Here is a 137,284-nt window from a genome sequence, read left to right on the forward strand (position 1 = left end):
TAATCCACCTGAGACCTGGGGGGAGATAGGGAAAATCCTCAAATTAGTACTCCGTATAACACTTTTTAATACTCCGTAAACCTAAGAGTGCAAATTACAATACCGTCTTATACAGTATATAAAATAAAATAATAACATAGTACAATGTACACGTATAGGGATGTTGAAATCCCTACACGCGTCAGCAACCAATAAGGTGCCTCAACAAATCTAGCATTATACAGTAATACACCCTTCCTCTTTTGCCTCAGGTTTCCCAAACAAGAGAGAGAAAATTAATTTCTATTATTACTAATTAAATTAAATAAACTTTCCACAAATGGGAATGTGTTACGACTCAAAAATAGACCCCAATTTACTACAATACACTTCTCATCTTCTCCCCCTTTCTATTCTCAGTAAGCCTCTTTTTATTTTCTCTCTCCTCCGTAAATCTCTCTCTTAATCCTCCATTTTTCCTTAATTTAAGTTCTTCTTCTTCTTCTACTTCTTCAATTCATTGCATTTTTATAATTATTTTTTGCGAACACGAGCTTGATCGAGCTAACGCTTCTGTAATTTCGAATTCATTTCGATTTCGATTTTGATTTAGATTTAGGTCAAATGTTCTTCAGCTCAATCCTCCATTTTTTTTTTCTTAATTTAAGTTCTTCTTCTTCAATTCATTCCACTTCATAATTTTTTCTTCCTCGTTCTCGATCTTTTCCGAGATCAGCGAACTCGATCAGCTTGATGGAGCTAAGCTGAATCTTCTGATTTGATTTTGAATTTTTGATTTAGGTCAAATGTTCTTGAGCTTCGTGAGCTGATTAATTGATTAATTAATCGTCGCTTTTAGGTTAGTGATTGTACATTGTCTGAATCGAAGTAGACGAAACTGAAATTGAAGGATGGGGAGAGGAAAGATCGTGATTCGAAGGATCGATAATTCGACGAGCAGGCAAGTGACGTTTTCGAAGCGACGGAATGGATTGTTGAAGAAGGCGAAGGAATTGGCTATCCTCTGTGACGCCGAAGTCGGAGTTATGGTGTTCTCTAGCACTGGAAAACTCTATGATTTCTCTAACTCAAGGTTAATTTTCTCTACTACCTCGGTTTTTTTCAATTATCTTCGCATTTGATTTTTCCGGCGCTTTCTATTTCTAATTTTAGAAAAATTTAGGACGAATTAATGGATATTACATTAAATTAGAAATTAGTAAATAATTTAGTTCAAATGTTTGCTGATTTCCTTTTTTGGTCACCTAATTAATTACATTATCCTCACATTAGAATGTTTTCCTTGTGAAATTATCCATCGTTTTGTTGTTGTTGTTGCCTGATTTATGATTCACCATAAAATAACAACTCTCTTTTCCTAAAAAAAAAAGAAAAAAAAGAAAAGAAATAGCGACTTTCTCACTACATATTGATCAACTAGGGTTTGAGAAATTACTTATTTACTACTCCGCCTCCGTTACTTTTTGTTTGCTCAATTTAACTTTCTACGATCTCTTCTCTCGTTCTTTATATTTTGTGATGCACAAGCTGGTTGTTGGAACATTGATGTGTTGTTGTTAATGTTTTATAGATGCCGAATTAGATTCGGGAAAAATTAAATAATACGCGAATAGATAGTTCTTACGCATAAGTATTAAATCATACAATTACGAATTCTGGATGTCACGAGTTAAGAATAAATTGAGAGTGTTTATATCCTTGATTTATTTAGCAGCTAGCTAGCAGAAACTTGATCATGATCGTTAAATTAATTTACCACCAATATCAAATCAAAGTAAACAAATCGAATACATTTAACTTAATCCTAAGATCAGAAATGCAAAACCTTTTTCATCGACCACTAAATTTCATTGCCAAACCTCTTCTAAATTTCATCACTTAAGGCCTTTCAAATCTTTGTATGTAATCGAGTAAAAGAGAATTAAAAAAAGAAACACTGCATATACTTCAGATTAAAAGGTAACGAAAGCATGTTTACATGCTGCGATGACAAACCTCCTAGCTTTGAGATTATCTTATCTTCACCTTATTCTTATTACTTGTTTAATTGTATCATAAAAATAAGTCAAACCAAACCAAAAAAACAAAAAAAAACTCATACCGGATCACATCAGACCAGACTAGACCAGACCAGGGGAAGAGAACAAAACTAAGCATGAACACACTTCAAAAGATCATACAAAACAAAATAACACTCACATAAAACATTCAGACCAGATCACATCAGATAAAACTAGAGGAAGAGAACAAAACTAAGCATGACCACACTTCAAAGGAGAGTAACCAAATAAGCCCTATCGACTGACTTATGGGGTTCCATCCAAAACCAATTGATGATAAGTTGAGACGGTTGAGTAACCTTAGTGTTATCACAAACTTATTGGTTCTCAGATCCCTATTCTTTTTTCGATTACGTACATGCTAAATATGAAGTACATAGATAAGTAAATTTTAATCTAAGCCTAAGATCAGAAATGCGAAACCTATTTATTGACCACAAACTTTCGGATGCCAAAGGCAAATCTATTCTGCAGCCTCTTCTAATGTCATTCCTAGTTTATCACATTAGTGTGCCATGGCAAATCGTCGTATGTAATCGAGCAAAAGAAAGAAAAACGATATTTGCCTGTACTTTACTTGAGATTAGTCCCCAATTTCTAGTATGCATAACTATGAAATTATAAAACATATTATCCTAAATTAAACAGGTTATAATTTTAACTGATTCTATGCGTTTGCAAATAGAATACAAATTACAAAATGGGAAGGGGATTCGAACGTGCACGTGACTTATGTGTTGTATACTTGCATACTTGCATGTACTACATGCTTATAATGGTCACGCACGCTCTAAAAATAAATAGTGAAAATTAAAGGTGAGCATTTTTGACGGGTAACAGAAACTAGATAGATAAAATGCTACTCTAGAGAAAACATTTTACTTCTTGTTACGGAATAGTTTTTATAATTTCTTGTTATCTTTTGCATGAATAGACAAAAGGATTCTTTTGTTATTAAAGAACTTCTAGTAATTAGGACTTTTAGGAGTGTTATCCCGTTAACAGAGATGCAAGTTAATTCGATCCTTAGTATAACTATATAATTTATGTTTCTAAGCGTTAAAATTGTGAAGTTACATCAACGTAAAGTTCCCTTATGGCTCATTTGCATGAAAAAACAATCTTTCACTAGTAATTTAAGTTAATTAAAACATCATTTGTTTTTATTAGTTAAGAGGTCTAATTAAGTAATAAGACTTGTATTTTGTCCATCTTATTTCCATTTATTATTTCGATAAAAATAAATTCACATAAGATAAGATAAGTACTTATCAATAATGGACCTACAACAATCCTTCACTAGTAATTTAAGCTAATTAAACATCATTTGTTTTTTACCAACTTTTAGAAAAGATGGTCTAGTCGTTAGACCACTTTTATGCACTGGAACCAATTATTTATGCACTTTAACCAATTCGTTAAGTACTAAGACCAATTAGTTAAGTCTGAAATTCAATTAGTTAAGCAACGAAACCAATTAGTTATGCACCGAACCAATTAGTTAAACAATGAAACTGATTAGTTAACCAATGAGATCAATTAGTTAAGATTTTATGAATTTTAGTTAATAATAAGTTTGTTCAAAAATAATAACTAGTCGACTCATAAATTTAATTATTTGTCTTTATACTTTAACTATTTTGTTATTCAATTAGTTATGATTTTATTACTTTTTATTATGTTTTACACTAATTTAGTTAGTATCAAAAAAGTGGTTTAACCGTTAGACGGTCTTACACAAAAGCTTTTGTTTGTGTTTATTAATTAAGAGTCTAATTAAGTAACGAGACTTGTATTTTGTTACTTTATTTCTACTTATTGTTTCGATAAAAATAAATTCACATAACCAAAGGATATCAAAACACAAAGTACAACTTACAAGTAAAGTAAATTTATATTAGTGAAAATCAGGTGATTAATGAGCCCACCTAGGTTATCGGCAGACAACAGGCCAGGTGCTTTCGTAGATGATAATGGTGGTGATGCATAGGATGACGAAATTTGTAGGAAAACAAATGGTACAATAATAATTGCTACTGATCTGATTTAGAGATTCTTTAATTAATCTTTCTTAATTAGGAAGGGAAGTTCGTGCTGATCCACTGTATTATGTCAGATTGTCAGTAAATCCAATAAAATCAGAATTAATTAATCACAGGTTATATTTCCACAGTACCACAGCAGTCGCCAGATGAGATTTGATACTTACCTTTGGCAAGGAACACAGTTTGACAGATCGAGTCCACTAAATGCTACACTGAGTGATGAATTAATGAAATTAAACGATGTTAATAAATTTAATTTGTACTGCTTCAATTAGTTTAGTATTAATATGTATGTGAAAAAAAAATAGTACTAGTAATTGACTTTGTTTATTTTCGATATTAATATTTTAGATTTTTTTTTTCAAACTAATACCGAGTAAGTGAATTATATACTCCGTACTAAATTAATTAATTTAAGGGTAAAGATATATATAACTCAACACTTAGAGCCTAAATAAGCACTGTAGTATTTTTGTAAAAGTCAAATGTATTTCAAAATCACACTTAAATTGGTGTAATTAATGCTTGATGGAGTATAAGCCAATGTTTCCCTTTTTAGCTTATTATAAGCCAATGTTAATTTTGATTGTTCCATTAATAAAATAAAATTTTAAAATTGATTTTAGTGACGTAATTAATTTTGAAAATTGATTTCTATCATATACAAAGAGTGTTTTGGTGCCTCAATTCTTATATGAGACCAGCACACATCAACTTGATGGTGTGACATGTTCACACTTATAAATAAACTCAACGCGTTTAAAGGCATAAAACAAAGTATATAACATCGACATAGAAAATAAAGTAACATCAACATAGAAAATAAAGTAACATCAGTATATACAAAGAAATTCTAACATAAAATTGAAGAAAACGCAATAAAACAAAAAATGTAACCGCGAATACAAGGTATAAGTAACATTAGCATATAAATTCAAGTAACACCAATTTATACAAGGAACCTCTAACATGAAATTGAAGAAAATACAATAACTAAAAGTAACATCAGCATAAAAGGTCAAGTAACACCAGTCTATACAAAGAACCTCGAACATAAAATTCAAAAAAATGTAGTAAACACAAGAAAATAACAGCGAATACAACGTACAAGTAACATCATCATAGAAAGTCAAGTAACACAGGTCTATACAACGAACCTCTTACATGAAACTGCAATACAACAAAAAAAGTAACCGCGAGTACAAGGTATAAGTAACATCAACATAGTAATTCAAATAACACTAGTTTATACAAGAAACCTCTAACATGAAATTTAAGAAAATGTAATAACTAAAAATAACATCAGCACAAAAGATCAAGTAATACTAGTCTATACAAAGAACCTCGAACATGAAATTCAAGAAAATGTAGTAAATACAAGAAAATAACAGCGAATATAACATAACAAGTAACATCATCATAGAAAGTCGATCAAGTAACACTAGTCTATACAAGGAACCTCTTACATGAAACTGCAATAAAATAAGAAAAATAACGACGAATACAATGTATAAGTAACACCAACATAGAGTATCAAGTAACACTCGTCTATACAAGCAATCTCTAACATGAAATTCAATAAACTGCAGTAAAACCAAAAAAAGTAAACGGCGAATACAATGTATAAATAACACTAGCATAGAAGTCAAGTAACACTCGTCTATAACTTTCTCCATATTAGTTACGCGCGTCACACCATCAAGTTGATGGTGTGACTGGTCACACATGAGACGCACTGATCTACACTTACAATTGCATAAGACACCCATTTATTCTTAATTATATGATTTCAAATATGTGTGTAATTGAATCAGTACATGAATACTCAACGCTTCCATCATGCAGAGTATCTAATTTTCTATAAATTAACAATAAAACGAAGTAAATTTATTTTGTTAATTCAAACATGAATCTTAGAATTTTATTTTGTTTAAATATTATATCATTAAAAAAATGTCTATCTTTGGGGTTGGCAATAGATGTTGAATATTCTTGAAGTTCGTGAAATTAACCTAATGAGTTGAAGGAATTTAGAAGCCAACATATTCTCCCCTTCAATAGTTCATAATTGTTCCCCTTTATTTACTTTCATTGAACAACCATAGGAAAATGAAGGAGAACATTGAAACCATTAAAATATAGAAACAACTTAGAGCATTAATTTCCCTCAAAAAAATATAGAGCATTAATAATAGTGGTGCTATATCTTATTTTTGCACTCTTAGTCTCTCTCCCAATCCATCACATTACCGCATTTGTTACAGTTAGCTATAAAAATTCCCAAGAAATGCACCACCTCTTTTTCACTACCAGCCTCTTATTTAACCTTTTCACATTTTATATTTTACTTTTATAACAAAATGCCGAAAATTAAGCATAATACCCCCACAATATGCCACTTCAACCCTCTTATTTTCTAAAGCTTGCTCTTATTTAGAGATGTCTCCATCAACCTCTAAATCAGAGGGAGCTAAGAATTAGCTTATTTTTACTAAGAGGTATTCCCGCTGTATTTTAAAAGGAGATCACTTTGACCGGCACACAACTTTATTGAATTTATTAAAATAAGATGAAAGTGGGATAGTTGATGAATTATGTTCTATCCAAAATAAAAGTTTAAAATCTAATCTAGCACGGATGCAAATGGAAACAAGATAGGAGTAATCTTTTTGTTTTGACATTAGATAAACTTGCATTAAAAGTAAAAACAATATTACAACCTAACACTTAAAACAAAGCTTGAGATCTTCATCTTTTGGGGGCCTTGGCCTTGGTCTCCTGAGGTGTTCAAAATGTGCCTTCGAAAAGAAAAAAACAAAACCTGCAAGAACAAAGTTTACCTCTTGTTCCCAAACCCATTTGCACATAGATAATGTGGAAGCAAGATAGTCTATTTTTGAAGCCCCAAACCTCTTAACCAATGATACTGGGTTAAGGATGACCGGTGTAAAAGAACGAATTGTCATAGCCTGAAGGTAGTTGGAACTCTTAGCTCCTAACCTCTAATAGAGTCAAAGATCCTTGTGACTCCGCACCTTGAACACAAATGCTCTTTGTCTCTTCTCGGAGAGAGACACAATTTGAAGAGCTATGGACCCCCAACGCATTCCATTGGGGAGCTTCCTTCAGATAATAAATTTTTCAAATCAATGATACCTATGAAAATGACCTACCTATGAAAATTCAACATTACTTGAAAAACTTTAGGTTTCGAAGCAACTATAATGTTGTTTTTTACATTTGCTAAAGCGAATTTTACATTATCCAACAAACAACTACAAGGGCACCAAAAACCCTCACGCTTTAGATATTATAACCAAACATAATAATATAACAAAACAACCATAGAAAAAAGATGGCATTAAGCTACATGAAACGATTTATCTCATGTAGTCATCCACGAGAAAATCTCTGCTTTCTTCTGCTTCATTGCTTTTCTCTAGTTCCACATTCTATTGCGATTTTCTAAAAAATGCATGTTGTCGGATAAGGGGAAATTATGTAGTCATCCACGAGAAAATCTCGCTTTCTTCTCCTTCATTGCTTCTCTCTAGTTCCGCATTCTATTGCTATTTTCTTAAATTTGCATATTGTCGAAGCAAGGTCTCTCATTTCGTACCTTTGACCAACAAGTGAGGTTTATGATTCCGAACTTCCATAATGGCCGTGGTTAAAATTTTCCAAAATTTTAGATGCTTCCGAAGCCGAGTCACACAACCTCCATATTTGGTAAAAACGGTGTAGATCTATACCGCATGGGTCCCTGAGGCATATTGGGTAGATATTCCTCCCTACCTTAAAAAAGGAGTGCCCGATACTGTTTTTGGAGTATCCAAAACTTCCTTAAATACTGGATACGCTGATACAACCCATTTTATAAAGAAAATGTCATATCCAGGTTCAGAAATCTAGGCTATTAAAAATTTTCATGCTTGGAAATTACAAAATTTGGGCTATTAGGCCCCAAAACAAATAACAATTAAATTTCCACCCCTTCAAAACTTAGAACTAGGGTTTCAACTGCTGCAGGTAAATCAAAGCCATAAGTGTGTTCAAAGGATGATTCCAAACCCTATACTTACTATACATAAAAATGCTTTGAATTCCCAGCAGCAATTGAAACCCTAATTCTAAGTTTCGAATTTCGTCGGACGAAAAGGTCAAAGAATCAGCAACCAAAAAATATCAAATTGAACCCTAATTTATAACTTAAAAGCATGTTGTAAAAAATAAAATAATAATAATAATCCAAACATGATAAAATGAATGGATACCTGACTCCGGTGGAGGGAAGGAAGCCGGAAGGAAACGAGTCGAATGAAGCCGTCACTGACGAAATTTGGGGGTGAAAATTTAATTGTTATTTGTTTTTGGGCCTAATAGCCTAAATTTCTAAACTCAACGCATGAAAATTTCCAATAACCCAAATTTCGTATGGGTCGTATCCACATAGAACGACGTGTATTGCGTATCCAAATTTTATAAGTTTTGGATACTCCAAAAACAGTATCGGACACTTTTATTTAAGGTAAACAGGGACGAATATCTAAAGACGAATTTTTGGAAAACATTTAATTAATTAAATTTTTTGTTCATGCTCCATTTTCTTTATCCCAATTTCAGAGTAAAATTGTGCATAAAATTTAAGCACATAAAATTATAAACCCAAACGGATTACTATCAACGGGCGTATAAAATTTCCATAATCCACAACTATGGAATTCCGCCAAATCAACAATTGACTTACTTTCTATATTTCCGTAATCTTCATCAACTTATAATAATGTTCATTTCACAATTATAATGTAAAAGTTTACAGGTTAGATTTTATTAATGCAACTACACAATCTAAGATTCTAGTTAAACTATCGTTTCACTATGATTTTATTATGCACAATTCAAAACCCATATCACGTTTTCGAGATAAATTGTCAATTTTGAATATTTGAGTAGAAAATTAGAGGAAGAATAACAAAGAAAATAAAAATAAAGAACTAAAAACGTTACCCAGTGAAGAGGAAGCGGTACAGCAGAGGAGCAACGCACAATTTGGGAGAGACAGAGAGTGTCTGATTATTGAGAAAAGAGATACTGAGACAGTGACTGGTAAAATCCACGAAGTTAGCAAATTTAGGGTAAGAAAGTGATGGTAACTTTGGGCTTGGCTAATGAGGCACTCTTTTCTCCTTTTAAATTTCTATTTTTATTTTTTATTTTTTATGATAATAAATTTTGACTTTTCTAAAATGTCAGATTATTAGACTATTTTATAATTTTAATTTTTAAAAGAACTTATTTCGGGTTATGCAACCTGATTTTGACCCATATAAATAATCGGGTTACAAGGTTGGTTTAGGGTTGAGATTTCCAACCTTAACCTAACCCATTTAAGTTCAGGTGGGTTCATGTTGACCCATATAATTAACCGGGTTGAAAATTTCAACCCCAACCCGCTATTTTCGGGTCGTGCTATAAAGTCGGGTCAGATTTTGCCAGCCGTAATCATAGCACAAACAATCCCCCCAGTAGGATTTACAGTGGAAAAGGATTTCAAAGACTCACCCTTCAGTAGGCAAACATATGAAACATCCAGATGTTATGATAAAGATGTGCTGTTATTCTGTCCGTAGCTCGTAAAATTTGTTTCAACACACTCATTGAAACTCTGTAATCAGTCTGCTACTTCAGGAAGCTGTGTTGAATGTCATTGTGAAGGAAAGCTTCTTAGCTGGTTCATTCTTATGGAACTTAGTTGCGTCATTTTATCAGAACTATAGCTGCTATTGCATCAGTTATGACAGGTACCTACACCGAAGACAAGTATAGATAGTAAGTCAATATAATCACTAATCAGTGTATCAGATCACTATAAGACAGCTTTTAACACCAGCTTGTAATGTAATTGCAATTAGTTGTTCCGATGTTTTCTAATGTCGCCATTTTAAAGAGTTTCAAAGTCCGCAACATATCTAACAACTGAAAATAAAGGAACCTGGAATCACATTACTTCTGTGTTTGCAGTTTGAAATCAGTAATTGAACGATACAAGAAGACAAAAGAGGAGCATCAACAGCTTGCAAATCCGAACTCTGAGGCCAAGGTATGATTCAGAACCTAAACTCAATAAATCTACAATTTCTCATTGATGTTATTATCTATGGTGAACAATCATGATTTAAATAAATGGCTGAGGTGGTAGACAACTTTGTGATGGCTAAAGAGAAGCAGGAAATCCTAGGTTTTGGAATCATAGTAGATCTCTTCTCACTTGTTTTACACATTTTCACATGTAGTAATATACTTAAAACTGCTGAGGTGTAGAATCCATTAAGCACACTAGTAATATCAGAAATATTAGGCACAGAAAAAGGCCTCTAAAAAATAACAATAACCAGTGTTATCAGAATACTAACATCACATAAAGCTTTAGTTTTCTGTGCTAAATCTACACTCTAGCTTCTACAATGTACTGAAAAGAATCTACAAAGCATATAAGTGTTATGAAATATCTACAACAGAATCATGATAGGCCTTTCTACATATTAACGTGGTCACGATACTAAAAATTGCTAATTACAAGCTAGGCCTATGTCTATCTTGACAGGAAAGCTCAAAATTTCTAAAGAGCAATGTTTAAAACAATATTTTTACCACTCTACTACTGTGTCCTCCCAAATCCTCAAAATCACAAATTTCCCTCCTGCTCTTCATACACCTTGATCTTATGAAAAGGGTCTATTCCTCGCCTCCTACCAAGCTCTTATGACAAATAAATCAGATACAACAGCCTAATACATGGTACCTGGATAATCAACCTTTTGGCTCTAATTTAGGAATAACATATCCAAATTACAAACACCAGTATCCTTGAACTCAGCTATCATCCCATAAGATGAAAACTTCAAATTGAGTCACTGTTCATCACAAACTTCCAACTAAAAAAGAACCATATAGGTTAGAAGCAACTATATACATACCTTGTACCAAAAGAGACAAAGGCATTAGTCATCTATCAGGTGCACATTGAAGAAGCAAAACAAGCAAAGGAATGGAGTGGACATTCTGAAGATTGAAGACCCCAAATTCTAGAATTCATTTCTGCGCCAATATCGAGCACTGTTTGGAAAACAAGTCAGAGTGCTTTAGAGCTTCCGTATACTTCACAGGCAACTGATGCCAGAGACAAACTCAATTAAAGGAGAGAAACATTTGTTTTTTATACAAGGAAGAATGGTTTCAACTTTTTGGACAATTCTCTTTATATAAGGAGCATGAATCCCTCTGAACTACTACAACATCCTAGTAAGGACCAAGTGCCTTCCCAAGTTGTCCAGACTGGTTTGAGAAAGAGAAATCTGGCACAGGATACATTGGAGCCAGACAGTCTGGTTGGCTCGCGTGTTTTTCTACATTACGAGTTGACAGCTCATCCCTAAAGGAGACTTTTTGCGGTTCATGAAGAGGATTGGGTTAGTTTTTATAAAATATTAGAGATTGGTTTCAAATTCATTTTTCCAGGTATATTAGAGATTGGTTTCAAATTCATTTTGCCGGGTATGGAAGGGTGAAGGCGAAAAGGTTGTTGTGGAAAAAATGCTTTCATGGGTATCTGGTGGACCACTTGGCTAAAACGAAATGGTAGAATCTTCAATGGAGTTGCATTTTCCCATGATAGTTATGAAACCTAAAAGCCCACTGCCTTTGCCCCAGAGGCTAACAAAGTTTCCCCTAAAAGACACCTTGTCCTTTTCCTGTTTTCTTCTCCGACAGTTACAAAAAATCTTTTCAAAAAATCTTTTCAAAAAATCCTCATACAACCACCAAATGCAAACATTAAGAACTCAAATGATATGCATATGGTCTTGTCTGGTGCCCTAAAATCTACGCTTTTCTGGAAAGGGAAGTTGGAACTGGATATTTCCAGAAATGATGCGTGGTCTGGATTGGGAAACACAGAAGATTACAAAAAGCTATCAAACACCTGAAGTCCCAAATTGCAAAAAGTCAATCAATGTAATGAACCATGCACAACTTACTCCAGTTGAATGGAAAAACTGGACTCATGAGGCGGCTGCATAGTATGATAGTATGACTAATCCAACATATCATCTAAATGTCTACTGCATCCATATAGCATATATACCTCTATATCATCGACCAAATTCTTATAAAGAGCACAGTTCCTATCATGGCAATGGGCAACAGAAGAAACAAAAATGTTTTTAGTTCTCACAATGGCTCTCAAAGTAGGGTCCTCAGATCAAATATGAACACAAAATCCAAGGTGTCCAATTATCAAGTTATATCACATGTATGTCATTAGATTTCATATACTTCAACAAGGCCTAACACCATCTCATCATAATTGCAGATGATAGAAAGGTGATCAAGGCTTGTCATAAGTACCGAGAGCAAACTCCTGGACTGGATAATGCATGCATCAAAAGAAGTTCCATTAAAAAATAGTTCGTTTCTCTTGATAGGTACAAACCTCCTGGAGTGGATAATGCATACATCAAAGAAGTTCCATTAAAAGATAGTTCGTTTCTCTTGATAGGTACAAACAGAAGGTTGTTGAAGTTCAGGCATGAGGCCTGAGAAAATTGTACGTACATATACACAAAACTTAGAACTTCATTGATTTCGCCTAATATCAGGTGAGAGCATCCAGGTGTATATAAAGTGAAGTATCTTGGTCGAGGAGACTAGGAAGTCCTAAACTACAGTACAGGTATGCTATGAGCTTAAATGAAAGTTAAACAACATCGCTCTGGAAATTTATCTCCATAGGAGTTGAATCAAGAGTCTCCAGATTGAAAATGCTATTCCGGGTTGATTAACTAAACAAAAAATGGAAAGAATGATGTCGAAAATTTGTAAAAAGGAGCCACCATCCCTCAGATTGAATACAACAAGCTCCTTCAAAAACCTCAGACAAGGAAACTACTGGACAACCAAACAAGATGAAATATTCGATTCTACACATATACACCAAAATCTTATCCAGTATGCCCATTCCACAATAATCTCGCAAACCTTCAGAAAAGTTGTGTTTCATTATGCGTTGTGAACGAATGAACCTAGATAGAGAATACCTGTTCCTTTCAGATATACTGAAAGAACAACACAAAAATACAGTCATAACTCAAGCAACTATCTTAGTAACTACTTTATAACAGGAATTCACATAACCAAACTCCCTGCCTCTGCACTTGCAAGTTCCTCAGAGCTAAAACCCCAGAGAGAAACCCGGGCCTGAATTGATTCTATCGTCATCCTTTCTAGTATTGTGCAGTGTTTCCTCTCTAAGGACAATTTAAGATACCGCTAGGAGGTTGGGAGACTTCTGAGGTCGAATTTGTCCATAGAAGCCAAAATGCGACAACTAAGCTACCATGAAGGAAATATCAAAAGATTGTGGTCGCAGCTTGCTTGAATAAGCAAAGATGTGGAAATGGAGTGAAGAATATAAGAAAAGTTATTATTGTGGCGACTGGTGGAGTAGGAGTTGACTTTGGGATGATGACTTGGTTGTCTCCATAAAAAAGGAGAAAGGATCAGGGGTTTTATGGTCTTTGACATCAGGTAAACCAAGGGAAAATAAAAATCTTTACATCCCAAACCAAACAAAACGGGGCCAGTAGAAGGATTGATTCCCTTTCTTATCTCCATCATGATGAATCAAACAATTACAAATTGGAGGCCTCATGACTCCTTTTATCTGAATGTCAAACATGCTTTCTTAAGGACCATGACCCTCTCTCCTTTCGCTGTCTTTAATAGCATCCCAAACTCCTTACCACTTTAGACCTTTATGACAAGTTATTATTGTGGCGACTATTTATGCCAAATTTCGTATGGATGACATTTGGTTGGGACATAGATGACTAGATTAAATAGAGTAAGTACATGGCAGGAAATAAAGGGCAGAAAATAAAGAGAGACGAGATAGGAGATGATGACGCAGAAAACCCGAAAGGGATAAAAACCGCGGGTGGCAATGAGTCCGCCAATCCACTACGTTGTTGGCATAAAAATCCTAGTTGAGTACAAGTACAAGGTATATATGCGAGTATGTGAATAAGGCTAATAACAGAATACAAGTGAAAGGAGGTATAATAAGGTCAAACCACCTCCACCAAAAGCCTACGTAGCTAAGGAGTCCTCATTTTCCCCAACAAGTAACCAAGTCCTTATCCTCTTCCCTACCCCTATTCCCCACACTCATAGCCCCATTTCTCAAGCCTCAGAGAAGATTGATTTCTACACATTCGATGATAACTGCTCATGGCCCTATTCTCCCTCTCCATCATGGCACCTCTTTATGAGGTGATATCTAGATTTTAACCTACAAATCTACAAGTAATTAACATACATTATATGTTCCTGCTTTATTACTGCTGGTACTGTGTAAACACTAAGGGGTAGAACCGTAGAATGGTTAACGAGGAAAAGTGACAATAAAAAGAGCAAAAGAAGAAGGCTAACAATGACGAGTATCGAATGTAGAGCGTGACTCAGGAATTGTTTATTGAGGATTAAACCATAAATGAACAAAGAGAGAAAAAGGAATCATAAGTTTGCATTCTGAACCTAAAGCAACTGGAGGAAATTCTCTTTCCTATTTTTGTTAGGTTAAGGTGAAAAACCATATAGCCAGATGTTGAATTTAGAAGACAACTAAGATGGGTAGGCTTTAGAAAATTAAAGTCAATTATAGATAATTCTTCTTATAAGAAGTAAAGCTTTTACTCTAAAGAAGAACATATTTGCAAGTAAGTATTACAGTGAGATATGTAACATGTTCATATTAAACAGAGACGTGTTGTTGACACCTAAGCTATTATCATTTTCTAATAAGTATGCAACTAGTTCTAAGATGATTATATGCTTTCAGCAAGCAAAAAGGATAAAGACTCTAGTAACTAAAATGGGATAGATGGAAAATTATTCAAAGTTCAAGGAATCGTTAAAAACTAACGTAAATCAAACAATAAAATAAACTAGTGGACTATATATCATCTTAAAAAACAATAAAACCTCACAAAATAAATCTGAAGACTATTGGAAGGAGGGATAATGTATTTATAGAAGACATATCAAGCACACTAAATACATATGGAAACACTTGAAAATTATTAGCATAATTCTTTTTTTACCACCATACTAGTATATCTCTCAAAATAGCAAATAAACAAAACTACCTTGTATCGCTCTAGGTTAAGGTCATCAATCAAATTATTATATAATTTGTCAATTAAGGCACGTAGGTTATCATGTGGTACAATTAACTCTTCCTCCATTGACATATACGTATATTATTCTAACACATACCTTTGACTTGTAGTTTTGGCAAAGAGAAGCGGCTATGCTACGTCAACAATTAGAGAGTTTGCAAGAAAACCATCGGTAATATCTTTAACCTCAATATGAATCTCCATATATGTTTAACTCTCTTGCAAATTTTCACATATATAGGTATAGAAGATAAGATATTTCTTTGAGCATGACCACCGCTTAAACAAAACTTCACAATAACAACATTGGACAAATTAGATATTTCCCTAATGTGTTAGGTTACTCTATAACTTCTTTAAAACTCAAATTACATGTCAAACTTTGTAAGCTATCTAAGTTGAACTTTTTTGGGGGTGTAAAGGCTTTCTTAGTTGAAATTTCTTAATAAATGAGTTGAAAATGCCTGTCACAAAAAAAAAATCGTTGAACTTTTTTGGGGGTGTAAGCTATCTAAGTTGAACTTTTTTGGGGGTGTAAAGGCTTTCTTAGTTGAAATTTCTTAATAAATGAGTTGAAAATGCCTGTCACAAAAAAAAATCGTTGAAGTTACATAGAGAGATTTCTAGACACCTACAATTATATGGTTTTATGTATAAATAAGGAAAAGTTGATCAGCAATCCAAACCATGGGCATTCAGGAAAAGTTATCTTCTTTAAAAGATAACTTTTCTTTTATCAACTCAGGTTGGTCCTAACATTTAGGGGTATCATCTCACAAACGGTCTTCAAGCATAGTCCTAACTTTTAGGGGTATCATCTGACAACGGTCTTCATGCATAATTCACTTGCTTAATCGATTAATATAACCATCAACCACCCTTATTTCTTTCTTTCTCCGGTCACTTCCCCGCCTCCTTTCACATAGCTATATTAACCCGTTGAGCAAGTTAACGGTGAGGACTATTTTGAGATGATATCCTAAAAAGTTGGGACTGCCCGAGTTAATTAATCAAAAGTTGAGACCTTTTAAAGAAAACCTCCATAGTTGGGACTATTGACGTCAATTTTTCATATAAATGAAGGTAACTTGGAAACCAATAAGTATTTACAAATATCCTTTACATTACCCTTACAATTGTGCGACGACTATGCTGTGTCTTCCTTCAGCAGTAACAAAAATTTAAGCCTTGTCTGCCTCGAACAGTAAATGTTGGATGCACTACATCTGTTGGAGTATTGGACTAGAGGCAAGTCTTAGAGTTGGCGGAACTTAAAACGGGCTATGCTAACTCTACGTTTTTTTTGTACTTAACCTATAGTCCCTTAGTTTAAGGAAGAAATTAGAGATTTAACGGTCAATTCAATAAAAAAACTTAAACACCAATAAGGGGGTGAATTGGAATAATTATGATATTAAGTTAGTTTTGTTTAGGGATAGTCTATTTTATTTTTTAATTAAGACTTCACTCTAATAGTGTTGTTCTCTTCCACTAGATATGCTTTGTCTAAGGAATTGATTATGTCCAAATAGATTCAAGTACAAGTTCAAGGTCTTGAAAACACTGCACAAGTAAAAATCTTCTATAATGGATTCAATCATCAATTATTTGGTGTTATTAATTAGTACAGTGGCTTGTCAGGGACCAAATAACAACAGGTGTCCTTTGGAGGAGGGTGTTTTTATAGCTTGTGTTCAGGCCCTTGTTCAATGTTCATTGAATATATCGCACAGATATCCAGCATAACTAGATCGCTTAAATTCAAATATACTATTTCTTCATGATCTTCCTTCAAAGACGAAAATTATACACTCTAATCAACATTAAAAAGCTTCAAATTCATACCGTTCACATCTGTAACCAGCAACAACAACCGGAAGGAGGAGTCTCTTTATAACTTCAGATATGTGTGTTCCCCGAGTTCCCTGACACAAGAACGATTAAGTTCAGTTGGAAGCAGGAAGAAGATTGACAAATTGCTATGTTAGTCAAAACAGTTAACACACAAGACGCAACACAGCCATTTTAGCAACTCAACACCATGAAAATGTGAGGATAAAAACACAAGGATAAACTAGCTCAATATTGGAATACTTGCTGCCAACTCCATATTTGCACAAGAAACAAAATTTGCAGCACAGTCATGCAATAGAACTAGGCAAAGCTCTTCCTTCATTTTGTGCCAGCACACTTAATGATATGGCTAAGTAACGCCATTTCTCTTCTGAAATTCTAAAGAACTGCTCCAGAAATGAAGTTGATCCAAGTCACCCAAATAAGAAGTTCAAACACAAAAGGCTGGCATCAAACTGTTTTCATCATTCACACAGCCTTATTGGAATAACTGAGCACTATAATCTAAATTCAGCACCAACTGATGGGAAGAATATTAGTTTTCCTTCCCATTGTAAAAAAAACTGTGAATGCAGGAATTTGCACATATCAGGTGTAGTCATGTACTTGTTGTTCACTTAATATAGTAGGCAGCAAAATCCACACCTGGAAGCGCTTTCCACTACACATTTAACATAGAAATGTGGCATAAAATCATACTTTCTCAGAAAGCACATCACTTTCTCTAAGATTCAGTCGGACAATCAGAAGCTAAGAAAGTGAATCAGGAACCAGATAGACAATCAGAAATTGAGAAAGTGAATCAGCAATCAGTTGAATATGTTTCAATGTAAATTATTCTCAATATTCATTGTTACTATGTGCAATCAACACAAACCACTACAGTATGCAACTATTGGTTATTTTAACACTCAAAAAGCTTATTTTGGATGTAACTAGCTTAGTCGGTTAATATCAGTGAGGGACCTAGGACTGAATCCCTTCTACCCACTGCTCTTTGTAGCTCTCTCTACACCAAAAACATGTACAGTCACAACAAAAAAGAGAAGTAACAGTTCCTAGTGTAAGCACCCTAAACCCTATTGCATCATAAATAGAACACTCCCATAATAATTTCCCTCTAACAAGGGCCATTACAAGTAAGACCTATATACATGTTTGACAATATAGAGAGGTATATTTTATTTAAATTGATCCAGTTACCATCACGCAGAGCACAATACCCTGACTCTGGAATAATAGATATTCAGTATCACAAGGGGAAAAAATAATTGGGCAACCGAAGAACGTCGAAGTTAGGTTTATCTTAATTTCTACAATATCTGGAAAATAGCAGTATATCTTGTTTTTGAAGTAATTCTAAACCTGTAGCCATACCATGGCACGACTAGAACATAGCTCTATATTGTGGTGTGATTATGGAGCGAATTTCCCGTGTCTTTTCTAGAGCTACGGTAGCTACCTTACCTTGTGCGCTTTATGGGCTAAGCTGGCTGGGAATGTAAAAGCTATTCGATTGGGAAGGATAAACAAAAACAGGCATTAACATTGTCTGTAATTTAGATTCCCGATTGGAGGGCAGCCTATCATCTTCGTCTGTACTCAATTTTTCAGCTGATAACATATATTATTTTGTTAGAAAATAATATAGAGTAGCTATATATAACTGTGTTCAGCAATAAGACATAAGAGCAAAGGGCTATGCCTAGTACAACCTGAGAAACAAAGGCATATATACATCATGTAGTTTGAAACTTTGAGTTGAATATGCAGGAAAATGATGGGTGAAGAACTGTCTGGTTTGAGTGTTAAAGACTTGCAGAATTTGGAGAACCAGCTGGAGATGAGTCTTCGAGGAGTTCGGACAAAAAAGGTTAGAAACAAAGCTCTATTGGACAAACTTTTAGTCCTTATTAGACCTTGTTGACACAAGCATATATTTTGTAGGATGAAATTCTACATGGTGAAATACAAGAGTTAAACCGAACGGTAGACTGATAAACTTCCTAGCCTTCTTCTCATCTTTCTAATATCACTAACTTTTGTGTCAAGATTCTGATCAATACATTTCATAATAGGGTAATCTTGTTCAACAAGAAAATCTAGAATTACACAAGAAGGTAAATCTTATTCGTCAAGAAAACCTGGAGCTTCAAAAGAAGGTAATTGATCACTTGATTTAGCAAATATGTCTAGAACTGATGTAAGCATTTTTGCACGATTGAGTCAAAATTAAAAGTATCTTAGCAGCAAACACATGTTTGTCATCTCAGCTCTACGGATCAAGGGAAGTTAATGCGACAAACAGAACTTCTTTCCTCACAAATGGAATTGGTCTGAACATGGAAGAAGATACAAATGGACCTATCTGCCTACAGCTTTGCCAACCACAGCAACAAGAAAGCGAAACAACAGGAAGAGCGACGAATTTTAGGTAAGAATCTTGTAGTTACGCATTTTTAAAGTACACTGTCAGATTTCGTAAAATTATTAATGCATGATGTTTTTTTTTTGCTTCTATTTTTTATGACAGCAGACTAAAACTTGCTTAGCGAAGACGATCTATCTGTCGGGTAGACACACTGCCTCAACATAGGTTACCCAAGTCCACACAAATCTTTTTCAATAGTTGAGTGCAAAATCAAAGATTACTCATGAAATGAGTTCCAGATAATCAATGGAACAAACATCAGCATTGTTCACAATTATTCAGAAATCATCCAGCTACGCCAAACCCAGATGGAGTGTAATAAAGATGTGCATCACATGTTTAAGTGCCAAGTGTTTTTAACACCTATCCATTAACTTTCACATTTTCTTTGACAATGTATCCTTGCTCAGTATCTTTGGCAAAAGTTGAGGTACTCCCTCTTCCGCATTTTGTAATATTGTGTGAAAACACTAGGTAAGTTATGTCATCCATGCCGTCCTATGACTCAAGGACTGTAGTCCTGTACTTGTAGTTTTAACAAATATAATATAGAAAGCCGTGGACACTGGAAAAAGAGAAATAGCAAGCAAGGGGATAAATGTAGGTCCTGAGAGTTAATCGAAAAAAGGGAAAAAGCAAGCAAGGGGCTAAATGTAGGTCGTGAAGGGTAATTGAACTTCCAACAATTTGAAAGTGTCTATCCTTTGCAACAATCAGGTTCTGGGGCTAAATGTTGGAGCTAATATAATTTTTCAGAAATGTTCGGAGGCAATTGAAATATATATGGGTACATCATGAGTCAGGCAATTAACATACTATAATAATATTTAGGCAATCCTTGTCCTCACCGAAAATGCAAAGGAAACGTTTAATTTATCCCTAAATTGGAGCCAAAAACAAGAAAGAAATATGGAAGTTATCTGTCGTGGTTGTATAATACGAACATCAGGTTTATGACATCAGATTACAAAATACTAGCCCATAGGTTGGGTTGCAAAACAGAATGAGCATTCCAATGTTTTGATCACTAAGCAACAAACATTAGACAGAGTTCTAAAAGTATGAAATGACTAATTAGAAATTGATTTCAAAATATGGTTTAGTTTCTGACAGACCAATTACCAATATCCACACTAAAAATTATACAAGTCGTAGTCCAAAACCTCTTTCCTCAGAGAAAAAAAAGAGTTCACCAACATCATAGGCTTATTAGATTCATTTATCAAAAGAATTGTATGAAAAAAATTAAGGAACATACAGTTTACCAACATCAGAGGCTTATTTCTAATTGCTTACACATGTTATATTTTTATCTAAAACTGGGATATGCGGACACAACTTATTATGAATTTTCTTGAGACATAAAGAAAAAAATTCAGAGGTACTATCCAAAATATGACCTATTTTCACATAACTATCCTAACTATGGACTATTCTAGAGTATTCCCAATGGGGATTGCCAAATAAGCTTCATTTGGCACACACGAAAGTTAATTTATAGATATTTCTGTTTATGATTAGCCTTGTAAATATTATCACCCTAGATTGCAATAAGATTACGTCAATAAGGTCAACAATCTTGCATGGGAAGAAAGGTAAGCTTTTCTAGAAAAATTCTCATTTATGTAACGTGTCACACACACTCAACCGGAGTATTCTTACGTTAACAACACATTTGAGTTTTCTCTTTTACATTGTAGACTCAAGTCAGTCAACATAGAACAAACTAAGCTAGAATCTTGGGTCAGATTTCACAGAAAGGGGGGAAAGGGGAAAAGCTAGGACACAAACATGCACAAACTCATGCCAGTGTTAGATTTTCTTTCCCCTTCTGATCACATTCTATCGAATTAATACACACAAATCATAGGATAACTCTAAACATAATACATGGTACATGGCATTATGCGATTCGTGGTGCGGGAGAGAAAATGTGAAACACACTACCCACGGCGAATCAGGTACCCCCCGAAACGAAATGGAAAACAAAAGAAAGAGGAAACTCAGTTTTTGATGCTCTCTCTCCCCTTCCCCCTCTATCCTTTAAACTGCAATCAAGGAAACAAAGTAAACTTGTTTTCCTCTGGCAAGCAGAAAACTTTGGGATTGGATCATAAGTTCGTTGAGCCAAGTCCAAGGTTCATCGAACCGGGTCGCGTCCCACGAACTGGTTCACGGAACGGGGTCTATACCACGTTCCTTGTAATATTAATAGTTTTGATGCGACTCTAAACATTAAAAATTAAAATTGAGGTCTCATATTCAGAAAGTTATCATGTCCAACAACTTCATTTATGAGATAAATGAATACCTTAGTTGCCTTAGGTATAATGGACTACAAGTATAAGTTACCATGACAAACCAACACGTCATAAGTTCCTCAACAATATGGTAACTCGATACCACCTTAAATTCATTTACACATGATCTTAAGCATAACAAGAAATTAGAAGCATACATAAAATCAGTTCACATGCTTTAAAAAAGTGGGTACACTACTCTGGTAATTAAAAATTACTGGCAATAACCTAAGGACTTTAAGAAAGAGACATTAAGTTCAATGGCATCACTTAGAAACGCATATATTGTGTGTATTTCAATGTGATTTCTTTCACAAAAGCACCAAGGCTTCACCACTGAAAAGTGAAAACTACTCAATGCCATCACATAGTGATACTGAATATTCACGTACAATCGAGGTAGAATATCAATTACCCATTCAAAACATGAAGGGAAAACAAAAACACAAACAACTCTGGAATCAATCCCAGACACATTACTGGATTACAACTTCATAGAAAAAAGCAAAAGTAGCAAGTTGCATATTTTAAAAGCAAATAAACTATCAAGTACAATTGAAAACTGTCCAAAAAAAGTAATACTGCTGCAGCATTTACCTCAGTGCCAACTTGCAAGTTGCAAAAGGAATTTTTTCATTGAAAACTAGCGACATGTCAGTCAGGATTTCGCATTTATTTTCTGTTTCAACAACATAAAATAATTCAATTAGAAGAGAAAATTAAGTACGTAGTAATTGTTTAGTGCAACTATGACAGAAAGCAAATTCATACTATGAAAATATAAAGATGCTTGTACCTCAAAGGTGCTTTCGACGTTATGTTCATATTCTTGATTATGTTTCCCGCAAAAGTTTGACCTAATTGAAATCAAATCAAAAATTAAAAACATTTGGGCAAAAGAAAAGCTTCATTTATGTAACAAACAATCAAAACATATCGACATAGCCACAAAGGGAAAATGATGGTGTCCGGATTCGATCCTAGGCATCCACAGGTGAATATGTCAAACATTAGGGCAAAAGAAAAGCTTCATTTATGTAACAAACAATCAAAACATATCGACATAGCCACAAAGAGATGAAGATGAAGCTGCGTAAATACGAGCGATGATAGTGAAGAAGTGCGTGAAGACCAAATAATAGAAGAGAAAAACTATACAAGAAGAATTGAGAAGCTTGATGACAGAGAAAATTGGCGGATCTGCCTCACCATTGGAAATCGTGCAAAATGCAGAGAGTAAAATGGGGAGAGAAGAAATGCGCACAAAAAATGTGGCGGAAGAAATGAGAGTTTATATATATAGTGTGAGAGATGGGAGGCGACTCGGACGAGAAATATCTACGAGTGCAAATCTATTGTTGTTGGCCCTGTTGGATGTTGTGAGTTTGTGACATACGGTGGCATCAATTTTTTTTATTAACCATTTTTTTTGAAGGTGTAAAGAGAGCTATAAAAGTATAAAGGCAAGTTAAAGTGTACAAGTTTTGATTTCGGGTTTTAGATATTACTTGTACAACTTAATTGGAAAGTTAGGCTCGTAACTAACCATATTTTTTCAATCACCTCTAGTAATTGAGAGTAAAAACACCAAATTTATTGTCTGGTGAGTTTAGTGACACATCAATATATATTCCGGTAGATCGGATGCCATTAAAACGGGTCGGGCCAACGCCAAACTCACTCCGCATCATGTAGGACCGGGTCAAAAAGTTAAAAACATGGCCCATGCCCACATGTTGTTGGGTCGGGTCGGACCATCATGCCTAAACCTAATTTTACTAAATTTAGTGTGCTTTCTCGTGTCGGGTCGAGTCGTGCCTTGTCATGCTTTTCCCAAAAAAATACGACTTAGGCCAGCCCACGACTTTGTGCACATGTAAGATCGTGCTTTTTCGTGGCCGGACATTCCTCAGTCCGGGTTGGGCCTCGGGCCGGCCTGACCCACAACCATCTTTATTGAGTGCACCTTAAATCATTATAGTAGTAGGTGTTGTCTCTTACACAAAAAATAGAAAATAAAACATTTAGTATCATATACTACGTACAATATATGAGACTTTTCAAAATATTTATGGGTAGTCTCGATAGAACTATAGAAGAATACTGTAAGAGGTAACAAATAATCTACTGTATGTAGTCTTTATTCTTCATGTGGTCGGGGCTTAGAACAAAGAAAACAAACGGGCAAGAATGGGTTAGTCTGTAGACTCTTCAGGTCTAATCGGGGTTGGTTCTTCAGGTGGGAGTTGCTACAGAATGGTTTTCTCAGCTTCACAAGCGGAGGCGTTAACATGTCTACAGAAATGGAATGCGGTATTCTGCACTCAATTAGACTCCATTTCAATCTACAGATTGCAAACTTGGTCAAGACTAGCAACATTTGATCACGCCCAGACGATTACAACCATTCTAAACAAGGGTAAGTGCTCCCCCAATGCCTTGTTACTAAAGTAGATCATAAACAGGTGCACAAAGCACACGAGATGGAGCATGAAGCGATCACACCTTGAGCAGATTCATGCTTCTTAACAACATGAACCACCCTAGGATTCAAAGATAGGCTCATCTTCAGGTAAGAAACTACTCCCTCCGTCCCTTTTTGTTTGCCCCATAGCAAAAAATCATTTTATTAAGAATTGGGCGTAAAATTTGCACATGGTTTGACAAAGTGGTCTCATGTGGAGAGAAATAGAGAGAAAACAAGTGGAAAATTTACCATTTGAGACATGGAGCAATCTCAAAGGGACACCCCATAAAGGAAAATGAGGCAAACAATAAGAGACATAGGAAGTATAAGGATTCCCCACTCTTAGGAGAGCTGCAGTTCTCTGAGAGTTTTCTTTTGTATGTTATCCTGATATCGTAAAAAAAGAAAAGACTCCCTTCACGTAGGCCATTGTCAATGATACTAAACCATATAACTACTTAAGAGAGGTGAAGGTATAAGTAGAAATCTTGCTCGCTCGAGTAACCCTAATGGACAGGAGTTCTGGTTGGCCTCTTTGTTCCGGTGAACCACTTCTTAGTTTAGGATTAGACTAAATAGTTAGGGATAAAAATCGGCTGGTTGAACCCTTGATGATATTAAACTTTGACCCAAAAGTCCACACACTACCTGCTTGATGAAGTGGTACAACTATCAATATAGGTGCGCCGTGCGCATAAGTAGACCTAGACCAGAAACCGGCAATAGAACTGGTCTAGCCATACTCATATCCGATTTTTCGGTCCATGAAAAAGGACAATTACAGGTTCCAGCCCTATTTTCATTGTGTAATTGGTAATTGGTAAAGGCCACCAATGGTTCAAATTAAAATCAAGGGAATTTAGATTCTTTTTCAGAGAATCAAATACCTTTCCCTGAAAACAAATGACGCGGAGACTCAATAAAAAAAAAATACTCGTAGCAACTTGTCCACTTAATGTCAGTTTTAAGTTGGATAAAGAATTTAAATACAAACACTTGTGTTAGATAACCCAGCATAAGTGGGGTCATAATCCACCTTAAAATAAGTAGTAATAATTGGGCCTAACAATCTGCCCGTTTGCCCAATTGCAACATGCAGTTGGATTTTACTTGAAAAAGTGACTTACACAAAGGGAAAGTTCCCACAATTAGCATCAGAATTGAGGCCCTTGCTACAACTTCCATATCTGATAACATTGGTCAAAGACCAAAAGAGCAAGTTTTCCCAACTACCAATACCATATATCCAATTACCAGTTATATGGTACTTCCCTTTGTTTCCATTATGTTCCTTTTGTAAGATTCGTTTCCTATTTTTTTAAAAAGCTTTTAAAAGTGAATAGAAATTGAGAGGATTACATTTTCCAAAAGAAAACAGGTAATCTTTTACTCGTAAAACAATCTAAAAAGAAAAATACAACAATATTTTAGAGGTGTATATAGCAAGTTAATAAAGAGTCGAGCAATTTCTAGGGACAAATGGAAAATTAGCAATTGGACTAACACGAATGAGGTTTAATCGTTGCCCCTTCATAACATACTCCGTATTTTTTTTAGGAGCAAACTGAACAGGTAAACAACAATAATGTCTTGAGTCTAGAAATGCAATAGAGGGTGTATCTATTTCTCTTATAAGTCAAGATCTATTCTCTTCGTTTCATATTGATGTTCATGTTTCATTTGTACATACGATGATTGTAAAATGTAATATCAGTCAGTTTGCTAGAGAATAAAAATGGTAACGGTTTAGCAAGTAATTTTGTAAGAAAATACACATGATAATAAGACAATTCATATACCAACACAACTAAAACAACTAATCTATAATAACACATTAATGTATGAATAACAACTTTCAATAACACATGTTAATTCAAAAAGTTAATTTCTCAATTCTTAATAAATGCATCATGTTGACTAAACACGTCTGCACCAAAAATGCTTATTTAGAGCACTTGCGGATCTAATACACAGAGTATAAAAAGCTTAAGCTTTATAGTGATCCAACCACTCCGCATGTAATTTATGGATCCGCCACTAATCTACAGAGATTTATTTGGAAACAAGACACCAAAAGGGCCTTAGTCGTTTGGATATATTAAAAAAAAGGGACATCCGTACGTCATTTGCTGTTCTGAATTCCGAAATAATTAGAATACTAAAAATAGCAACCTAGGAAAGTGCCACACGTCGGTGATCTATTAGCTAGGCCACCCTTTTACTTCCAGTAGCCAATGACATGAATTAGAAAATGATTCTTATAGGTGATTGATCACAAACCCCCAAAAATATATGTTTTCTGTCCCTCTTTTAATTTCCATTTACGTATTAAAACTAAACACTTTCCTTTTATAGCCTATTTACCACGATTTCAAATCAAAATCAAGCTCAAAGAGAAATCAATTTCCAGATTATTGCAAACCTCAAAACCTTCTTTCTTCTTTTGGCTGCCTTTTTACAAGTAAGCATAACAACTTGTACTAGTATTTCTTCTTTTGCCCCCTTTTCTTTGGTCCTCAAACTTATTCAGGTGTTCCGAAAATTCCAATCATTTTCCTTCCCTTTTGTGGTAAATTACATGCTAAATTCTTCTCTCATTGTTTACTTTTCTTGCAATGTTTTCTTTCCCCAATTTGATTGGAACCTTCAACCAATTGTATTTCCTGTGATTTCTCGACATTAGGTAGATTTTCGAGCAATTGGTCAACAAAATGGGAAGAGGGAAGATCGTGATTCGAAGGATCGATAATACGACAAGCAGGCAAGTGACATTTTCGAAGCGGAGGAACGGGTTGCTAAAGAAAGCCAAGGAATTAGGCATACTTTGTGATGCAGAAGTTGGGGTCATGATTTTCTCCAGCACAGGGAAGCTCTATGAATTTGCAAGCAACAGGTTAGTGGGAGCCCCACACCTATATTTGAGTTTTTCGACACTATTGTCTAGGATGAGTTCCATTTTCTAGATTCTATTGAATTCCTCTTCTGAACTAGCAATTAATTTAATGATTTCAATCTCATTAAGCTTAATTAAGGATATGTAGTCTTGACTGTAGATCAACTAAGTAATATTCTATAGCTCAAGTAATATAATCCCTCATTTTTTATACGATATACATAGATCGGTAAGTTCAGATAAAAATAGAATTCGAGTAACCCTTCGAAATTAATCAAATAATTCAATTAATGTCACTCAACTCGATAATATTTCTAAATACAATATCTCACTAGAGCTAGTCATGGGTCGCACCAGCAAGTGGCCTGCCCGAGCCCGACACAAAGTTGGTCCGGGACGGGACGACGAGGTGTTGTGCCGTTGTGGCCATGTTGCTTGTTAGAAGTTTGGCACGAGGCCGACATGATCCCAACGGCCTGGCCTACACGTCGGCAAGCTTATCTTTTAAGCAACTAACAAAAAGATCTTAAAGTTATTGTTGTAAGGAAGCTTACTAGCACGACATGGCAAAAAATCTTAGTAAGAACAAACTTATGGTTATGAATTAAGTTCTTTGCACTAAAATAGTACTACTAGGCTACTAGCCTAAAAAAGCCAATATCATACACCTCTTCCATCCAACTTTTTATTTTTAATGGTTGATGAAGTACATAATATAATCTTCTTTACTACACCAAGTAACACTTTGTGTTCATCCAAACAATAGGCACACACATTTTACTCAAACCCCCTTTTGTTGCTCGATCTCACTAGTATTATGTACTGAACAACTATTAATACCAGTTTGAAGGTGGAAATATTTATACTTCGATTCGTATCATTGTAGAAAAAGTACAACAATCTTACAGTAGTGTTAGAAGTTAGGAGTAACATTTAACAGACAATTTATTGGTAGATACGAAAAGATAAATTATATAGGTGCCACTAAATAGGAATTAGTAATTTAGTACCATAGATAATGGACATCACTGGAATATATTTGATGTTATCTTACCTAGGTTAAGTACATTGCCACATGCTCTCTCGACAATTGCAGCTTAAAATATGATGCTGCCTCAGAAGAGATAAACGCTGTGCGGTTCACGAACATACGCTCTTATTTAATTAAATCCAATTGAGACTTTAAAGGTTACAAGCTTGGTGGATATGGTAGGCAGGTAGGCAAGTTCGTTTTTCACAATTTGTACTTGGCAGTGGGAAGTTCCCTTACCCCCTCTATTCTTGTGTTGACCTATGTAGTTAGACTAAATGGCCTCAGTTTTTTATCCTTACCGATTAAAAATATTATTACATACGTAATGCATACTACTCCGGATTAAGAATTAGAATTAGTAATCTTCCTTCGATTAAAAGGGCTCTGGTTCCTTAGTTTCTAAAGAGAAAATACTAGGTCCCATACATGATAGTTGAGAACTAATCGTTATTAAAACAAGAATAACCAAGAGACTTGTTATTAAGGCTTTGTTCTCCTAACTTCATTTTCACTCTTTTCGTTTAATGAGATAAAATAATACAAATCTTGTGTTAAGACACAAAAGGTTCACCTAGGTGTGGATGTATAGGTTAATATCTCAAATCCCCTTAACACCCACTCCTCCAACCTAAGGGATGACATTTTTAGATTGACAGGGTTAGTGCTAGCGCCCCCTTCCTTCAATCAAATCTTCCTCCCTCTCTGGTTCTTGTCCACTACGACACCTATACCAAATACCAAACCCCATTATTCTTTAGCATGAAATCCCTTTATGTACTAACATATCATTAGTTCCCTGAAGTTTCTAAAACACGTTTATAGGATACTATCCATTGTTGAATAGTCTTACTACATAACTAGCATATTTCACTAACACAAGTCCTTAACCAAAGGTTTATAGGGACACGAAACTAATATCTCGGATAAGACTTTATTCTCTTCACTTGGTCTGGTGTGATTTTTCTAGTTTTTGGTCTAGTCTAGTCTATTCGGATTCTTCCTGGTTTCGTCTGGTGTGGTGCTTTTTGCTTTTTTTGGGTCTGTTTCTAGTCTGGTCTGATAAGCTGAAGAGAACAATGCTTAAGTGTCCCAACTCCCCTCTAAAAAGTAGTGGAATAAGAGACCACTACCTACTCGCCCCCTTACTCTAGCATACCTTTCTCTCGCCTAGATGTTGTCTGCCGGTTATAGCCCACCTCCCTCCACACCATCAATCATTGATATGAACAAATTCGAACAAAAATGAGACAAACATTCAAAAATTCAATCTCCTCCTTCACTCTTGGGTAAAGAACATCACATCAACCGTTTTTTTTTTTACAAATTCGAGTTAAGTTGCCATCATTCTTGTTGTTCCTTTGTGGTTATTATTGGTTTCTATGTTGGGTGTTGGGGCTTTGAATCGGTACACGAATTTGGAACCCGTCTGAGGAGATAAGGATTACAATTGGGAGTTTGGGCTTTGTATGTTGAGTGGTGGTGTTGTTGTGATTTGGATGGTTTTCGATTAGCTGGCGGCGGCAGTGGCGGATAAGAAGAGGAAGGCGAAGGAGACGACGGCAATTACGGCAGTGAAGTGTGGTGGATACGAGTGAAATGAGGAGTATTTTGTTTTGGAAGGTGAGTTTTGTGGTGGTGGTGGTGGAGTCTGTGTCGAAGGAAAAGAGTGCGATTTTGGAGTTTCGGTGACGGTGGGTTGGTGATGAAATTAAGAGCTTTCCCAATAAAAGGCCATCATGAACTTCCTTCTAGAACCCTACACGGGATCCTTTTCTTCTTTGTCTTCTCGTTCTGGAAGTTCGACCACCATTGTCTTAATAAGCGTCACAGCAGCGGTAATATGATGAGCACTATAGCAGTCCGCAATCCCACCATTTTCTCCTTTGTTCTTTCTTTCTGGGATGTGATGTTAACTGTAATGTGTTTGTGTTGTTATCATAATAACTTCAACTTGATACTACTCTTTATATTCTTTCTTTCAAGAATATGCTCATTTTTCCCTTTATAATTTTTATTTGAAGTTTGGGTGGTGGGTGGGCAGCCATGGAGGAAAGGCCAGGGAAGAAGGAAGGGGGAGAGAGAAGAGAGATAAAGAGAAAAAATGGGTTAATGAGTGGGTTAGTTAGTGTTAAGTGAGTTGATTAGGGGTTGACGGCGTTACTTGGTAGATTAAGTATTGAAATAGGGGTATTTTATGTATTATGAAAAGTTGTGGTGTATTTGGTGAATTTCTTCATACTCCGGGATATTTCAAGAAAAAACTGTAAAACAAAAAAGATGACACGTGGCGCCATGGTATGCAAAACTTCTTGTTCCAACATATTAGTACAGATAGACAGATAAGACATGAGAAACGAACTTCCCATCTTATAAATATGGGTGAGACTTATGTGGATGGCAATGAAATCGATGTGTAGCAAGAAAGCCTAGTTGAGACTCGAGGGTATGTATGGTTCACGAAGAATCTTTAAATATTCAGATAAACAAACATTTGTTGGGAACTAAATCTCCTTAAATCTTTTGGGAGATGTATATGGAAGACCCGTTAAAGAATTTAAAACATAATATTATGGATCTAATCGTGACATTCATTTAGGTAAAACATCTAAAAAGCATACGAGTATATTTTTGGTTTAGGGATTATATGAACATACCTAGTTTAGCTAGCGTAGTAGAATGGATTAGTGTAGGCCGAGAGCTCCAGCAGTATTGAAGCAATCATCGCCAAGAAATGTGAGATACAAATCTATTCAGTTTTAACAAAAGGGAAAATAAACAATTGTGAGGAGACTAAAAGATAGATGTGGTAGACAGGTGAAAGCTCAAAGCACATGAATAAACAGATACTTCGTATATTTGAGTCTACCTTTGTAAACTCTTAATTATCCTATTGAGCCCAACTGATGGACTATGGTGGTTCCCCTTATTCAAGGATTAGCTCTAATACTGGCACTGAATTTCTTTTTGGCTAGCAGTGCTCCTGTTTCCCAAACATACCTACAATACCAAACAATACACAATTGCAGAATTGCTTTAGTCACCAGAACCTTATTCAGACTCTTCTAACATCCAAGTTGAGAAAATGATGATAGGAACAATATTGGATTCATGATTCAAAATTCCAAAGGGCAGAGACATTAAATGGTATACACGCATATGGGGGTTTACCTTTACCAATATTAAGCAACAAAAAAAAAAGTTGTTCATTGGGCAAGATTTTTTAACAGTGTAATTCAAATTCATATACAAACACCGCTGATGGCAATTGGTTTTTTCTTCGCCAGCATGATATCTGTGATTGACCGCTATAACAAGGCTAAAGAAGAAGAAAATCAAGTGCCAAATCCAAACTGTGAGATAAAGGTACGTTTGCTCTGTTCTTGTTTTAAATGTAGGTACTGCATTCACATACATGCTACTTGTTATCACAAATACAATTCCAGCTTGATGGATCTTTCTAGGACAAGCATACATGACATTAACAGGAATAGCATTCCCTCCTATTCATATGCTCCCACCCACAAATATATGAGAGGCAAATACTTCCTAGGGAGTATTAATCAGTGAAACCTAGAAGGAGATAGTAACACATGCTAAAGCATCAGAAACTTGCAAGTCACTAGACCAAACTTTCCGCATTATAGAAAAATGCACATCCTAAAGTTCAACTCAAAATCCCTCATCCGAAGGAAAAAACCTTAACCTTTCAAATTAATTAGGTAAAGGGGATATGCATCCAGCCGCAAGGTTACGGAAACCAAAAAGGCCTGAACATAGAATCCTCGGAGAATTACCTATCCGCACCCCTGAATCCTCAAACTCAAACAGATGGAAGCCTAAAACCTCGTTATCCAAATAAGTTCTACCCCACCCCCAATCATGAACAGAGCTACGTAAATAAACATCCCAAGAGTTGTTTGCATAAAAATTGAAAAAAATAAAGAACCATTATGGGTTGCAGTCTTGCAGAAGGCAGGAATGCACAAGTGAAACGTTAGCAAAAAGGTTTCTCCCTTTTCAATACATCGTAGAACCTCGTATGCTAATTTATATGGACAAGCATGAGTAGAATTATTGAACAATGAGCATCCCGCAATGTCTGACACTAACCATAATTATTTCTTGATAATACAATGCTAAAAGGAATCAACTTAAACAGGGAACCACTATAACCATATCCTAACTCAAAAGATCATCTCTTCTCAAATTCTGAGCCTTGTTTTTTGGTTTTTTGCAATTATTCTCAGCCTTGTTTACAATCACTAACGGAATCACTAACGGAGAGAAAGTAGAGATGAATGTTATTTAAATAGGAACTTAGCAATGCATTCTTGCTTCTAAGGAAAGGGTAGAGACTCTCTTCAAACCACCCACCTCTTTAATTCTATAAGCTACTGTCATCCAATACGAATTCTAAAGGGGAAACACTTAGGGGGCGTTTGGTACGGGTAGTAGGAAAGGAAATGAGCAGAGCTTATTCCCTTGTTGTTTGTAATTGCATTTTAATGATTCCCTTTACCCTCTTCAGTCCCCCAAAGTCCTCCACTTCGATAACCCACAACCCCCCCCCCATGGTATTTCCATTTCCTTTCCCCCCACCTAACTGACCACCACATTACCAACCTTCCCGCCACCACCACCCTCAAGAAAACCACTGTCGTGGCCCTACCCCTACCCTTAACAAGTCAAACCACCCACGAACCGCACACCAACTACCCGAAAACCAACATCCAAATAAGAAACTCACCGCCGCCCACCCGAAAGTCCGAAACCACAGCCCCACCCCCGAAAGACACCACTCTCCCAATAACCATCTCCGCCCATCTGAAAAACAACCCCCACCCATACGAAAAACCATCCGCACTCATCCAAAAACCCATAACGAAAAAAAATTCGAAATAGAAAAAATCAAGAGTGAAAATTATAAATTATCTTCTCTTAATGTAGATTATAGCTTTAGATGGTCAAATTCAACCATGAGTACTCCAGATCTTGAGGTTTCATGTTCGAATTTGACCTTTAAAACCTCAAATTTAACCAATCATGGTGGTGGTGAAAAAATAAGTGAAGGAGAAAAAAGAGAATGGGACAGCAGCACGAACGGGGGAGGGTTTTGGGCGAGGCATACCGCTGAAATATAGAGTGGGGCAAGGGAGGAGCATTGGGATGGGTATGGTGAAAATTTAGTGGCGCAATGGTGAGAGTTTAAGTGACAAAATCTTTTCCATACAGCCTATGTTACTCCGACTCTTCATTTTACCTCAAGTACCCGTGTCGGATCCTCGACCTCCGTACCGGATCCGACACTCCGACATGGGTACGGACACTCCGACACTTCATTTTCGACTTAAATCCTAGAAATTTTTCGCAATTTAGCCGAGTCGGACACTTAGACACGTACCCGTGTCCGACACTTGTACCCGAGTCCAAGTAACATAGCATACAACACCTTATATTAAAGAGAACTAATTTTCTTTTCCTCTCTACCCCTCTCTTGATTTCATTCCTTTTACCCTGTGCGAACTAAACACCCCCTTAAATAAGTAGGTAATCTCGTTGTCTCCCTTTAATTGCCCACACTTCTATTATGATACATCCCAAAATAATAGTCCACTTTCTAATTTTAACAACTTGACTTTTGGACTTGCACTACTACCAATAAGAAGTGGGGGAGGATACTGATAAAGGATAAATAAACTGCTTAGCTTCTATGAAACGGCTTTATCCATGACGCATTGCACCGCAAAGTAAGTGTCGTTGGGGAATATTTGAATTAAATTCAAAAGGCAATTATCCTTGATAACATCCTAGCACTCCTGAAACAAATTATTAACAAAACCATAGGCCTAGAGGCCTACGAGACCCACATCAAAGATAACCTTTCTGACTTCATCCTCCCTAAACTCTTTACTCCACATACTACACCACTACACCGTTTGAAATCAGTGCCTCTAGCCATCTACTTATATAGTTTAATTATTAGCTTCTAACATTCAAGGTAATAACTTTCACAAAATACAATTAAGATAGTCAAGGAGAAATAAGGTGTTCATCTTTAGCGTTGTTTAGAGAACAATTGATCATCGTCACTGTCGCATGACCTCAAACGGTGACATTTAAGAAGATAGAGCCTAAATACATCGGTGCAAAGTATCCATGTCAGTGAGAAAACCATTGTTGTGGTACTTTGGTGGTATGGACCCCAAGATATCAGTCACCGTCTAATACATACAATAAATATCCCTTAATTCAGGATACAAGCCATCTGTTAGGAAAAAAAATCTACTCGGTCTAACATTGGTATTTTAGAACCAAGAGACAGATCTTACCATTTAAATTTTAGTCACCCCATCCGCTTCATCTCAGTAATCCCTAGATCAAAATCGTGGTAAAGGCAACACAAACTTCAAATGGACAAGCTAGCATGGCCTCCTTTCTGCATTTACAGAGATTAGTCTTACAGACTGCTTTCAATAGCATACTAGAAATGTAGTCATAAATTCAAAATATGACAGTGGATCTCACATGTTTGTTACCTCTCTCCATAAAAAATGATTTTAGGGACATACCTATTGATCTAAGACGACAGCTCTAGGAAATAGCACACGTCTGATCCATCGAATCAATCCCACTGAAATTTCAGCCTGTAAAACAGAAAGAGCTTCGATAAGATACTTAGATTGAAAAGAGAAAGAGGCACACAAGTTCGAAAAAAATATCGACAGAGCATGCAGCCTAAATAAGTGACATACCAAGAATCACCACCAAAAAATGTTTTGACAACTCTGATGAATAGTTCTTACATAGGCAATAGTAGTAACAATTGTAAGAGTTGTAGTGATATCCTATATAAGCCCATTATAACATCAACTTCTCCTAGCAATATCTAATGCATAACTGTATTTTCCTATTTGGTAGTTTTGGCAAAAGGAAGTGACAATGTTAAAGCAGCAACTGCAGATCTTGCAAGAAAGCCACCGGTATGACTTCTCTCCTGACATGACTATCTACTTAGCACTAAAACACACAACACCTACATAGGATAATAAGACGACTAGCCAAACAAGGGAACAAAAGGTCACATCTATCACAAAACCATGCTTACATAGTTCAGTCCAACATATTTTAACATTCAAGTGCTTATTTCAGAAAACATTATATCAAAAAGAACAGATTAGCATCAGATCACCTTATTTATCGAAAACTTATTTAACAATATACTACTTCACTATTAGTATTCATTATTAGAATTTAATTTCATTTATATTTTCATATATATAATTTTTCTTGTTGTCAATACTTGTAAGAAAAAAATCTGAATAAAATCTTATGACATGCTCCCACCCATATCTAAAAGATAAATGTAAGGTAAGGATACTGTATTATCCTCATGCATTGCTTTAAGCTATATACTCTTCACAAGCATGACTTTTTTCATTTATTGTTGTAGCCAAATTATGGGGGAAGAGCTCTCTGGTCTGACAATCAAAGATCTACAGAATCTTGAGAACCAACTCGAAATGAGTTTACGAGGAGTCCGTAATAAAAAGGTATTCAAGCAAGCTGGATGACTTCTAAACTGATCCTCCAGCATAAAGAGGGATCTGACTCATAAGTCTTTCTTTTGCAGGACCAACTGTTGATTAGCGATATACAAGAACTAAATCATAAGGTCAAACTTAATACTGTTCAAGTTACAACGAATGCACATTATCTTTGACAAATACCTAATATTCAGTGACATTGGTACAGAGGGAGCTGATTCACCAAGAAAATCTGGAGCTATACAAAAAGGCAAATCTTATTCGTCAAGAAAATATAGAACTGCACAAAAGGGTAATTGTTTGCTAAGAAAAATGCACACATTCTTAAATGGGAAAAATGTTACTGTATAAGAAGATAAAAATTGCCATGAGTTTATTTTTCAGGTTTACGGGAATGGAGATACAAGTGCAGCCAACGGTGCCATGCTCATTGAAGGTGAAGAAATGGAAGATGATTCAAATGGACCTATCCATCTACAGCTTAGTCTGCCACAGCAGCAAAATCATGCATCATCAGGAGCTGTCAAGTTGGGGTACATGACTTACTAGAAACAACTTTAAACCGCAGTGCCTATTCCACTCACAGAACTTTGACCCCAAATTCTTTCATTTTTTTGCTGCAGCAGACTACAACTGTACTAGACGAGGTGGCTTAGTTGGAAATACACCTATCTTGGTCAAATTCCCAAGGTCCCAACCTTCTGCTCCTATTATTAGATAGTGGCATAGATCCAAAACTTCGTAAAAATAATAAGTCATCATCATGTAATGAAGAGAAGAACAAAGAAGTTAATGTGTTCCATATTTGAAGTACTTATTCTTACCTTCAGATCTCTTCGTGCAAGAAACTCAGCACAATTAATATCCAGATTATATGGGATTGGAGTGTGTTCCCGCACTTTCTTAACTTCTTAAGACATGTTTCATTATCTCAGTATTAGTGAGGTAGCATAGAGACCCAGAAGAAGAAGAGATTATACTTCACATAGAAGAAAACAGATTCCCATTCATCATACAGCCAGCCATTATAATATTTATGCATGTGTATGTATAGGCACATCCATAGGAATGGAATAGCTAACAGCACAACAACTGAAAGTAGAAAGAAAAATACCGAAGTCAACCTTTAGTATGCAGTAATTTATGAAAAGGACATAGGCAAAAGGATTGTCACAAGCCCAAGAATGAATTCATGTGGCTATAATTTCAAGGTAGATGAATATGTTAAGTAGCCTTAATGCCAACAGTAACAAAAACACATGAATAGGATTGACACGAATGAGTGAAAATGAGATTTCACTATTACTGCAACGAAAACAGGTACCATGGACAAAACTTCCACAGGAGCCGAAGTAGAATTGGTATCAATTAAGTCTTTTACTTTTACGTGAATACAACAGGAGACAACTACAATGCTAAAAAATATTGTATGTTTTTAAAACAATCAATGGTTCACGGAGAGTCGGAGAGTCGGAGACTAGGGAGTATTGGGTGATTAACTTAGAAAGCAAGATCTCCCATTTTCATTTTAACAGCGTTGGAATATATGTTTCAAGAGACTTATAAAAATCACTAACATGAATGTTGAACTTACAGGTACATGGTCAACAGGCGCAAAATGTGCACACTGACTATGGAAGAAGACAGGGACCATCTGATTGTGAATTGACAAAGAAACTGCAAGAAAAAAGATGTTATTAGCATAAGAGGTAAGACAGTGTGGTGATAGTGAGATTTGTATCTAGAATGTGGATAAGTTGTCAGGAAAGAGAACTACAATTTAGAATAGTCTACATTTCCAAGACTGTCTATGTCACACTATGTTTGTACAAACTTTTCTCAGACTTAAACCAAGTAAAATAATCACACTTGATAATTTACTTTTTCTCCTCTTTTTTTCTTGTAACATTTCTACTTTTAATCGGTTTCCTATCATTACAATTCCCACAACACATGAGTTCAACAACCACAACAATATAATTTGCGTGCAGATGTAGTTTTGTATACAAACTAAATTCTCGAATAGTCCAGAATAATTATTTGCGGCTAATAAGAAATAGAACAGTAGAAAACAAGCACTTCTCTTCATAAGGCTACACTTTAGGACAGAAAACAATTGAACTTGTCTGCACTTAGAGTGAATAACAAAGTACATTTTTAGTAGCACCAATCCATTATCACAAATAACAAGAGGGTCCAACTTTTAGAGTTCAGCACCAGACACCTCCTTGTTTATTAAAACATACGAGTACTTGGAATAAATACATAAATTTTTATCAAGCCTTCAGTAACATCATTATAAAGGAAAATGCTTGATTAAAGAGCAAGATATTGCTCGTTATGAATAAACTAGTAGTCTACGTAAAAGTACATCAAACAAAGACCAAACTCCTCTTGAAGATCTAAAACATAAAGATGAGATATCAAAGAATCTACCATTTTAGACTCATTCAGTTATTCTCGAAAGTTAATTGCTTGCTTTTATTTATGAAAGTGTCCTCTGGCACATTTGAATTTTCCTACTCCCTCTAGGACACATAAACCAGGCAACAAAAGACCAGTATAAAAAAAAAAACTCACTCCGTCCACAAAAAAATCATCAAGTATTCCTTTTTAGGATGTCCACATAACTTTTTTGTCCTTAAAGCAACTTCAATGGCAAGCTAATTGTCAACTTATCTTGTCATATGACATATGGTCATGCCACCTTCTAGCTAGTTGTATTCCTATGACAAGTTAATTTACCAAACTAGCTTGATATTTAAATGGGTCCACTTTTAAAATTAATCATTTAATTTTAATTTAATTATAACTTAATTCTCAATTGGGCAGTTTTTCTCCCAGCAAATTAGCTTACCAAAGTTAATTAATTGGCCAAGCTAGTTTATTAAAATCACTCCGATAGTTAAGCCAATAGCTTGAGATTTTTGTCAATTGTAAGCAAGTCCCTAACTACAACCATTGGAGTTGCTCTTAGCATCTTAGGACTAGTACGTGGTCTAAACATGATGGCCTCTCTACATTTTACTTATTGAAACAAAGACACAATGTTGTAGACAATGCATTGAAGATCAAGTAACAATCTAAAAAAATATCTAACATCACAAGGGCCAAGAGTCCAAGACTACAACCAGTTCTTTACATTCTGCAATTGGGAGGAATCGCTTTAGAGCAATTAGGACATTAGGGTAATGTTTGTGTTGACATAACATAAAAAAGGACAATAGGCCTCAGACACTCCAACAACATATGTAAAGACATCCTGCAGACTAGACGTATGTTATATTATTTTGGGATATGTATACAAAAACCAACCTTTTGGGATAATACTTGCCTATTATCTACCACTTTCTACAAACAACTACCCTTCCACGGGGGGGAGTAAAACTTCCTTATAAGACATTGTGTTAAATTAATATTCTCTCCATCCCTTTTTGTTTGCTCCATTTCCCGTTTAGGTCCATCCCTAAAAGATTGTTCCAATACTAAAAATGATCATGAGACCACAAGTTTAATCTCATATAAAATACATTTGTCCCACCACTTTTGTCTTTCTCAATTCCACACAACTCAACTCTTAACAAAGCACTTTTGGTGTATGGGAAACAATAAGTGACGGAGGGAGAAGTATACTTTGACAATTAACATGAGCTCCAAGAATAGGTATGGCCCACAAAAGGTAGTTCCTTCCCATTCTACCCATCACTTCTAATCTTCTATGCTAATGGAATTAGTTTTGTACTAAGTATGTTATTGTTATTCCCTCAAAAAAAAAGTATGTTATTGTTATTCTGACATTTGAAACTCTAAGAAAAAAATCAATTGGTAGTTTAAATTGAACTAAGTTTTGTAACGTGTGTGTGTACATATATATATATATGGAGGGATCCGGTGAAAAAAACTCTCTACATGAGTACACTACTTATATAAGAATGAATCTAGGCCATTGGATTAGGAGGGATCTAACCGTGTGATTAGCCGAGTTCTTTAACGGCAAAGTTGTAAATAAACAGATTTTTCTTATACAACTTAGGACATGATGTATGTTTGTTTATAATATATATTTATATATATATATATATATATATATATATATATATATATTAGTACATGTTGTATGTTTTTTCGGAACATGATAAAAACATAAACTTCAAAACACATTGTATGACCCTATGATTACCTTTCAAATATGTAACGTGATTTTATAGAGGAAACTTGCCCCTTACTGTTATACCTTTTTTTAAGAAAAGAATGTACAAGAGGACACGCGACTACGCGAGTCATAACAAAGAAAACATAAAAAGGATTTACATATTAGCCTCTTTTCCTCTATATCCCCTTATCAATTACTCTTTGAAAGCCCTAGCCATCATGTCCCATAAAGACGCTAACGATGTTACATTGTCCTACAATATTAGCCTCGTTTTCTCCATATCCCCTTGCTGACATAATAGCATTTCACCAAGCACCATCTCCTTTCCCTTAAAAAACCTCCCTCCCACAAACTTACTGCATAATACACTTGACTATTCAACAACCCCAAGTCCCCTATACTTTTTATACACCGGAAAGAGGTGTCCCAAACTGACAAGCTATGGTGAAGGAAATATGTGAACAAGACACGTTAAAAGGGACCTATTCCTTCCAAATAAAGTTTTTTAACGGGAAACCTATATAACCGTGGTTAAGAGATTCAATCAAACAGAAAAGATGACAAAAAATATAAACCTTGTAAAAATTAAAGTTCGGATAGATTTTACTTGTGCTATATGATGTACATTAAACACTTACATGCTTCAAGTCCAATGTTACCCTTTTGTCCAATGATCACACTTCCCATGACCCTAGTATTTAAAAATAAAACAAATAATTTAAGAGGTCTTCAATTATCTTAGGAGTAATCACATACTTCCTCCATACCAAATTACTTAGACACACATCCCTCTTTGAGACTGTTCATTTTAGTTGACACGTTTATATTTAGGTCAGTTATGTAGATTAAAATGTCAAAGGTTACCCTCACTATTTTTTAACCCTTATTTCTCTCACCTCCTCTTGGTCACCATTTTTCTCGCGTCAATAAGTCAATTCCTCCCCCTCCTCTCTTCTTTTTACCCTCACCTATTGGCTTCCCTTCCATTATACATAATCTCGCGAGAACAAATGGAAAAACAGGCACATTTTCGACAAAAGCAATAGTACCCACTCGGGGAGTGGGGAATGGGCGACTTTGAGCGATAAGCCACTCAATATTAAAGGTCGTCTCAAAGTCGGCGTCCATCTTCAATCTTTCTCTCCTTCTCGATCTTTTTTTATTTTTAAGATAAGTTGAATCCCTAATTCTTTAATTCTCCAATTTCATGTTATGAATTAACATAGATAAGAAACCAAAAAATGGTAGATTCATGAAGATTTGATTAATAAACTGAAACTACAAGTAACAGATATTCAAGCATTCGAGAGGCTTGATTTCTCTCCCAATGAGCTCTTAAAAGCTCAACCAATTCACTCAACAATATTCAACATGCCTTCTCTCTCTCTAATGTGCTCTACATATAGTACTTCTTCCCTAACTACTCCCTAGCTTATTCCCCAAGCTATTCATAACGAACTCATAAGATAATACCAAAAGTGCCCCTCTCCTCGAATATTGATTCATAGCATTTCACTTGACAATTCCAAAAATAATAGGTGCTTTCAATGTGTCAATAAGAGGTGACGATGGTGGGAATCTACCATTGACTATCTGTAAGCAAGGCTATAAGAGTGTTTGGGTCGAAGTTTATGGTGTTGCAAAGAAAAGGGCGAAATAGGGTAGGAAAAGTCGATCTTTGTTTTCATGGTTGTGTTTAGGTAGGCAGCGAAACAGAAAGAGGAGGATGGATATAGGTTGTGATGGGAGGAAGGGAGATGGGCGTGATGGTTGTGAAGGTGGTAGAAGTATTTAAGAGCTGCAGAAGGCGGGGTGGGGGCGGCTGGTTGTTCTATTAGTCAAGGAGATGCGTAAGGGGATGGGTAGGTGGGGCAGTGAGTAGGGTGGGTAATTTAATTGATAATTGAGGGGTATTGTTGTTTTCTGTCTTTCTCTCTCACTTCTCCTTATGCAAAATGAAACGTGTCAACTAATTTGGAACGGAGAAAGTAATAGTCACGAGTTACAAATTAAAATTTTAATGATTAACTCAAAAAAAAAAAAAAATCAAAGTATTGTCCATTGAACCATATACTGTTTGCCTCTATTACGTTTTTAGCTTAAAATATACAAGTTTGAAAAGCATTTAGTTGCCATTCTTTGACCGACAATACCAAATTCAACCCTCACTCTAAGGTCACTGAAAATCCTTTGGGAAAAATAATAAATAACGACTTTTTAAGTGAAGACAAAGATTGTCTATAAATTGTCTTTAAGTCACTATAGCCTACAAGCATTATAGCTGTGGACAATTTTTGAGCATATCCATATGGCTTTAGTGCTTGAAGGAATGTAATTCTTAATTAATGGCAAGATTGGCAACCACTGTGACTGTTGATAAACGTTTGAATAGGATGTTCACATGATGTCAATTTCATATACCATTTACATATTTCAACCATTCATGACACTCAATGAAATAAAAATATAAAAAATATTGATTTACAACTAAATATCTCCCTAACACTTTAAAGTGAAAATTTTGAACTACGTTTGGATCTAAGATGTACCAATACACATCAATAGATTATTTTTTCATTAGTATATCTTTAGCACCTATCTTTCTTGCATTTCATTTCTTTTTACAAGTACTTTTCAAAATCAAATGCCTTACTTCAAATGTAGAAGGCTTCTTCAGTTGCAAAATGAGACTTGGTTTGTCCTTTAAATGTTATAGATTGATTGCAAATTCATAATGAGGGAATCCTAAGGAGAAGATGTTGTGGCAAAATGTTGTGATGGTGATCTTGAATTTTTTCTAGAGCATTTGTCTCAAATAAATTTTTTAGCATCTTTGTGAGCAAAGGCAAAGGCTTTTAAGGATTATACAGTTGAGGAGATTCAAAGAAATTGGGTAATCTCCAATTTGTGTTTGGGTCTTTTTAGGATACCTTGTCCTTTTGTTGTATACCTCTTTTCTATGTTACTCCGACTCTTCATTTTACCTCAAGTACCTATGTCGGATCCTCGACACTCCGACATGGGTACGGACACTCCGACACTTCATTTTCGACTTAAATCCTAGAAATTTTTCGCAATTTAGCCGAGTCGGACACTTAGACACGTACCCGTGTCCGACACTTGTACCCGAGTCCAAGTAACATAGCCTCTTTTGTTGTTGATTAATTTAAAATATATAGAATTTGAAAGAATTAACTTGTAATATATGCTTAAAGCAAGAAGGCATTCTACGATCATTTCTTCATAGAAAAAAGAATTTTGCTTCTAAATATTCAAATCATGATCCGTTTTCTCTTAATTGTTTAGTTGTTACAAGTTAGTTGAATATTCAGGTTTGAGTCAACACTATCTCATTTAGGGCATAGCCACAAAAGACGTGTTTGGCTTAGAATAGCCAGACACACATGAAGGTGTGTTTGGGTTTAGAATAGCCAGACACAAAAGGTGTGTTTGGTTTAGAACAGCCACACACACATGAAGACGTTAAAGAGTGAGGTGTATGCATTCAAAGGTGATTAGGAGTAAGTGACAAACCTTTGGGTGCACCCTATAAATTCTTCTTTCTTACAGTTCTTTATGAAAAATTTCACGGATACCAGCTTTTTAAAAAGCCAAGGTATACAATGTACAATTTTGAAATGGAGCAATTGGCTTAACTTTTTTAATAGTTATATCCCAAATTTACTTCATAAGTTATCACTATTTCTTGTTCTGATGCATTATGCATTGCATGGAACACTTTAAACAACAAACAAGGTATATTTAAGACATACAAATATGATTTGTTATTTAGTCTTTTGGTACTTTGTTTTAGAAATTTTACCTGTGAACCATGATTCTTAACATAATATTATTCAAACTCTCCACCTAAAGGTTTTATACTTCCCAAGATAAGGTCATAAGGAGATACTATGAAGGAAAACCTAAATTAGCCCGAATGATTTAAATTCTTTGCTAATATTACATTGCTCTGAAAAAACCAATTTTCATTTTCAAGGTAGATAAATTAGATATGCTTTTACACTTTAATTAAATTTAATTTTAGTGAATGTATCAAGAGACATAAGTAATGAAAATATATATCAAAATGAATTTAGAAGAATTATAAGTGAACAAAGTGGGGTGAATTTAAGATTTACTGAATTAAGTCATTAAGCATGACTAAAGTACATGAAAGGAAATTGGTTAATCTACTCAAAAGATCATACTCCCTCTGTCCCTTAATACTCGACCTGTTTTGACCAGACACGCTTGTCGATGCACAACTTTGACCACCAATTTCTTTAACACATAATATAAAAACTTGTAAAAATATTAATATTTTGAAAATATATATTAAGATGAACCCAACAATATATTATATACTAACATTTATTTTCATATACTAGAAATAAAATAGGGTCAAAGTGTATTATGTGAATAGTATAAAAAGTCAAAACAGGTCGAGTATTAAGGGACGGAGGGAGTATAAATTAAGGATAGAAAGTGGAAAGTACACTTTATTTTATGTGCTCCTTATAAAAGAATATTCCATTCAATTACATTGACATAAGAATATTACATACAATCTTGATGGGAGTGGAAAACAAGATTGATGCTATGATAGCGAGCTTTCTATGGGCAAAACAAGGAACGTCTGGCATGCATTAGGTTCGAAAGGAGGTTCTTCATTTGCCTCGTGGTCTGGGTGGTCTAGTTATAAGGAAAGTGTCCTCTTTTAATGAAGCTTATTTAATGAAGCAAGCTTGTGTTGTCCCATATCTATCGTGCAAGAGGAGAATCGTTTTTGACATCTGGTGGGAAAATTACAGTTCGAGGTAAGATTTATTGGGGCTATAGAGAAATTCATAAAGCAGAGAATTTGTTTTTGTTGGTATGTTCTTGGAAGATAGGATCAAGAAGATGGTAATGGATGGAAGAGATAAACGGGTTGAAGGCCGGCATCCGTTTTTCTCTTCAGCGGTTTGCCTCAGTAACGCGTATCATTGGAAGGCTTCGGTCAATAGCGGGAATATTACGAAGTTTTGGGAAATTTTTGAGGTTGAAGATGCTCGTAGTATCATGTCCATAGAATTACAAGGATGACCAGTTGGTTTGGTCTCACCACAGAATTAGGTAGTTTCACAATCAAAACTGGTTATGCTCTTCTTCAGCACATGGGTCTGGATGAGGAGATGAGACGAGACTTCCAAAGATAATTTCTTTAAGATTCTTTGGTCTCCTAAAATTATCCTAAAGTGGAAGCTTTGGGGGTGGAAATTAGTATGGGGAAGGCTTGTTGTGAAGGCCTAACTTAGAGATAGAGAGGTATCCTCATATACCCAGTTTGTGACACTTGTGGTTTTCAGGAGGAAGATATACAACATGTTTTCCGCTTATGTCCTCTAGCACAACTTTTTCTTTTAAAGAATGGATACTCTACTATATCCAACTTTTTATAAGCTTGGATGTGAAATCAAGTCATAGATTGAATGTCTTTATAACCAATCTAAGGGAACTTTGGATAACTAGAAATAATAAGGTATTTAGAAATCAGTTGGGAACATTTCAATCGGTCTTAATCATCATTGAGGAGGCTATGGATCAGCGGATCACCACAACTCCTTTATTAAAAGTCTTGAAATGGATTTTAGATCTTCATCTACTTCTAAGGATCCGCTTATTTCTCCGGGGTTTTTTCCATGCGAACATTGGAAGAGAGGATGTTGTGGATACAACAATTAGTGATGCTTCATGGATGAAGACCACTAGGATAGCTGGAATGGATTGTAGTAGGCTCAAGGATGTTTAGTTGGGATGGAATGGAATGGAATGGAATGGACTCTGGCTAAATCCATTGACGCAATCACAATTTTTAGAGACTATGTTGTGCTAATAAACAACTTAAAAGACTATTATACTCAAGAAATTCAGCAACAATGGATCCATTTCTCCTTGACAGAATATGCGGAAAACGAAAATGTTTTAAACCTACATTAGAGCACAGGTTCAACACGCACACAGTCTGGCTAAGGAAGCACCTTCTTTTGGAAGCTATATCCAAGAGTTCCCAATGGGAAATGATTAGTTTTTTAATTTTCCTTTTTTTTGTGTTTGCCTTTATTTTGCTTATGTGTAGCCGATGTAAAAAAAAGTGACATGTAACTATTATGCAAACGGTTACCTAATTCATGGTTTGCTTTGTTACAAGGTACGGGTTTAGGTTCGCAATTCGTGGGTTGGATGATTTTGGGTTCATGGGAGGGGTTTGGAACTTTTCTTTTTCGGGTTTTTTTAAAAAGTTGTTCAAAATATCAAATATTATAAAGATCTTGTATTAATACTTATACTCGAAAAAAAAATGGTTAATATAATAAAGGAAAGAAAAACAACCCAAGTGCATTAACCTTTCACATCCGTCATAAAAACATAAAAAATATAAAGTCAAAGCCCACCCGTCCGCCACCAGACTAAGGCACCAATGCACATGAAGAAAATAGAAGAAATCTTTAGGCTTAGAGAATACGAAAGAACAATAATTGACGATCACAATCAACATGTATCTCCTGATCAAACAAAAGCCCCATACACATTTTTATCTTCTCACGCCTTCCCTGACCTTCAATCGGTAAAATAGGGTTTCGGATTCGGCACGACAATACCAGCGCAATTTAGTCTCTAACCACAGTGAATCTGGTCGTCGGAGAACCGCGATTCGGTATGGGAAAACCGATTCGAGATTCATGGGGGGTACCCGTGAATCTAATCCGGTAAGGCTAGTTATGCATTTCGTTTTGATGGTAATAGCTGAACTTCTATTCCAAGAGGTATTAAGTTTTAGCATTAACATAGTCCAATCCTTTAGTTTTAGCATTAACATACTCCATTCCATTAGTTTTAGCATTAACATACTCCATTCCATTTTGTAAGTTAAGAGTAAATGCGTAGTGCCAAGAGACATGATTTTGTCTCAAGTAGAATTACGGATAGTGGGACCATGGAATTAAAACTCGATCGTCCCGTCACGTAACGGCATTTTGCAAGATTTTGGTTTCACATTCTACGAACCCCGTTGCATAGCAATGTGACAAAAAACATGTACTTCTCCCCGCGTCGACCGTAACATAACAGGACTTGCCGCGTTGGGACATTTTTTCCCGTTACACCATTCTTTTGCACAAATTGGCCAAAAACATTTTGGTACTTAATTATGTAGTTTATGGAACATGATATTTTTAGTGATTATTTGTTCACAAAATATACTCCCTCCGTACTTTTTAGTGGTTACATATACCATTTCCCATTAAATCACACTCTTTCAAACATTAGGCCTTCATACTAGCAACGCTTTAGTAGGCAGGAAAAAGCTCTCACTGGACGTGATAACTCAGCCCAAACCCAACCGAAAACATGTAACTTGATTAGTTTCAATTGGTCGATATCAGGTCGGGTAGGGAATTTTTATGGATCATAAAGAGAACCGCACATTACATAGGCATATTTACTTGGCATTAAATTGGCCGAAACCCAAATTCATCAACCTAAATATAAATAACTCTAACCTTAACCCTCAGTACCAACTCTCAAAATTACTTGCAACCTTCATCTCTTTCTTCATAAGAGCGGCTCTTACTCATCAAATTCTTTCTCTAACATTCATGACTAGAAATTAAGAAACCAGGTCTAGAAATTTAGATTACCTTTTTTGCACCAAGAGAAGCCATAGATCTAATAAATTTCAAAGTGTGGGGATAGTTGTTTTAGAGAGTGAGAGTAGTTTCTTAATTTCTAGTCATGAATGTATACATCGGTGGATTTGTTTGTTAATTTAAGATAAACTTATATATTTACATTTATCATTTTATGTGCATATATTACTTTATAAACTTCGTGGATTTCTAACTTTCTTTAAGAGTGCTTTCGTGGAATTTTTCTTTATTTTTAATTTCGTGGATTTTTGTGCTCATTATAGACCAATTCGCCTATAATATTATTGATCATAGAGCAACTTGGTGGACATATATCTTTGTTTGAGAGTAATTTCGTGGGTAATTACATGATTATATAGTAATTTCTTTATTTATATGTTGATATTTAAGTTACTTTCTAGATTGACTATTTTTCGTGGATTTTTATGTTGATTATAACTTCTAAAATCTAATAATTTTTCTGTCTTATATTCCAAAAATATTAATAACATTATCATTTATTCTTTTGTGTGTTTAGATTATCCATTCAAGGAAATTTCTAGCAACATATGCTTATCACAATCATCGGCTGAAGATAAGAACTTGGAGATCCCCGCCACATTTAGATTTGTGGATCTTATTTGATTATTCGATTTGGTTGTAATAAAATTTTAATATCTAAATCTACACTTAGATCAATGAATAAAAAGGCTCAAGGTGCACCAAGGCAATTTGGAGTTCCCAACGCTTTAGACGCGCCTCGCTGCGCCTCACTGAAGTGAGGTGCACTAATAAAAAGTTAAAAAAAAAATGTGAAAAAATGGCGTGTGCCTCGGGAGGCGCACCAGGTGCGCCTTTTGCGCCTTAGGCGCGTGGTGCGCCTCATCAAAAAAAAATTGCCTCGCCCAAACAATAAAAGGCGATGGCTCCAAATGCCTTGCGCCTTAGAGCCTAGGTGCACCTTTTTATACACTGACTTTGATTTTGTTTTATGTTCATGACGGCTATCAAATTCATATTTTTCTCAAGTTGCCCCTTGTATATTTTCTCAGATTTAATGCCATATATAATAGTTTGGGTTGACCCGAAATAGACTGATTAAATGGGTTAACTTTTTATGTAAATTCAAGGAGTAAAAGAAATCGGGTTAGACATAAGGTTCAGGTTGACACGAACAAAGACAAATCAGGCACGCATGACCCTAATCCGTCTAGTCTAGTTAAACACATCAGGTTCAGGTTCAGGTTCAGGTCCTTCAAACTGTTTAATAATAACCCGCAGTCTCTTACAATTTCTAGGTGGGCTCGAACAGGAAATTACCTAGTATATTTTTAATTTTAGGCCCCCTTAAATTTGAGTGTAATTGTAGTATTCCATACTATATTGTTACTGGTCCACCTCGTAAAATTGTTCAAGATCCGCCACTGTTGACCCGAACACAAACAATTCCCAACTTGACTTGATAATCACCCATACTCTTTAGTGTATGCTCTCTAGTCTTTAAGGTTCTTCAAGGCGTGTACTACAGTTCAACTACATAAGACTTTGCAACTTCAACTTTTTTTCCGCATATCCTTGAAGAAAAAATTCATCACTTCACCAAGTCTCCCGATGTCTAGGTTATATGAATGTACCAATTCTACCTCTCCCAGGGATTTGTAGGATTTTAAAGAGGCTAAGAGAAAAATAATAGGCATTCCAATTCAATCACTTATTTAACACAGTTCTTAAACAACTTAATGGGATATAGGAGTTTTTGAAACCAAAAAAACATCCACTTATATCTTCGTCTTACATTAATGTGTATCTTATACAAAAGAAAAGACCTAGTACTTATATTATACACCCATGGTGCATTATGTGCATATGCATTGTAATTGTTTCTAAACATGTGATGAATAATAGCAAGAATAGCAACTAAAACCTAGATAGACAAGTAATATTGAAAATAGTACAGCATTTCTTAGTAAAACCTCTTGGACTAAAGGAAACTTTGGTAAGCATGTATCACTTAGAGTGACTACGTGTGTGCCTATTGTTCATGCTCATATTTCTTGCTTATACAATGCTTGGCTGATACTTCAAACATATTACTTACATTGTGTTGATTGACTTCTTTATGAAGTACTCCCTCCATTTCACCTTGTTTGACCTAATTGACAACATACATCTTCCAAAACTTGCTGAAATGACTAATTTAGCATTACTACATTTAACATTCAACTAAGTGTATTCGTAACTAATAAGAATCTAGAATAGTCAATTTCAAACATCCTATAGTAAACAGTAAGAAAGCCCAGTAAGGAGAGGAGTAGAATTATGGGCTCTTTTCCTTCCTTTTAGTCTCGTTATCATATCGATCCAAAAAACCCAAACCAAACCTATTTTCTTAGTCAAAGTCATACACTGTCCAGTAACAAAAAATGGATAGGCTCTATGGAAATGGCCCTTGTTCTAAACTCTCAAACAATAAAACCATATCTCACCACATACTCTTAATTAAATCGGAAAAGTAACTCCTAAAAGAACTGAATGGAAAACTGTTTGAACAAGTATAACACCTGTAACAAACGAGTTCCAATGTCCTTTCTGCTAAGCATCATCTACCACAGTGAATGAAATGTGCCAATTTGAAGGCTGAACCGGAAAATTAAGACACCTAGACAAATAATTTATGGTTTGGAGGGGAATGGAATGGTAGATGGCCAAGGTTTCCAATGAAAGCCACAAAGACGGCAAATAAAAAGTCCTTGTATATTGTAGATGGCCAAGTTTTCCATACCACAGACACAGTTGCAGCCAGTGAATAACATATATGCTAAAATGACTAAGAACTTAAAATATTTGTTACATCGGTATTTTATGCAGTTATCATCAAACTAACTAACTAGGTAGCCACCAGAAACATACAATCAGCAATTCATCTTCTTCACATAGTAGTACATGGAATCTAAACCTATATTGATATTTTAGAGATTAATATGCCACAACATTTATTTCTACGATAAAGCTATATACAAGTTGAACTATAGTAATCCATATTATATATGGAACCAAGGTGAAGGACAATCTAATCAAGTAAATAATAATAGCCAAGGAATACTTACTTGTGAGTTGTAACCAGCAAATAAAGAGTAACGTATGTTCCAAATTGCTTTCCTCAATACTCTCCTCATTCACCTTCATCAAAAATGTCAATAAAGAGACGGTCAACATTTAACAATGACGTGATAGGCTTATAGTTACAAATAAGAAACAAAGTAATTTCAAAGTGCTGCATTACTACCAATGAAGGATTCGATTTTACGAGTTCGGCGATGAATTAAGATGATAGAATCCTTCAATGCAAGTCCTGTTTCAACAATAATACATTATACATCTATTATTAATTATTGTACCATATTCATCTCTCAACAACAAAAATTAAGCGGCAAACAACACCTATATGCAAAATCTAGCAAAATTTGCAAAAATAAATGTGTCAAAATGCGACGGAGTGATAATTACAGATAAACACAATAAGGAACCTCTAAAATCAAATCGAGAAGAACAAATGCAAATTAAATGAAGGCAAAAGCGTATGAACAAATGCAAATATCTCAGCACTAAAAACATCGATCGAAGAAACGACAGAATTAGGTAAAAATCGCACCGTATAACTCTGATCAGCAAAATCGTTGCCCTAGAAAAGCGATTGAAGGCGCGAGTAAAATTGAAACCAGAAAAATCATCAAAACTCTTCGAAAATGAATCGAATTTTGTGTGAAAGTCGAGCGATGATTGATCAAATGCGTAGTAGAATCAAACTATGAAATGCGATCATTGAACTGAAATCGCAGGAATAAAAATTGAAGGGAAGATTGAGAGAGAAACGATGTGTCTCCTTGAGTGAGGCATAGTCTGCATAGAGGGAGAAACTTCCTTTGGGTTCGGGAAATCGAAAGAAGGAGCGAGAAAAAATATCTGGCACAGTGATACACTTATACCGGGAGTTGCGGACCCGTTTAGATTTCCATCGATTGTTTACGTTAGTTAAGTAGTCTAGTCATTTGATTACCGCCTAATTACGTGATTTGGTTCAAGATCGGGTCGTACCCAAAGGAGTTGGACCGGGTCGTATTCGGGTGAGGAGTCTTTTGGGTCGGTTTAGGTCAGATCATCTAGGTTGGATAACTTTAAAATATATATTTATATTAATATAAATAAATATATCAATTGTTCATTTTCTACCATGTTTATATTCGGGATGGATCAATTTCAGGTCATTTAGTTTTCAAGTGGGCGTTGTGTAATTTAGGTCAAGTCAAATCATGAAAGGGTTGATTCCCTTGCCGAAGGAAGTGCTGAGAGAATAGAGGTGCAGAACTAGTGATTCCTGTAACACCCCGACCCTTGACGGAGTCGGGTTAATCACCAATGCGAATCAAGGGTCAACAATTGTCCTCAAGAACCAACACAAGCTCTTCCGGCTGCATTTTGTCCTCACTCATGCGCACCCTGAAAATCTTCCCAGGAGGTCACCCATAAACACGCTTAACTGTGGAGTTTCTTGGGGAATGAGCTCCCTAAAAGAAAGATGCATCTTGTTGCTGTGAGTAGTATGTTAAATTTCATTAAGCAATCACGAGGGGGATTACAATTCCCTTGCCGAAGGCCGTGCTAGGAGAACAAAGGTGCAGAACTGGTGAGAAATTTCATACACATCCTTCCCATTGAAATTTATTCGTTCGTTAGCCGAAACTTCTCTACCAAAAGGTGACAATAGTGGTCTCGGACATCCATACAATGCATTCTTTTCGATCTTGAACCCACTGAACTGTACACCAAACACTATTCCGTAAATCATTATTAAAGTCAGTCCGAAAAAAGAATAAAGCTTCTGTTTTAGTATATGGTGTTTCAAAACGATCGAATCTCGTCTACGTCATTTATCGTCTTTTTCTTTGGTTCTCCTGGAAAAAAAGTTGCATAAAGATTAAGATAGCTGGAAACACGTGGCACACGACAAGCATGCCAACTTGCGAAGCACATTTCTTGAAACAACAACATCGGCTCGCCAAGGCCCATGGAAAATGAATCCCCCCTTAAAACATGATGTAATTTGGCATTTAGCTTTTTGACTTAATAAATCATTATCACTTTATATTATTATATTATCACCTTATATTATTATACCAAATCAAATAAGCTCACCAGGATTAACCACGTAACCACCTCTAGGTCCTCTAACACCCTATGTTTAATAATTTATTTATATCATTATAAATCTTCTTTAATTAAAGAGAAAAACAACTGAAAATCATTCCTATAACTATAGAATCTACTTCGTATAATCGACCAATATTCAATAGTAGCATAATGTGTGATAATTATAAGTTGCAATATTTGCCGACGTCTAAAGAGGCACGTGCTATTGTTTAGTGATTTAAGTACAATAACTAGTTGGTGTCCTTGACGATATCCTGGACAGTAGAAAAATGGATTAATTAGATTCTTATATAACTCGGTTTGAGTCTAATTTAATTTGTTACATTACAATATATCTTGCTTTGAATATGCGTTAATAAATTTTAACCTGTAAGGATTAATAACTCGTAAAAGTAATGACTAATTAGTGATCGATGTGATCGAGACTATTAATAAATGATTCAGATCATTTTTCTCATTATATTGATTTAACTAGCTTTTGAGCCCGTTCAATGAACGGGCACTTACGTATTGGTTATTAAACCGTCTTTTAAAGTGCTAATTTTATTGAGGGTTTGCGATTTTAGTGCGAATATATGATTTATATAGAGGTAAGATTTGAAAGTCGATAAATTGTACTCCGTATACATTAGATGGTGATTTATGAGTGTTAAAGCGGAAAATGGAGTGGAAGAGGTTGAATTGTAGAATGTATAAACTAAATGGTGAATTGATGTTGAATGAGCAAGATAGAGTGAAAAAGTTGTTAAAGTACTTCGTATAACAACTACAAAAGGAAAAATTGGAAAAAAAATATTTATGTATGAAAGATGGAGGTGACACTTGTCATATAATAATCAATAAGATGGATATGACACTTGTCATATAATAATCAATGGTTATCCTTTTTAAATACTAGGTATAGACTAGATATAGATATGATTGTGCACGTACAAGAAACAATAAAATGAATTTGCATAGCGGTTAAAATATGTGACTAACGAATGAGAGGTTACAGGTTTAAAACCTATAACTAATATTTTTTCATGCATGATATGTAATTCAGTTTAATCTATATTAATAGAGTTTTTAATTATTCATTAATGAGACGGTGCTTCTGGAAAAATGTAAGAGCATGATGCTTCTTTTTGGGGTGTCGTTGCTCAAGTGTCACACATACTCCATAATAAATTAATAATTATGGAATGCTGTAGAAAAAATACAGTGGGTACTAGAAACTTAAGATTGACTAATTACTTAATTAGATATTGATTAACTCAAGGTTCAGCAGTTAATTTGGCCAATTAGCTATGCTGCCGACGTGTGGTCGAATATTTTAGCTTGTCAAGTGACTCAAGTGGATTTGTATTCTGTCTTTCTCATTGAGAATCGTTTACGAGGTTGTTTTCCACAAAACTATATTGTACCGTGTATTATAACTTTAAGAATATTTTACAAAGTTACATTTTTTTATATATATTTCCTATTGATTTAAAAATCAAGTCAAAGTTAGTACGTAAATAGTAACAAACTTTAATTGATGCATCTATTTAAAAAAAGAAGGGTATATTATAATGTTCCAACGTAATTTTTTTTAAAAAAACAATTGTCACGATCCGGGTGACTATGCACCGAATTCGTTAGGATTCCAAAATCGAAACCTGGACAACCACTTATGTTTTTTTCTTAAATGGAATCAAACTCATTGCAATAGAATAAAGATCCAAAATGGAGTATCCACTTACTTTACTAGTTTACTCACCTCTACTGTTCCGTTAGTTTCAACGAAAAATAATTCCTATGAAAAATAACTTTGAAGGAAAAGCACGTACATGAATTATTGTTTTCTTACAAGAAAGGTTAGTGAGAAAAATGAAATGAAAGTGGGAAGGAGAGGATATATGGAGTAGAGAAATATAGATGTAACATATAAGGGGGGTAAAGAACTAAAGATGAAAAATGTGGCCTTCTTTTTACCAAAAGGGAAATGTCCACCCATGGAAAAAAGATCCACCACGGGCAGACAAACCAAACAAAAGGAAATTTGAAAAATTGTTTTTCGGAAAAGTGTTTTTTGTCAAAATAAACGGAGCTTAAATGTAATGTCTATGCGAATCCTCTACACCATCTTGGCAAGGGTTTATTAGATGTATGATTGTATGACTATATTGTGTAACAACATTTTTTAAACTCTTACTACGTATGTATATATTTAATTTTTTATACTCATCTCCTATTTCTCACCCGCAACTTGTCATTATTTCTCAATATTAAATTTTCAAACATGTTATGTCATACCACCACGTGTCACCCCCTTTTAACCTAACATGACACCACATAAGCAATGATATGGAAGGTGTATTCATATAATTTATGTCATGGATAAATATAATTTGCAATTTAATCTAATCTATGTCGTAACTTGCAATATTGTCTGATGATCAATATTCTTCCTCGGTAATCATTAAGTAAAATTACATTATAATGGTCACTTTTATGTCCATTATTGTACATTCGATATAAAAAATACTCTGTATTACTTAAACAATTAATACTGACTGCGAATCACTCAGAAGTTACTCCAATGCATTATCCCACTTCTATGATATATGACCATTTTGTCAAATCTACATATATGCTATACAAGATTGATTAGTAAAACTCCCTACAAATTCTAAACATGAGATACACAAATTATCAAGGCAGCGCCAGAGGACACTAACTAATTGTCGAGTTAAATCTACAAATCGAGTTATACCAGAGAATGATTATAAGAACCGAACACATAACCTAAGTTTATTCAACACCCTTTCTTCCGAATTAGTCTCAGTCGAAAATTTCCCAAATACCAACCCCTTGTATAACGTCCGACCTTTTCCGACCAATGACGATCGGTAATCACTTTATCAACTATTTTAAGAACAATACCGACCATTTTAGGCGGTCAATAATAACACATTTTCTTGTAGTGCGAGTCAGTTATGGACGTCACCAGTCTCTCACTCTCCCTACACCTCTACTTGTCAAGTTTAATACTTCCTCCGTTCCGGATATATCGCACCATGGTTGACTTTTATTCTTCTAACCATTACTTTGACTCTTAATATCTCTAATCGTGTGCAACTAAAAATTATAAAAAATTTATATTTAAAAAATATATATCATTACGAATCTAACATGATCCACATGACTAAAATTTCCTTGCGTACGAATCACAAAAAATGGCCAAAGTTGTAGTGTAAATAGTGAAAAAAACAAATGGTGCGATATTTCTGGAACGGAGGAAGTACTTCTTCAAAGTAAAGATCAGAAGGACATAAGCCCAAACCCGTTACCATGAAATTCTCAAATAGTCAATTCAAAAAGGCCCTTTGGGCTGCATGATAGATCGATAGCCACAATTCCACCAAATTCCACAAACCAGCAACTTGTTCTTGTACTCTAAACTAAAACCTCACTAAAATCTCACCCCATTTCTCTCTCCTTCGTCACCCTTCAAACGCTCTTTTCCTTCCACAATCCGCACTGCAACAGCCTAACCGGATAAGAACCCAGGCGACTCTGTACCGGAAAAGTAAGCGTCCCTCTTTCCCCAAGTAATTATCCTTCAAATTGTTCAATTAATTTTGTAGGGAATTTCAATTTCATTAGCAGCAATAGAATACGAATACACTTTTCATTTCTGTGTAAAATTATGTGTTAAATCAATATATAACATATAATTAAGGGGTAATTATGGATGTAATGATACCTGCTAAGCAAACCCATGAAGGGTTTTGCTCATTTCATTGTATTCAAAGCAATAATGGTGCAAGAACTAGAATTGGTACTAGGGTTTCAGCTAATTTTAGCTCCGAAAAGGGGTTTTTAGCGTCTAAGATAAGCTATATTGAATTATCAGTTGATTTCCCTGATTTGAAGAAGGATAGGGTGTGTAGGAAACAGGAGAAAAAGAAAAACTTGGTTTATGCTGTTTCTAAGGATGAACCTTTAGCTATTAATGGTAGAGTTTTCCACAATGAGAGAAACTCTGGTAGGCGATTCGAGGATGATAGTTCATCTTGGGCTTCTGCTGGTCCGACTTATGATGAATTTGAGAGCAATAATTATCTTCGCCGATTGGTTAGGAATGGGGAGCTTGATGAAGCTTTTAAGTATCTTGAAAGTATGGTTTATAGAGGTGATATCCCTGATATTATCCCCTGTACCAGTTTGATTCGCGGGTTTTGTAGGATGGGTAAAACAAGGAAGTCTACTAGGGTTTTGGAAATTCTTGAGGAATCAGGAGCTGTACCTGATGTAATAACTTACAATGTTCTGATTAGTGGGTATTGCAAAGCCGGGGAAATGGATAACGCACTTAAACTTCTCGATAGAATGAGTGTTGCTCCGGATGTTGTGACCTATAACACGATTTTGCGTAGTTTGTGTGATAGTGGGAAGTTAAAACAGGCAATGAGGGTTCTTGGTAGGCAAATGGAAAGAGAATGTTACCCCGATGTGATCACGTATACAATTTTGATTGAAGCAACTTGTAAAGAAAGTGGGGTTGTTCAAGCAATGAAGCTTCTTGATGAAATGAGAAGCAAAGGTTGTACCCCCGATGTGGTTACTTATAATGTTCTTATAAATGGGATTTGCAAAGAAGGGAGATTAGATGAGGCGATTGATTTCTTGAATAGTATGCGGTCACTTGGTTGCCAACCAAATGTAATAACACATAATATTATTTTAAGAAGCATGTGTAGCACCGGAAGGTGGATGGATGCCGAGAAATTATTGTCTGATATGCTCGGGAAAGGCTGTTCTCCTAGCGTTGTTACCTTCAATATACTGATCAACTTCTTATGTAGAAAGGGTTTATTGGGTAGGGCAATTGACATGTTGGAGAAGATGCCAAAACATGGATGTACCCCTAATTCGTTAAGCTACAACCCTTTACTCCATGCATTTTGCAAAGAAAAGAAGATGGATAGGGCACTTGAATACCTTGGTATTATGGTTTCTCGTGGGTGTTACCCCGATATAGTTACCTACAACACACTCCTTACAGCTTTATGCAAAGCTGGGAATGTTGATGTTGCTTTGGAGTTACTGAATCAATTAAGTAGTAAGGGTTTGACACCTGTTCTGATTACCTACAACACAGTAATCGACGGGCTCTCTAAATCTGGGAAAACAGAACATGCTTTAAAGCTTATGAGCGAGATGCAGAAGAAGGGTTTACAACCAGATATTATTACATATTCTTCAGTTGTTTCAGGGCTTAGTAGAGAGGGAAAAGTTGAAAAATCAATTAAATTTTTCCATGAGATAGAAGGATTAGGAGTTCAACCGAATGCAATTATCTATAACTCTATTATGTTGGGACTTTGTAAGGCTCGAGATACTGCTCGTGCTATTGACTTCTTGGGTTATATGGTATCTAAAGGTTGCAAACCTACTGAAGCTACATACACCATTTTAGTTGAAGGTATTGCATATGAAGGTTTATCTAAGGAGGCTTTGGAGTTGCTGAATGAGTTGTGTGCTAGAGGATTTGTGAAGAAAAGTTCAGCGGAACAAGTAGCTGTGAAGATGTAAGCTCAAGATATATAGGCTAGTAAGCTATGTTCTTGCTTTCTGCTCAAAAATCAGTTTTTAGTTCGTTGTTACTTGTTACAGCTCTGTTTCTTTCATTGCTTAGCTTAGTAATGTCAGAATTCAATTTTGTTTGTGGTCAAGAATCTTTCTGTGATAGTTTAGTATCAGTATGTTTATTGAACTGATCTCTTTATCTCCCTGTTATAAACTCGTAATCAGTTCTTTAAGAAAATAGTTTAAGAGTTTCCCGTAACTGATCTAAGTATTCACTGAAGTTTCATGCAGTATGCGAAAGCAGTCCGTTGTACAGACTACAGAGTAACCATGTTATCTCTTAGAACTTCAAAAGGAGAAAAGAAGAAGGGATATTTATGTTCTGTTATACTCTGTATTTTGTAGTCTGCTTGCTCATCTTCAAAGATTCTGTATCAAGGGACATTGTAGTTTGATTAGGTTAGCTTATAATATGTATGCAGTAATATGATATCCAAGAAGTTGAAGTATGCATACGGCAACATGAAGTTGTGAACTGGAATTTAATCTCACAATATTTTATTCCGATTTTTACGGGTAACAGGAGTAAGACTCTGTTCTTTTTGGTTGAATTACAGTTTAGTTCAATTCAATTCAGGTCCTAGCTCCGTATTATTTGTGTAACTTATAAATTGTAGTCTCAATTTGTGAGGTGAATGTCAAAGAAGGCAATATTGCTTCTTCTATTGGCACGACTAATAGCGGGCTAGCATATGGTATAAAAAAGAAAGATATATAGTATAAAAAAGAAAGATAACTCGTCTCTTTGGGGAAATGATTTTAACACCAAAAAAGTCGATTTGGCACATCTATGAACATTAAACAATAAGGTATTGCAAAATCGATTTCGACATGGATTCTTTTTTGGTAAATAAAGCTTTATTTACCTTACAAATACAAGGAAAAGCAAGGTTGACAACCCTTCCTAGAAGGCTAGGAGTAGACCTGTCAAAAATCGACCCGACCCGAAAACCAACCCGAACCCGATTCGAAAATACTGGGTCCTGAACAAGATTTTTGGAGCCGTAACCCGATTTTATCCGAACCCGAGCAACCCGAAAAAAATGGGTCGAAATTCGATCGAACCCGTTTTGGACCCTCCGATTGAAAATCATTGTATTTATAGTAATAAAATGACATTATGAGAAAATTTAAGCATAATAAACACATTGTTTTTACTATTGTTGTGTGTAATATGATTTTAATTTGAATTATATGCCATTTTATGGTTGAATTTGAATAAATATAAACTTGTATAGGAAAATTTGTTAATTTGTACCCATATTTTGTATATTTATCACCTAAATTAATGAAAATATTAATGCGGATTTTAAAATCTCTCAACCCGTTGGATCAACCCGAACCCAAAAGTTCCGGGTTTTGAACAAGCATTTGTAGAACCGAACCCGAAAATGACCGACCCGATTCAACCCGAACCCGAAAATAATTTTTTTACAACCCGACCGACCCGTTTGACTGGTCTAGCTAGAAGGCATTCCAACCGAGCAAAACCTAAAAACTATTACACACTCAGCAATATCGACATAGATTCTTACTGTATGATCTTATATTTTTCTATTAAAAAAATGATCTTATAATTCAAGTTACATCATTTTTGTAGATACTTGTTGTTATGAGGACATGTTACTTTATGAATATAACGGACATACTTCTGTCAACAAGAGCGCCTGTAGCTCAGCGGATAGAGCGTCTGTTTCCTAAGCAGAAAGTCGTAGGTTCGATCCCTACCTGGCGCGAATATTTTTTTTTTTTAACTATAAACGTTTTGCATTTTTAGCTTTTTTAATCACATTATTATGAATTCCAATTTATCTTTTACTATATCTCAGGGTATTTTACTATATCTCAGGGTATTTATTTATCGAGTCACGAAGTGATTAGATGCACAATGAATCAATAAACACTGTGCGCATAGGTGTACAATCCTAACTTGTCCAAATTTCGGCTTACTTTAATGTGTATTTCTGATACTTCCGCAACAAAATATCAGCAAAAAAAATATCCTTTGTTTATTACATTCCCTTTCAAGTTCCAGCAGGCAAAAACAAATATCAGAATTAGTCAATTACTGTTATTAATTGTGAAGAACTTATTATAATCGGCAACTAATAATTTTCCCTACCACACAACAAAAATCCTGAAAGACTGATGCTGATCTTTTAGTCCCTACAATCTGCTCTCAAGATAATTAACTATATACTTCCCTCTTTGTTTTCTTTTCTTTTTCCTCTATATTAATTCAGCAAAATTAGAAAAAATAAAATAAATACAATTTCACTATTTTTCTCTCAAAAAAAAACTTACTAATTCGTCTCGAAAATCGAAAAATGGAGAGAGATTATTCATCAACATCTCCTAGAAGTGAAAAGAGTGAAGAAGGAGGAGGAGGAAGAGTAGGATGTGGGGGGTGCTTGAAGGTGAAGCTTCCAAAAGTTCCAATAAACTATTTATGGATTAAAAGCAAGAATTACATAAAGAAGACTAGTAAAAATGCTGCAACAAATGTTTGTGTTGTTCCTCAATTAAAGAAGGCCAAATTTCATGGGGATTTCAGGTATGATCCATTAAGTTATGCCCAGAATTTTGATGAAGGTGTTGTTGAATATGATCAAGATGATTATGATCATGGTTTTTCTTCTAGATATGCTGCTCTTCCTAATTCTAAACCTACAGGGTCATTAATTGTTTGATTAATTGATTTTTGTAATTAATCATCTGTGTTTGTAAGTTTTGAGCATACGTACTATGTTTTGTACAGTACCATTGAAGATGTAATTGTTCCCCTATACATATGTAAGTAGGTAGGATGTTTGGCAAATGGCTTTTTAGTAGCTTTTTCGTTGACATCTAGCTGTTGTTTTTTATGTTAGTCAAACGTACAGTGACAAAAAGTGTTTGATAAGTGGCTTTTTGATTGGTTTAAAACGAGTGCGTCGAGGCGGATATCGGGCATGCAACAACAAACACATATCAACTAAAAGACAAACAGCTAAAAGACAAAAAAGGAAGTACCATTCATGTAAAAAAAGTACCATTCTAATACCATTCTGTAAAAAAAAGTACCATTTGTGTTTAGAAAAGTACCATTTAATTTTTTTTTTGTCCTTTTTCCTATTTTGTCTTATGTTCTGATATGTATTTGGACACACATATCAGATATGTGTTTTTACTTCCTCGTTTAAAACCGGCACAAAATGAAAAGTTAGTTTTACTTTCATGTCATATGTATGAGTATATTATAAAAGGGAATATATGTTCTCCATTTCCTTGATTGGGCATCAAACATTGGAGCAAATGAGCGACCATCTCATATCCTAAAAATGCGAGGTTTTTGAGAAACAAAAACAATTTGATATTTCGGGGAGCTCTCGCATAACGATATACTCCGTACTATTTCCGTTTTTTTTATTCTCCTACTTTGATTTTTCTTTTGTCACACGAAAAGATTCCAAATAAAAAGAACAACAATAAGATGACTACTTACACAATTCCCATTTTAGACCACAATATTGCTCAAGGAGATTCCTCTCGATGGTTGCCAAATTGCCGATGAAGTGATAATCAATACGAAGTATAACAAATGAGATCAATCATTGTCCTAGCAATGTAGCTCCGTATGTATTTATGGATAAACTAGTGTGTAGCCCGGGCGTTGCCCCGGGTTTTGACTTTTATTCGGGTTTTTTTTTTTAATTATGTTCACGTAGAGATGGTGCCATCATCAAATTACGGTGGTGACATAAGATTAGTGGTCGATCAACAACCTCCCAGATCTAAAACCCCACATCCAAAAATCTAAAAAGCCGGATCCTTTTCTTCAAAGTAATAACTGTACATTTATAAATTAAATAATCATTTCCTTTTTTGCATTCGCTTTTATTCAATGTATTGTTTATTGTAAAAAGAATATATTTGCTTATATAGAAAGATATTACATAAGTTGTAGTTGGTTAAGATGGTAAGAAGTGTAACTTTTAACAAAGAGGTCTTGTGTTCGATCCTTATTAGATGCTTTTGTTGTAATGACATGTCATGATGCTAATTAGTGATGACGTGGCGTAATAAGGATAGGTCTACGTGACACGTATACGTTCTTCAAAACGCCATTTAATATGTTAGTATAAATTATCCCAAAAAGATACTATGCCACTAATCTTTTTCCTCACAAAGAAATATAACAAATGAGATTGTGGAAATCTTTATATGGTTCATTAAATATACAATTTATGAAAAAAATGAACAATTTTGTTCCTACTAATCATGAAAAATAACTAATCCTGAAGAAATCATACTACAAAAACCTAATTAAATAATCATTTCTCCAAACTAAAAGATCAAAATACAGGGCACCCATCAGCAATGATACCTCTAGCAGTAGGGCAAGTAGCAAGGTCACAATATTCAGACCCAGACCCCCACCAAGAAACACCTCCAACACTTCCAAGTGCAAAATAAATCAATACAGTCATAAACGCCACCCCAGCATCCAACGCCGCAGAAAGGATATAATTATACTTCTGCCACCACTTCTTCCTGTAACGCAACACCACGTAGTTGAACACAAACCCGACAAATATCCAAGACGTGAAATTAATAGATGAAGCCGGGGGCATAATAGCTGTCGAACCAAGGATCACGGGTAAATTAATGAGCATGATCCATTTCTGTTTGGGGAATGATTTGTGTAAGGCCCATACAATAACTGGGCCTATGATACCACCTAGGAAGAACCAGTTTATAGATGAGTAGCTACCCATGGACCCGAACATCCTTCTTGGGCCGAGTAAACCCCAGATGACTGATGCGTCGAAGAAAACGTTGTCGTTTGGACATGACCATGTGTTGCCTGGTATGTCTTGGCATATGTTTGGGACTGTGTTGAGGAAATACCATGCTGCCATTAAGTTGATTGTTCCTGCTATTATGGTTCCTATGAACTGTAGTGGACAAAAAGAGGCATGTTTTAGGACAGGTTTAAAGCAAGAAAATCCTATTTTAACTTTGCAAGAAATTCATGTACTATAATTATTTTCATAATAAAAAGAACTTTTTTATTTTCCTTACAAAATTTAAAGTACTAGACCTGATCATAACGAGTCCGGCCCGTTAATCCAGCCCGATTAATTGTGTGTGTGTGGGGGGGGGGGGGGGTGGGGGTTGGGCCTCAAATTTGAAATTTTAGTTACTTCCTCTTACATCATATTGACTTTTACACGTTATTCATTTACTAACTTTGACCATATTTATTATTAATACATGAAGACAAATTTTGTGATTTTTTTTTTATGTTATTATTGGGTTAATCTCAATATATATTTTCAAATATTTAATTTTATAATTTTTTTGGCCCGAAATAGCACCGTTATGGGCAGAACTTGAAACGTAGTCTGTCCCAACCTAATGGGCATATTTTTTTTGCTATGGCCCGGCTCGAACCCAACCCGGCCCAACCCGTCTTTTAATCCGGTCTAATTCAAACTAAACAACATATGATAAGATTGCATTATATAATCATATATCAATGTGTACCTGAACCAAGAACATTGATCTTGGAGGGACCTTCATGTAATGGCCGAGCTTGAAATCATTAAGGAAAGATACTGCCTGTGTCATACTCATATAACCATAGGTTTTGAATACGACATTAGCTATAGGTCTTCCTGGTAGAATCAAACCCATTAGATACTCTGTGATGATATTTAGCCCTGGTGTCTGCACGTCGAAACACAAACAAAAAGATTAACCAAACTAGTTAATTTTTTTTTTTTTTTTTTTTTTAATAGGCAAGAAGAAGTTCCTACTGAACCAGCATATAGCGTAGACTAATCAGTCCAGCTACGCATATCATTGCTTGAACCACTCCCAAGTCCCAAGCATAAGCAAACTAGTTAAATGACATTGATTTACATATCTATACTAGTTATTCTTGGGTATAATTTGTCGCCCTACCAATTTTGTGGGTGAGATGTGCAACAAATAACGGGCTAGACTTGATCAACTATAGCCCGGTCCGAAAATTTGTGGGTTTTAGCAGCCTCAAATAAGTACTTTTAAACCAAAGTCTGACCCCGGTTCGAAAAGCTTATTTAGGCCCGTAAAGCCAACACTAAATTTATGGGTTTGGACATGAGTGTTTGTGTTAAAGCCCGACCAAACCCGAGTTTTGATCACCTCTTAAATAAACACGGCTCAACAACACAAGAAGTCTACCTCAATACACCAGATGATCATATTGGAACATATACTACTTCTGTTCCAAAATTATCTTTATACTTTTTATTTTAGTCATTTTATAATATCTATTACATTGTATTTTAAACTATTTTCGAACCCAAGTTTACTATTTTACCCTTCTTACCCTACAACATTTACAATTTTCCAGTCAATTTCTCATACTTTATTCATTTTTTCCCACACTGTTCCTCTTTTTCTTGATATTTGTGGAAATAATAACTGTAAAAAATAATTTTAAAACAGAGGTTTTAGGTGAGAGCAGGGGCGGATCTTTGTTTGAGCTGGGGTGGGCCTGGCCCTCCCTGCCAGAAAATTTTGTAGTGTATTTTTAGTTACGCCCCTCTAAAATTTGTGTATAATTGTATAATTCTATAGTATAGCTTAATTTTTTTTCTAACGACCCCCTCGTAAAACCGTTTAAGATCCGCCACTGGGTGAGAGTGCGAGTGGTTACCTGATTTGTGGTCGCGGTTATAACGCTAACAGGAAGGGTGAAGAGAAAGGCAAGGACTGAAGCCAATAGAAGCGCCCACCATGGCATTTGAACTTGCTCTTTCATGAAAATACAAAGAGCAAAAGAAAGAGCAAGTGAGGCTATCAGTAGAACGTAAAACCACCAGTTAGGAATGTCCTTGTATTTCCTCATTAACTTGGTGTGTATATCTTCTTTGCGACTTGTTGTTGCTCTGAATTGCCTATATATGTCCCTGCATCACATAAAAACCACAACTGAGTTTTCGGCTTTGTTTCAAAATAATTTTTACACTTATTATTTGTACAAATATTAAGATAAATGAGAAACAATATGTAAAAATATGGATAGGGTAAGAAAAAAATAAATAAAATAAGAGAAAGGGAGTGAAAAGATAGTATATTTTGTGGGTTAAATTACCGACAACATGAGGGGTAAAGGGTAAGGGGTAAGATGATACATTTTCGTATCTAAAAATAATGTAAAGCATATTGCAAGGAACATTATGAAATAGACTAAATCATAAAGGATCAAGATTATTTTGAAACAGATGTAAAAATTTACCTCTTTAGTCAAAATCAGTTTTAATCAAAATTATTCAATTTTGACAGGTCAACATGTAACATTTTTCTCTTGTAAAGTTGCATACTTGCACTTTTCCTTTTTAGTTGACACAATTATTTAACCAAACAATCATTTAGACACGTTTATCAATACACAATATCAAATATTAATATCTTCCATTACGAATAAGCAAAAATTATATTTTTATGAAGTATAAAAAAATTGATAAATATTCAATGAGACGAATCTAATAAGACCTACATAATTATGTTTTTTTTCTTAACTATAAATTATAAAAGAAAGTCATAGAAGCTCGTATAAATAGTGCCAAAATCAAACAAATAAAGTATTATATATGTGCATTTACCTTCCATTGAACAAGGCAACATGAGTTAAAGTAGCCACCACAGCCGCAAACCCAAGACCATAAGTCAACGCGAAGAACATACTCAAGTTGACTCGTCCATACTTAGCATAAGAAGGCAAATCAAGCTCAAAATTCTTATTCACAATCCCTCTAACATCATACTTCTGCCCATCATTTGTAAACAAATGAGACGAGAAAAAAGGAAACCTCTTTGCATTAAACACGTTTAACCCCCAATAGCTTACTGGTACAATCAAGTACATGATCATCACATAACCCACTGCTATGTTAACGATAGCGAAGAAAGGGGTTACAAGAGGGCTGCCATTGAAGGCGGCTACGACGTTCCAGTCGAATGCGAATGCACCAATTCCGAGGCCTCTGTTACCTGCACAGATTCTTATTTACATGAGGTGTACAATAAATATCGTACACTAAAGTAACACAATTTGGATTATACATCCGGTTCATTGTGCACCATGTTGAACATTCATTAAAAATATAATGAACATGGAGAATGATTTCAATGTACATGTACTAGTTAAATACTTCCTCCGTCCTTTAAGAGGAAGTCCAAATACATGCCTGGCATGTATTTGCAAAAACATGCCAACCCCAAATAAAAAGGTAAATGTAAATGTTAAATATTTTTGGGGGGAAATGTATAACGGAATTGTAAATTTGTAAAACGGGGTGGTGATTTGGCATTGCTTAGTTGGTATTGGTATTACAAAAATGGTTTTGGTATTACAAAAATGGTACTAAACTTTTTTTAAATGAAATTCATTTTCCGTAAATGGTACTCGTTTTGTACTAAATTTTATAAAGTGGTATTAATATCACAAAAATGGTGCTAAATATTTTAAAATGGTATTCATTGATGGCACGTTGGCAAACACACCTCAGTAACGGGATCCAAGTTGGCAAACGGGTAGACTATTCAACAATTTCAAAATGGCTGGAAAATTACAAACAAGCCCATGACATGTATTTCATAATACATGCCTGGCTGCGATTTTGACGCCCTCGTCCTTTAATACTCGACCTGTTTTGACTTTTTGCACTATTCACATCAGTCACTTTGACCCTATTTTATTTCTAGTATATGAAAAGAAATGTTAGTATATAATATATTGTTGGCTTCATCTTAATATATACTTTCAAAATATTAAAATTTTATAAGTTTTTATAACATGTAGTTAAAGAAATTGATGGTCAAACTTATGCATCGGCAAACGTGTCCGGTCAAAACAGGTCAAGTATTAAGGGACAGGGAGTATTAAACTATATGTTCTATGGATTTGAACTATATGTGCATTGAGTATATGTTCTTTGGGTATGAAAAGTATGTTCTTTGTATTTGAACTTTATGTTCATTTAAAAACAGGGTGCACAATGAGCATCTGGGTGCATAAACCACATTTTGAGTAACGTAAAATGCTTAAAAGTTATCTACTCCCTCCGTTTCTTTTTGTTTGTTACATATTCCTTTTAGGTTGTTTCACAATGTTTGTTACGTGGGAGAATCTTTCCTTTTATAAACTTTTTTTGAAGGATTCCTTTTATAAACTTATTATACTATCATTTTTTGTGCCATATTTTAATTGTTCCAATTTTTTCAACTCATTAAATATCTTTGCAATTCCCCAAATATGTTAACTTTAGCAATCTTTGTGCCTTTTCATTATTGGTTCATTTTGATAAATAAAACAATCTTATTGGTTGTTGTAATGATTAGTGGATTGAGGTTTTAATTGAGTTTATTTTTTAATAAAAAAATAAAAAGAATCTTTATTATACGTTAATAAACGTGCAAAAGTCCAAACGTAACAAACAAAAATAAACGGAGGGAGTATTTTTTAATGATAAATTTTTCATTTTAATAAAAAATATTTCTTTAAAATCACTAATAATGTACTCTATATAAAATTAATCACTAAACCCTTTAAAATATTTACTCCATACCTATTAATTTAGAAAACTGTGTACAAGTTATCCTTGTGTATAATAAATTTTTTGTACATCTTATACATACAAGACACTTTGCTGTTACCTGAGCCAACTTGGTGTGCAACGACTGATTTTGGGAAGGCTAGGCAGAGGATTGCGATGTTTGATATTGTTGGGAAGAGGTAACCTGGGACTATTTGCCAACTGAAGGCGCATATTAGTGCTATTGCGAAGAATTTGCTTCTTGTAAGGGTTCTGTCTGTTTTGCTGTCTTGTTTATCGTGTAATGCCCTGCAAAAAATTCAAACAATAGTTATATATAGGCAGATCCAGCAAAACATTATGTTAGTTGTTAGTAACTTGTAACTTGTAAGTAGTCTATGTTACTTGACTTTTCATATTAACTCAAGTATTTCTGTTCGATGCTTGACACTCGGACATGGTTATGGATATTGGACACTTTATTTTAGATCAAAATCATGAAAGTTTTTCACAAAATAGTCGAGTTGGACAATGTTCACCCCAATTTTTATTTGAGATAAAATAAGTTCAGATAAGTTCAAATAATATAATTTCAGTCAAAATAAGTCCAAGAGAACGGAGCTTAAAATTGTAAGCCGTGTAACTAAAAAGGTCTCAAAATAGAAACGTTGCAACTAAAAGAGAACAAAAAGAAGTAATACGTACGTAGTACGTTATTGGTGAGGCATAACAATATTATAATACCGTAAGGGTACTAAAGATCCAAAATCGGTTGGTTATTTCATGAAAAAAAAAAATGTTTGATGACTTTGATCCATAACATTAATAGTCGAAGATTTGACATGGTTATTTGTATCCCAGTCAGAGTAACATAGTCATATGTACTAATGTACATACTCCGTACTACGTTACTGGTGAGGCATAACAATATTATAATATGACACATTGACACGGGTGCTAATTAAAGATCCAAAATCGGTTATTGCATGAAAAAATTACATAGTTTCTAAATGCAGAAAATATTTTCTTTTTGCAGAAATAAAAAGGTCAAAACTGCCCTTTAAATCTTGATTAAAAAAATTATAAAAAATAAATAAAATATCCTTAATTTTCATTTATACCGTAGATTCCACTTGAAAGAATGAAAATATGAAATCATTCACTACAACATGCACTAACCCTTTAATCCTTTCATGCCAACCATTAATATACCTCTCTTTTTCTACCCGAAAGGCTAAAACACCATATCCATGAAAACCAATATCTTCGACCTTCATCCTCTCTGCCATGTTTTAACACAACGAGACTTTCGAATTGGAAACCTAAATGGCCAGAATTACAGTATAATTTTTTTTTGCAAAAATTTGAGTTGTTAAAATCAATTGCCCGATCAACTAGTGTCATTAAAATGAAGATTGTGTTCTACTATTCTAACTTTATGGGTACTGCGAATTGGCGAAGTTGACATTTTTTTTACTCCGTTATTTTCTTTTGGGCATTTTAGTCATTTTTAATTTTGTGTTAAGAAATTAATTTATGCATTTAGAAACACCCAAAAATTACATACTTTGTATTGTATACTAGTCAACGACACGTGCGTTGCACGTGAATATTTTTACAAAAAAATTTGGTGTATGCAAAAACATTTAAATTATTTTATACTCGTGGAAAAGAGTCACACTTTCATTTTTAGTAACTTTTCTATCCTACTTTTAGTTATTTAATGTAGATACTATTCAAACCGTTCATTTTCTATTCATGTCAGCATTAAGGTCTTGCGCGCACAAGGTGTATAATAAATTTATTGTACATCAAGATAACTTTTAACCAGTTTTTTATAACTTTTAACATAGTTTTAATTAACTTTTATATTATTATAAAAAGGTTGATAGATAAACCTTTTAAAGGGTTAAATGATTAATTTTATACATTATTAGTGATTTTGAAGAAATAAAACAAAAATTTTATCATTAAAAAATACATAACTTTTACCTACATAAGGGTAACTTTTAAGCATTTTGAGTTAACTTTTACTTCGGGGTACAATATTTATTGTACACCACTTTAAAATAAGAATTTGTGATTTAATTTTCTCTAGGGACAACCACTACGATAAACTGTCTCTCTACTCTGATTAAAATATTTTTCCCACTATTTTTTTCTTATTTGTTTATTACTTCCCGCACTTGTTTTATTATTTTTATTAGATTCAACTCTCCATCCTTAATAAGTGTGCAGGTCAATATGTGACTCCTAATAAAATATGGAGGGAGTAACATAATAGTTATTGTTATAAAAAATTACTCAGTATTAGAGCTGTCAAAAATCGACCCGACCCGAAAACCGACCCGAACCCGACCCGAAAATACTGGGTCCTGAACAAGATTTTGTGACCCGTAACCCGATTTTATCCGAACCCGAGCAACCCGAAAAGGAATGGGTCAAAACCCGACCGAACCCGTTTTGGACCCGACCGATTGAAAATCATTGTATTTATAGTAATAAATGAGATTATGAGAAAAATTTAAGCATAATAGACACGTTGTTTTTACTATTGTTGTGTGTAATATGATTTTAATTTGAATTATACGCCATTTTATGGTTGAATTTGACTAAATATAAACTTTCTTAGGAAAATTTGTTAATTTGTCCCAATATTTTGTATTTTTATAACCTAAATTAATGAAAATATAATGCGCGTTTTAAAATCTCTCAACCCGTTGGGTCAACCCGAAAGTTCTGGGTCTTGAACAAGCATTTGCAAACCCGAACCCGAAAGTGACCGACCCGATTTAACCCGAACCCGAAAGTAATTTTTTACAACCCGACCCGACCGACCCGTTTGACAGGTCTACTCAGTATTGCTATTCTTGTTGTATACACACAAAAATGTGGTCCGGCAAGAAATTCATTTTTAAAAACTCGTTGTATGCATTGAACTTTCTTAATTATCTTTGTTAGAAAATCTTGGTTATCGGGTCGGGTTTGGGTCGGGTCATCTCGGGTTTCGGGTCATGATCAGGTCGGGTCGTGTCGGGTTAATATTTCATTCGGGTTGAGTTCGGGTTCGGTTGGGTCGATTTCAGGTCGGGTCATATTGAGTTTTTTCCTATCCCGGGTTCAGGTCGGGTTCGAGTCGGGTCACATTTCGGTCAGGTTTGATTTCGGGTTAGGGTCTTATCGGGTCGGGTTTAAGTCGGTTTGTAGCAGATAATTTCGGGTTCGGGTCTTATCGAGTCGGGTTTAAGTCGGTTTGCAACACAGTTATTTTCGGGTTCGAATCTTAGTTTGGATCGGATAATAATCAGATCAAATAGAATTCAGATCGGGTCACTCTCAGGGACGGGTCAAACTCGGGTCTGATAATTAACCTATACATTTTAAGGATTTTATATTCTAAAAAATTTTGTTTAACTTATTTTAGAGTTAAATTTTTCAATATTTAGCAATAAATAATTAAAATAGATATATCAATGAAGTTAATATTTGGTCGTGTCATTGATAACTCGGGTAAATCGAGTAGCGGGTTCTCACAGGTCGGGTCTATAGCAGGTTTCATCGAGTTACAATCGGTTTCGGGTTGACATCGGGTCGGGTATCAAATCGGGTTCGGGTCATTGTTCGGTCGGGTCAGTTCGGTTATCGGTCATTTTCGGGTCGGGTGTCGGGTTCGGGTGTTACAACATCGGGTTAAAATCGATTATCGGTTTTTTAGGGTCGGGTACAGGTCGGGTTTCGGGTTACCTGTTTTACCGTAATTTCGGGTCATGATCGGTTACGAGTTCGGTCGGTTCAGGTCGGGTTTTCGGGCCGGATCAGTTTTTGACAGCTCTAATTTAATGAGATCAAAATATTGCTTACCGGAAAAGTGAAACTTGAACAAGACTAGCTGGCCACCACATTTCAGCTGGATCAACCACGTACTTTCTTAGTATTCCAGCCCAACCATATCCAAGTACCTGCATTGATACATTGTTATTTTCTTTCTCAAATATTTTATCCGTTGCAAAATAGTTCAATCTTTTTTACTTTTATGTTTGTCAATGTATAAGTTGACCATCAATATTAATGTATTAACGAATGGCAACAAACAAGGTATCCATAATCCATCAAGTTATTTTTATTTTCTCAGAGTGAAAATTTACTCATAAATTCAATAAGACAATCTAATCCCGAACATAAAACTACACTACCGGTTGTACCTTTGTACGGAATACAAGGTAACGGAATAACAAGACTATTTTCCACCAATGTGGCAATGTGTACACAAGGTATACACAAATTGTAAAATGCAAATATGTAATCAGGGTAAGAAAATAGCAAGATACAAGTCATACAACCGATTATACATAAAAAATTGCCTAACATGCATCGCATAACTTTTACAAATAATAATTTGAGCAAATACTATAAATTTAACTACGGAGTATACCTTTTTGTCACAAAATACTAGGGAGTATTAAAATTTCCGCTATCTTCCCCTCCCCAATTTTTTTTTTACCACAATGTACATCTCAATTAAATAATTTGAGCAAAGAATATAAATTTAACTTTTGTCACAAAATACTACTAAAAATTCCTCAATCTTCCCCTCCAAAAAAAACATTTACCACTAAAAGAAACCTAATGAATACAAATACATGAAAAATTGAAAATTTGTCAAAGTTGATTTTTTTTTTTTTTTCTTCAAAATAATCTAAGCAACAACATAACAAATTAAACAACGTATGATAAATTGGTAATTAAAGAAAAGAAGTAAAAATCAATTAACCTGAGTAGTGATAATAAGAATCCAACTCGCCCAAAACGTAATCTTCCTCATATAAAACACCTTAATAATATCAACAATACCAACAGCATAAGCAGTTCCACCACCAAAAGCCGAACCAGCATTAGCAAACATGGAAATCAAAACATGTTCCTTCATATTAAAAGGTCCAGGATTCAGAGAAAACTCCCACCGTCCACCGGCCAAAAACACCCGTGTCGGTAGCAACCGCTCCATAAGGCGGCCGAGAGGGAGTGTCGCCACCTGAACTGTGATCATGGTTATGATTAACGGCTGATCTTGGTAACTAAAGTAAGTATTAAGGAAAGATAATAGAACACATGATAGTATTCCTAAAAACCACATTCTGAAAGTCCATACTGGTAAAGTTGGGTCGTCTGTGTTTGATACTGTTAATCGAACTTGCTCGATTGGTGATGTTTCTTCTTGTTTTGAATCTATGGTTTCTGTTTCGATTTCTGCCATTGTTGTTGTTTTGATTTTTTTACGTTGGGTTTAGGGTTTGAGAAAGGTGTTGGATTTTTTTTTTTTTTGAGTATTTGTTGATTCCTTTGTTGATTCTATGTAGGATTCTTTTTAGTGAATCTAGTCTATTTGTTGGTTGTAGACAGAATCTTGAATTTTTATTTTGACTGTGATTTATTCAGGAGTACGTTTTCTAATAGGAAACAAAATTACGAAATTGATATTATTCCAAATATTTGGTGATAGACTTCATAGACGGATAGGATATTGAATTATTGATGTATTGGAGTAGTATTTATGAGTCATGCATTCGTGCGTGACACTTTATTCACGAGTTTTCTAATAGGAAACGGACTATGTTTTGTAGAGTCGTAGTAAAATCGAGAAAAAATAATGTTATTTCTTATACTCCCTCCGTCCCGGAATACTTGACCTGTTTTTCTTATCGGGCTGCCCCTTAATACTTGACCTGTTTTTAAAAATGGAAATATTCTAACAATATTATATTATTTCTCACTCCACCCCTATTAACCCACCTACCCCCTACTCCATACAAAAAATAATTAAAAATTCAACCCCTACTCTCTCCCAACCCCACCCCTTCACACATTTCCCACTAACTACATTAAAATAATACCCCACTATCAACTACTACCTATTAAATTAAATAAGTCAATTTAAGTCCCTTAAACTCTGTGCCGGTCAAACCGGGTCGAGTATTCCGGGACGGAGGGAGTATATAAAATGAATAGTTTGACCAAATTAAAGAGGCGAATGAGAAATAAAGTAGAATGTATTGGATGAATAGTAGTGAAATATTTATTCACGAGTTTTCTAATGTAATACGTAGTAGAAAATGAATTGATTTTATTTCAAATAATTGGCCGGGGTAGAGTGGTAGACCGGTAGGATATACATACATCATTATTCGTCATGTATGCGTGCGTGACACTTTAAAGAGTTTCCTAACAAACTAGGTTTTAGATAACAATAGTTGGTAATAATAATTTTTCTGTTTTTTTAGATTAATAGTACAATTTCTAATTTTTTTTAAGGTGAAATTGGCCTCAACAAATGTGGTATGGGTGCACCTAGTAGCACAACATTTGACTAATAGCCAAAACATCACCAACTAAAACTATGAGTGCATATATGTATATCATTAGTGACGCCGGAGTCCCAAAACTCCGTTAAATCTACATTATTTTATACAGAGTATTATTTTTTGATTTTATTTTTATGGGGAAAGATAAATTTTATTTTATAAAACATATACATATTGAACAGAACAGAGAACACAAAACATATACATATCACAGTCAAATCACTGCAAAATTCAACGATCAAACAACACAGAAAATATTTTTCAAATTAATTGTCGATAACATTGAAGTAATAATATATTACTACGTAATACACATGCATACAAATGGACATATATTAACCGGAGATAGAGGAAATTAGTTTGTTCTTTTATAACGAAAAGGACAAGACAAAGCTATTACTCCATAATGAATTAATAAAAGATAGTAAAAAAATTAACAAATTATTGTACTTTCGACGGAATTTTGAGACTCCAGTATCATTAATAACATGCACTGCACGTTTGCATCTATAACTATAGTTGGTGTTATTTTGGCTATTAGTCAAAGGTTATGCTGATAAGTGCACCTAAACCACTTGAATTTGAAGAAAGGTACACTCAACTCGAAATTTTTTAATGGTGTTGATGCCAATTTTCGCTTTTTTTTTTTTTTTTTTTTTTTGTTTTTCTTATAAGGTGAAAATAATTTATCAATTTTGTTTGTAGAGGTAAGAATAATATACTCCGTACTTTGTATTTTTTCTAAAAACAAAAGCCTCAAATCCAATAGTAAATGTAGGTCCTATCGACAACAACCGCACCAAGCCACCAACCCACCAAAGTTTGAAAGTAACAAAATGTCTTATTGCTGACACAAACACCACTCTACTCAACTGCATCTCCGTCCCCTTCCCAAGGAACCGCCACAAAACTCAGAGGAGAGAGAAAATCAGACACATTTAGAGAGAGAAAAACGCGGCAATGGCGATGTCAATGGCGCTTTTTCGCAGACTCTCTTCTTCTTCCTCCTCCTCCTCGATTCGCCCTATCTTCAATGGCGGTTTTTATTTCTACATGGTTAACATTCCTTGTATATTACGAACTTACGCATTTATCATTTTCATTCGATCATACATTTTAACTTTTTCTGCATTTTTGTCTTCAGTCTTCTTTATCAAATGAAGCTTCTCCGGAAATTAATCGATCTCATGTTAATGTAAGCTACGAAGTATTAAATTTCTTTACGTTTTTTGGATTTAATTGTTGTTTGATGGTATATTGCAATCTGGTTATTTAGGGTTTGGTGCTTTGTATCAATGGCGGTCGTATTTTACTGTATTTAATACTTTTTTGTTGGTTTAGTGGATAAAGCAGCTAAATGAACCGCTTGAGGTTATTGATCCTGAGATTGCAGACATTATTGAGCTGGAAAAAGCTCGCCAATGGAAGGTAAATCAATTACTTAATGTATTTAAACCGATTTTTCATGTTTGAATAGAACAAGTTATGCTTAATGTTTTGATTAAGATTATACGACTTACACAATATTGAGAATTTCTTCATGGATTTTGCTCAGTTCAATTTTGTTAATGGAGTTTGATTAGATTCAATAATATGAACTGCATCACGGCTTCATTCCGATGTTTACTAGGTAGTATCTTGGTAAAAATTTGGGTTTATAGATGGCCATGGAAGAAGCAACTTGTCAGCCACCTTAATTGATAAGTGGAAGTCACTACTTCATGATGTGATCTGGATTGTATAAACATATTCTGTGTACATTTACGGTCTGCTTGGTATTGGTAATAGATAGCGGTAATTTAGACTGTAATATTGTTGGGGAAGTCCAATGTCAATTTGCATTCTAATGCAGCTCTACCCCCAAGTGAGTGTTTTTCTTTGTATGAGCATGGATAATGATTCAAGACTTTCTTAGCAACCTTACACAAACTCAGTATCATTGCTCATTATTACCTACCTAACAGGCCCTCTAGGGCAAATTCCTGCTATTAGTCTCACATTGGAAATTTATGGGTGTTTGTAGGGGCTTGAGCTTATACCTTCGGAGAATTTCACCTCTGTTTCAGTAATGCAAGCTGTTGGATCTGTCATGACTAACAAATACAGTGAAGGATATCCAGGGGCTAGATACTATGGAGGAAATGAGTATGATAAGCTCCATCCTTTTCTCATTTTTCCATACCCTTAATGTAGTTACGGATATTATAGTTTTGTGTCTCATGTTCAGTTGAATGCATTTTAGGTACATTGATATGGCCGAGTCATTGTGTCAGAAGCGGGCACTGGAAGCTTTCCAACTGGATCCTGCTAAATGGGGAGGTGAGCACATAATTGCGAGCACATGTCCAGAAATTGTGTCAAACTCGCATGCTATACCTTCCTTAATCACAATAATTTTGCATGAAATGTGTGAACAATTAGGATTTTAATTGAACTTTCTTTCAATTTAATGGATGAGATTGTTGAGAAAAATGATCGGAAAAATTCATGAAAACAGTCTCTGTTTAGTAATCCATATTTTGAGCTACCTTCATAAGCTTCATTTCAGAGTAGACTTTATTTCTGGTGTATTAAGTTCAACCGAAATGAAGATTAATTCTTCGTCTACTTTAACTCCCCCCTCTACCCCGGAAAAAGAAAAGTGCTGTATACTTTATGATTGATAAGTATTCCATCCTACTTCTTCTCATTATTATTGCAGTCAATGTGCAGTCTCTATCTGGATCACCAGCAAACTTCCAAGCTTATACTGCACTTCTGAAGCCTCACGAAAGAATCATGGCACTTGATCTTCCTCATGGTGGGCATCTTTCACACGGTTATCAGGTGCATTAACTTTGCTTAATGAAGCTTTTGTTTGAGTTTTGTGTTCCGTGTGTGCATAATCGTGGGGTTTTGTTAAGTTGCATTAACTAGACAATCGTCAACTATCTTTCATTCAGTTTTTATGTATTTCTTCTGTAATATAGAAATGACTCAGCTCAAAGAAGACCAGGCAATACCTTCAATTGTTTGTTCAACCCTTTTGGTTACTAAAATCATTACATTCAACTTGATCCAAAGAAAAAAGGATGTATACTGTGTGCTTTTGCATGCTGGATGTCAAAGTCCAAGCCTAAAATTGGTTCGTTTTCTGAACAGATCGTCAACCATTGCTTCTTGATTTTTTTAACCTGCCTAAACTGACTTAGCTGTGGCCTTACAATTTGCAGGCAGAACTCTTATTAAAATTTACCATCTGTCTTTCGAGTCACGTAATAACTAATACTCCTTTTAAGCTATAGTTCTCCACTATTCCCAGCTTCCTCAGTATGTGAAATGAGTTTAAAGTTTCGAGATCTCAAGCAGGAAAACTGCCCATTAGAGACCCTTTCAACCTGGATGAAAATTAACAGAGGTGTTCTGGATGTATGTTTGTATATTTGAAACTACTTCCGCCCCTCCCCAGCTTGGTAGTTAAGATTTCCCAAACAGCTGTAAAATTAGTTGGTTAGTTCTAAATTAATGGGAATTTTTGGTTGGTTGGCTTACGAGCCTTCATGTTGAAATGAAGGCTGAATCAACTTTTTTTTTACTTGCAGACTGACACCAAGAAGATATCAGCCGTGTCCATATTCTTCGAGACCATGCCATATAGATTGGATGAGAGCACAGGTTACATTGACTATGACCAGGTACTCCCTTTCCGAGCTTCATAATTTCACTTCATCTTGTTAATGGAGAAATTTTGGTTTGACAATTTGCTATTGTGTTCCATGTTCTTCTTGCTTTAGGATAGATGAGAAAAGGATTGCATTCATTTTTTCTTGTTAGTTGTCAATTTAATGTGTTACCAGAAAAATATGGATATATGAAGTATATGTACTTCAGTAGATGTATTTATTGATGCCCATCTATGATGTCCTCGAAATATAGCATAATTTTTTCTGTAGAGAAGAATAAACGAGATTTTTGTGTAGTGTTGTTATCTAGTACTCTTTATAGCTCTTAAAGTTCATTATGAGAAAGTTTGTGACTAATCTGTTTCATATGATTCATTGCAGCTGGAGAAGAGTGCCACTCTGTTTAGGCCAAAATTAATAGTTGCTGGTGCAAGTGCTTATGCTCGTCTATATGATTATGCCCGGATCAGAAAGGTGCACTTCCGAGCTTATGCCTGTGTTTGCTATAGTTTTATCTTTCTCCTTTTGTCCCAAAGGCTTGGTCTCTCTTGAAATAATTACTATGCTATTTCTTTTATATTGATCCAATAGGTTTGTGACAAGCAAAAAGCAATCATGCTAGCAGATATGGCACATATTAGTGGGTTGGTTGCTGCAGGTGTCATTCCGTCGCCTTTTGAGTATGCAGACATAGTGACAACTACAACACATAAATCGCTCCGAGGGCCACGAGGAGCAATGGTTTTTTTCAGGAAGGGTTTAAAGGAGATAAACAAGAAAGGGCAGGAAGTAAGTTTTTGTTTCTCTGACGAGAAAAATCTGCATAATTCATTCATATCAGGCATCTTTTGCATCTTTGTTAACCCCTGCCCCATTATTTTAGCTGGACAAATATGTGTAACCATTGTTACGTTCAGAAGCCAAATTTTTATGTTGTGTTGGGGACTAATTATGGGCCTGTTACTTCATTAATGAGATAAATAGTGAATAGTTCATATAGGTCAAGTATATGAATTCTAAGTAAATTCTCTTGTTGCAGGTAATGTATGATTTTGAAGACAAAATCAATCAGGCTGTCTTTCCAGGACTTCAGGGTGGACCACACAATCATACTATTGCTGGCTTAGCTGTTGCATTGAAACAGGTTTTTCTTGAATTTTGCATATGAATTTGTTCAGATAAAAGATTCCACCCAGTAATGTATGTTAATCTACATGATTTACTCTCCATATGCCTTGTAATGTTTAGGCTAGGACTCCAGAGTACAAAGCCTATCAAGAACAGGTTCTCAGTAACTGCACTGCGTTTGCCCAGGTACATTAAACAAACTGTTTAAAAGCGCTAAGCAATTTCTTTCATGTATAGCATGTTATAGAAATTGTTGTATCAAATTCCTTGACAAGGCTTGTGGTCCAACATTATTGTTTCTGCAGAAGCTGGCTGAAAATGGGTATCACCTGGTTTCTGGCGGGACTGATAACCATCTAGTCTTGGTGAATCTGAGAGACAAGGTAACTGGTTTTATTTACGTGTTGTCGTTAATGTGCCTGCAAGTTATTTGGCTCTGGAACTCTGGAAGTCTGGATTATGGGTCATTGTTGATGTTTGCTTTACCAATTGTTCATCTACAATAGACCTTAAAAACCCGAATCCATCCCATTTAAAACCGGGTTTTTTTGTAGGTAGAACCCAGCCCAGCCCAACCCGTTTCAAATCCAGCCCTGCCTGGCCCAATGAAAATATAGGTTATGCCCAAACCAGCCCTAACCCGGCCCATTGAACAGGTCTAATCTACATTGAGTTTTATTTAGTTGACATGACCTCCCCGGCTCTCCTGGAACCTTCAAACAGCTAAGTAGGATTTGTCCTGCAAGCTCAAAACTTAAGAATAGTGTCACTATTCCATTGTTAGAGTTATAACACCTTTTGCAGGTCCTACTTTCAGTTTTATAGAAATATTTGCATCCCTCCACACGATTCCGTTGACTCAAATAACATGCAATAGTTTATGGAGTGTGATTTTCCATTTCTGTCCCGACTCATAGTTGGATTTATGGACTGGAAATGTGTGGTGAAAATAAGCAGACTGTTGATATTTTGAATGTAATCTTAGTTGACTTTTTCTTTTCCCCATGAAAGGGCATTGATGGATCAAGGGTTGAAAAGGTCATGGAAGCAGTTCATATTGCAGCTAACAAAAATACAGTTCCCGGTGATGTGTCAGCCATGATTCCTGGAGGCATCCGTATGGGTATGCCATCGTCACCTATCATACAACTTCCTTGAATTACTGCATTTGCTGTCACCGTGTAAACTATCTCTTTTGTTGTCATAGGTACCCCTGCTCTAACATCTAGGGGATTTGTGGAAGAGGATTTTGAAAAAGTAGCCGACTTCTTTCATGCTGCTGTGGAATTGGCATTAAAGATAAAGGCTGATACAACAGGTTAGTATGTGACTTTGCTTCAATCACTCATGTTCATGTACGTCTATGCTCCGTTTGGTTTGGTGTAAAACATTTTCAGTGCAAAATGATTTTCCATGGAAAACATTTACCAAGGGAAAACACAATTCCAAACTGGTTTTTCTTTTGTTTGGTTCCTTAAAAGAAAATAGGAGAAGATTGAAGGGAAGAAGGGAGAGGGAGGTGAGGAGGAAAGGTGGAAAAGTGATTTTCCCTCCCTTTCAAATGTAAAAAAGGTTTTTCCACCTTTGAGGGAGTTATGGAAATTTGTTTTTCATCCCTTGTCAAATCAAACAACGTAAAATAATTGAAAAGGGGGAAATCGTTTTCCATGAAAACCTTTTACACCCTTACCAAATAGAGCCATAATCATCCACAATGAAAGTGAATAATGCATGATCTAATGATGTCCATTCTGAAACCTCGTTTTGAAGGGACAAAACTGAAGGATTTTGTGGCAACTATGCAATCAAATGACACCTTCCAGTCTGAGATCATGAAGGTGAGGCAAGCTGTTGAGGACTTTGCTAAACAATTTCCAACAATTGGTTTCGAGAAAGAGACGATGAAATACAAAGAGTAGACATTGTTCACATTGCAATCAATGGCGTTCGAGAATGTTGCTAAGATGGCAAAAAAAATAGCAAGGTATAAAAATGGAGGCCAAAGAAGAACCATATTGAAGGGAGACTCTTGAGTTCCTGGCAGTTACGATATCAGTCGGTATGAATTTGCAACAGACATGTATTCATGACAGCAACAAGTTAATTGTCGCCATTGTTTGCAGATATTTTACACCTTGATCTCTTTTTTTGGTATCAAGATGAGCAAAATATTTGTTGTTCTTAATAGAGAAAGCTTACATTACTGCATTACATGTTCAATAATAAATCAGGTTGTTGTTCTCTTCACCTTATTCTCATTGCTTATTAGATTAGATTAGCCCAGAAAAATCAGATCAAATCAAATCAGACAAGACCAGATCAGAAAAAGCAAAATGTACTCACAGATAACATCCGGACTAGAAACTAGAAAAATCAGATCAGATTAAGTGAGAAAACAATGCCTAAATTCTCTACAATTCCAAAACGTTGTTACATTAAATAATTACAATACATTGTTACATTAAAAGTCTGAGACTATCAGCTTACTATTACATGTATAGAAGCACACAAGTTCATATTTAGCATGTGTTCTTGCCAAGTTTGATTCGTTTTCCTTTCAAATAACAAACAAAGCCAACAAGATATACAAAAAACCATATAAATAAGGTAATCTTTGCACAAATCTACGAAATGTAGTACAGAAAATTCTATAAACACCATTTGGAGGTGATATTTGCTACTCAATCCTCTATTTAGCACCACGTCACAGAGTTTTCTTTCATGGATTACAACTGATGTTGATGCAGGATTGTAAAGTCAGTCAGTAACACAATCCAAATGCCTCCCTAGTCAATCTGAAGTAAGACAAAGGCTATGGACGCTTTCTACCCGTCTTGCTCTTGCCAATTCTCGACATTCCCGAGTCACTAGGAGACTTCCAAATTATATCTTCTAGATTTTCACAAAAGTTTTTGTAAAACTACAACATGAAAAGCATCAATCAGTTATATGATTTTTAAGTAGCACTGCAAGCGAAATACTACCACCGCTTCACAATACTTGCATCGTTTCTTTGTGCACAATAACCAATAAGTGGTTGAAGTTTGGAAACTTTTGCCCATGTGATTAGAGGAATGAAATTTTTTTGAAAAAGATAATCTGCTTTGTAAAGGAAAAAAAGAAAGGTTAATTACGACATTTTACTCAAAAAAAGTTACGGAGTATTAAGAAGGGAAATGATGCAAGTATTGTAAAACAGAGGTAGTAGTTTACTTTCCAGCAGAGATATATAGTTATGAATGGCATAAACAGAAACAGCAATCGAGAAAAAATAATGTTGATGCTAATAATTAGGCCAACAAAGATGAAAAAACACCTCCAATGAGTTCAACCACCCGGAAAATTAACGACTACTTCATTCAGAGGAACGAGTGAAAAAAAAAAAACTAACATTGAGGTACTCGTTAAGATCACCAGCAACTTTTTGAATATCCACCAACAAAAATGTAGGCGCAACTTCAAATACCTAAAAAATGTATCTGATCAGTTCCCCCATCAATGAAATAATTTCAGAACATCATAGTAACCAAAGTCCAATTAAAACTTACTTCTAGAATCACAGTGATATTTCCAGTCTTACCAGCTGATAGACCTTCTATCCTCACCTGCCATAAAAAGAGATTTTAACAAAAACTTATCTCTAACAAACATAGACGAAAGTTACCAGTGGTGTATCTTGAACAGTTTTACGAGGGAGGCCAGTAGATAAATTAAGTAATATAGTATGCAATCTATACAATTCTACACCAATTTTAGGGGGGCTGTAACTTAAAAACACACTAAGCAATTTTCCGCCGGGGGGGGGGGGGGGCGGGGCGCACCCTACTAACAAGGAACATCCGCCACTGAAGTTACCACCATGTATTACAAATAACTAACCCGAAACTGAAGTTGAGAAGGGTTGTTATGTTAGAGTTCCTACCTTATAGTTCCGAATATGCGTCTTGAAACCCATTGATTGGGAAACTACTTCCATACTTGATAAAACAACTTTTGCTGGCTTCTGTGAAACAAAGCGAGTTTGATGTTTCACTGAATCCTGCTAGAAAGGGAACGGAAATTTAAACTTAGGCAGTGAAAAAGACATTACAAGGGTTTCAATCTAAGGAAAAAATTAAATCAAGCTTAGTAATAAAATCTAGGGAAAAACAACCACAAAACATATGATGGAGTCGGGATAATAAGGGTAAAAGGGTGCCAGGAGATACAGCTTGATACCTTGCCTTTATCAAACAAGGATTGGAGATTTAATCCTTGTGATAGAATGATTAGGTCAAATGCGTTGAGAGTCAATGGTCCAACATCATCATTTCCTTGCTGCTGATACTCTTGCTGATTCTGCAACAAATGTTGATTATGTGTAGCAAAGATGATCAAGGACAAAATTAAAGAACTATCTCCTACGAGCCGTCACAATATCAACATTAAAATAAAAGAAAAAACTATTTGACTATAAACTGTAACTATTTGACTAAAAAGTGTAACTATTTGATTAAATATTTTACTATTTGATTGGGGATTTTACTAGTCTCCTAATTGTATAATATAACTATTGATCACGTTGAGTAACTATTTGATTAAATATTTTACTAATTAATAATTATATAATATAACTATTGATCACGTTGAGTAACTATTTGATTAAACAGTATAACTATTTGGTAAGAAATTAGTCCTAAACATAAGACCATCTTATATAAGTTTTTGTAAAATTAAAAATACTAATTTGGGGAATAAGCTTAAGTGATCATACGAGTTCAAACATTCTTTGTTCAGTGACAAAGATTTCACCTAGAATATCACAACAAAGAAGCATCAATGATACATAAGAAAGAAGATCTCAGACGTCATAATGTTTGTAGGTCAGTTTTTGGCAACGTAGTACAAGCTTTCCAGTTTGTATGAAGTACGAGTTCTCTTTCCCCCTTTACCCTTTATTCTTTTTTCTTCCATCTCTTATAGGGTGATAATATAAGGTCACATATGAATGACTTCTACTATTATGCCACCAATTTATAACAGCAGGTCTTAATCTGCACTGCATAGCGCAAAAATTGTTTCCACAAATGATGCCATCAAGAAGATTCTAGAAGTAGTTTAATGCGAATATAAAGGAGGGATGTGAACTACCTGTCTTTGTTTAATTTTACAAGGGAATACTACTCCGTACTACGTATATAACACAATAGGAAGATATGCACAGAAATAGAATGAAGTTCTAAAGTTCACACTGACCTCAGTCTCATCAAAAACAGCATTTATGTCATCAAGGTTGACATCTTCATACTCAATATAACTAACAGGAGTATAATCTTTTTTGAACCATTCATCATCTTTAATCTCAGACATCCTAATACGCTGCAGAGAAGAAGAAAAAAAGAAGATACAACTCAGCAGTAAGTACATAAAGTCATTAAACATGGTCTGAGCAAGAGTAATATAAAACAAATTGCGAAAAGCAGTTCAAAACTTCATGGAAGTGAAATTAAATCATTCAGTAAGGGTGATCTTAAGCAAAGTCAATCACTTGCGCATACAAGTGCTGAATAATTCTATTAACCTCGCAAATCACAACAGATTATAGCATACTACCGCCTCCATTAGTTACTGAGTATTGACTAATAAGAGATTAAAAGTCCTACCAGAATAGAACTCCAAAAGTAATTAGATAAAGTAAATAACATTACTCCTAAATGAATATGTGGAATAAGGAAAAATGATAACTGGATACTTGAAATTCTAAGACTCCTAGCCCTATACGCGCTACTAACAGCCAGTAACATACTCCATGTTATACCCCCAAAAAAAGCTATTAATAATCCACCCAAATAAATAAATAAATCAAGTAAAGTTACTTTTTTCATGGCCATATATTAGTCATTTTGAGTTGGATCTTTTCACCTTTTTATTCTTTCTTAGCAAATGAGTTAGACCTTCACCTTATTATTACAAGAAACCTGTACTTTTTAAAAATAAAACCCTGCAAATCTACTTCCTAAATAGAAGACACAAGCACACAATTGTGCAAAACACTTAAAGTTCGAGTGTTTGACAGGAGAAACATACGGTTTGAGGATTTGGGTCCAATATCCGCTTGATTAAAGATTTTGCACCCATGGAGAACCACGATGGAAATGAAAATTCGGCATTCGCAATCTGCATATCATAAAGGAAAAGTCAAGTGTGAAGATTATACAGAGATAAGAGAGTCATGCTAAATAAGTTTTAATTCTTTGATACTTCTTAACAGAGACCAAGTATACAAAGAATCAATGTTACCAAAAGGCTGAATTGTCTCATAGCTTTAATAGAGGGTCAATGTTAAAAAGGAAGCCATGATAACTCCAATCAAAATGTTCATGCCTTACTGTATAATGTCGTGAGATCAAGTTCGTCAAATGGGAGATAACCTGCCATCAAGACATATAGGATGATCCCACATGACCAAATATCTGCCAAAGCACCATCGTAGCCCTTGTGATTAAGAACCTAGTAAGAGATTTGAAAAAAGAATATGATTAATGGGTCTAAGACATAAAAAAGGTAATATTTTTTTGTATTAACGGCCCGTTTTAGTAGCCGGTAATAAATGGTGGGAATGGGAATAAATCTAAGTGTTATTTGACAAGAAAATAACATCATAATGTCTATGGTAATGAAACTTATCTCAAACATGGTGTTTTTCTTCATAAATTTGCATTTCCACCCAATACCACTCCCCAAATGGTAATGGATGGTAATGGAAATTTATAAATAAAAAAGAGATAATTTTGAGAGAACTAGCATTACCATGGGAATGAATGCTGATTTTCCTTACAAATTTACAAACAAATTCATTCCCATTGACACCATTTATGACCGGCTACTAAACGAGCCGTAAGTAGTTTGCTAAAGTGCAATTTTTACCTCCGGAGCCACGTAGTTAGGAGTCCCACACGTAGTCTTAAGGAGACTAACACCCTACACAAACACAAGCCAAGTTAAAATCATCTTAAATACATAACATCTCTCAAATAGGATAAAAATAATGACATATATATACCTCTGGAGGTTGGGCACTTAGTCCAAAATCCGAAATTTTTAAATTCCCCTGGGAATCTAGGAGAAGATTTTCAGGCTGGACAAACAATATATGAGGATGTTTAGAAAGTTCATTAGGCAATGCAACTAAATGACCATTTTGAGAACATTAGGGAAATTACCTTCAGATCCCTATGGTAAACCCCTTTGCTATGACAGAACTCTGCACCATCAATTAATTGTTGGAAAAATCTGCGAGCTTCCGCCTCACTGAGTCGTCCACGATGAGCCTGGAAAATTAGAAGGGGTATTAACGTAACTCTTTTGAGTCCTTTCAAAGTACATAAGTAAATTCGGGGTACATAACAATGTCAAATGTTATATCTCAAACCAAAAACTTAAGAAGAAAACTTACAATTGTATCAAACAATTCACCTCCCGTGATATATTCCAAGATGATATAGATCTTGGTACGGCTTGCCAGGACCTGCACAGTTGACACCATCAGCTTATCACAAGGAATTTTATGCATCCTCACACAAAATGCAAAGCATAAACTATTTATCATAATATTTTTAGTAGGGGGACTATTACCATTCATACTAGTAATATACTCTTTCATTTACTTAGGCAAAATGTATTCGTTACAGACGGCATATATAAATTGTAGTCCGTCACGGAAAGGAACTCTGCCTCAGTTACACTACCCCCACATAAAAAAAACATTCTTACGGCTCGTTTGGTAGCCGACCATAAATGGTGTCAATGGGAATGATTTTATATGTAAATTTGTACGGAAAATCAATATCCATTCCCATAGTAATGCTAGTTCACTCAAACTCTTTTTCTTTATAAATTTCCATTACCACTCATTACCATTTGGGGAGTGGTATTAGGTGGGAATGCAAATTTATGAAGAAAAACACTAAGTTTGAGACAAAATTTCATCACCATGGACATCATTATATTATTTTCTTGCCAAATAACACTTAGATTTATTCTCATTCCCACCATTAATTAGTTTATTACAGCCTACCAAACGGGCCGTTAAGGCAACATCCTTACCTCGTGTAAACGGACAACATGTGGATGCCTCACAAGTTTCATTATGGTTATCTCCCTTTTTATCTGCAGGAAGACAGTATATGTTCAGTATGAAATGATACAAACAAGAATAATGGAAATTAACGAGAGAGGTGAAGTGCAGGTAAGTGAACATTAGCAACATGATCATCCCAAAAATCAGAAAGAATAGAAGCAACCAAGGACGGGGAGGGGTAGGAGAAAGAAAGCAATGCATCTATTTTGATACAAAATTCAGTTTCATACTTCCATGTGCAAGAAAATCCCATGTATGCAAATTTGGACCAATTCATATAAATAAATTCGGACAAAATACCAGCAATTGACATATCAAGTGTAGAAACTGGGGGCCTTTTTCAGACCAACTTATGTATATAAACTTTTATGCATCCTTTTGAATATAATTGTATAGTAATGCCACAAAGCTGAACACCCAAGAATAAAATAAAATGGAGAACATAAGCAAACTTCATCTTGTATTGATTACCATTTGTTAGGTGAGAATCCGTTAGAAGCTTTGGAGTACAAAACGTCGAAACAAATGGTAAGCAAAAACAATCTCTTGAAGTATCAATTGGGGATAGTTGCTAAGTGGTGAAACTCTTTAGAAGAAAAAGGTATTTTATATTTTTATATCATTCCGTTTATACTTCTGGAAAATCATAATTGCTAAGTATGCATTACACTAAACATAAAACCAAATTATGGGTGTTGGCTGTGAGTGTGTGACTACTTAACTACGAATGAGCACGATAAAGGATAGGCGGCCCCATAGGTTTGTTCATGTAAATCACGGTACAAGACTAGCTAACATAAGTTAGCATTGTCGAAATTGGCCTGATATAGAATGACATGCAACTCCTAGAAGGCTACAAAAGACACGAACATTGAGAATTGATCCAAACAACTTGTTCAGAAGTAAATCACATAGTTGGATGCTCAAGAGGCAAACGGATAATGGCAGGGTAACTGACCCTGTGGTTATATGTTCAAGGCCTTGATGACCATGATCTCGGCTTGGGGTGGTGGCCCTGGTGGGCGGGTGAGCGGGTGGGCTAGAAGCCAGATTATCGTTAATTAGTTGAGATTGTTTCACAGTATATTAGCCTAGTGGAGGAACATCAACCACTAATGTTTCTATTTCTGGCATTTGATTGTACTCCAAAACATCATGTAGTACTTGCACTTCCCACAAACTCAATCACTAGTAAAAAAAACATACCAAAATCAAGTCTTGGACTACCTTCTGATATTGATTAAGTAATTTATTTTCGATTAGGCTCAACGATTACATATCAGATAACAATGCAAGTCTCCATCCAAAATACATAATCCTACCATACAAAAATCAACATAAATTATAGGCTTCAAACTAACTAAATCACAAGAAAATTCAATAACTAAGTCAAAATTCAAACTAAATCACAAGAAAATTCAACAACTAAGTAAAAAAATCAACCCAATTCCCAGTTTAATTACATAAAACCAGTTATAAAACCTAGTGGATCTCTGAAATGTAAGCTTATTCTTAGTCAAACAAAGACAAGGAGAGAGAAAACCACCTGCTCAACCATCTTATGCTTAAGAATGGCACTTCGATCAAGAACTTTCATGGCAACACTTTCACCCGTCTCTGTGTTCTGCGCAAACTTCACTTTAGCAAAAGTACCTTCTCCTATTGTTCTTCCTATCTCATACTTCCCCACTTTTCTCACCACCATCTTCTCACTCTTTCTCCCTAAATTCCCACTTTATCTCTCTAAATTCTCACTCTTTCTCTCTCTAGAAACTCAATTGCTAAAATGGGTATGCATAAAATTCCCTTCCTTCACCAAATCTAAGAGTAAGAAGAAAGATTTTCCTCCTTTTTCATTAATTAATAGATAAAATGAAACTAACCCACAATGGAGAAATTTGATTGATGCTCAAAATTGATAAAGCTAACAACTTTAGAAAGAGCTGAAAAATGGGGTTTTTGTAATCTTGTTTAATTGCAATTTTGCAATAGGTGGGAAAATAAAGAAAGGAACTTTCAATGTGAATCTTTGTCCCTATAAAGCAAGAAAATTTTGAAATGAAAATTGGGTTTGGGTTTTATAGGTTGAGGCAAAGCATGTTTTTTCTTTGTTGGTCTAAAGTTAGGTTGGATTTGGGTAGATATGAAAGCATTTAATTCGTTAATTATTTTAAGATATAATTAAATTAAATTTGCTAAATTATTAATTAAAGATAATATTGGAGTTGTGGAAATGGTTGACAACATGACCCCAAGAGATGAATGCTCTACCTGTCCACTACAAGGTTTGTCCTCTTTTAGCATCTCATCATCCTTAATTATGGCAATGTTTTTGATTTTCTTTGTCCATTTGTTTGCATTTTGTTATCATTTTTTATACTAGCATAAAGTATCAATCAAGTTATGTTTTGACCATGCTGTCATAATGTATGAATATGTGATTGATTTGACTTAAGTAATGTGGGATTGCCTTACCATGTTTGTTTGATAGATGAAGCGTTCAGGGTCTGTATGAAATTGCGAATTTGTGTTGGATGTCCGCCTATAATTATAGCTCTTAAAATTTGACTGGTTATATGGTTATAATAGACTGGGAAATGTATTTGATGTAGTTAGTTTATTTCAGGGTTAATGTTACTAATGGATTGGATCGAACATTTAATAGGTGTTACCATTTAACAGGTTTGTTTTTTTGACATATGATTACATGTGAATGTTACTTCCCTACACAGTGAATGTATGTGCCTTATTTTGTTGACAATAACATTGAATTCAAATCGAGGAATTACGGACTTAGTCTCCGTTGCAATTAAAATTATCTATGTCCGAACACCAAACAAACCTTAACATTTTCAAGGAAAAACATTTTCATATACATTGAAACTTCAAGTGAAAATATACTTTCTGCATGGGACTAAGCAAGCACTAAATAGACATAAGTAAATAATTGATTCATTTTGCATGGGGATCCGATAAGATAAGATGAGGTATTAGATTAGTTGAATTATTTGTTACTTGTTTGATGGAAAAAGATCGGAGAGTGAGTTTGAAGCACTAGGATATTTCAAGAAAGGGATCATGGTGAAAATACTTTTTTAATTTGTCGATGGGACAAACGAACAAATTATAAATACTTTTTAATTTTAAAGACGTTACAAGTTGCAATTAAGAATAAGTGTCCTAAAATTGTTTTTTAATTTTTAATTTTTATGATTTGGCAACGAGACAAACGATGGCAACATTGTTTCAAAAGTAGTCTGTTTGAGTGTTTGTTGATTTACCACTAACTTGCACTGAGTTACAACTTGCAAGTGCCCGAGTGACACAAATGAGTTTATTTAATACACCATCCGTTTTATATTAATACTTACATTTTGACATCTAACACTATTAATAAATTTTAATTTGACTATCATTTATAATTTATAGGTAAAAAAAATATATAGTAACCGTTTTATGAATCAAAGTAAATCTATGTTTTTAAAGGTAATAAAAAATGACTTAAAATCACATTATTCAAGCACAACATGTATCAACGACATCAATTTGATTTTTTTTTTTTTGTCATAATAATGTTAATAATTATGTCAAAATAAATTAGGAACATGTTGACATGTTGTTGACCTTTTTTAGGCATGGTCCACTTAAGAATGAGTTTTTATCAAATGAATTTACTTTTTTTTTATAAACTTGTCGGGCGGGCTTGCCTGCTACCTCGTCCATGTCCGCTCGTTAACAGTAATGGGCCGGGGATTAGCCCACACAATATTTTTCCAAGCCTGCTATTTAAACGGGCCGGATGTACCGAGCTTAATGCTTAATGTGTCTCACATGTTCATGTTATTGTCACAGGGCTCCAGGCCTTTTATGAGCAATGCCATATTTCTAAAGGAAGCAATAGCCAGATACAAGGGAGCAATGTATATAGGCGATGCACCTTGTTCACCTCTTACAACCGATCCTCAGACACTCAGACATTACATTAAGATTATATGAAGGAAGTATGTACAAAAGAAAATCAGAATACGATTCATCAGTTTCCAAAGAAATTGGTAATTGAGGTATAAAATCATAAACTTTTGCCTGAATTAACTTATTGTTAAAATATTAATCTAAAAAAATCTAGATAATATGTTTGTAAACATCTAGAAGTGAAATGTATTGTGTAGAAAAATCTAGAAATATGATTGTAAAATTATAATCTAGCATAATCTTAGGAAATGTCTAGAATTATCCTAAGAAAAATCTAGTAAAAAAAATCTAGATGATGAGGTGAGTAGAAGAATCTAGAAACCATAATACAACAACTACAAATAGGCTGTATTTGTATAAGTTTAGGAATGAACAAATTAAGAGAGCTCCCACAAAATATGAGGGGTAGAAAGAAGGTTCTACCAGAGAGATAAGTGAGAGACATGAGCTCTCACAAATATTATTATACAATTCTTTTAATGTAATCAATGATAAAAATGCAATTTTGTTATATAATTGAGATCCATCAAAACTTTCGCATGCGCCCTCAAATTTATATTACTTATTCTTATACTAAACTGCAGTATACCAGGTATGAAACAAGTAGCCTCAAATAAGGCTCGTCCATCGGATGAGAAAGACCTTACTTGCATTGTTGTTGTTGGGCTCAAATATACCTAAGTACAAGACAAGTTAATTGGCTTTCGGGGTGGATCTGAGGATACCCCCTCTGATACCTAAGTCAATTGGTGGTCGGGAGTAAGAATTCTTACTAGGTTTAGATGGATTTGAAGGTAATAGATGAAAATACCTTGGAAAACGCCATATATCGACATACGTAATACTTCGTGTATGTATATAGTGATCTTTGACAAAGGTTATTGGGCTTTATCATGATGGGTGGTGGGCCATATAAAAGATTTGGTTCCTTTATGGTTAAGCAATGACTTAATAGTCTTAATGGGCTTTTAAGTTAACAAGCTAGCCCAACTAGGAGCCAAATAAAAACCCAAACACTTACCTTCCAAATTCTAGGATTTCTAGCTAGTTAACTTTTCTTCACTCTAATGCAACTTCTTCATATATTTATTTATGCCTAGGTAACTACAATTACACTTTCTACTAAAGCATGGTCAATTAACCTTTTCCATATCGCTCGTACCTGCAATCTCTCAAGTTGATTAGGTGTTTAAACAACTTAGTTAGAGATATTTCATTCATCAATTTGTTGCTTAAACAAAATTCAATTTTATTTCAGTTCAGTTGAGTAGCATTCAGTTCAGCTCAAAAAAACAGCGCCTAACCCTTATTTTCCATTTTAAACCACTTACAGGTTCTACTCGAGATAGTGGGAGTAAGAGAAAGACCTCATGCTTGATATGTGATCAATTATACTTTGTACTATTTGCGGAGTCTAGAAACAAAATTAGTTAAATGTGGTAATTAAGAAAAGTCATTAATAAAACGACAAATTTGTCAAAAATTACTTTATAATATAATATTTTTGCGAAAAACTACCTTATAAAAAAAATGATGTACTCCCTCCATATATATATATATATATATATATATATATATATATATATATATATATATATATATAACCTCCCTTAATACATCTATGCAACTCTGAACATATACCCGAGAAAAAAAAAATATCCTCGTATTTTTCTTTTTATTATTCAAATGAGGAGGAGCTCCAAAGATAAGAAAACAACAAACAATAAAACTCAATCCGTGGACTATGGACCATGGTGCACCAAAAGAACATATGTGCATAAGTAAAAGAACATTACACTACGACAAAAGAACATGTAATATAATATTTCACTTTTTTATTATAAAAATAATATATTATTTCACTATTTATTAAAAAAAATATAATAAATATATTCACGTTCTTTTCACGTAACCAAATATTCTTAATGTGTACCATACTCACTATGTACCATGATCCACCTTCTAAATTACAAATAAAACTACATCTACTGAGGAATTAAGCGCGGGATCACCGCGCTCCTAGCGTCCTCTACTAAAATTCTATTGAGTTCGAAAGCTCTGCAAAATGAAAAATATGAATTCCAATATGTTGAGCCAACCATGATTTGCATCTTCTAAGTCAATATGTCGCTCTATTACCCTCTCGATAAACATAAATAATTTCCACCGTTGAATTCGAAAGGGACAACCAATATATCCGTTCAAAGCATTGTTTGAAAACGTGTGATATCTTCATGACAAATAAGTTAGTATCACCATAGTTAAGAAGATCCCGCCAATGTGGACGTTAATGCAATACCGTATCAATGAAAACAAATTACAAGAAGTCAATCAATCTAAGTAGGTAATCAATCAATTAGCATTACATTGAACCATTTTTTTTTATATATACTTCATCCCCTTTTTTTACTTGCATCATCTGATATTTCACATTTGTTAATGCAAATATTTTAGCCATTAATATTTCTAATTTACAGCAGATAAACTTATAAAATGTTGATATTTTAAAAATATATATCAAAACAAATATAACAAGATCCACATGATTATATAATTTATGTATAAATCACAAAAAATGATAAAATAGAATGTGCAAATATTGTAAAATAGTTGATAAAATATTTTTACTAAAAAAATAGATAACTTTTACGTATATATAAGGATAACTTTTAAACATTTTGAGTTAGTTTTTACTCTGGTGTACAATATTTATTGTACACCACCTGTAAATAAATAAGAATTTGTGTAAGTAACTATTATAAGTCAACATTTACTTGTCTACATATACTTTCTAAGGTATACTAGTAGCTTAGCTTTTTGATTAAGCTAAGCAACTTTATCAACGACCTTACTTGAACACGATCTGTTCTTCTACAGGATAATACTTTTGTGTTCTTGAGTTGTTCTTAAACCAAATCAAACAACATGATAGTAGTACTACTACTTCTATTCCTTGTACCCTTTTCTCTAATATTTCTTCTTCTTAGGCTTTATTTGGTTGGGAGGAATTGGAAGGAAAAGAAAAGAAAGGAAAGGTAAAATAAGTTTTTCTGTATTTGGCACAAATAATTATATGGGAAGTGGAAGGAAATGAAAGAAATTGGAAGGAAAGCTCCTTTATAAAATTTTCACTTTCCTTTCCTCCCAAAATTGGAGGAATTTGGAAGGAAAGAGAAAATTAAAAGCTGTCATTTATATTTCCTTTCTCTTCCCTTCATTTCTTTCCCTTAAACCAAACACATGAAAATAAAATCTATTTCCCTTCCTTTCTTTTCCTTTCTTTTCCCTTCCTTTCTTTTCTCTTCCTTTCCTTTACTAATAATGAACCAAATAGGGCCTTAAAAAACAAAGGAAGAATGAACCCTCATTTCACCTTCCACCAGGACCAAAAGGGCTTCCCCTTATTGGAAACCTACACCAATTTAACCCTTCAAAACCTCACATCTACTTTGCTAACCTAGCCAAGATCCACGACCCGATTTCAACGATCCGATTCGGAAGTGCACCGGTTGTGGTGGTTCAATCGGCCAAGACGGCGAAAGAGGTCCTTCATACACAAGACTTAAACTTTTGTTACCGACCAAATTTGATAGCAACACAAAGGCTAAGTTATAATGGGTTAGACTTAGCTTTTGCTCAAAGCTTTGAGTATTTTAGAGAGATTAAGAAGATTTGTGTTGTTCATCTTCTTAGCTCTAAAAGAGTTGAATCGTTTGCTCCAATTAGACAAGAAGAAGTGTTGAGGATTTCGAAAAAGGTTTCTTCTGGTTTAGAGATTGTTAACTTGAGTGAGATGTTAATGAGTTTTGCAAGCTCCAATATATGCAGAACTGCCTTTGGCAAGAGGTAATTAATAATTGGGAAATTTGTTGTTTTTTCTATCTTATAAATACACCATTTTTATATTAACTATTTTGTGATTTTATTTTTTTTGTAATTATTAAGTAAAGTATGTTTTTGTTTTAAAATGTACTGTCACTCTACGTTCTTCTCATTTTAAAATTAAGACATGTTTTTCGTTTCTAATGTCAAAGGACCAATTCAACCAAAAGCTTAAGCTGATGGTTGAAGCCCAAAGATTAGTTTTATACTCTATCACGCCCCCTCACATGAAAGCCCAAAGGGCTTGAAGTGTGGATGCAGCATAGGCCTCCTCATACCTAGCGCGAAATATTCCACTTTGAAAGGAGGGGTGGATGAGATTCGAACCCGTGACCTTTGCGTCACGTTGGCTCTGATACCATGTCAAAGGACCAACTCAACCAAAAGCTTAAGCTGATGGTTGGAGCCCAAAGATTAATTTTATACTCTATCATCTAAATCGTTTTAGGATCTTTACACTATAGGTCTCAATTTTGAATTCCCGCCCCATTTGTTAGCTTAAGGAGTGAACACGTACTTAGCCTTGAACAACTCTCTTTTCTTTTCAAGGTCTAGATCTTAACATAAACAAAAGAAGAAAAGTACATCAAAGTGTTAGAATATGCCTTGAATCGGTCAAACCCATTACTGCAACACTCCAACACGGGGATCTCACTAAGGTTATCTGTTTCGGATATATTTTTCGGGCGTTTTTCGCATCTGTCTAGATATTACTGTAAAAACTCTCTCTAGGTAATAACATAGTTGTATTCTGTAATCTGTACTCCTCAACATCAATAAAACGCTCCTTTGCGTAGCCAATACATTGTCAGTGAACCACGTTAAATTTACGTGTTCTTTATTACGTTATTTATAATCTTTCTTTTTCCGTTATAACACAAAGTACCCTCGTTTAAGATCTTTATAAAATTTCACAGGTATGGTGACGATGAAGCCTCCAACAGGAGCAGATTTCACGGCCTTCTAAACGATGCTCAGGCCATGTTCACGGCCTTCTTCTTTACGGATTATTTTCCTTCAATCGGCTGGCTCGATAAGCTAACCGGACAATCCTCTAGGCTTGAAAAGACATTCAAGGATTTGGATGTGTTTTATGATGAAATCATTAATGACCATCTTGATACGAAGAGACTTGAATCTGAACAAGAGGATATCATTGATGTTTTGCTTCACCTTAGGAAAGAGCGTGCCTTTTCATTTGAGCTCACTATAGACCACATCAAAGCGGTCCTTATGGTACTAAATTTCTTTTATTTGTGGCAAGTTTTTTGTGGGATTATGGTACTAAATTGCCTGTTGGTTCAGCGGTGATTGAGGCTGAACTTGGTAGGGAGAACTCGTGTTCGATCCCCCGCAACAACAATTGGGAGGGGACTTAAACCTATCCAACCAGAACTCGCCCCGAATCCGAATTAGCCCTAAGGGTGAACCGGGTTCTAACACCAAAAAATTAAAATGAAGGGAGTTGTTTAAAGATGGTTGTAGGTAGGGACTGGTCGATCAGTACGAGTTTTGGGTCGAGCCCACGTGTCGTGGCCTGAACGGGCCCCGTCGATGCCAATAAGCTTGCTTGTATTGGGTCGGACTGTGTCGGGTCGAAAATTAAAAAAAAAAATTGAGCCCTAGGCCCACAGGCCGTCGTGTTGGGTCGGGCTGTCGTGTCTAAGCCTAATTATACTAACTTTAGCGTGCTTAATTTGTAAGGTTGTGCTGTTCCTTAGCGTATTTTCCTCATAAAATGCGGCTCCTGCCCGGCACACAACCATCTTTATAGTAGTTCATAAGTCGGAATGTCGTGTCTAAGCCTAATTTTACTAACTTTAACGTGATTTGTCGAGTTGTGTCTTATTTTTCCTAAAAAGATGCGGCCCAAACCCGACCCGCAACCATCTTTAGAGTAGTTCGTAACTAAGTTGACTACTCTAATTTTAAAACATTTTTTTTGCAGAATATGTTTGTAGCAGGAACAGATACAAGCGCAGCAAAGGTAGTTTGGGCAATGACGGAGCTAATTAAGAACCCAACCGCGATGAGGAAAGTACAACAAGAGCTTCGTAATTCAGCAGGAAACAAAGGTTATATATCAGCAGATGTTGGAACTTATACTGTAGTATAAGTTGTTAGTTTGTTTCCTTAGTTTAGGAAGTTTATTACTAGATACTAACTTGTACATATGTTAGTATAAATACCTAAGCTTGTATTATTCTCATAAATAACACAATTAATAAAATGTAGTCTTTAGTTTTTCTCTCAAAGCTCACGAGCTTCCAAGGCTCAACAATGGCTTCTTGCTTTCTTCTTCCTTTCTTCTTCCTATTTCCTCAATTCTAACATGGTATCAGAGCGGGAACGATCCCGGCTCTTCAATTCCGCATAATATTTTTGTTCAAATCAACTCATCAATTTCTTTTTCCCCAAAAATTTTCTGCTCCGAAATTTTGCTCGAATTGGGTCTTAATTCGACGAATTAGGGCTTTAATTCGCCCTAATATCTTCTAAAATCGCTCACAAATCTTCTTTAGAACCTTGAATCAAACAATTTTATGATTCTTGAGTTTTCCCCAAATTTTAGGGTTCTAGAATCTTACTACTGGAATTAATCGCAAGCGTTTCGTCAATTATTCCTCGCCGGCGATAACCAGAGGAAGATGAATAGTTACTGCCGCCTCCACTGCCACCCGTAACACCATTTTTTCACAATCAAAGGCGCGAAATCATCATCAAGATCTTCGCTGCCATTGAGGAAACTCTTGGAGAATTCAAGGTAGTGGATTACGATTCTTGAGTTCGTACGTTGTTTGGAGCGTTCTTGGTTTGATTTCTTGATCTCCTTGCTTACCTTCTTTAATTGCGAGTTGAATAAAGTTTCACATTATTTGAGTGATTCTCTGTTTAATTGGTTGATTTCTTGGCTTCTACTGCTTCCCCTGCCAATGATGTTGCTTAGTTTTGTCCTTCACCTGAAAACTCTCTCTCTCCTCAACCAAACTCCCAAAGAAAACCAACTTCAATTTCATCTCCCAAAACTGGGTTTCTAAACCTTCTGCAAATTAATTGATATGTTTTGTTAGTCCGGGTAACATATGCTTGAGCTGAGGTTTAAGAAATGTCAACTGCATCAGTTTATTTCCAATTGGTTTTGAATGTTCATTGGCTTCCAATTGGATGTTGTTCTAAGATGTTATTGTAGTTTGAAGTTCTGGTTCATGTCCGATTTGGGTAGTTCTTGACTGGACATTGAATTGAAGTGTGAGTGTATTGTTGGATGATGGTGGAGTATTGGTTTTAGGGATAGCAGAAGTAGAAGTTCATGCTGGAGAATTCAAAGAAGCGTTTATTGTAGGTAGTACTTTCATTGGAGGATTCTTTGTGACTTATGTCAAATTGTCCTCCAAGATGAAATCATACGAGTATGGGTGTTGTATGTGATTTGAAATGGTGGTTCTTATGTCAGTCCTGCAGATAACAGAGGTGGTTGTTGAATGTTGGCTTGATTTATTGCCAATAACATTGAATTTTTTTTTGGTGTTGAAGTTTGTTTGTGACCCAACAGAGGTTGAGGTTTTATTTTTGTGATGACCCAACAGAGGTTGAGGTTCATTTTGTGACCCATAGAGGTCCTTTCTCATTGATCCGTAAAGATCAATTTCATGATCCATTGTGATCTTTCTTTTGATGAGACCCATTGTGGCTCATTCTATCCGACCCATGGAGGTCATTTTCAGACCCACGGTGGTCCTCTTTCCGACCCATAGTGGTCAGTTTCGACCCAAAGTGGTCAATTCTCAAAAGACCCAAAGGGTCATTCTCAAATTGTTTCTTTTTTGATCAATTTCTATCTTCAGCTTTATTTTTCATAGCTGAATTTCTCATTCTTTTCCTCTCAAACACATTATCCTTCATTCTTCACATTGGAGTTACGGTGTATGTGTGTGATTGGTTAATGATCAATGGTGTATTTTGGAGCAGGAAGCTGATTCATGGTGGTTAGTTCAACCAAATTATTCTGATTGGTAGTTCCATTTGTATGAAGTATTCTGGTGGTGTTCTCATCAGTCAAGTTGTTGGTCATGGTCAGAAAACAACCATGGATTCACATAACAGTTTTCAGATGCTAAGTGTTGAAGAAACACAAAGGTGCAGTGTTCAAAACTTCAGATACCTCCCGTTGACAGTATTCCAGATGTTGTGGCTGCAGTTCTCATCGCCAAGAGGAGCAACCGAGAAACAACTGCTTCATTTCATGATTTCAAACTGAAAATGTTTAACACCATTTTCAGTTTGAGGGGGGGTGTTAAAACTTATACTGTAGTATAAGTTGTTAGTTTGTTTCCTTAGTTTAGGAAGTTTATTACTAGATACTAACTTGTACATATGTTAGTATAAATACCTAAGCTTGTATTATTCTCATAAATAACACAATTAATAAAATGTAGTCTTTAGTTTTTCTCTCAAAGCTCACGAGCTTCCAAGGCTCAACAATGGCTTCTTGCTTTCTTCTTCCTTTCTTCTTCCTATTTCCTCAATTCTAACAGCAGATGATCTACCAAAGCTTGAATACCTCAAAGCTGTGGTCAAAGAAACGTTAAGGTTTCGTCCTGCAGCTCCAGTGTTAATAGTTAGGGAAACACTCCAAAAATGCAGTATAGAAGGATACGATATTCTACCAAAAACCCTCGTGTTTGTTAATATATGGGCTATCGGAAGAGACCCTGAAACTTGGAAGGACCCGGAAGAATTTATTCCCGAGAGGTTTTTGGGAAATTCAATCGACTATAAAGGGCAGGACTTCGAGTTGATTCCTTTTGGTGCTGGGAGAAAAATGTGCCCTGGAATGCTTCTTGGTGTTGCAAACTTTGAGCTTGCACTTGCCAATTTGTTGTACTCTTTCGACTGGGAATTGCCTGTTGGTATGGAAAACGAAGATATCGACACTGATACATTGCCTAGTGTCACTATGCATAAGAAAAATCCACTTTGCCTGGTGGCAAGGAGTTATTCATAGTTTCCTCGAGCCTCAAATCCATCCAACGATTATGCTATATCCATACATAAGCATAATCAGTAGATGCCAACTAATTTAGTTGGTAAAATGTTAAGGGAGTGATATATACCTAAACTTACGATCGAATCCCGTCTACAATAATTTCTTTTTGCAAAATCATGTCCATAAATCAAATTCCATTGTCTATTAAAGATTGTGTACCATACTACGTACGTTACCATGCACAACATCTTATATTTTCAAGTTTCAACATGCATGTATAAATCTATTGCATATTGAATGGCAATATCAGCTTTCTAATTATACGTAATCGTACTACATTAAGCAATTATTTTATTTTTATATGGATTATGATTCAATTAAGTACGTAGCTCAACTCTTTATTAGAAGAAACTAACTCCAAGTTTTTGCGTTACATAGGTTAATTATTTTCTTAACAAATATATATGTTAAATATTGTTTGTTGTTTCTATTTCCTTCTTTCACGATCACACAAATCATACAAGAGGCCCCAATTTTTGATAACGTCCTATTTGTGGCCACTCACTTCTACATACGTAACATAGTACTCCATATATTATCACTATTTGTAAATTATTTGAAACAACACCAACAATCAATTAAGCTAAGTCATCCGACTCTTCGCCACAAGTCTCCAAAACTCCATCCCTTCAAAACGCGACCAAATCCGCCAATACAATTACAATTTTCCAAAATTTTCCAACCAACTAACAATGTCTATATAACATATACATATAAAATCCTTGCAGTAGATCATGGTAATGTTGTAGTCCAACACCTTGCGAGGTCAGTTCATTTTGGTATTAAACGATTTGGGAGTATCATTGTCCTTCAGAAATTTCTCTTAATTTACATACTTATTGGCACCTTGTCCCTAAATTAACGAACTAGCTCATATTTTCTCTAACTTATTTTAACCATGTTGCTAATCATTTTTTTTCTTGCAATTATCTCCCTAATAATACTTTTCCTTCTTCTAAACCCTAAAAAGAATGACCCATTTCACCCTCCACCCGGACCTAAAGGGATCCCTTTCATCGGAAACCTACACCAATTCGTCACCTCGAATCCCCACGTCTACTTCGCCGAGCTTGCCAAGACCTACGGCCCGATCTTGACCCTACGGTTCGGCCGAGTACCCGTTGTTGTGGTTCAATCGGCTAAGCTAGCAAGGGAAGTGCTCTACACACAAGACCTCAACTTTTGTAGCAGACCGCCTATGGTTGGGATTCAAAAGCTAAGTTATAATGGATTAGACATAGCTTTTGCTCCTTATAGTGATTATCAAGTGAAGATTAAGAAGATAAGTGTTGTTCATCTTTTTAGCTCTAAGAGAGTTGAGTCTTTTGCTCCTATACGCCAAGAAGAGGTTTCGAGGATGGTTGATAAGGTTTCTTCACTTTCTTCGGGTGGCGAAATCGTAAATTTGACGCATTTGTTGGCTGATTTTTCAAGGTTGAATGTATGTAGAACTGCTTTTGGCAAGAGGTATTACACTACATACTTAACTCTCTTTAATTAAGCATTATAATTTTTTTTAATGTTGTGTACTTTTTTATTATAAAAAAAAAAAGCATTAATTTTTTTTAAATGTTGTGTAATTAGAAATAAAAATGATAAAAAATGTCCATTGTCAAACGTAAAAATTAGAATTTTGAACATGATGTAGAGGACTGAACTTGTCTAAAGATAAGTCTTTCTAAACCACACAAAATTAGAATGAGTAAACGATAAAGATAGTACAACTCTTTAGTAACTACTACGTACTACGTATACTATCGAATAACGATTAGTTTTAATCAGTAAAAATACATACAAATCAATAAACAATGATTTTAATGAAGAAAAATTTGTATATGTGTCCTAATATTTATATATTTTATGAGTATAACAAAAACGATAGTGAATTAGTAAAATAAATGTCTAATCAACAAAAATATTACAAGTTTTGATTAGCAATTTAGCATGTGGTATGTACTTTGTAATTAACAAGTACTCCTTAACTTGTAAAATTAAGTTTTAATCAGTAAAATTCACTTGAAAGTACGTAATTAGGGCTGCAAAAGAGACAAATCAAATTGAGTTGACTTTTGTTTGAGTTGAGTATTCTAAGGATGATTATGGTTCGAGTTAACTCGAGCTTGAACTAGGTTTAAAATTGAAGACAGCAATATGCTGTTGATGCATGAGAAAAACGGCGCAGCTTTCTACCAACTTGTCCTTTCATTCATTGATTTTGTGTTAGGTTTACAAGTTGGAGAAATGCTCCAATAAATAGTACTCCCTCCGTTCCTAAATACGTGTCTACTTTGGACATTTATGCGGTAATTAATAAAATAGAATGGTGTGTAAGAAGAGGTAATGATTGTGAATGTTTTTTTTGGGGAAAGGAAAAAGTAGATAATTATTTATTAATAAAGTATATATATAAAAGTGGATGTGGTGATTGAAAAGTGGTAAAAGTATAGAATGTATAAGAAAAGTGGGAAAAGTGTGTGGAAAAGTGGGAAAAGTGTATGGAAAAGTGAGAAAAGTGTATATCCAAAAATGGAAACTGGACACTTATAAGGGAACGCTATTTATGGAAACTGGACACGTATTTAGGAACGGAGGGAGTACATGTTAACCACTAAGTAGCTGTCACCTTGCACTAGGGAAACTACCTAGGAAAGAGGTCATTCTAATGAGTCCAAAAAGACAGCACAACAATCTTTCTAGGATCATGTGCTATTACATAGTACTATTCTATTGGCCTTTAAGGCCTACACTACTACACTGCTGCACTACTGCATTCTCCTTTCAACAAAAATATTCTTATTCGAGTTTGACTCGTTAAGAATTTGGTTTATTCGAGCTTTGTTCACGAACAAGTTTGCTTACATTTCGAGCTTTAAACGGGCTTAAATCAAACTAGATAAAATAAACGAGCATTAAATTACCTTTAAAACAACAAAAAAAGAGTTATGGATCCATTCAATTTTATTATGTTTTCCAAATATTTCTATAATATTATGACCAACTTTTTTTTACGTGACGAAAATTTTGATTTCATTTAAAAGATATACTTAGTAGAAAGAAAGTGAGTAGCTTTTAAATGTCATACTTTTAACGACTTTTGCTAGAACATAATCACACTTACTTCAAAAATTAAACGAGTTGTTCACGTACGTTAATAAGCCGAACATGAAGTTGTTTCAGCTTGGCTCATTTATTTATCGAGCTTAATTTTTTTTGCTCAAGCTTGTTTATTAACCGCCAAACGAGTTTTTGGTGACTTAATTTATCTGAGCTTATTCGCGAGTAGTTCACAAACGTACCGGCTCTAAAATAATTTGTATTTTTGCTTCTATTAAGGTATGAAGATGATGAAAAGTCACATAACAGATTTCATAACATCATACGAGAAGCAGAAGAAATGTTCACAACCTTCTTCTTTAGTGATTGTTCCGGTGTTGTAAAGATGGAAACAATGGGCTTCGAATGAAGGCCCTTTTGTATGTGTTGAAGATCTTGCTTGTTTGAATGAGTGGAGTCCGAATTCACCTGCACAAGAGCAAAGTCACTAGCCTCGGGGGTGTTTCCGAGGAAAGCCCCTCCGATGCCTAAGTAAGAATGATGCTCGGATTCTAGAGAGAAGTTCTCTAGAAGAGTAGTCTTAAGGCGGTAAATTGGACGTACCTTGAGGTGTGAGCCTTGGCGGCCTATTTATAGTGTTTGCATAATAAATGCCCATAGGTCATTTATTGCTTTTGGGCCTTGGGCCTTGATGGATGGCTGACTAGCCATTGGTGGGTTTGATGCTGTTTGTTTAGAGCCATTGGGCTTTGGACTTAGTGGCCCAAGTGAGAATCAATTGGGAGCCCAAACAACATGCCCCCCAGACCCGGTCCATTTAGAATTAAATGGGTGGGTTTCCAGCTGTCAGAAGTCCGAAAGTTCCCTCTCTTTTTTGAAAAGAGATGATTTGCATTGATGACAAGTGTTGGGAGTTGTATCGTGTCGTGGAGATCGTGGGTTGAGGAAGTTGATGCGCCCTTTTCTTTTCTATAAATACTGGGTGCTTTGCTCTCTTTGAACTTTTTATTCCTTCTTTCAAACCCATTCTCTCTCTAAATTCCGGCGATCGCAGTGCAATTTGCTTCTTCAGATCTACGAAATTCGGCCAACTTTAGACTTCGGGAACTTGTGTTGTTCGTTTTATCGGCGAATTCCGCTTCGGAAAAAGGTAATTTGTTTCTGAATTCTCCTTTTTTTCTTCGTTTTTCCTTCTACCCCTCAATCTCAACCCTAGACCGAGAATTCGCGGCCATGGCAAAGAATAGGGGCAAGAGCAAGTTCGTCGTTGATTCCTCTAGTGAGAGGGAGAACGTGCCTTCGGGAAGGTTACCGAAAACTTCGAGGGGTCGGCCTTCGGAGAGGCCGGTGGAGAGGCGTTCGACTGGTTGGGATGCTTCAAAAGATGACGTTGTTGGCGGGTCTAGCGTGTCTGAACGCGCAACTTCCGGTAAGAAAGCTGGCTCTTCGGGTGTGCGCCGCTCTTACCCTGAGTTTCCAGTTCATTGGACTGAAGCTGATCCGCAGGGCAAGTATGCCCCGATTCTGCATGAGACCACTAAGATCGATGGTCCCTTGGAAAAATCGGTCAGTGGTGACTGGTTGGTGGAGGCGAAGCTGGGGAACTACCATCGGAGAGCCGAAGAGTTATACGGAATCCAGCACGCCTTGGGGTACTGGTGCGAGCTTCCCGACCAGGAGCGTCCTCGGGTGACTCATCCGCCTAGGGGGTTCATCTCTGTGTATACTCATCATTTGGAGAACGGTCTCCGCTTTCCTTTGGATCCCTTCGTTTCCGAGCTCCTGGTGTCGTACAACATCAGTTTGGCCCAGCTTACCCCCAAATCTATGAGGCACATCATCGGATTTAGATGGGTGTGCGATTTTATTAACTTTCCATGCTCTGTTGCCGTGTTTCGGGATCTGCATGATCTGTCTTTCAACCATGCCTCCAAGGGAGATGGGTATGGTTGGTGGACCATCATCAACAAAAGATCCCGAAGGAAGGGGGAGCCGAACTATATTACGGCCTACCCTTACCTCAGCTCTGATCATAATTGGAAGACGGAGTGGTTGTTTGTTCGTGTGCCGACAGATCCGAAGCATCCACATTTTTACCGCCCTCCGAAGTGGTTTGTGACTCCTGATCCTGATATGCGAAGCGTGGCTGCTCCGGATCGGAACCATCACCACTACGTGGATCTCCTCCAGTGGTTTTTGGCTCGGGAGGACAACTACAAACTGCCGTCCAACTGGCTCCCGAACCTCAACTATATCTTGCGGGAGGACATTCTTGCTGTTGCCGGTCTCAGTAGGATTTTTGACAGGGGTAGGTGTCTTTCGGCTGGGACCGTGCTTTAGTAAGTTTGTCCTCCTCCTTTTTGTTTCGTTTTATTGACTTTGCTTTGTGCTTTGTTTCTGCAGAGTACGGCTTTAGCTGCGTTGATCCTGTGGTCTTGGGCATTTCTTTGGATCTGAAGACCATTCACGACTCGGCCCCTGATTACAAGTTCGGGAAGGAAAATCCTCGTAATCCTCGTTTGAAGGATTACGTGCTGTCTCCGTCGGGTGTCGCTCGGATATCTGAAGTTCGAGCTGATCCGTGGGATTCTGCCTCTTCTCCCGAAGCTGTTCCGGTGAAAGTCGTGCTCCCTGATTTGAGGACAACCTCGGATCCGGTGAGTGTTTCTATATCTCGAAGTCTTTTGTTTGTCTTTCTTTCTGGTTGGCCGTCGGCTAACGTCTTGGTCCTGGACCATCTTTTTAGGGTCCTGGGACTGACGCTGTGCCGCGTGCCGTTCCTTCGGTTTCATCTCCGGCTCGGATAGATATCTCTTTATCTAGGAACCGGGTACTTCGCGTTTTTTCTTTATTCCTTCCTTTGTCTTCTTTTACATTTATTGACCCTTGGTCTCCTCTGTTTAGGATCAGCGCAAAAGGAAGGGCAGCACTCTTTTGAGGCCTTCTGCGCATCCGAAGAAAGCGAAAGCTTCTCAGTCTTCGGAGAAGGTATTTGTTCTGACTTGGAGCCTTTGTGATCCGTTCTCTCTTTTTCTGAAACTGACCTTTGAGCGTTTGCCCTGTAGGAAGAAGTTTCGGAAGTCATGCCTCCTCCAAAAAATCTCCTTCACTTCATGCCCTTGCCAGGGCAGAAGTTGAAGAGTGTGGTGGTTGCGGAACCGCCGCCCGTGGACCAACCGTTGGCCGAGGAAGATACCATCCCCTCTCCGCTGAAGCCGTCTGCTGCTTTGGGGATCGAGATCCAGGATATAACCAAGGTGATGGAGGCAATTGAAGCCGACCTTGTTCCTGGCTCGGATGTCCCTACTGTGGCCGAGCGGAAGGAAGAATCTGCTGACGTTTCTCTCGCAAGGGAGAGAAGTCCAGATAAGGAGATGGTGGATCTCACCGAGGCTCACATGGAGGTTCCCGAAGCTGAGAAGGAGGTCCCTTCTGCTGAGAAGGAGCAACCCGAGCAGGGTCTGACGAGGAAGAGGCGTCACTCGACCTTGGGCTCTACTTCGACCTCGGCCCTGGATAGACTGATCCACGCTGACCCTTGCTCGGATGTTCCGCTGAAACGGATCCCCGAGGAGGTAAGGGAGGCGATGGCTCGCTATGCTAGGGCTCCGGTTTTGGGGGAGAACCCCATGGCTCACGTGGGATCTTTGGTGGGTCCCGAAGCTGCACGGGAGAATCTTCTTCGGGCCAACCCGCAGTGGAGGGTTCCTGGAGCTGAGGAGAGGAACCCAGCTATGATGGCTCAGTATTATCTGAATGAGGTAAGTGTTGGAAATTTTGTTTTGAGTTCCGTTTTTGGTTTGTTGTTTTCTTCTTTCCTCATCTTTTCTTGTCTTTTCTTCTTTCCCAGGCTGTTTTCTGGTCCTCGTTCGCTTCCGAGTGTAGCTCGGTTGAGGAGAGGCAGTTGAGGAGGTATCAGGAGGCTTATGCTCGTGATATCCCTGTCTTGGACCAGAAGGCTGGGCAGCTCATGGCCGAGATGGTGGACCTCAAGCTACTGTACCTTCAGTACAGTCGTGAGGCTAGGGAATCGGCTGAGCAGATCGGGGCCGAAGTTGGGAAGCTTACTTTCCGAGTCGAGGAGGATGCTGAAAAGATAGCTTCCTTCGACAAGGAGAGGAAAGAAATGGCTGCCAAGTTTGCGAGCGAACTTGAAGAAAAAGACAGTCTTCTCAAGGAGATGACGTCTAAATTTGAGGCGGCCATTAAGCAGAGCCAGGAAGCGGAGGCGAGGCTTGTTCAGTTTGTTAAGAATCGAGAGATTGTTCAGAACCAAGCTGACAAGGTGCCCGTTCTCCAGCTGAAGATCCGAGAGAAGGATGCTGCCATTCGGAAACTGGAGCAAGAGAGAGTTGACCTCTACACTGCTGATCAGTGTAGGGAGCAATACTGGAATGGCATCCTGGGCGCTCGGCGGATGTTCGCGAAGCATATGCCTCATTTCCCTTGGAATGAGAAGGTTCCGCTCTGGATGAGGGCCCAGGATCACTTGGTGGAGTGCCAGGCCGATCGGGACGAAGCTGAAGCTGAACGCCAAGCTGCTCTTGCAGAGGCTCGGGCCCAGAAGGCGACTTCCGAAGGTGATACTACTGCTGGGGGTTCTTCGAAGGATGCTCCCCTGGGGGATGCTCCTGAGACTCCCAGGAGTTAGGGATTCGGGCAGTCGTCTTCTTCAGAGTCGGTCGGTTCCAGTTGAGGACTTCCGAACATGTGCTTGCCTTTCCCCCTTTTGCCTCGGCGCTGCGTTGTACTCATTTCTTTTTGCTTTCTTAGTACTTCGGTAGGCCGGTATTGTCTGTTGATGGCTGCCGATTTTAACTGTTTCATTTTGTTTTCAATTTTTGAGGTTTTCAATGTATTTGTACTTCCCCCAAATATTGAATAAAAAATGAATGTTTGTTACTTGGCTGCTTCTTTTCAACTTGTTCTTTCGCAATTTTAGGTCTTTAAATCCGTAGATTTCTCGAGCTCCTCTTTCTGTAGACTTGCTGAAAACCTTTTGATCTTGCGAGCTCTTTAAATCCGTAGATCGGTTAAGAGACTTTTTAACTTTGTGAGTTCTTCAAATCCGTAGATCTGCTAAGAGACTCTTTAGTTTTGCGAGTTCTTCAAATCCGTAGATCTGCTAAGAGACTCTTTAGTTTTGCGAGTTCTTCAAATCCGTAGATCTGCTAAGAGACTCTTTAGTTTTGCGAGTTCTTCAAATCCGTAGATCTGCTAAGAGACTCTTTAGTTTTGCGAGTTCTTCAAATCCGTAGATCAGCTAAGAGACTCTTTAGTTTTGCGAGTTCTTCAAATCCGTAGATCTGCTAAGAGACTCTTTAGTTTTGCGAGTTCTTCAAATCCGTAGATCTGCTAAGAGACTCTTTAGTTTCCAGACTCTTCAAATCCGTCGATCTGCTCAGAGGTTTGGATTGTTCTTCCGATCTCTTGTGGTTCGGAAACCTGGGCAAGAGATCGCTAGTCTGCCTCTTTAGTTATGCCTTCGGCGATCCGTGGATCTGAGCCGGAGTTTTATAACTTGATTCGAGCGACTGTTTGTTGCGAACAAATTTTATTAGGGTACCGCGAATCCGAGGATTCTGGACGATTCCCTGAAGTGTATGATTTGGTCATTTCTTGCATTTTATCAAGGAATGGGCAAAGTCAGCCTGTTTTTAGTCTCGGATTGATCAGATCCGAGGCTGCATATATATATAAAGGGACAATAATTATAGAGATAAGTTTAATGAAACACATGGTGCCAATGGCTTTCCTCTTCTCATTAAACAACTTGGTTTACAGACAGAGATCATACAAAATATTTCTTGAGAACATCGGTATTCCAATGGTTCTTCAGAATTGTTCCATCTAACTGTTTCAGCATATACGTGCCTGGCCTTTTTTCGGAATGGATGATGTATGGTCCTTCCCAAGTGGCTGAGAGTTTGCCATGGATCCGTCCTTTCTGAACCGAGGCGGCGTTTCTGAGTACTAGATCGCCGACTTTTAGGGGTCTGGCGTTGACTCTTCAGTTGTAATGCTTGTTGACCCTCTGCAAATAGGCTGCGTTGAGTGTCCTTGCATCGTTCCGAGCTTCGTCCAGTAGATCGAGAGCTTCGGATAGAAGTTGATTGTTGCTTTCTCCTTGGAGCCCATCATACCTGTTGTATGCCTGGATCCTCAGGCTTTCTGTTCCGATTTCCACAGGAATTACAGCTTCGGATCCGTATACAAGGTGGAACGGTGTTTGTCCGGTAGCTTCTTTTTCAGTGGTCCGAAGGGACCATAGCGTTCCGGGTAGCTCTTCTAACCATTTGTTTTTGTCATCCTCGACTCTTTTCTTGAGTGCGTTGAGGATGAGTTTGTTAGCAGCTTCGGCTTGCCCGTTGCTTTGTGGGTGACAGACTGCCGAGTACGCTAGGTGTATGCCGAACTGTTTGCACCACTTTTGCAACGGGGTGTTGTCGAACTGTTTCCCGTGGTCGAAGACCATTAGTCTTGGTATGCCGAACCTTGTGATGATGTTCTGCCATATGAACTTGCGGACCTGAGGTTCGGTGATGGAGGAGACAGCTTCGGCTTCGATCCATTTGCTAAAATAGTCGACTCCTACAATCAACCACTTCTTCTGGTTCGTCGCTGAGGGGAAGGGACCAATGATGTCTAACCCCCACTGTGCGAATGGTAAGGGATACAGTGTTGATTGTAGGGTTTGAGCTGGTTGATGGATGGCTGGTGCGAACTTTTGGCATTTCTCGCATTTCCTTGCCATCTGCTTTGCCTCGGAAACCATAGTGGGCCACCAGTACCCAGCCCGAAGGGCTTTATGTGCTAATGTCCTACCTCCAATGTGGTTTCCGCATATCCCGAGGTGGATTTCCCTTAGGATGTAGTCAGCGTCTGTTGGACCCACGCATTTTAGCAGCGGAGCAGAGAATGATTTCCTCATGAGCTCTCCTTCGGCGCTGATGATGAACCATCTGTTGAATCTTTTCAGTTTTCTCGCTTGCAGCTTATCTTCGGGAAGTTCTCCCCTTTCTTTGTATGCAACTACTGCGTCCATCCAGCTAGGTTCGGAACGCAAGCTGCATACTGTGGTGGGTAGCAAGTCGATGCTTCTCTCTTGGTGAACTTCCACGTGGACCGACCTGTTTAGGTCGATGAGTGTTGAGCTTGCGAGTTTTGACAGTGCGTCTGCTTGCGTGTTCTGTCCTCGGGGAATGAGGATGACTTCAAAGGATCTTAACTTTGATGTTAAGGATTTAATTTTTGCTAAATAGGCTGTCATGCTGGGCCATTTGGCCTCATACTCCCCTCGGATCTGGTTGGCTACAAGCTGGGAATCAGTTTTGAGGCGAACATGTTCGGCCTCCAGGGATAAACAAAGCTCTATCCCTGCGATTGCGGCCTCGTATTCGGCCTCGTTGTTGGTTGCTTTGAAGCCGAACTTCAATGCATACTCTATGCTTTTCCCCGTCGGGGGGATCAGTACAACTCCCGCCCCTGAGCCGTTTATTGTGGAAGATCCGTCAGTGAAGACCTCCCAAGTGCTTTTCGTATCATCCAACATTTCCTGGTATGAGCACTCGGCCAAGAAGTCTGCCAATGCTTGTGCTTTGATTGCTGTCCTCGGCTGATATTTGATGCCGAACTCTGATAGTTCGAAGGCCCAGGCAGCCAAACTTCCTGACCTCTCTATTTTGTCGAGTACTTTTTCGAGCGGTTGGTCAGTTAGCACTGTGATCTGGTGGGAGTCGAAGTATGGCCTCAGTTTTCGTGCAGCTACCACTACTGCATATGCGACTTTCTCGATGAGTGGGTACCGGGTTTCGGCCCCTGTGAGTGTTCGGCTGGTGAAGTAGATTGGCTGTTGCTTCTTTTCTTCTTCCCGAAGAAGCACTGCGCTGACGGTTCCAGGGCTAACTGCGACATATAGGTACAGGGTTTCCCCCTCCTTTGGTCTGGCCAGTGTCGGCAGTTGAGCTAGGTGGGCTCTGAGTTGCTGAAAAGCTTCTTTTTGCTCCTGTTCCCATACCAGTTCGGGATCCACTTTCCTCGGGACCCCCTTTTTCTTGACTGGTTCTGCTTCTCCTCCGGGGAGGTTCTTTGGTTTCAGTGCCTTGAAGAAGGGGGCTCCCTTGTCCGAGGCTTTTGATATGAACCTTGTTAGTGCGGCTAACCTGCCGGTTAGCCTCTGCACATCTCTCTTGGTCTTCGGCTCGGGTAAATCCAATGCCGCTTGGACTTTGTCTGGGTTCGCATCAATTCCTCTTTCGCTCACCATGAATCCGAGGAACTTCCCTGACTTCACCCCGAAGACGCATTTTTTTGGGTTCAGCTTCATGCTGTATTTCCTCAGATTTCCGAAGGTCTCTGCCAAGTCTTTGACATGGTCTTCCTCCTTGATGCTTTTTACGATGGAGTCATCCACGTAGACCTCCACATTCCTCCCTTTCTGGTCGGCGAAGACGTGGTCAACTAACCTCTGATAGGTGGCTCCGGCATTTTTCAAGCCGAAAGGCATCATTTTGTAGTTGAACACTCCTGCGCTTGTGATGAACGCTGTCTTTGCCCTGTCGTCGGGGTGCATGAATACTTGGTGGTAGCCTGAAAAGGCATCCATGAAGCTGAGCAGTGCATGGCCGCTGGTGGAGTCAACCAGTTGATCTATCCTTGGCAGGGGATAGCAGTCTTTGGGGCAGGCTCGGTTCAGATCTGTGAAATCTACGCACATTCGCCATGAGCCGTTCGCTTTCTTGACCATCACCACGTTGGCCAGCCACTTCGGATACATGCATGGTTCGATGAATCCGGCCTCTTGCAACTTTTTAACCTCCTCGGCGATGGCTTTGTTTTTCTCCGAGGAGTAATTTCTCTTTTTTTGCTTGATTGGCCGAGCTTCAGCGTTGACGTCCAGCTTGTGACAAATCAGCTTCGGATTTATCCCTGGCATATCTGCTGCTGACCATGCAAAGATGTCTTTGTGATCCCTGAGTAGTCGGATCAAATCGATTCGGAGCCCCGAGCTTAGGCCCTTGCCTATTCGGACGCTCCTGTCTGAATTATCTTCGAGGAAGATATCCTCCATTTCTTGATCTGGTTCGGGAGATAGGGTTTCGGGGCGGGCATCAACTTCTGCGGGAGACAAGCTGCTCGTGCTTGCTCTTCTCCTTTTTGCCTCGCTTTCCTCTCCCTTAGCTCCTTTTTCTTCCTCGGGGCCGTCCTCTAGTTTGGGCTTTCGGACAGCAGTGTGGCAGGTTCTTCTCGCCACTTCTTGATCACCTCTGATTCGTTCGGCGAATCCTGCATCCGAGACGTATATCATCAGCTGGTGGTATGTGGAGGGGACTGCTTGCATCTTGTGAATCATGGTTCTCCCCATGATTACGTTGTATACGGAGTCGCAGTCCATCACCAAAAATTCGTCCCGAAGGGTTTTTGCTGCCTGGCCTTCGCTCACTGTGACTGGCAGGGTGATCTTTCCTCGAGGGATAGCTGCGGATCCGTTGAATCCGATCAGAGGATAACTGACTTTCGTCAGTGCTTCCTCTGGCTCTTCGAGGATCAGCTGCTCGAAGCAGTTTCTGAAGATGATGTTGACGGCACTTCCTCCGTCGACTAACACTCGATGTACGTTGTGGTTGTTGAGGTCCATGGAAATGACCAGAGGATCGTCATGTTTGTACTGGACTCCGAAGCAATCATCAGCAGTGAAGGTCATGTTCGGGGGGTGTGGTTGGTTGTCTCCAACCGCGCTGAAGTTGACCCGATGGGAGAGGGCTCTTAGGTGTTTCTTGCTGGCCTGGCCAGACTTCTGCCCCCCGAACACCACCAGGATGTCGTTTTTCTTATGTCCTGTTGCTTCGTAGACCCTCTTCTGGGGTTGCTCATGCTGTTTGCCACTGGCGGCCTTTTCTTTCTCCTCCCTTCGGTCTAACAAGTACTGTTTCAGGTAGCCTCGGCGAACGAGGTCCTCAATGTTGTCTTTCAGCGAGTTGCACTCTTCGGTGTGGTGACCGAAGTCATCATGGAACTCGCACCACTTGTTCTTGTTTCTCCGAGCTGGGTTGGACTTGAGCTTCCCCGGTAGTTTCCACTTTTCATCATTTCTGTTGAGGCTAAATATCTCCTTTCGGGGCAGAGCTAGTGGAGTGTAGTTGGTGTACTTGGGTTGAAGTTCACCCCTTCTCCCGTCTTTCTTCGGGCTCATCTCTCTAGCTCCTACTTTCTCTTTCCCCTTCCTTGAGCCGCCCTCGGGCTTGCTCTGGGTATTCTTTGTGTCTCTCGGATCCGACGATCCTTTCAATCTTGCAGCGGCCTTGTTGAACTCTTCGGTTCTGATGAACGCATCAGCCATTTGGAGCACGTCAGCTATTCTGGAGGGGTTCTTCATTGAGAGTTCGTCACGGAACTTCCCTTCCTGGAGCGCGTGCTTCAAGGCGAAGATGGCCACGTCTGGCTGCAAGTTTGGTATGTTTGTTGATTCCTTCATGAATCTGGCCATGAATTCTCTCAGACTTTCGTCTCTTTCTTGTTGGATTGAGGTCAGTTCTGCTGTGGTTCGCTCGGGGCGATTGTTGCTCACGAACTGTGTGCAGAATCTCTTTTTCAGCTTTTTCCAGCTCTTGATCGATCCCTTCGGCAGCGATCTAAACCACTCTCCCGCCACTCCGGTTAGCGTGGTTGGGAAGTATTTACACCAGCATGCTTCGGAGTAGGGACTCAAGAACATTTGCTGCTCGTAGGAGATGACGTGATCCCTCGGATCTGTGATTCCGCTGTAGGTTAGGTGAGCTGGCAGTCTTACCTTCGGTATTTCTTCCATGATCAGCTCGTCCGAGAAAGGGGATGACGTAGGAGTCATGATTCTTTTCCCGAGTCTAGCCCTGATGCCTTCGTTTGCCGAGGTTCTGTGATTAGAACGTTCGGGCGTACGATGGGGGCTAGGGGTTCGATCATGCCTCCTGTCTCTTCTTCTTTCTCGGCTACTGACCTCGGGTCGTTCGCCAGATCTGCTCGACTCACCTACCCCGAGTCTCGTATGGATCGAAGGTCTTAACCTTGAGTGGACCGAGGGCCTCAACCTGCTAAGTACCGAGCTTCGGACCCGAGGGTTATGAGTAGTTGATTCGCTTTGGAGAGCTGTTGGAGTAGGCGATGGTCTCGCAAACCAATCTGGTTGCTGTTGTGCCCTTTTTTGGGTGTCCCACGTGCTTTCCATCCACCTCGACGTCAAGTGTGTACCTGTCAAGGGAAGGAGTTCTCGTTCGGGTCTGGACACTTCCGCACTGGGTGGCTCGTTCAGCCTTCGCCTGGTCCTCCTCTCTTCTCTGCGGTCATTTGCCAGTCCTTGCTGCTTCTCATTGAAGAGGAAGTTTTGCATGATGGTCATGGCCGCAGTGAGCTCTTCCCTAGTTGGAATCGGAGGTCCTGCATTTGTGGCGGTCGTAGCTCTGCTTGGCTGTGACCTCGCCATCGATTGAGGGTGCCCCTCTTGGTCAGATTCTGAATCTGACCGCACCATCATATCGTCGTCATTGTTGTTAACAACATCGTTCACCATTTTCGCGGAAAGAGGTGATTGATGTCTTTCAAAGGCTTTGAAGTGTTCTTCCCCACAGACGGCGCCAAATTGTTCCGGTGTTGTAAAGATGGAAACAATGGGCTTCGAATGAAGGCCCTTTTGTATGTGTTGAAGATCTTGCTTGTTTGAATGAGTGGAGTCCGAATTCACCTGCACAAGAGCAAAGTCACTAGCCTCGGGGGTGTTTCCGAGGAAAGCCCCTCCGATGCCTAAGTAAGAATGATGCTCGGATTCTAGAGAGAAGTTCTCTAGAAGAGTAGTCTTAAGGCGGTAAATTGGACGTACCTTGAGGTGTGAGCCTTGGCGGCCTATTTATAGTGTTTGCATAATAAATGCCCATAGGTCATTTATTGCTTTTGGGCCTTGGGCCTTGATGGATGGCTGACTAGCCATTGGTGGGTTTGATGCTGTTTGTTTAGAGCCATTGGGCTTTGGACTTAGTGGCCCAAGTGAGAATCAATTGGGAGCCCAAACAGTGATTATTTTCCTTGTATTATTGGGTGGCTCGATAAGCTAACTGGTAAATTCTCTAAACTTGAGAGAACATTTAAGGATTTGGATGAATTCTTTGAAGAAATCATTAATGATCATCTTGATCAAAACAAGCCTGAATCTGAACGAGAAGATTTCGTTGATGTTCTACTCCAACTCATGAAGGAGAGATCATTAGAGCTCACTTTGGATCACATCAAAGCAGTCTTAATGGTAATTTGTTTTCATTTTATTATATTTTTAACTAATTTGGTTTCATTACTTAACTAATTACTTTTATTACTTAACTAATTAGTTACAGTGATTAACTAATTGGTTTCATTGTCTAACTAATTGGTTCATAACCCATTAATAAGCGGGAATGAATTACGAAAGTGATAAATGTCGCAACTCGCAGCGTGCAACAAAATATTTAAATTGACCCATTAGTAAGTGTGACAAATATGACGTGTCAAGTCATGCTGGCGTGTCACTTATTTAAATTGGAAAGCATTTACATATGTTTTTAATTATATAAAAATATATTATTAGATTATAATTTCTATTTTTCAATTTTAAATTTACGAAATAATAATTAACTATAAATGTAACAAAACGTGTTTCCTTTTGTTTATAAATTTTTATTGACTACCTTATTTACATATTTTTGTAATAAACTATGATTTAGACGGTAAAAGTAAAATAAAAAAAGTGATGAATCATCACCAATGTAGCACTCTTGTGGTACCATTAGAATTGTGACGCATTTTAATTCTTAGAACTTGCCACCTTTATTAGCAAGTGTTATTTTGGAGTAGGGAGTAATAGACGGAAAAGTTTGATCCCAAGTCAAGTTTTACCCCTTAAATTTTAAATTTATCATACGAGAGTATGCACTATAAGGATCTATTCTCTTCACCTTATTTTTTTATTGCTTCTCCGATTAGATCATATCTGAAAAGGCAAAAGAAACTCACATAAAACATTCAAATCATACCAGAAAGGCAGAAACTAGAAAAATCAGACCGGATTAAAATAAATGTCAATGAATTTACAAATTTACATCTATGTCATTGACTCGTGTTGCTAGTGCAATCTTATTTGAAAAACACCTACTACGGAGTACTATATATCATTTTCTTTGTTGAACAACTATGAATCATTCTAATGATAGATGGCAACATCACTAATCTTTTTCGTAGGTTATATTAATAGCTGGAACAGATACAAGTGCATCCATGGTGATATGGACAATGGCAGAGCTAATGAAGAACCCTAATTCAATGAAAAAAGTAAAAGAAGAGCTTCGAAATGTCATGCAACACAAGGGAAGATGCATCCACAATAATGACCTTATAGATCTTAAGTACTTCAAGGCAGTGGTAAAGGAAACATTTAGGCTACAACCAGCAACACCGTTGCTAGTTGTTCACGAATGTATCAGGAAAAGTACCATTGAAGGGTACGATATTTTACCTAAAACACTTGTATACGTGAACGCATGGGCTATCGGAAGAGATCCGCAGTATTGGAAAGACCCGGAGAAATTCATGCCAGAAAGGTTTTTGGAATGTTCGATTGATTTCAAGGGAAATGATTTTGAATTAATTCCGTTTAGAGCTGGAAGAAGGATATGTCCTGGAATGCATCTTGGTCTTGCTAACATGGAACTTGCACTCGCAAATTTGTTGTACTACTTTGATTGGGAATTGCCATATGGTTTGAAGAAGGAAGATATCGACAATGATGCGCTCCCTGGCATCACTATGCATAAGAAAAATCCTCTATGTCTTTTGGCCAAAAAAATATAATACTTTTACTTCAAGCATCATTGTAAACAACATTATAAAACGGAATAAACAGAAAGTATGGAGATAATTTTGAAACAGGAGTAGTGTATAAGATTACAGTTATTTCATGAAATGACTTTGAGGTCCAACAAAATTCACGAAATTGTCTCAACTTTTTAAAATGCATCAAACATCCCCAAGTTTCTTTGAGGCGGACAAAGCCCACTTCAACAACCATCTAACATGTTCGGTTGGGCCTAAAAATCCACATTGTTTGGGCCGGCATGATATTACTTTCTGTAGTTGTCTCTACCGGTTACAATTTTTCCTTCTCCTGAAAAATCTAGTGCGTGACTTTGATGGAGCTTAAAATGATTACTATTTCCTCCGTTATACCCTATCCGTCCCATAATAGTTCTATTTGATTAAAAATACGTAAATTAGAGTGTAAATATACAAAAGGTCTTGTGCGTACTAGGTATAAAATAAATGTATTGTACACCAAGATAACTTTAATCCAATTTTTTGTAACTTTAACCTAATTTTGATTAACTTTTATATTTGTAATAAAAAAGTTGATAGATAAACATTTTAAAGGGTTAAATGATTAATTTTATACATTATTTGTCATTTTAAAGAAATAAGTTTTACTAAAATTAAAAAATTTATCACAAAAAAATACATAACTTTTACATATATAAGCTTAACTTTTAAGCATTTTGAGTTAACTTTTATTTTGGTGTACAATGGGTACAATATTTTATTGTACACCCATTGTAAATAAGAATTTGTGGTAACCATATTGATAAGTGGTTTGCATGTAAAAGTGGGATATAGTACATGTGAAAGTGAAATACAAGTACATGAGAAAGAGGACTATATTACATGCTTCTGTTTTTGTTGTATTTTTAATATATTTATAAATTAATAAAGTGCGTGAGAATATGGAGAATTTAATGGCCAAAAACAGAACAGAATTATAATTTTAAGATGTCCAATTAGAAAAATATAACTATAATTATGGAAGAAGGGAGTATATCATTAATTTTTAATCTTTTATTATCATCCTTGTCACCATAAATCGTTTGTTACTTTGTTAGTGCGAGTAGGTTGCAAATTATTCTCAGCTATATCGTCTGTTATGCCTGCCTTTGTTTACCAAAACAAAAAAACAAAAAAGTAGAAGACCCTTCGGCCTCATCGAGGAGCACGTGTATGAAAGAATGAGTAGTATCAACCAATGATGTCTTGGCTTAGTGGTTAAGACTGAGGGCCTGTGTATGATAGGTCTCAGGTTTGAATCCCCCTACCCCCATTTGTAATTTATATTGCCCCTGTGGCTCATTCGCACCAAAAAAAAAAGAATGAGTAGTATCATAATTATTCAATTCATCGTGAGTACTTTGCTACATACTCCTTTGTGCCTAAAAATAAATTGCAATTTTTTGGGTCACACAATTATACTTTGAAAACTTTGTCTATAAATCTTATTAATCAATACGAAATAACATAGTCAGTGGTGTCTTGTTAGATTCGTTTCAATATATATATACTAGATTAGGTCTCGTATATGCACGGATGTTCGAAAAATATTATTTGACCATATTTTTTTATAAAATATTTATCTATTAAAGCTAATCGTTAATTAATAAATCTTCAACGTACTCGTTAATCATCTATATATTTTATATGTTTAATATGATAATTTGACCAAAATATTCGATATGCTTAATATGTTAATTTGACCAAAATATTGATTAAATATATTCTCTATTATTGATGTCCCAAATTCTTATATGAGACTGTCCTCCTCACCATCAACTGATGGTGAGACCAGTTCACACTTGCGAATTTAGGTATGTTACTTCTATAGTTTAGACATGTTACTTTTTTTTTATATAATTTTAGAGGAGGTACTTTTTTTTAGTTTAGGTATGTTACTTCTATAGTTTATACATGTTACTTTTTTTTATACGGAGTAGTTTTAGGGGAGATACCTTCTTAGTTTAGGTATGTTACTTCTATAGTTTAGACATGTTACTTTTTTTTATATAATTTTAGAGAAAATACTTTTTTTAGTTTAGGTATGTTACTTCTATAGTTTATACATGTTACTTTTTTTTATACGGGGTAGTTTTAGGGGAGATACCTTCTTAGTTTAGGCATGTTACTTTTATAGTTTAGACATGTTACTTTTTTTTTTAATAATTTTAGAGGAGGTATTTTTTTTTAGTTTAGGTATGTTACTTCTATAGTTTAGACATGTTACTTCTTTTTTTTATACGGAGTAGTTTTAGGGGAGCTGAGGTACCTTTTTAGTTTAGGTATGTTACTTCTATAGTTTAGACATGTTACTTTTTTTATACGGATTAGTTTTAGGGGAGGTACCTTTTTAGTTTATGTATTACTTCTATAGTTTAGACATGTTACTTTTTTTATATATAATTTTAGATGAGGTACTTTTTTAGTTTAGGTATGTTACTTCTATAGTTTAGACATGTTACTTTTTTTTATACGGAATAGTTTTAGGGGAGGTACATTTTTAGTTTAGGTATGTTACTTCTATAGTTTAGACATGCTACTCTTTTTATATGATTTTAGAGGAGGTACTTTTTTAGTTTAGGTATGTTACTTCTATAGTTTAGATCTATTACTTTTTTTATATATATAGTTTTAGAGGATGTACGCTATTGGTTTCGCGCTCGTCACACCATCAAGTTGATGGTGTGACTGGTCTCACAGGAGACGCACCGTATTGATGTGAATATTTGACTAAAATATTACTAAAATTGTGATATATTTTATAACCCTGTAATTTCTTTCCATACAAAAACAGTTTATACAAAATTAGATAAAATAAAATAAAATAACTATGTTGATATGCTTAATAGGTTAATTTGACCAAAATGTTGATTAAATATATTCTCTATTATTGATGTGAATATTTGACTAAAATATTATCAAAATCGTGATATATTTTATAACCCTGTAGTTTCTTTCCATACAAAAACAGTTTATACAAAAGTAGATAAAATAAAATAAAATAAAATAACTATGTTATTTTAGGAAAGGGTCGGATTTTTTGCCGGAAAACTCTGCACCACGGAGTGACATGTGTCATTCATGGTGTTTGTTTTAGTATAATGTATTCGGAATATTAACTTTTTATAATTTTTACTTTGGTAGTATTAGAGTTATTTACATTTTAAGTCGTGTCTTAGAGACTGTGAAAAGTCAAATGAGACAATTTTATAAAAATGGCGGAATCATATTACAGAAGTTGAGTGCAACTCAGGAAACTAAATAATATCATACTCCGTATCATAGAGATATTATTATATACAAAAGTACAAGATTGTGAAAGATATTTAACTAACGTAAAACAAATATTCACACATACTTGATACTACGTATGAAAGTCAAAGATATCAAACTAACAAGATCATATCACGGCGTATAATCAAGTAGATCATATCAAAAATGATTCTTGATATTATTAATGTATACTCTCTGGGACCAAACGCATATTATATATGAGTAAATTTGTAATCTTATAATTATTTTTAGTAATGGAGCAATCATTTAACGACGGACTAAAATAGTATATGTGGTAAACAAAAGAGACAGAGGGAGTACTTACTTAAAAGTTTTACATATAATTGTTGTTTTCTGAGAAGGTAATCACACACACCTTAACAGACAAATCACAAACTAATTAGCGCTTATTGTTTCTCCATCACGCACTAGCTAGGTGCATAGGTTAGAAAATCCGTACATGTAAATATGTAATCATACAATAGAAATTTAAATCTCTAACTTACAAAAAACATTACAAAATGAATCAAATAAAGATTTTCAGTCTAATATTTAACCTACACCTTTTTAAGATGTTATATTAAGAAATGAGTAAATTTTACTTTTATTGAAATAGTTTAACATTGTTCAATTGAGACACGGGTAAGAGTAAGAAAATGGTCCAACAATTTCTTATCTAATGAAGATAAGAAATACGAAGAACAAGAGTTCTCATTGGTGAAAGAGATCCTCTCGTTAGAAATATTCGAAACTTACAAAATACTACTTCTGTTCTTGAATAATTTTTTACTTTTATTATTTATACGTACGATAATTAAGAAACTTTAATGAGTATATAAAGATCAAATAACAAGTGATAATATGATTAGTTATAAATGTAAGTGGGTGAAAATTAATACGGAGTATTAAAATATGGTACGCGGGTAAGTTGTGGTGGCTGACCGACTCGCATAATAAAATATTGTAAATTGCGTACTGTAGTGTGTCAAATAAAAATATAAAAATAAAATTTATACGCTAAAAAAGCTTTGAGAAACAAACTAAAATAGAAAGTATAAAGATTTTTCAGAAAAGGAACACAATAGTAGTGTCATACAACATGGAAATATGGAATGCCAACCTATGACAATTGACAGACTATACACACATAAAGATGACGGAATTGAAAACAAAATTGTCAGCAATAATATCGTCAACACGGACCGTTAGTACTCCATAATCAAATACGAAGTACTCCGTATAAATAATAAAATGTATCGTTATTCGACGCCCGCATACGCTAAAATCGCTCACGATTTTAACGTGAAAATACACTTTTAACCGAGACACCAGGCTAGAGGGTAAGAGGGGGAGGGGGGTTGAGAGAGAGGTGAGGGAGAGGTGAGGTGAAAAGGGTAAAAAAATGAATGGAGGGGGTAATTTTTTATAAGGGCAATTTTGTACTTTCATTATAAATCATAGGGCGATTTTAGCGTAAGCGGGCGTCTAATAACGATACAAAAAAAGTACGAAGTACTTCGTATTACATACATAATGCATATATAAGCCTAGTTTGATAATGAGTGTATGTTAATTAATAGGAGACGTAGCTCACTGGACGGTGTTATTCTTTTTATATGTTAATCGTTCTTCCTTTAATTTTTTTTAATCATAAACAAACTTAATTGTATATTTCATGTATATACTACAAGAAATTGTACTATTAACGACGGGAAATCCCGTCGCGAAAGGCCAATAATCGTTGATTAACGACGGGATTTCCTGTCGCGAACCCGTCATAAAAGGGGGCCGTCGTTAATAGAAATCCCGTCGTAAATCCGTCGTAAAAGACATTTGCGACGGTTATTCCCGTCATTGTTTGGTTATTTTCTCCGTCGCAAAAGGCTTTTACGACGGAATTTTTGACCCGTCGTAATTAGGTTGTCATTAAAGATACAAATTCTTATAATGATATATCTTTTTAACACTCTCATAGTCACATGTATTTAGCTCACGAGTCGCATCATCCTCAGTAGAAACAACGTGTATAAATCATACACTTATATTAAAGCTATTTTTTCCCCATTTAAATCAAATTAAATTATAAATCTCAATAATAGAGTACTCCGTATATCATTGGAGGAAAAACCTATTCCCAAAAAATTCGGTCTTAAAAATCATTGGAGTAATTTATACGGGAGTACTAACTACTATACTGTCTCTGTTCCCTTTCAAGTTCCAATATGACATGTGATGGGAAAAAATAAAATATGTTTAATAATGTGATCTTAAACTAGTTTATACGGGAATACTATAAATTATACTTTATTAATTTGATCTTAAACTAATTTATACGGGAGTACAACTACGGTGTGCAAAAACCGGCCTGGATCGAAAAATGAATCGGACAACAGGAGACAATCCTGGTTCGGTCCGGTCCAAAATCCTTTTAAATCGAGTTTTGGGCTAGACCGATTTTTTCTTAAAAAATTAAAATATAAACTATTAAAAAATTATTTCCTCATTTTATATGTTGAAAATATTACTACTCCATATATTATATGAGATATTTTAATTAGCTTTTTAAAAAGTTGTTAAACAATTACTTTTCTATATATATTTTTTCTTTTTAATCGTATGTTGTAGAAAATTAAAAAATAATAAAAATAACTTAATAAGTCTATAATCAGTCCGTTCTGGATCCGATCCTAGAATAATCGGCTTGGTTTTCAGGCCTTAAATTACCAAAATTCCGGCCTTTGATCCGATACAGGTCCGTCCAGTCCGGGTTTTGACATGTGAACACCCCTACTATATATATATATATATATATATGTTGTATGAGTTGAAATTCAATGTGCATAACACACATCTATTCTTAGGTCCAATTAGCTAACCCACAAGGCATGTTGATCATAATAATTGCATTCCTTGCCATTCTCTCTTTTGTAGTATTTTCTTTTTTTCTTGTAACTCCTACAAAAAATGCGAAGTTTAATCCTCCACCAGGACCTAAAGGGATTCCCATCATCGGAAACCTACACCAATACGACACCTCGAAACCACACGTCTACTTCGCCAATCTAGCCAAGATCTACGGCCCGATCTTGAGCTTACGGTTAGGAACCTTACCCGTTGTTGTGGTTCAATCAGCCAAACTCGCGAAGGAGGTCCTTCAAACACAAGACCTCAACTTTTGTAGCAGACCGCCTTTGGTTGGTATCCAAAAGCTAAGTTACAATGGTTTAGACATAGCTTTTGCACCATATGGTGAGTATTTTAGCGAGATAAAGAAAATTAGTGTTGTTCATCTCTTTAACTCTAAGAGAGTGGAATCCATGGCTCCTATTCGGGAAGAAGAAGTTTCTAGAATGATTAAGAAGATATCATCTCTCTCTTCTTCTTCAGAAATTGTTAATTTGTCTGAATTGTTAATGAGTTTTACAACTTCGAATATTTGTAGAAGTGCTTTTGGTAAGAGGTGCGTACTTAATTCTCTAACTCTTAAGCTCAATTTTCTTATTACCTTGAATACACCATTGTAACTTAGATTTAAAATCGGGTTTTGGATTAGACCGATTTTCCTTAAAAAAATATAATATAACTATATATTTAGAAAATTAATTATTCTTTTAATATGTTGAAAATATTACTCCTTACTATATTATAACATATTTTATTTTAACTTTAAAAAAGACATTAGACAGTTAGTTATCTATACACGGAGTATATATTTTCTTTTATACCATATTTTTTAGAAACAAAATATATAGAATTTTTTTTATAACTAATCCATTTCGGTCCGGTTCGAGTTTTGGGTCAATTTTTCTAGTCAGGTTCGGGTCCGGTTCAATTTTTTAACCGGTCATGTTTACGGGCCGGGTCTTTAATTATCAAAATTTTGTCCTTAGTTCGGTTCACGTCTGTCTGATCCAGGTTTGGACCGGTGACACCACTAAACTGAAACCATAATGTATACGTAGTATGATACTCGTATTAATTTAGAAATGCGTGATAAAATCATGCGCCTATATTTGTTTTTAGCGTTTAACTATATTAAATATTATCTTAGTTCCTTTTTCAGCAATAATAAGGGCCCATATATATATTTCCTAAGGTTTTCATTTTTTATTTTTTATTTTTTCTGTTAGGTATGAAGATGAAGAAGGGGCAAGGAGCAAATTTCATAGCATGCTAAATGAAGCTCAAGCCTTATTCACAACATTTTTCTTTACCGATTATTTTCCTTCGATTGGATGGCTTGATAATTTAACTGGACAATTCTCAAGACTTAATAAAACATTCAAAGATTTGGATGCATTTTATGAAGAGATCATAAATTACCATCTTGACCCTAACAGGCCAGAATCTGACATTGAGAATTTCACTGAAGTTCTACTACATATCAAGAAAGAGCGCTCTTTTGAGATTACTTTGGATCACATCAAAGCAGTGTTAATGGTATAGTAATTTATTCTTTTCTTTTTTTAAGGTTAATGGTACATGAAAATCCTAAATTCTTATATGAGACTGTCCTCACCATCAACTGATGGTGAGACCAGTTCATACTTGCGAATTTAGGTATGTTACTCCTATAGTTTAGAGCATCTCCAATGGTTGTAGCTAGGGACTAGCTTGAAATTTATAAAAGTTTCAAGCTAATAGCTAGACCATTGGAGTGAAACTAATAAATTAGCTTGGCCAAGCAAATTAGCTTAAACAAGCTAATTTGCTAGACAACTAGCTCTCAAAATTGCCAAATAATTAATTGACAAGTGGACAAGTGGGACAAATTTAAATAATAAGCTAGTTGCTAGCAATTGGAGTACAAATTAGCTAAACAATAAAATAGCTTGAAATCTTATGTGGCATAACAAGCTAATTATCAAATTAGCTTACTATTGGAGATGCTCTTAGACATGTTACTTTTTTTATAATTTTAGAGGATGTATTTTTTTTAGTTTAGGTATGTTACTTCTATAGTTTATACATGTTACCATTTTTTACGGAGTAGTTTTAGGGGAGATACCTTCTTAGTTTAGGTATGTTACTTCTATAGTTTAGACATGTTACTTTTTTTTTTATATAATTTTAGAGGAGGTACTTTTTTTTAGTTTAGGTATGTTACTTCTATAGTTTATACATGTTACTTTTTTTTATACGGAGTAGTTTTAGGGGAGATACCTTCTTAGTTTAGGTATGTTACTTCTATAGTTTAGACATGTTACTTTTTTTTATAATAATTTTAGAGGAGGTATTTTTTTTTAGTTTAGGTATGTTACTTATATAGTTTAGATATGTTACTTCTATAGTTTAGACATGTTACTTTTTTTTACAATTTTAGATGAGGTACTTTTTTAGTTTAGGTATGTTACTTCTATAATTTAGACATGTTACTTTTTTTATACGGAATAGTTTTAGGGGAGGTACATTTTTAGTTTAGGTATATATTACTTCTATAGTTTAGACATGCTACTTTTTTTTTTATATAATTTTAGAGGAGGTACGTACTTTTTTAGTTTAGGTATGTTACTTCTATAGTTTAGATTTGTTACTTTTTTTTTTTTTTTTTTTTTATAGTTTTAGGGGAGGTACGCTATTGGTTTCGTGCTCGTCACACCATCAAGTTGATGGTGTGACTGGTCTCACAGGAGACGCGCTGCATGAAAATTGATATATAATCAATCCGTCTTCACTTATTTGAAACACTTTCCTTATTCCTTCATTTGAAAAAGTCGATTGATTAAGTTGTCTTAAAACTACGTGTCAGTAAAAAAACGTGCTAAGTAAAAAAGAACGTAAAAATAATTACTAATTTAAAAAGTATATACCAATTAAGGGTGTGTTATATTCATCTGATTTTTATTTAATTTTTATGAATTTATCTTATCTGAATTTATTAGAATTTATCAAAACTTATTTTAATTATAAATTATACTTAGGATGCGTTCTATTCACCTGATTTTCACTTATTTTTTCTGAAATTATCTGAACTAACTGAATTTATCGAAACTTATTAAAACTTATCAAAACTTATTTTAGTTATAAGTTGTACTTGGTCAACCCTTATTTTTCCTGAGCTTATCTTATCTGAACTTATTTTCCTGAAATAAGTGGAAATAAGGTGAACTAAACAGGGCCTTAATCAACCCTTATTTTTCCTAAACTTCATCTATCTGAATTTATCTGAACTTTTTTTTTTTTTTTTTTTGAAATAAGTGAAAATAAGGTGAACAGAAAAGAGCCTAGGATCTATTGTTTGTTCCATATTTTTTAATATTTTTTTTTTTTTGGCAGATTATATTTGTAGGGGGAAGTGATACAAGCTTAGCAATCGTAGTTTGGGCTATGACAGAGCTAATGAAAAATCCAAATTCAATGAAAAAAGTACAAGAAGAGCTCAGAAATGCTGCCCAAAACAAGGGCTACATCAACAATAACGACCTCAAAGAGCTTGAATATTTCAAGGCAGTAGTAAAGGAAACATTTAGACTACACCCTGCAGTTCCTTTGCTAGTTGTGCGTGAAACAATCCGAAAAAGTACCGTTCAAGGTTACGATATTCTACCTAAAACGTTAGTATACGTGAATGCGTGGGCTATTGGAAGAGATCCCGAAATTTGGAATGAACCGGAGAAATTCATGCCAGAAAGATTTTTAGAAAGCTCGATAGATTACAAAGGATATGACTTCGAATTAATTCCTTTTGGTGCTGGAAGAAGGATATGTCCTGGTTTGCTTCTTGGTGTTGTTAACATGGAACTTGCACTTGCCAATTTGTTGTACTCTTTTGATTGGGAATTGCCTGATGGTTTAAACAAGGAAGATATCGACTTTGATGTGCTACCGGGCATTACTATGCATAAGAAAACTCCACTATGTCTCTTGGCTAAAAAAATTACTTGATTTGTTTGCCTTTCTAAAGTATGAGTTTTGCGATATAGAAGCGTAATATGTCTCTCATATATAACACTGAAATATGTATGTCAGAGGAGGTCATAGTTTAGATAAAGGGTTGCTTTAATATGTAACCATGTTGTATGTTATTTGTTTTTTTAATAAAGTAATAAAAACGTCACGTAATTCATATTTTGTTATTTTCCCACCTCATTTTATAATTTATATTGTATTTTTACGCTGTGACTCATTCCCCTCAAAAAAAAAAACATGTTTAATATGTTCCCTCGATCTATTTGTTTATGAATTATGATCGATGTCTCCCCTTTTCATTTTGATGTAATTTTTAATGTGCACACTTGACACTTCTACTTCAATTTAATTATTCTACTTTCACAAGTATATTTATACATTTTCATTAATTTTCTCCTAATTTATTTACCACTTTTTGTCCCACTAAAAAAAACCACGTTGTTCTACACTCACCTACATTTTTCTTACTTTATTCACATACATCACACATTGTAATTCATATTTCTTGTACTCACTCACCTTTCCTAAAATAAGATTATACTCCGTACTAAGAGTTTATGATAAATAGCTACATATTTCTTAACAAACAAAGTCCGAAAGAGTTCGTAATGGTAATAAAAATACCAATACATAAAACAATAAAGCAATGGGAAAGGAAGGAAGTATAAGATAAGAACCACACTTGTCCATGTTGAACTCTAACATGTTGTATTAGTACAAAGTTACTATGTTATTGGTATATGCATTTGTACGTTCAAAAGTCACAACTAATCACTACCAATAAGTGTTTTGCTTTATTGGTACTAGCAAAATCATTATTGACGACCATCATTACCAATAGGGGTGTTCATCGGTCCAAACCCGGACTGGAACGGACCGACCTGAACCGGACCGAAGACCAAAATTATGATAATTCAAGACCCGAAGACCGGACCGATTATGCTTGGACCGAACCGAAAACATCGGTCCAAAACCCGGACCAGACCGATTTGGACCGGTTGTAGACCTATTTCTATATATTATTTATTTATTATAAAAATTAGGATAAAAAAGAAAAAATATATATATAAAAACTATTTGTTTGAGGCCTTTCTTGGAAGCTAAAATAAAATATATCACAATATAGTAATATTTACAACATACTAAAGGGGAGAATTAAATTTTTATATAGGTTATATTATATTTTATTAAGGAAAAATCGATCCGGTCCAAAATTGGGTTTTGAGCCGGACCGGACCGGACCGAAGACCGGAAATTGATATTTCTTGACCCGAAGACCGAACCGATTTCCTTCAGTCTGGTCCGGTTCGGTCCATTTTTTCGGTTCGGACCAATTTTTACACACCCCTAATTACCAATAACAAACTGATTTATACTAATAATGAATAAAATATACTCCGTATTAGCATAATAATTGGACAAACGTGATTCTCGATTTAGCTAACCTATGAAAAAAATATCTTTGTGCCCACAATATTGTCCCTCGCAAATTTGATGCCCACTCTTACTCTTACTCTCACTCTCAGGCACTTATTCAATTATTGTGTAGAGGACAGAAGAAGACATCTCATCAGAGATCCTCTAATACGGCATGGCGTGCCCAACTATGACAAATAAGACACATAGTCACATAGAGATAACGCAATAGAGGACAATTTGTCATTAATAATATTTCCCCATGTACGTTAATTAACTACTCCATCTGGCACATGTTTAAGTCACTTAGCCACGTCAGTTAGTTAGCTACACAATAATACATTTAAAAAAAAAAAAAAAAAACCCATGTAAGATGAAGAGAATTTACTGAACCAGCACCTATCACAATTCACAGGTTAACCAGTCAATCTACATCAAGGGCGGATCTACATAGCGCCAGAGGGGTTCAAAGAGACCCCCATTATTTTCCAAAAAAAAAATTTTAAATTGATATTTAGGTAATTAATTGCGCTCAAAATAGTTAAAAAATATATATAAATTAACTTACAATAATGACAATGAAATACCTTTGGCTTAATGGTTGCTTGATTAATATTATTCACAAGCAACCTTTCATAAATTAATGGTTGCTTGATTAATATTTTTTTTGTTTTTTTATATTATGTTTGTCATTCGTTGATCCTCTAAATTCTTCATGTTTTTCCCTTTGTAATTCGTTTTTATTCTTCATCACTTATTCATGATTTTGCTTTATAAAAACACAAAAAAGAGATGTGTTATTTTTTCTTCAAAAAGTTTTTGGAATTTCCATAAGATTTTTTAGTAATGGAAGTATGTAATACTACACTTTTATAGACTTGTGGTTGCGCGTAAGTTACTTTGAACTTTTTAGAGGTCTAATTAATTACTTCGTATATAGAATTATAATGCCCCACAAGTATCTTTGTGTGCTATTTGTTCAGTGACAATTATTGTAATAAAGTAAATTTCCTTCGAAGTATGAAAAAATTATTTTTTCCATTTTGAATTGAAATCGTGCCAAAATTTTGTTGTAACTTGGACTAGGTATTGAGTTTAATTGTTATGATAACCTAAAATTAAAGTTCTTAAATTCTCCACATATTTTATTATGGCGTTTATAATATTTCGACTATTTAAACTTTCAACTTTAACCCACTAAAAGAAAAGAAAATCCTAAATTTTTCGTACTCCCATATATAAATTCCTGGATCCGCCCCTGATCTACACATGTATTCGTTTGAGTCATTCCCAAACATTTCGCATTTGATGGGGCTCGACTCTGTGACCTCTAAATCACAAGGTGAGTTCCCAATAACTCCACCAACTTATGTTGGTTATATAATAACAAAAGATTTGTACAGGGTACATAAGTAGGTCACCATTTTATTCCTTTTATATGTTAATCATTCTTCCTCTTACTTTTTAACACTGAATAAACTTATATACGAAGTACTTCATATGTTATTACAATATGTTTCTTTGTAACGGTCTCATTAAATGTTAACCACATTATTTCTTACAATACAGAAAAGTCACTGGCTCGTGAGTCACAAGTTGAAATAAATAAAAATAGAAAAACCCTTAGGTCTAATTAGCTACCCATCGGGCATGTTGCTCATAATTAAATACATGAAAATAAAGTGGAAAGAACGTAGCCATAATATAGTAACTCGAGCATTAACCGTACCCAAAACCTAGCTATTCAATTACTTCCTCCGTCCCTTAATACTCGATCCAGTTTGACTTTTTGCACTATTCACATAATTCATTTTGACCCTATTTTAAATCTAGTATATGAAAACAAATGTTAGTATATAAATATATTGTTGGCTTCATCTTATTATATATTTTCAAAATATTAATACTTTTGTAAGTTTTTATAATGTGTAGTTAAAAAAATTTATGGTCAAAGTTATGCATTGCCAAGCATATCCGGTCAAAACAGATCGAGTATTAAGTGACGGAGGGAGTCTTGATTTAATATTAACTAGTATAACACCCGTGCGATGCACGATTATAATCTAAACAAAAATTTATATGAGATATGGTAGACAATTATCATCAAAATAGAGCTCATAGCTATCTTCCAAATTATAACTAATGATGGATAAATTTGTTATTTTCTATTCGGTGTCATATTTATTAAAACAGTTAAAACAAATAAGGGTACATTTATAAATTTATTTTCTCTCTCATTCACCTCTTGTGTCAAGAATAAACTTAATGATCTCATCCACCTTTCACTTCGACAGTAATATCCAGTTAATACTTACACAGTCGCCCCATTAACATCATTACCCGACCACTTAACACCTAACTACCATTTAATTTATTCAGTTAGAGATGACTTGGAGGCGAGGCGAGGCCTGCACAATAATATCCGTGTACAATTCTCATCTTCATCCCCTCCTCCACGGTAGAAACGATACCCATTACTCTCAATTCCCGCCTCGAGAGGTACACAATAAAATTTATCCCTGCTTCATGATTCCCCCTCCGGTGTATCCAGTACCCTAGCCTAAAATAACCCACCCCTTGACTCCATTTTTTTTGTAAGAAATTTGAATCTTAAAACTTATTCTAGAGTTTTTGACAATCCGTTTGTCTGATTAGAGTAATTGAATAAATAAATAAAACATTATAATATGTAAGTTAGTAGTAACTTTTTGTATATATTCATAATCAATTATATGAAGGATTTGCAACGCGTGCATGTCCAATCTAAAATTTATCCTCATCCCCGAGGTCTCCCAAAAAACCTGCCCCATTGACAATATGACATCACTATATTCGATAAATAATCCACTTTTCTTTTCAACTAACTTTTAAATATATGGAAAAAATATTACGATAATGAGAATGTGGCAAAATTTGTTTTTGATATTTAAGATTAAGTAAAGGTTATTGTCCGTCATAAAAAAAATATGGCTATGGGTTTCATTTTGTTAATTAAAATTGGGCATATAAAATGTTTAAGACAACCTTGTAAAATATAAAAATCAAAAGTTCAAGTTTGTTATTCATATCCGTATTCACTATATGACACTAATTCGTAGAAAGATGATAGTATTATAATAATATAATTGATTGTACATGTTCAACTATTATAAGATTTCTTATATCGGTTATCGGAAAATGCATGCAAAGATTCATTGGATTATAAAAAATAAGTGATCAAAGGTAAAAATGTGTTATCCGCATCCAAGTATATGACATAATTTCTAAACAAAAATAGATACTACATCTATTAGTTTACAATTAGTCATTATTTAGTTATAAGCTAAAGAGACAAATCATATAGCGACATTTGTCATCTCCACATCGATTTGACTTTCTTTTGGTATAGTACGGAATATATAGATACATATATAGTTTTTCATCTCCACAAACTATAGTACAGAGTATAAACATTTGTAGGTAGAATAAGTAAATAAGTGCTTAGTAGTATAATCGATTATTATGACTCATTCTTAAGCATATGAGTAATCATCTAATACTTAAACATCTGCACAAATTTATTGGTCATAAGTAAATAAGTACTTCGTAGTATAATCGATTATTACCATAAGTAATTAGAAGGTACGTTGTAGGTAAAATAAATACGAAGTATATTAATTTTAATTTTTTTTTTAGGAAAATAGAATCAAATATAGTTAACAAAATAATTATAGAATCAAATAATTAATTTTTTTGTAGTATTTATGTATATCTATAAGAGAGGCAAATTAGAGAGCGACATTTGTCAGCTCCACACTGATTTTCTCTCTTTTGGTATAGTATATAGATTAATAGATAAAATGGTAGTATTATGTATAGACTAAGTCAACAAAATGCTACGATATACATAATTATGTTCATCATACAGTATTAATAATCATCAAAAAGTTAGAAAAAGTAGAGCGATGCGTGAATATAAAAGCTAATGTAAAAATTAAAGAGTTGCATCTAAAAATTTGAGGAATTACGTCGTAGATATATTTGATTACGCAAGTTTTTCTCATGTTTAAGGAAGTTACATACTTTTTTTTTTAAAGTAGTAAAATATTACTATCATATCAATGGCGGTGAAAATTATCGAATATAGTTGCTAAATATAATACGTCTAAAATATAAAATAGTGCAATTATTGGCGGCTATAATTATCGAATTTAGTTGTTAAAATATTATAGAGTACTACAATAATTTTTTTTTATACATTCTTATTCGTATTGTATTGATTTTCTAATTTATTTTTATTCTAATATATTATGTAAGTACAAATCGGTAGATCACTGTAAACTTTGTTTTTTTATAAATATTATACGTACTCCGTATAATAGACTAATTTTTTTATAAAAATATAATCTTATTAGTTATATTTATTAACAAAATATATAAAAGATTTTACAAAATATTTTCTATGTATAGAATGATATCTTTTTTTTAGGAAAGTAGAATCAATTACTTTACAAGTTGAAAGTTAACAAAATTATTTTTTTGCTTTTTTTTTTATATCTATAAGAGAGACAAATCAATGAGTGACATTTGTCATCACCACATTGATTTCCTCTCTTTTAGTATAATATATAGATAGATAGATAGATAGATTGTTGGCATAAAGCTTCCCAAATATGTCGGTATAGCAATGGGCTTTATTTTGGTTCTCTGGCTTGACAGTTGAAACCATACTAGCTAGTCGGCCCTTTCACTTGGAGTCCTTAACGTTTCGGGTCCGGTTTGACTACTTTTGAGTTTTGAGTTTTGAGTTACAAACTTGATAGTGCACAAGTTCAATCCTTTCACATATTTTTTTTCTTCGAATGAGTTATAAGGTAATACTCCTTCTGTTCATTAATATTCGTACCATTTTGATTTTTTACATTATTTATATAATTTATTTTAGCCTTATTTTATTTATAGTATATATATATATGAAAACAAATGTTAGTATATAATACGGAGTAAGTTGTTGGCTTCATCTTAATATGTATTTTTAAAATATTAATATGTTTATAAGTATTTATAATATGTAGTTAAAGATATTAGTGGTCAAAATTGTGCATTGACAAGCGTGTCCAGTCAAAACGGTGCAAATATTAAGGGACGGAGGGAGTACAAATTACAAATAAGGGGAGAATTTTTTAAATTTGAGACTTATTTTATACAGACATTCAGTCTTAACTAGTAGGCTAAAACCTCATTGGTCAAAAATATGCACAAATTTAGATGTTTGAAAAATCTATAGAGAGCAATTCAACAACATCTTACACAAGTAGATTTAATTTTGTATATTTGTAAGAAAATAAGATCAAATTTAATGAACAAATAGTGCAAAAGTTAAATTGTTACAAGTATTTAGTAACAGAGGAGTACAAATGTACTGCAAACGTAAAGATGTTTTTTTTTTCATAACACCAAATTTATCACCTACCCAACCCCTATCTTAACATAATAGTTTGAGATTCCTAATACTTTCTCTGTTCCTAAATGTTCTTCCCATTTCCCTTTGACACACTTGTCATCGTTTATATCTCTCATTTCGTGTTATTAAAAATGATAAAATTTTCATATTGTTAAAGTAATCATTGAGAATAATCAAACAAAATCTCACATGACTATGTTTTTTCTTATATATTTAACATAATTCAAAAGATTCACTACAAGAAATTGTACTATTAACGACGGGAAATCCCGTCGCGAAAGGCCAATAATAGTTGATTAACGACGGGATTTCCTGTCGCGAACCCGTCATAAAATGGGGCCGTCGTTAATAGAAATCCCGTCGTAAATCCGTCGTACACCCATCGTAAAAGACATTTGCGACGGTTATTCCCGTCATTGTTTGGTTGTTAGCCCCGTCGCAAAAGGCTTTTGCGACGGGATTTTTAACCCGTCGTAATTAGGTTGTCGTTAAAGATACAAATTCCTGTAGTGATTCTTTTCCTTTGTGAATAGTGTTAAAATTCCAAATGGGAAGAACATTAAGGAACAGAGGGAGTACAATATAATTTGGAGATATTTAATGATTTAGTAAGATTAAGTTGTACTTTTAATTATAAAAGGTAAATATCACGACCATTATTCTAGAAATGAAATAAATGAAATTGGAAATTTTGTTAGGCTCTGTTATGTTCGACTTATTTTGACTTCTTTCAGACAAAATAAGTTCAATTACGTTCAGATACGTTCAAATAATATAAATGAAGACAAATATATTACTATACTAGTTTAGGGCCCGTGCAACACGCACGGCTATTACTAAAACAATTTAATATTTTAATAGTAACTAAAAGACTTGTGATATTAGGAAAACATGAAAGTAAAAAGGATATATAAAAAAATATAAATTCAAAGTTGTGTAAAAAAAATATTCAAATGAACTAAATTTGCATATATATTACTATACGAAGTTAAAAATTATAGTCGTTTACTTGTATGTAGAACGATCTAACAATGTTAATCAAACCTGAATGACTCAAGACTAATTTTCGAAAAGACCCGAGCATAACCGAGTTAGTCAAATACAACATAATTTGAATTGAGTAAAATCTTGATAAATAAACTCATATGTTAGTCTACTTACCATGTATTATTATTTTAATTAACATTCTTAGTTACCAGTTACCCTGTATTATATTATTAATAGTAGACTAACATTAGAGTTTATTTATCAATATTTTTTATATTTCTTATCAGATTAAAAATTTATAATAATGCATAAATAAAATTATATCATAAAGGAAAAATAATATTGATTTAGCTTTCCTCCAATAATATATTATGCAGTACACATCTATGGTAATTAAAATATATTTTTATCTTAGTTTCTTAAAAAAACGCAATTGAAAGAGTTTAATTCCGTGAGGATTTCATTCCATCAATCAGCAATATATATACAAAGTACGGAGTATTTCGAGGCTAATTCTAGCTATGCACAATCTGATCTTTGACTAAATTAGGTAACAAAATATCTACGTAACTTATTTACATCAACTAAATATATGCTGATATATTCTTAACAAATAAATATATTCTCATATATTTTAACAGTAATTTATTTATTTTAAAGTAAAAAAATAAAAAGGCATTTTGGCGGGAAAATTTTACACCAGGAATTGACACGTGTCATTCCTGGTGTCTCTTTTAGTATATAGTAATAGATACTAAAAGAGACACCAGGAATGACACATGTCACTTCCTGGTGCAATTTTTTCCCGCCAAAAGCCTATTTCCTAAAATATATCTAATTTATTTATTTGTTTAGTTTTTAACAGTTTTTATAAATGATTTATGTATGGAAACAAAATATTGGCTTACTAAATAAGACAATAATAAATACCACATAATAACTTGCTTAACATTATATTGAAATATTTCTGTCAAATCTGTATATCAATAATAAAAAATAAATTTAGTCAATATTTTGATCAAATTAGCATATTATGCATATAAAATATGTAATACGTAAAGTTTCACATCAGATGGTTAAATATGAATATGTTCAAGATTTATTAATTATGCATTATGTTTAAGAGAAGAAATATTTTATAAAAAATATGGTCAAACTATAATTTTAAAATATCCGTGCATGCACGGGACATAATCTAGTTAAGTTGAATAAAATTGAGCCTCCTCTATCCAAAAAAAGAAAAAAGGAGAGAGAGATAATTAGAGGAAAGAAAAATCTCACCTGTGCAAGCGAACCTCTCATTTGGAGAAGTCTTTATCCAAGCATATACACAAATATTTTGGCAATATGGAAATATCCCCAAGACCCTTAGCAAAAAGAAAAAAGAACACTACTCCGTACTATGAAAATATCTTATGGTGGGAGACTAGTCTAGGAGTGCCAGAACTATGACAAATACACACACATGAAGTGCAAATATAACGAAGTTGAAGATTACTACCAAAAAAAAAAACGAAGTTGAAGACAAATTGTCATGTTGGACCAAAACAATGGGAAATTAATCAATTATGGCCAACATCACCAATATCTAGACACAAAACAATCCTACGTTATACGTTATCTACTTCATCCGTTCTATTTTAGTTGCAACGTTTTTGTTTTAAAATATTTCTTTTTAGTTGTACCCTTTTCATTTGTGTCATTTTTTCCCACTTAACTTTACCAAACTACCCTCATATATTCAATAACTCACATTTTCCCAAAATATATCTAAAAATGGGGCATGAAATTTGGGTAAACACTAACAAGTAAAGATTGTGACCAAAACAGCACAAATGAAGTTTCTTTTTCTTAAAGTCAGTTACGTCTCTTATAATTGAGTCAATAGTAATAATTATTATCCTGTCGTTGTAGTAAGATGTGGCCGGAATTGGGTAACGTAGCCGCCGTAGCGGGACCCTGCCGATGATGTCTCACAAATCACGATATATGATGTCACGCACTCTCTGTCATTCTCCCAACCACTTAATGTCACACCATTTCATGAAAAAATCGTATTGTTTTAATGCATAAATGATGCCCAAAAA

The 137,284-nt window shown here is 35.5% G+C and overlaps 10 protein-coding genes, 2 long non-coding RNA genes and 1 other non-coding gene across 28 annotated transcripts; 10 read left to right on the plus strand and 3 right to left on the minus strand.

Moving 5' to 3' along the window:
* Positions 1-254: 254 nt before the first annotated feature.
* On the plus strand, positions 255-20,222 carry LOC110791212 (MADS-box transcription factor 27). 3 transcript variants are annotated; one of them, XM_056837925.1, is made up of 9 exons: positions 266-398; positions 839-1,072; positions 10,127-10,205; positions 15,453-15,514; positions 18,970-19,069; positions 19,144-19,185; positions 19,275-19,358; positions 19,470-19,630; positions 19,730-20,222. In XM_056837925.1, exons 2-9 carry the CDS (start codon positions 891-893, stop codon positions 19,746-19,748), a joined length of 729 nt encoding a protein of 242 aa, XP_056693903.1. In that variant the 5' UTR covers positions 266-398; positions 839-890; the 3' UTR covers positions 19,749-20,222. The 3 variants fall into 3 exon arrangements, with proteins under 3 accessions (XP_021851735.1, XP_056693903.1, XP_056693904.1); XM_021996043.2 differs by having other exon boundaries at positions 255-1,072; positions 19,733-20,220; XM_056837926.1 differs by lacking the exons at positions 266-398; positions 19,470-19,630; positions 19,730-20,222 and having other exon boundaries at positions 405-1,072; positions 18,970-19,068; positions 19,142-19,185.
* On the minus strand, positions 7,271-51,661 carry LOC110791665 (uncharacterized). 9 transcript variants are annotated; one of them, XR_008928547.1, is made up of 14 exons: positions 51,337-51,657; positions 50,971-51,036; positions 50,792-50,864; positions 37,459-37,541; positions 36,689-36,774; positions 36,048-36,102; positions 34,890-34,964; positions 34,650-34,756; positions 31,187-31,317; positions 30,975-31,066; positions 22,724-22,784; positions 22,525-22,606; positions 17,188-17,267; positions 7,271-9,910 (listed from the first exon to the last, which is right to left on the minus strand). It is a non-coding gene; the product is annotated as an uncharacterized lncRNA (long non-coding RNA). The 9 variants fall into 9 exon arrangements; XR_008928546.1 differs by having other exon boundaries at positions 36,048-36,774; positions 51,337-51,661; XR_008928548.1 differs by lacking the exon at positions 36,048-36,102 and having other exon boundaries at positions 36,411-36,774; positions 51,337-51,659.
* Positions 11,215-12,681, plus strand: LOC130468128 (uncharacterized). The gene is made up of 3 exons (XR_008928550.1): positions 11,215-12,389; positions 12,477-12,588; positions 12,663-12,681. It is a non-coding gene; the product is annotated as an uncharacterized lncRNA (long non-coding RNA).
* Positions 26,690-48,712, plus strand: LOC110791346 (MADS-box transcription factor 23). Of its 5 annotated transcripts, XR_008928545.1 has the most exons (11): positions 26,691-26,963; positions 27,078-27,287; positions 31,605-31,683; positions 35,239-35,300; positions 35,771-35,870; positions 35,951-35,992; positions 36,073-36,156; positions 36,249-36,397; positions 36,488-36,554; positions 37,461-37,573; positions 48,223-48,712. XR_008928545.1 is itself a non-coding variant. In XM_021996248.2 (10 exons), exons 2-9 carry the CDS (start codon positions 27,106-27,108, stop codon positions 36,504-36,506), a joined length of 717 nt encoding a protein of 238 aa, XP_021851940.1. In that variant the 5' UTR covers positions 26,690-26,855; positions 27,078-27,105; the 3' UTR covers positions 36,507-36,554; positions 37,461-37,740. The 5 variants fall into 5 exon arrangements, 4 of the variants coding, with proteins under 4 accessions (XP_021851940.1, XP_021851810.1, XP_021851873.1 ...); XM_021996248.2 differs by lacking the exon at positions 48,223-48,712 and having other exon boundaries at positions 26,690-26,855; positions 37,461-37,740; XM_021996118.2 differs by lacking the exon at positions 48,223-48,712 and having other exon boundaries at positions 37,461-37,740.
* A 4,612-nt stretch (positions 51,662-56,273) lies between the features above and the next one.
* LOC110791125 (pentatricopeptide repeat-containing protein At1g09900) lies at positions 56,274-58,707 on the plus strand. Its single transcript, XM_021995906.2, has one exon. It carries the CDS (start codon positions 56,607-56,609, stop codon positions 58,452-58,454), a length of 1,848 nt encoding a protein of 615 aa, XP_021851598.1. The 5' UTR covers positions 56,274-56,606; the 3' UTR covers positions 58,455-58,707.
* A 1,464-nt stretch (positions 58,708-60,171) lies between these two features.
* TRNAR-CCU (transfer RNA arginine (anticodon CCU)) lies at positions 60,172-60,244 on the plus strand. Its single transcript has one exon. It is a non-coding gene; the product is annotated as a tRNA-Arg (tRNA).
* Positions 60,245-62,647: 2,403 nt separating this feature from the next.
* On the minus strand, positions 62,648-73,670 carry LOC110783128 (oligopeptide transporter 4-like). Its single transcript, XM_021987469.2, has 7 exons — positions 72,849-73,670; positions 71,939-72,036; positions 68,199-68,386; positions 66,146-66,533; positions 65,197-65,449; positions 64,038-64,220; positions 62,648-63,445 (listed from the first exon to the last, which is right to left on the minus strand). The coding sequence occupies exons 1-7, from the start codon at positions 73,329-73,331 to the stop codon at positions 62,843-62,845; spliced, it is 2,196 nt and encodes a 731-aa protein (XP_021843161.1). The 5' UTR covers positions 73,332-73,670; the 3' UTR covers positions 62,648-62,842.
* Positions 73,671-75,211: 1,541 nt separating this feature from the next.
* On the plus strand, positions 75,212-81,473 carry LOC110791035 (serine hydroxymethyltransferase 2, mitochondrial). Its single transcript, XM_021995825.2, has 15 exons — positions 75,212-75,492; positions 75,581-75,631; positions 75,778-75,864; positions 76,460-76,581; positions 76,679-76,755; positions 77,138-77,262; positions 78,018-78,110; positions 78,480-78,572; positions 78,690-78,887; positions 79,138-79,242; positions 79,347-79,412; positions 79,532-79,609; positions 80,238-80,349; positions 80,434-80,544; positions 80,997-81,473. The coding sequence occupies exons 1-15, from the start codon at positions 75,397-75,399 to the stop codon at positions 81,143-81,145; spliced, it is 1,563 nt and encodes a 520-aa protein (XP_021851517.2). The 5' UTR covers positions 75,212-75,396; the 3' UTR covers positions 81,146-81,473.
* A 136-nt stretch (positions 81,474-81,609) lies between these two features.
* On the minus strand, positions 81,610-89,609 carry LOC110790897 (CBL-interacting serine/threonine-protein kinase 8). 2 transcript variants are annotated; one of them, XM_021995734.2, is made up of 14 exons: positions 88,892-89,609; positions 87,312-87,374; positions 86,662-86,733; positions 86,429-86,536; positions 86,269-86,343; positions 86,133-86,186; positions 85,590-85,715; positions 85,293-85,382; positions 84,462-84,584; positions 83,445-83,564; positions 83,149-83,265; positions 82,775-82,831; positions 82,618-82,692; positions 81,610-82,146 (listed from the first exon to the last, which is right to left on the minus strand). In XM_021995734.2, exons 1-14 carry the CDS (start codon positions 89,048-89,050, stop codon positions 82,039-82,041), a joined length of 1,347 nt encoding a protein of 448 aa, XP_021851426.1. In that variant the 5' UTR covers positions 89,051-89,609; the 3' UTR covers positions 81,610-82,038. The 2 variants fall into 2 exon arrangements, with proteins under 2 accessions (XP_021851426.1, XP_021851372.1); XM_021995680.2 differs by having other exon boundaries at positions 83,149-83,268; positions 88,892-89,466.
* A 2,490-nt stretch (positions 89,610-92,099) lies between these two features.
* On the plus strand, positions 92,100-100,544 carry LOC110783033 (6,7,8-trihydroxycoumarin synthase). Its single transcript, XM_056836321.1, has 9 exons — positions 92,100-92,111; positions 94,305-94,352; positions 94,652-95,163; positions 96,117-96,435; positions 97,148-97,306; positions 98,271-98,275; positions 98,448-98,620; positions 99,045-99,185; positions 99,636-100,544. Exons 1-9 carry the CDS (start codon positions 92,100-92,102, stop codon positions 100,202-100,204), a joined length of 1,938 nt encoding a protein of 645 aa, XP_056692299.1. The 3' UTR covers positions 100,205-100,544.
* Positions 100,545-100,798: 254 nt separating this feature from the next.
* LOC110790805 (5-OH-xanthotoxin synthase) lies at positions 100,799-117,225 on the plus strand. Its single transcript, XM_021995600.2, has 4 exons — positions 100,799-101,713; positions 103,580-103,661; positions 115,341-115,571; positions 116,540-117,225. The coding sequence occupies exons 1-4, from the start codon at positions 101,145-101,147 to the stop codon at positions 117,146-117,148; spliced, it is 1,491 nt and encodes a 496-aa protein (XP_021851292.2). The 5' UTR covers positions 100,799-101,144; the 3' UTR covers positions 117,149-117,225.
* LOC130468129 (uncharacterized) lies at positions 105,824-108,202 on the plus strand. Its single transcript, XM_056837928.1, has 4 exons — positions 105,824-105,957; positions 106,205-106,288; positions 106,366-107,061; positions 107,151-108,202. The coding sequence occupies exons 3-4, from the start codon at positions 106,384-106,386 to the stop codon at positions 107,949-107,951; spliced, it is 1,479 nt and encodes a 492-aa protein (XP_056693906.1). The 5' UTR covers positions 105,824-105,957; positions 106,205-106,288; positions 106,366-106,383; the 3' UTR covers positions 107,952-108,202.
* A 6,029-nt stretch (positions 117,226-123,254) lies between the features above and the next one.
* LOC110790716 (cytochrome P450 83B1) lies at positions 123,255-127,513 on the plus strand. Its single transcript, XM_021995517.2, has 3 exons — positions 123,255-123,902; positions 124,573-124,882; positions 126,719-127,513. The coding sequence occupies exons 1-3, from the start codon at positions 123,328-123,330 to the stop codon at positions 127,325-127,327; spliced, it is 1,494 nt and encodes a 497-aa protein (XP_021851209.1). The 5' UTR covers positions 123,255-123,327; the 3' UTR covers positions 127,328-127,513.
* Positions 127,514-137,284: the final 9,771 nt, after the last annotated feature.

The sequence above is a fragment of the Spinacia oleracea genome, chromosome 2 (assembly GCF_020520425.1).
Source record: "Spinacia oleracea cultivar Varoflay chromosome 2, BTI_SOV_V1, whole genome shotgun sequence".
Taxonomy (NCBI): domain Eukaryota; kingdom Viridiplantae; phylum Streptophyta; class Magnoliopsida; order Caryophyllales; family Amaranthaceae; genus Spinacia; species Spinacia oleracea.

Bases quoted from the DNA above. Each gene is read 5' to 3' on its own strand.
- LOC110791212 (XM_056837925.1), top strand. From the start codon at position 891: ATGGGGAGAGGAAAGATCGTGATTCGAAGGATCGATAATTCGACGAGC. The intron at 10,206-15,452 runs GTATGATTCAGA...TTTGACTTGTAG, and splicing joins ATCCGAACTCTGAGGCCAAG to TTTTGGCAAAGAGAAGCGGC. The intron at 15,515-18,969 runs GTAATATCTTTA...TTGAATATGCAG, and splicing joins AGTTTGCAAGAAAACCATCG to GAAAATGATGGGTGAAGAAC.
- LOC110791346 (XM_021996248.2), top strand. From the start codon at position 27,106: ATGGGAAGAGGGAAGATCGTGATTCGAAGGATCGATAATACGACAAGC. The intron at 35,301-35,770 runs GTATGACTTCTC...TTATTGTTGTAG, and splicing joins ATCTTGCAAGAAAGCCACCG to CCAAATTATGGGGGAAGAGC. The intron at 36,157-36,248 runs GTAATTGTTTGC...TTTATTTTTCAG, and splicing joins ATATAGAACTGCACAAAAGG to GTTTACGGGAATGGAGATAC.
- LOC110791125 (XM_021995906.2), top strand. From the start codon at position 56,607: ATGGATGTAATGATACCTGCTAAGCAAACCCATGAAGGGTTTTGCTCA.
- LOC110783128 (XM_021987469.2), bottom strand. From the start codon at position 73,331: ATGGCAGAAATCGAAACAGAAACCATAGATTCAAAACAAGAAGAAACA. The intron at 72,037-72,848 runs GTTAATTGATTT...GTATCAATGCAG, and splicing joins TTCTTATTATCACTACTCAG to GTACTTGGATATGGTTGGGC. The intron at 65,450-66,145 runs GTAAATGCACAT...TATGTGATGCAG, and splicing joins GTTGCCTTGTTCAATGGAAG to GGACATATATAGGCAATTCA.
- LOC110791035 (XM_021995825.2), top strand. From the start codon at position 75,397: ATGGCGATGTCAATGGCGCTTTTTCGCAGACTCTCTTCTTCTTCCTCC. The intron at 75,632-75,777 runs GTAAGCTACGAA...TTGTTGGTTTAG, and splicing joins TTAATCGATCTCATGTTAAT to TGGATAAAGCAGCTAAATGA. The intron at 78,573-78,689 runs GTGCACTTCCGA...TTGATCCAATAG, and splicing joins ATTATGCCCGGATCAGAAAG to GTTTGTGACAAGCAAAAAGC.
- LOC110790897 (XM_021995680.2), bottom strand. From the start codon at position 89,050: ATGGTGGTGAGAAAAGTGGGGAAGTATGAGATAGGAAGAACAATAGGA. The intron at 86,537-86,661 runs GTAAGTTTTCTT...CTAATTTTCCAG, and splicing joins GTGAATTGTTTGATACAATT to GCTCATCGTGGACGACTCAG. The intron at 85,383-85,589 runs GCATGAACATTT...TATGATATGCAG, and splicing joins TCACGACATTATACAGTAAG to ATTGCGAATGCCGAATTTTC.
- LOC110783033 (XM_056836321.1), top strand. The intron at 94,353-94,651 runs GTAAAATAAGTT...TGAACCAAATAG, and splicing joins GAAAAGAAAAGAAAGGAAAG to GGCCTTAAAAAACAAAGGAA. The intron at 98,621-99,044 runs GTATGTGATTTG...TTCTATCTTCAG, and splicing joins ATCATACGAGTATGGGTGTT to CTTTATTTTTCATAGCTGAA.
- LOC110790805 (XM_021995600.2), top strand. From the start codon at position 101,145: ATGTTGCTAATCATTTTTTTTCTTGCAATTATCTCCCTAATAATACTT. The intron at 101,714-103,579 runs GTATTACACTAC...GCTTCTATTAAG, and splicing joins AGAACTGCTTTTGGCAAGAG to GTATGAAGATGATGAAAAGT. The intron at 115,572-116,539 runs GTAATTTGTTTT...TCTTTTTCGTAG, and splicing joins ACATCAAAGCAGTCTTAATG to GTTATATTAATAGCTGGAAC.
- LOC130468129 (XM_056837928.1), top strand. From the start codon at position 106,384: ATGCCTCCTCCAAAAAATCTCCTTCACTTCATGCCCTTGCCAGGGCAG. The intron at 107,062-107,150 runs GTAAGTGTTGGA...CTTCTTTCCCAG, and splicing joins CTCAGTATTATCTGAATGAG to GCTGTTTTCTGGTCCTCGTT.
- LOC110790716 (XM_021995517.2), top strand. From the start codon at position 123,328: ATGTTGATCATAATAATTGCATTCCTTGCCATTCTCTCTTTTGTAGTA. The intron at 123,903-124,572 runs GTGCGTACTTAA...TTTTTCTGTTAG, and splicing joins AGAAGTGCTTTTGGTAAGAG to GTATGAAGATGAAGAAGGGG. The intron at 124,883-126,718 runs GTATAGTAATTT...TTTTTTTGGCAG, and splicing joins ACATCAAAGCAGTGTTAATG to ATTATATTTGTAGGGGGAAG.